Genomic DNA, 131,753 nt, shown 5'->3' on the forward strand with positions numbered 1-131,753 from the left:
GCCGTCTGGCCAAACTGAGCTATCGGGGAAGAAGAGCCTTGGTGCGAGAGGTAAAGAAGAACCAAAAGATCACTGTGGCTGAGCTCCAGAGATGCAGTTGGGAGATGGGAGAAAGTTGTAGAAAGTCAACCATCACTGCAGCCCTCCACCTGCTTTATGGCAGAGTGGCCTGACGGAAGCCTCTCCTCAGTGCAAGACACATGAAAGCCCTGAAGGACTCCAAGATGGTGAGAAATAAGATTCTCTGGTCTGATGAGATGAGACCAAGATAGAACTTTTTGGCCTTAATTCTAAGCGGTATGTGTGGAGAAAACCAGGCACTGCTCATCGCCTGTACAATACAGTCCCAACAGTGAAGCATGGTGGTGGCAGCATCATGTTGTGGGGGTGTTTTTCAGCTGCAGGGACAGGACGACTGGTTGCAATCGAGGGAAAGATGAATGCAGCCAAGTATAGGGATATCCTGGACGAAAACCTTCTCCAGAGTGCTCAGGACCTCAGACTGGGCCAAAGGTTTACCTTCCAACAAGACAATGACCCTAAGCATACAGCTAAAATAACGAAGGAGTGGCTTCACATCAACTCCATGACTGTTCTTGAATGGGCCAGCCAGAGCCCTGACTTAAACCCAATTGAGCTTCTCTGGAGAGACCTAAAAATTGCTGTCCACCAACGTTTACCATCCAACCTGACAGAACTGGAGAGGATCTGCAAGAAGGAATGGCAGAGGATCCCCAAATCCAGGTGTGAAAAACTTGTTGCATCTTTCCCAAAAAGACTCATGGCTGTATTAGATCAAAAGGGTGCTTCTTCTACTAAATACTGAACAAAGGGTCTGAATACTTAGGACCATGTGATATTTCAGTTTTTCTTTTTTAATAAATCTGCAAAAATGTCAACAATTCTGTGTTTTTCTGTCAATATGGGGTGCTGTATGTACATTAATGAGGGAAAAAATGAACTTTAAATGATTTTAGCAAATGGCTGCAATATAACAAAGAGTGAAACATTTAAGGGGGTCTGAATACTTTCCGTCCCCACTGTCTATTTTCCAGGTAATTTTTGTCCACCCCGTTCTGAGATTTACTCCGCTAGCTCTCTCACAGTACATCCCGACCTGGTAGGAAAAGGAGCTGATTTTTCTCTGCTGTCGTTCAGTTACAGTTACAAAGTCTCCTCCCCAGCCTGTGACTGAGCAGTAAAAGGAGAAGCATCACTCTGGAGAGCTTATCTCTCCTTCACTCTGCTTTCTCTTATCATAAGCATGCACTTTGCACTGTTGTACAGCTTACTGGCTCCTTGTGCTGTTTCCTCTTCCCATGTTAACGTTCTGCTGTACAGACTGCAGGAGGCTGATTCCAAGTCAAAGTGCTTGCATTTAAGATAGAATGCAGAAGGTTTAGAACACCTGTCATGTTTTTATTGTTGTCTCCATTACGGAGATTTACTCTCTCTGTTTGTCCTGGTGACCATTATCACCGTAGTGAAAGAAAATTACAAATTTTTGAGTCACCAGAACAGGAATATTGGGGAAATCTTCAAATAGGGACACTAATTCTGTTGAGTCTGTTGACAACCTGCCATTTCCTTCACTTTGGAGGGATTTTCTCTCACTTCCTGTTGTGGCTATGGGACAGGAAGTGAAGGGAAATTTCCCCAATAGAAAACAGATGGCCTAAAATACTCACAGGTTAATCTCTCCCTTACTCTATCCAAAATGGGGAAAAAATATTTCTCCAAGCGTTTTCCAGGACAGCCCATGAGACCTTGGGCTCCTCCTACCAGGACAGGAAACACGTCACCCCCACCAGATAAAAGGGCGGTCCTCCAGGCCCATGTCAGTTATTTGTGTTTCTTCCGGACGGGGGGTAACATGTTCATAGAACCTGCTCCCATAGGCCTTATAAGCAGGGGCTTTGTATGGCTATTTTCTGGGGCATATCACTTACCTCTTCCTCTGCCAGAAGCAGCACACCGCTGGGGAGGTTGGCTGTGCTGCTGTTCCCTGTCCTCAGTGCCTGGAGAGGGCCAGGACCGGTGTGAGGTCGTGCCCCTAGCACAGTGCATTGCACTATAGCTCAGCTGAGCTTCGGTTGTCCTTCCCTGCCGACAGCGTGGCTTATCTGAGCAGGGAATGGAGGAAGCCGCAGCGCTCGAGGGGGCCCACAGGAAGTGCCTGGAGAGGGTTACTTCCGGGGCATATGACCTCATCATCGGGCGCCGGAAACGAGGTTCCAGTCTTCATAAACGGCGCGAACAGAGAACGCTGGCTGCTGGTGTTTCTTGGTGTTAAGCAGCCAGGCTGCGGATGACCAAGAGGGACAGAATGGATCCTCCTGCAGTACCTGCACAGGCAGTGGATGCAGTTCCCAACACCAGCACCTCACAGGTAAGCCTGGGGTGTTCTGTCACCACCTTGCTATCCCTGTGAGTGTTCCCTCCCCCCTCTGTAGTAGTGGGTGTAAGGGGACACATTTCCTCCCTCCTGCACGTGGTGTTACGGAGTGATTGGGTGGCTTTAATTACATTGTGGGTCATTTATTTTTGTCTTGCAGACCAAGACTCAGGACAAGGCCCAAGCGCAGCCACTTAAAAGGAAATGTGCGGTTTGCGCAAACAAATTGAGCTCCTCATGGAGCAAAGCAGTTTGTCGCACCTGTATAGAAGGCCTAGTAAAGGATGACCCAGTTGCCTCTTGCCAGAAGATGCTTACTTCTGTTAGGGATGAGCTTGCGTCCACCTTCAGTTCCTTTAGAACGCTTATTGACAAGCTCCAGACTCCAGCAGAGAGTCCGTCTTCACTGAAGGCGTCAGTAAGCACTCCGCAGCAGGCAGAGAGTGAGGACTCTGAGGCTGAGGTCAGATCTACTCGTTCTTCTCTGGAAGAATCAGGGTCAGATACAGAGCCCAGAGATAGAGAATCCACTTGAGGCTCAAGATTTAAGTTATCTGTTGAGGATGTAGATGACTTATTAAAGGCTATCTATACTACCCTTGAATTAAAAGAGGAAGAGCTTCAGTTATCCAAACATGATCTTATGTATAAAGGATTGCATAAGAGAAAATCGAGAGTTTTTCCAGTTCATAGTTCTTTGGTTGATACTATTAAACTGGAATGGGATAATCCTGAGAGAAAACCATTCTTCTCTAGTAACCTAAAAAGGAGGTTTCCTTTTGATGAGGACACTGCGCAGCCATGGAATAAGAATCCCAAGTTGGACGCACCTCTTTCAAAGGTTTCAAAAAACTCGGACCTGGCGTTCGATGATATGGGTACGCTTAAGGATCCGATGGACAAGAGGGGGGATATCCTTCTCCACAGAGCCTGGGACTCAGCAGTTGGAAACCTGAAACCAGCTCTGGCTTCCACTTGTGTGGCCAGAAATCTGGAGGTTTGGTTGACTCAGATGCAGTCACATCTGTCAGCAGGTACCTCCAGAGAGCAAATTTTAAAGTCTTTTCCTCTCCTATTTCAGGCAGTGGGTTTTTTGGCAGATTCTTCCGCTGAGTCGGTAAGAATGTCAGCCAGGACTTCGGCTCTAGTGAACTCGGCCAGGAGAAGCCTTTGGCTTAAGACCTGGTCAGGGGACTCGGCCTCCAAGTTGCGCCTTTGTGGCCTTCCTTTAACTGGCGATCATTTATTTGGCCCAGGTCTACAGGAGGCACTGGAACGCACGGCTGATAAGAAAAAGGCGTTTCCAGAGAAAAAGAGAGTTCAGACAGCCAGAAAATTTTTTCGTGGCCAAAGCAGGCAACAGAGTCCTAGAGAAAAGGACAGCAGGCCGAAAAAGCATTGGACTGGGCACAAAGGCAGAGGCAAAGGGGGAGTGCTGTTTAACCCTCCTCAACAGCCCGCCAAGCCGCAGTGACTTGTGTTCCCCGGTGGGAGGGAGATTGAGGGCCTTCATCCCACAGTGGGCAGCAGTCACTCTGAGCCCCTTCGTCCTTGACCTAGTGACCAACGGGTACAGGCTGGAGTTTGTTCACCAACCTCCAGAACGTTTGTTGGTCACATTTCCTCCACAAGATCGGGAGAAAGCGAGGGCTCTGGGTCTCCAGATCGGAGACTTATTAGATCAAAAAGTACTGATTCCTGTTCCTCGATCGGAGCAGGGCAAGGGATTCTATTCCCATGTATTTGTGGTCAGAAAGCCGGCAGGAAAGTTTCGACTTATCCTGAATCTCTGGACCTTAAGTCCATCAGATACAAACATTTCCGTATGGAGACGGTTTTTACAATCAAAAACCTACTATACCCAAACTGCTTTATGGCCACGTTGGACTTAAGGGATGCTTATCTTCACATCCCTATCCATCCAGCCTTCCAAAAGTTTTTGAGATTGGCAGTGAAGACGGGTATGGGGACCCGACATTTTCAATTTCAGGCCCTCCCCTTCAGTCTTTCCTCAGCCCCACGCATCTTTACGAAGGTGTTGGGGGAAGCGCTGGCTCCACTAAGATTAAAGGCAATAACGGTTATCCCTTACTTAGACGACCTCCTGATAGTGGCAAAATCATACCAAAGGCTGTTGGAGGATCTCCAGGCTGTACAGGACTTCTTACAGTCCCTAGGCCGGCTAATAAACAAAGAAAAATCGTCCTTGATTCCGGCCCAGAAAGTAACTTATCTGGGTTACGATTTTTGCTCAGTGAACCAAAGAGTTTTTCTTCCTCAGGAGAAGATTACCAAAGTGTTCCAGACTATGTCAGCATTGCAGACCAACCAGTCGGTCTCTCTGAGACAGGTGTCGAGGGCAGTGGGTCTTATGACCTCATGTTTTCCCGCAGTACCATGGGCGAGACTCCGTCAGCGTCCGTTACAAAGGTTTCTTTTAAGAAACTGGGACGAGGACGTAAGGTCCCTGGAGTCAAGGATCTGGCTTCCCGACAGGATAAAAAGAAGCCTGTGGTGGTGGAGAGCTGGTCAGCACCTAGCAGGAGATCTCCCATGGTCCTTTCCCATTTCCCGAAGGATTACCACGGATGCGAGTTCCTGGGGATGGGGGGCCCACCTCAGCAATGCAGTAGCACAAGGAGAGTGGTCCCCAGAGGAGGCAAGGGCCTCATCCAATCAAAGAGAGCTGCTTGCAGTCCAGAGAGACCTCCAGTCTTTTCAGATGGAGATCAGGGGTCACAACCTCCAAATTCTGTCAGACAATATAGCGACAGTCGCGTATATCAACAAGCAGGGAGGCACGAGAAGCCGGAGGCTTCAGTCCATTGCCCAGGAGATCCTTTCATGGGCAGAGGGGAATCTAGCCTCTATTTCTGCTGTACACCTGAAGGGGACAAACAATTGCCTGGCAGATTATCTCAGCCGTCACAGGATAGACCGAGACAACTGGTCCCTTCATCCCAAAGTCTTTGCAGACTTCACCAAGAGATGGGGTTATCCCGTAGCGGATTTGTTCGCAAACCGAAACAACCACAAGACGGAGATATTCTTTTCCATGAACCCGGCAGACCAAGCCTTGGGGATCGATGCTCTGGCAAACCCCGTGGCCTCCAGGCCTATGTTATGCCTTTCCGCCAATCAGACTGATTCCAGAAGTCCTCCGGAAGTTTCGGCTGGAAGAGACAGATCTGATTCTAATTGCCCCGTTTTGGCCCAAGAGGCCATGGTTTTCCCTGCTACAGTCTCTGGTTTCAGAGCCTCCGTGGAGTCTTCCGAAAAGGGAAGACCTATTATTGCAGGGTCCAGTATCACACCCTCAGGTGGTTTCCTTAAACTTGACGGCCTGGTATCTGAAGAAAAAATACTGAGCGCCCAAGGGTTCTCTGACAAAGTAGTCAGGACTCGTTAATTGCAGAAAGCCGGTTACTAGAGCCATGTATTCCAAAGTTTGGAAAAGGTTTAACTCATGGTTATCTGAAAATGATAGATTAACTCATGATATTCCGTCTATTTTGGAATTTTTCCAAGAGGGTGTCGACAAAGGTCTTTCTGTTAGTACCTTAAAGGTACAGGCGGCAGCTATTAGTGTGTTCCTCCAGTTTTCTCTCCTGGAAAGTCCCACTATAGCCAGATTTTTCAAATCTTTCTCTAGGGCCAGACCAGTAGTAGTGAGAAGTTGTCCAACGTGGGATCTGTCCCTAGTACTTCAAACTCTGGTAGAATTTCCGTTTGAACCTCTGGAAAGTATGTCAGTTAAGTTACTTACATTAAAAACTGTGTTCCTTATAGCTGTTACCTCAGCTCGTAGGGTAAGTGAGTTGCAGGCCCTATCAGTAAGGGAGCCCTTCCTCACGATTTTTGAGGATCGAGTTGTGTTACGAACCGATCCAGGTTTTTTGCCCAAGGTGGCAAGTACATTCCACCGATCTCAGAACATTGTATTGCCAACCTTTTGTAGTTCGCCACAGGGCGACTTAGAAAGAAAATTTCGTTTTCTAGATGCAAGAAGGATTCTCTTGGTCTATCTTGAGGTCACGAAGACCTTTAGGAAAACTGATGCCTTGTTTGTCCTCTTTTCTGGAGTTCACAAGGGGAATAGTGCATCTAAAGCCACATTGGCTAGATGGATAAAGCAAGCCTTCTTGGAAGCTTACAAAATTAGGGAGGTCCCTACACCTTTTGTTACTGCGCACTCAACTAGAGCCTTGTCTACGTCTTGGGCTGAGAGGGCTGGTGCCTCACCGGAACAAATTTGCAGGGCTGCCACTTGGTCCAGTTACTCGACCTTCATTAAACATTATCGCCTGGATCTCCTATCAGCTCAGGAGCAGGCGTTTGGTCGTAAGGTCCTTCAGGCAGTTGTCCCTCCCTAGACTGGTAAGTTCTGGCTCATCGTCTCATGGGCTGTCCTGGAAGACGCTTGGAGAAAAGCTGAGTTAGACTTACTGGTAACTCCTTTTCTGAGAGTCTTCCAGGACAGCCGAATTCCCACCCGGTATTGTCTGAAGTTATGTGTATTATGCATATGTTTTGCAGGGTCCTACGGTTCTTGAGAATACTGACATGGGCCTGGAGGACCGCCCTTTTATCTGGTGGGGGTGACGTGTTTCCTGTCCTGGTAGGAGGAGCCCAAGGTCTCATGGGCTGTCCTGGAAGACTCTCAGAAAAGGAGTTACCGGTAAGTCTAACTCAGCTGTTTGCCTGTAGTTTTAAGTTATATAGAATTTACGCAACAGAATAGGACTTGAATGGGTGTCAGCAGCTGAAGTACACCTCTATTTTAGTAAACAATATATTGCACTTGAGGGTAGGGAAGATAGCCACGCAACCCTTTCTGTTGCCAATATTTACAGAAGCCTCTGCCAAATTTGAGCTGCTCAGCTTGTAGAAAAGTCTATGGTGCATAACCAATGAACAAAGACTCTGTTCCATCTTAAACCCCCAGATCAATTTATTTTCTCATTGAACGCTGCCATCTTACCTTTCACATAGCAAGAAGGTGAAGCCAGACTGTCAATCACAGACTGCACATCAAAGTCACCTCGACCCTTTCTGTGACAGTCATGTGGACTGTGTCTGTATTTCTACTTTTGCAGTCAAATTTGGAAAAACACTTTGTTATGTGATCTCATTCACATAACATAAAAATTGCTTCTTAGTTTCTTACATTTTACTCCTGAACTATACACTGATCAGCAGCTTCAGCCCATTGGTTACAGCCGCTGATCAAGAAAAGTTCTCGATCAACTTCTGTCAAATGGGAATGTTGGCAAACTTTTGTTGAACACCCTAGATGGATTGAAATTCAGCCTGGCCTAATTGCTATTAGATAAGATTGTCCATTCTAACAAAGGGTTAAAGACATTAAAACTGCAGGTACATCAATGCTGCAGTGAAACTGTGGTGAAGCAGTGTAAAACTAGCATAAAGGATTACTTATGATAAACAATTAACCCAAAACCAATATTTCAAATCTGAATGGATGCTGACAGGTTCAAACACCTGCCAGTCTCAGCATTTTCAGGAAATCTCTGGTCTGAATTTCCCTGCTGACTGTAGAGCTTTGTTTCTATGCTGTGCAATGTGGCCCTCCAGCCCTGGTGGATCTTACATAGGTGTTTTATTTATTATTTGTTTTTTTTATTATTATTAATAATCAGTATTTTATTTTATAAAAGAAAACACATAACAAGACATGTCCAACAGTCTTTGGGAAGGTATGAATTCCGACCTCGCAGGGTCTCTTACATATTACTGATTCAGTTAAACTGGTTGAACAGAAATACTTATCACAATAGTAAATCTATTTGGTTTCATGTAGAGTAACTGAATGACGCGTAGCGGTTGGGGGTTATTATGGAAGTACAGGAATAATAGAGTCTAAAATCATTGTGAAGACGTGGGGTATAGGTGAGGTGCTCAGCCCATCGTGCCATGTAAGGTACAGTCACGAGCAATGAGCCTGGAGGTTGGTCACCACCAAGGAGTTTGAGTATGCGGTCCTCCAGTATGCGATCGGGGCAGAGAGGGGGGACTCTGTGTTCTCCACCAAACCGCCCTCTACCCCTCACACGCCGGCAGCACCGGCATGTGGGGGGTAAATAAAAGGTGACGTGTTTATCTAATGGGACTACCAGTGTCCCATTAACATCAGGGGCCTGTCTCATGGGTATAGAGATTTTGCGGGATTATGTCTATCAACAACAAGTCACTTATTTTCCCAACCGGTAGCAAAATGGCAACAAAATGGTCACCTTTTGGAGAGTACAAAAGAGAGACAAAGGAAAAGAAATGGGGAATGGGGGGGAGGGGGGTTAGGTGACAGAGCAACCCAAGCGTACCTGTGATCCAGAAGGAAGATTCATCTATGTCCACATCGAGTGCGCCACGCCAGGTTCACCTCCCCCACATGTCTGAATTCTATTTTCGTGGCTTGTCAGGAAGTCAGGTCCCCGTCCTCTAGGGTCTCATTGTTCTACGGGTTGTGAGAGAGGGGTCTGCCAGCTCTAGTAGGGCAGTATCTAAGCTGGAGGGTACCCAGTTTGTATTGGAAACAAATTCATTCAAGGGTGCCCAGATCATGGAGTACTTTTCTCTAGACCCTCGGCTCAAAAAAAAAGCCATCTGTTCACCTGGAGGGAACCACAGGTATCCACCTAGCGGTGCCAGTGGGGACATAGGGGGGCTAATTTTAGCAAAGGATTAATTCTATCCCAAACGGACAACACCTGCGTCGTCAGTAGGGAGGTCGTCTCGGACAGCCCCCTATATCCTTGGCATGTGCAACCACGGTGCACAAGCCAAGTTCCTACCTGCCGGGGATTTCTCTAGGGTGACCTAAAGTTTTGAGTGTGTGTGGAAACGCCAGTTAAGTATCCTCTGAAGGACTATGGCTCGATAGTATCGTTTTATGTCGGGATACCCAGGCCTCCCTCCCGCTTTGAGCGTTGAAGTGTTTGTAATGCTATTGTAGCTTTGCGTGTGTTCCAAATAAAATCAGATAACATGCTGGCCAGACGGTCAAAGAAGACTCTGGGTAGGGGGATCGGTAACATTTTCAAGTAAAAAAGTATCCGGGGCAAAACATTCATTTTTATAATGTTCACGCGGCCCAGCCATGTAAAGGCAGTCCGCGTCCAAAGTGAAAGGTCTTCTTTGACCGTGTTCAACAGCTGAGGATAATTAGCCGCATATAAGGTGGCATATAAGATGTCAAAACGATCTGTGAGTCGCACGTCTAGGTATCGTAAGGATGAAGTGGCCCAGGCAAAGGGAGAGGCAGCTTTAAGGCTCGAGATCAGGTGGGGAGGCAGACAAATGTGGAGAATTTCAGATTTTGTGAAATTAATTTTGAAGTTGGAAATTGACCCAAAAAGCTTCAGTTCCTTCATTAGGCTGGGCAATGATAGCAGGGGGTCTGAGAGGTGGAACAAAACGTCATTGGCATATGCCGAGAGCTTGTGTTCCATTTTTCCCATCTGAAGTCCAATGATGTTCTGATTGGCTCTCACAGTGCGGAGTAGTGGCTCCAGCACTAGGGCGAACAACAGGGGTGACAGGGGACACCCCTGCATCGTGCCGTTTCTAATGGGGAAGCAAGAAGAAAGTGTCCCATTAACCTTAACCTGTGCGCATGGCGTAGAGTATAGTGCCAGCACGGATGTTAGCATTCGCAGGCCTAGGCCTAGCGAGTCAAGTACCGCTTTCAGATATGACCAGTCAACGCAGACGAACGCTTTTTCCGTGTCTGTTGATAGGATCAAGTAAGGCTGTGGGTCTGGACGGGAACGGGCAGTGAATAAGTTGGACCGCTCTAAGGGAATTGTCTCTGGCCTCTCTGCCTGTTATAAATCCTGTCTGGTCCGGGTGGATAATTCCTGGTAGGAGGTGTTTAAGTCTGTTAGCTAAAATTTTCGCTAAGAGTTTTATGTCTAAATTAAGGGGGAAAAGGGGCGATAGCTCTGGGGGACTGCGGGGTCCTTGCCCTCCTCCGGGATCACAGTGATGTGGGCCAACAGGGCCTCTGAGGGGATGTCTTTACCTTCTGCTATAGAATTGAAGTATTTGCACATAGGAATTGCTAATTGGGGGAGGAAAGTTTTATAGTATTCCTTAGTAAACCCATCTGGGCCGGGACTCTTTCCATTGGGCAAGGACTCCACCATTGCCCCTATCTCAGTTGTCATGATTGGGAGTTCCATAGCTAAAGCTTGGTCATCAGTAAGCAGGGAAAGGCCAGCTGAGGACAGGTAATCCTGTATCGCATGTTGTCTAGTGTCACGCGCGGTAGAAGGAAGCTCGGAATCTAAATTATATAGTGTAGCGTAATAATCTCGGAACCCCGAGGCAATTTTAGAAGATTGCACCGTCAGATTTCCAAAGGTAGATCATAATTGCTGTACATATGTCTGTGCTTGTTTCTTCCTGAGTGCCCGCGCCAACATCCGTCCACATTTGTTCTCCTGTTCGTAGAATTTGTGGGACATGTAACGGAATTGTTTCCTAGTTTGTCTATCTAAAAGGCGGAGGAAGAATTCCCGCAATTCCGTAAGCTTTTTTAACGCTTTGGGGCTCCCATTTGTTTTATGTTGGAGTTCAGCTTTTTGTAGAGCTGTGTGTACCCTTAGAAAATCAGCCTGGCGTTCCTTCTTAAGTCTGGTCCCTTGGGAGATTAGTTCTCCTCGGGCCACAGCCTTATGGTCCTCCCAGATTACCCCCTCACTTATATCGTCGGGTAAATTCTCTCTGAAGTAATGAGTCAAAGTGTCACAGACCTTCTTCACCACCACCTCATCATCTAGCAGGTTGCCGTTCAGTCTCCACGTCCAGGTCCTGTGCCCGCCCGAAGACAGGGAAAAGGCCGCAGTGACCAGGGCGTGGTCCAAAATAGAGATGTTCCCAATAGACGATATTTGGAGGAATTCCAGAGCGTGGCAATCCATATATATATGGTCAATGCGAGTATAGACATCATGTACCTTAGAGTAAAAACTATAATCACGGTCTAAAGGGTGTAATAACCGCCAGCAATCTATCAGTAGGAGAGATTGGAGGGTCTTGCGGAGGTGTTTGAGGAACGCATAAGAATGTGGGGATCTCGCGTGGGACGTATCCAGCAAGGGGTCTGGGCTTATGTTGAAGTCTCCTCCGAGAATCAAGAGGCCTTCCCTGAAGTCTGCTAGTAGTGTCAGAGTAGAGTCAATAAAAGTGAGTTGGTCAGTGTTAGGGGCGTAGAGTGTCGCAAACGTATACGTCTGCCCTGCAATACTACCTTTCAGGAAAACATATCTGCCCTGGGGATCTATTTTGTTGTCTAAGGGTTGAAAGGGACAAGTCTTGTGTATTGCGATAGCTGTCCCCTTAGATTTTGACGTCGGGGAGGTGCTGATAAATCACTGGTTGAAAAGGTGCGTGGGCAATTTAGGAAGCGACTGGGGTGTGGAGTGGGTCTCCTGAAGGAAGACCACCTGCGTTTTTAACCTTTTTAACTCTCTCCAGAGTTTACTGCATTTATGTGGGGAGCAAAGCCCTCTGACATTATATGAGCTTACCTGCAATGTAGCCATAGGAGTGAAAGAAGGCGGATAAGAAGTCCAGGTTGGTGGTACACTCGATGCGGACGACGAAGTGGTATGTCGCTCCTGTAAGTGGAGGGGAGGGCAGAGGGAAGGGAAGGGAGAGAGAAAAGGAAAGAAAATAAGACATATAAGACAAATATGGAAAACATAACAAACGAAACAGCATGGCGAAAGCCATCAAAACCTGAGGAACAACTACAGGCCATATTCGGGATCCCGTCTCCTGTAAGGGGGGTCCCGAACCTCGGCTCAAGATCCCAATGGGGATCAATACCCTAAGATAAAGAAGGGTGTCCTACGAGGGGATACGTGGACCAACATGGGAGAAGGGCGAAGGTGCCCCCAGCTCAGCCCATCACATCTAACAGTGTGCGGTGTAGGTGGGAATCAAGAATGTTACCCCTGACTGGGGAAATTTAGGGGATAAGGGGACAATTAAGTCACTTATATATGATTAGGGCACCAATGGTGCATATGGGTCAACACCCTTTCCTGCCAGTCACGTTAATATTTAAAGATTGAAATTATCATGGCAGGGTGAGTATTTAGAAATAAGCTTTGCTCTAAGGCGGTTACACAGAAAAGTCTCGGACTTGACAATCAAAAGAAAAAATCTCTCCAGCCTAGAGAATTATTCCACTAGTCTCTAGCTGAGGTAGGGCCAGCCAAGGAGTCAGATGGGTGCCTTCTGCGGTCCCGTCTGCGGTTCCTGCATTTGGCGGACTGCCATGGTTGGGGTGGTGGGAGTTTGGCAACAGAAAAGTCAGGTGTTCCTCTCCAGTCGGGGAAGTCCACCGGATCAAGGTCCAGAGAGGAAAGAAAGTTCGGTAGATCATCTTTTGTGCGGAGAGTTACAGTCCTATTTTTCTTGGTGACTTGGAGAAAGAAGGGAAAGCCCCATCTGTATTGCAGGCCTGCGTCTTGGATGGCTACCAGGAGGGGGCGAAGAGATCTGCGCTGCATAGAATGAGCCTGGAGATGTCCTGGTAAAAGGCCAAATGTGCGCCATCAAAATCGAAATAGAGCTTACCACGCATTTTCTGCATTATGCGGTCCTTGAGTGTGTATCTATGCAACTTGCAGATAATGTCTCTTGGGTTATTGACACACTGGGAGGGGGGCTTCAGGGCCCTGTGAGCGCGGTCAATTTCTATGTTAACTATGGCAGGCAGTTCCAAAAATTTCCCTAAAGATCCCTTCCAGGGTGGGAATAATGTCCTTAGCACCAGTTGCTTCAGGTAGCCCACGGATTCTGATGTTGGCCCTGCAGCTGCGATTCTCCATATCTTCTAACTGACAAAGCAGGGCCTCAATCTGGTGGTTCTGAGTTGTACACTGGTCCTGCAGCATAGAGATGACTGGGAGTGCTTCCTCAAACCTCTGCTCCAGAGATTCCATTCTGCCACCTAAATGTGATGTATCAGCTTTAAGCTGTGCTATGTCCTCTTTGAGAGCCTTCTCTACCTTGTCAGCGAAGCGCTCCAGGTCAGCTTTTGTGACCAAATATGGCGCCTGATATCTGCCTCATCCAGGGGGCCTGGAGCTTCAGGATCGCCATCAGGGGATGAAGGAGCGCCTGGGGAGGTCGGGGGGGCCGATTTACTTACAGAACATGGTGATGGTATGGGCGAACAGGCCGGCCGATTAGGACGTGCAGCGACGCTCTGTGAGGCCTTGGAAGCTCTCTGGGCCTTTGCAGCCGGCACCATCTTTGGAGCTTCGCGGTCCCGCCCGCCGGTCCCAGAGGAGAAAGATTCCAGCTGCCCTTGTCTTGTGCGGTCGGTCTGCGGTGGTTGAGAGGACGTCCGGCTCCTCTGTGACATCCTGAGCTGTGGATGGGGCAAGATTCTCTCCCTTAGCGGTGCTTAAGTGCAGCAGTGAGATGGAGCTGTGGAGACACACGTCTTCACCCCTCCATAGTCAGGACACCCCTTATTATTATTTTTATTATTAAATGTAAGGTTTTACAACACATACAGACATCGAAGTACATATCCCTGTTCCGTGGCTGCATTATAAGTTTTAGGAAAGACGGTAAGAAGCCTATCCTTATATTGTTTATAGACTTCTATTGATAGGCAGCCAGTGCCAAGGGCCTAATTATGATGAAAACTGGTCACCACTTCCTCTAGTTCATAAAAGTGTCAAGGGGGAGTCTAAAGATTCACTATACTTAATTGGTCAATTGAGAGAGAGAGTGAAGCTGTAAAGAAAATCTTGAGCTTTTTCTTAGTGTAATTAGCCCCAGATGCGTAAAAGTTTTGGTAGAAGCCTCTAAGATAGAAGAGTATTGGGGCCTGTAATTGTGAGGCCAGCAGAGTTAAGCTGAGAGGCTAATTTCGATTAGTGTGTGGCCATCTCTGCTTCTCCACATCTCTCAACAGAATTTGACCTTTTGATCAACTTCTGTTGAAGGAACGTGTTGAAAATTTTGGCCGGCTTTAGTAATAGCCCCAACTGTTATTATCTCCTCTTAAGACCGAGCTATCTGAGCCAGTAGCCTACCGATTTTTCCTCTTCCAACCAATACAATTTCTTTTTTTGGAAGAATGGTTTGTTATGGGTTTATTTTAAGGACATTGTGTCAAGAGAAACCAGGAGTGATTTCAATTTGACTGCTTATCAAAGCTGTGGTTAAATAGATAAGCTGCCTCCACAGCTAAAACCTGCTGCCTCCTTTCTCTTGTCAGTGCTAATAGGACTGTCCTCCTTTATGAGAAGCCCTCTAAGATATGCCATCAGTGTCCCAAAGAATCCTCTGCTGGGCTGTGGAATCAATAATAGAAATAAAGGTATAGAGTTCAAAGCAAATTTGTAGATAGGAAGAAAGTCAACCAAAAGAGTTGAAGTTCCAGTTCTACTTGTGGTCTCCTGCTTAATTTGCAGGATCACTCTAATAGGAAAGAGATCCAGGATGCTCCAGACTTCCATAGTCACAGAGTGCATGCATGGAATGAGCTAACCTGTGCCAATGCCAGGTCAATTCTCAACATGTGTTTTAGAGTCGCAAGAACCGGGATGTAGCCTAGGCCACAGATCCACCAAACCTAGTTTAACACAGAGTTAACCCAACGAGGTTGTTGTGCCAAAAGGAAGAGATCTTTTTTTTAATCTTTATATACATTTTTAAGGTATATGTACAGTACGGTCTGTCATAATTAGTAGATGGGTGTGAGCTACACAAGTGATGTTTAGTGGCTCTGCTGCATTACTTAAATTGCTAATGGTTAACACACTTTTGCACTTGGGGGCTTGCAGTATCGCTCTCCACAGCCCACCGAGCGCACTGTTGCTGGGCAGCTCCGCATGTTATAAACTCCTATTGTAACCTGCAAAAGAAAGGCAACACCAGGCAAAGAGCCGTTTTGCACTGTCCCCTGGGGTCCTCTTTGAATGCTAGGGCCCTATCATTCTCACAAATACTGAACAGCTTATCTCTACCTTAAGCAACCCTGTTGTTAAAAAAAAATTAATGAAGTAAAAATGTTACGGGTACTTCATACTCACCTGTCCTGCAGCCCATTTGTAGAATGTACAAATCAGAATGTACAAATCAGGATCTTCATATCTGACATATTTCCAGGTATTTCGAAAGCTGTGTCCCTTGCCGTGTTCTGTGGCTCCTCCTGACACCACTGCACAACGCAATATACACATAGGGACCAGCAGGTACCACAAAAGGTGGCAAGTGCTATAGACATCTGAAACACCCGGAAGTTTGTCGGATGTGATACTTGGGGCAGTCAGCTCTTTCTATGCCTGGGGAGTGTGAACACCTTGGAGGTATGTATGCTGGTGAGTGGATGTCATGGCCTATGGCCCTAGTGCCCAATCTGCGGTCCATGGGCCACATGTGGCCCTTTGACACTTTTCATGCAGCCCCCGGGGCCCCTGCAGACACTAATCTGTGTTTCTCTATTGCCCTGTTATAGCAGTGATTTCTGTTTTAATCTTTTTTTATTAAATTTTTGTTCCAAGTGGGAAACAGATTTAACAGACCAATCTCTTAAACAGTGCTACACATGCAATTGCACATGCAACATTATACAGATAAAGCAGATTACTAAAGCTGAACTGTTCAGTAAATCCAGACTGAGTTCAGAGGTTAGCAAAAACGTAAAAAAAACCCTAACATTAAATATTAATGAACACAAATCCATTTGCACATTAGAAAATAGTCCAAACCTTGTAGAAGAAACAACAGCCTATTGGTAACCATAGAAAAAAAGAGAAAAACACCCCATTTGGGAAATTGAACAATAGGACTGGGCCAGAGTACACCAACCCATGTATGCGATAAGCCCATGAGAGGATTAGATGATAGATCCAGCTGTAAGGAAAATATGGGCGCAAGGGCCTGTAGCATTATCAATACACATCTACAAGTTGTCAGAAACCATGAAATCAGGCCGAGACAGAAGTACAGTTAAATCACACTTGTTTAATAATAAAGTAAAAAGAACATACGTAGTAAAAACATAGCCAAAGTTCAGTAACTGGAACGGATAGTCAGCCAAGCCAGAAGTCAGGGATCAATGTAGTGGAACAGCAAGCAGGATCTGGAGCCAGAAGGGATGTCAGCAAAGTAAGTCTTGAAAAGAATCGCAGGAGAGCGTCTCAATTTCTGTGATGTTGACCAAGGGGAAGGCAGAGCTCCTTTGGACTGGACGGCTTAAGTAGGCAGGACTGACGAGCAGGATATCATCAACAGCTGAGTAACTGTGGAGAGATAGGAGCTGGCAATTAGCCGACAGCTGAGCAGCCAGCTCAGAGAAGGAAGGGCTGAGCCCAGCCCTGACAGTACCCCCTCCTCAACAACCCCTCCCCCTCAGAGGACCACCAGGCTTGAGGGGAAAACGTCTATGGAATATCACGGCAGAGGACAGGGGCATGTACGTCCAAGGATGAGACCCAAGAGCGTTCCTCCGGACCGTACCCTTTCCAATGCACCAGGTATTGTATGCGCCCACGGAAGCTACGGGAGTCAACAATGGAATGTATTTCATACTCCTCATGGTTCTCAACCTGTACAGGGTGAGGATGTGGCACAGAGGTGGTAAAGCGGTTGCAGACCAAAGGTTTTAATAAGGAGACATGAAATACATTTGAAATACGCATATTAGGACGGTCTAATGCGTAAGCCACAGGGTTAATCCTGCAAAAAATACGGAAAGGCCCAATAAGCCGAGGTGTGAACTTCAGTGAGGGAACACAAAGTTGGAGGTTGCGAGATGACAGCCAGACCCTGTCCCCAACCCGGTAGGAAGGCACAGGCAGGCGTCTGCGGTCAGCATGGAGTCTGTGCCTATCATTAGCATGTCGCAAAGCCTCCTGGACCTGTGCCCAAGTGGAACGAAGACCACGGAGATGCTCCTCTAACACAAGAATACTCTGCAGAACAAACGAGTCAGGCAACATGGAAGGTTGGAAACCATAATTCACCATAAACAGGGACAATCAGGAAGCAGAATTCAAGACACTGTTGTGAGCAAACTCTGCCCACGGTAATGGGTCTGACCAGTTGTTATGATGGTCAGAAATATAGCAACATAGGAATTGCTCCAAGGACTGATTGGCTCGTTCTGCGGCCCCATTAGACTGCGGGTGATACGCAGAGGAGAAAGCAAGCTGAATTCCCAACTGTGCACAAAAGGCTCGGCAGAACCGGGACACAAACTGATTACCCATGTCCGAGACAATCACCTTGGGTCGCACCTGTAAGCGAAAAATCTCCCGAGCAAAAATGGAAGCCAGTTCCTTAGAAGTGGGCAACTTCATAAGAGGAATACACTAACACATCTTTGAGAACCGGTCAACCACCATAGGGATAACTGTGTTGCCCTGGGAGTTGGGTAACTCCACAATGAAATAATCCATAGACCGGTGGGTCCAGGGCCTCTCTCCATTGAGTATGGGTTGTAGAAGGCCCACTGGGAGGTGTCATGGAGTCTTACTCTGAGCACACATGGAACAGGCAGCTACGAAGTCAGTTACATCAGCACGTAGACTAGGCCACCAGAATTGTTGGGAAATGGCCCCAAAGAGTTGATTCTTCCCAGGATGGCCAGCAGCCTTGGGAGAATGGTAAGTCTGGAGCACGGCAATACGGAGACTCTCTGGGACAAAGCAGCGGTCACAAGGTTTCTCAGGAGGAGCATGGACCTGAGCAGCAAGAATTTTGTCACCCAAAGGAGAAGTGAGACTGGTGCGAACCGTAGATAGAATACGATCAGGAGGAATCCCAGGAACTGGAACTGACTCCAGCTTGGAAGTGGAGGGAAATTGTCGTGACAAGGCGTCAGTCCTTACATTCTTAGTACCGGGTAAGAATGAGACAATGTAATTGAAACTTGACAAGAGAAGAGCCCATTGCGCCCTTCTGGGAGAGAGGCGTTTAACCTCAGACCAGAATGTGAGATTCTTATGGTCAGTAAGAATGAGAACCGGCACTGTGGTACCTTTGAGGAGATGTCTCCATTCTTTCAGCCCTAAAATGATCGCCAACAGCTCTCAATTTCTTGGAAAAGTAGCCACAAGGATGCATAGCGCTCTCAGAGGTAGGACGTTGAGACAGAAGGGTGCCAACACCAGTCTCAGAAGCATCAACCTCAAGGATAAACAGTAACGTTGGATCAGGATGTGCCAACACAGGAGCAGAAACAAAGGCAGCCTTGAGACTCTCAAAGGCCTTAATGGACTCCGGAGACCTGTTTCTCTGTGGGTTACCTTTCTTTCTGGTCATATCAGTCAGGGGCTTGACCAGAGATGAGAAATTACGAATAAACTTCCCATAATAGTTGGCAAAGCCCAGGAAACGCTGCAGAGGACGTAAACCCATGGGTCGGGCCACTGTAGAGCTGCCGAAAGTTTCTCTGGGTCCATTGAAAAACCAGCAGTGGAAATAACCCAGGAATTAACCTTGTTCACGATGGAACTCGCACTTCTCCAGTTTACAATAGAGATTGTTCTCTCTTAATTTCTTAAGCACACGACAGACATCTGTGTGGTGGCTCTCCAGGGACTTGGAAAATATGAGGATATCATCGAGATAAACTACCACACATAACCGCAATAAATCTCGGAGGACATCGTTAATAAATTCCTGGAAAACTGCCGGGGCGTTACAAAGGCCAAAAGGCATTACGAGGTACTCATAATGGCCTGTTCTGGTATTAAATGCAGTTTTCCACTCGTCGACCTCCCTAATCCTCACGAGATTGTATGCCCCTCTCAAATCAAGCTTTGTGAAAACAGTTGCTCCCTTGAGGCGTTTAAAAATTCCGTTATCAACTAAATCGGATAGGCATTCTTAATCTTGAAACGATTGAGACCCCTATAATCAATACAAGGTCTCAGTTCACCACTCTTCTTCACAAAGAAGAAACCAGCACCAGCAGGAGACGAGGATTTGCGGATGAAACCTCGAGAAAGTGCGTCTGCAACATACTCCTTCATGGCCTTATCCTCCAAGACCGACAAAGGGTAAACCCTGCCACGAGGGGGTATGGCACCAGGTTGAAGGTCAATTGCGCAATCATACGGCCGGTGTAGAGGTATACTACCAGCTTGACCTTTGCCAAAGACATCGATAAAATTGCGGTACTCCTCCGGCAGGGAGGAGAGTGAAAAGGTGTACAGGACCTTGGCTACCTTCTGGAAGCATGTCTCACTGCATTGTGGTGACCAGGAGAGAACCTCAGCACGGAGCCAATCAAAAGAGGGGTTGTGCCTCTGTAACCAAGGATAATCAATAACCAGCGGAAACTTAGGTGAGGAAATAACTTGGAATTGGATTATCTCATGGTGAAGAGCCCCTACGGCCTTGGACAATGGAACCGTCTCATGAGTCACATGGGCAGGCTGCAGAGGTCTCCCGTCAAGAGCCTCAATGGCAAGTGGAGTTTCATGCAGCTGCAATGGAATTGAGTGCTTCGATACAAAGGCAGCATCAATGAACAGGCCTGCAGACCCAGAGTCGATTAGAGCCTGTATCTCGACAGACAACTCAGCCCAAGAAAGGGTAACTGGGACCAAGGGCTTATCCTTCTGGATAACTGGGGATGAAACAATGCCACCTAAGGTCTGTACGTGACAGGACCTCAAGGTTCGGGTGTTCCCTGGACAGGTAGGACAAGACTTCAAAAAGTGACCTGCCTGGCCACAATAAAGGCACAATCTCTCCCTCCTCCTAAAGGTTCTCTCATCCGCAGAGAGATGCGTGAAGCCCAAGTGCACGGGTTCACTTTCACTGACTGACTCTGTACCAGGAGGCATGGGAGGTGAGGGAGGCACGGGTGGGATTGCAAAGCTCGGAGACAAACGTACAGGAGTCTTCCGTAAGTGCTCTTTAAAAGATAGTCTTTCTCTGAGTCTGGAGTCAATGAGGATGCCAAACGTGATCAACTTCTCCAGCTCAGTGGGTATATCTCGGGCTGCTATCTCAATCTCTCCCTCCTCCTAAAGGTTCTCTCATCCGCAGAGAGACACATGAAGCCCAAGTGCTTGGGTTCACCTTCACTGACCGACTCTGTACCAGGAGGCATGGGAGGTGAGGGAGGCACGGGTGGGACTGCAAAGCTCGGAGACAAACGTACAGGTGTCTTCTGCAAGTGCTCCTTAAAAGATAGTCTTTCTCTGAGTCTGGAGTCAATGAGGATGCCAAACATGATCAACTTCTCCAGCTCAGTGGATATATCTCGGGCTGCTATCTCATCCTTGATGGTATCCGAGAGAACATGAGAAAAAGCAGCCAAGAGGGCCTCATTGTTTCAAGCAGCCTCTGCTGCCAGAGTACAAAATTCAATGGCGTAGTCGGCAACAGTTCTCTTACTTGCGGGTTTTTGCGTCTCCCATAGAGGGTTTGCCCAGGCAAAGGCTCTCTCAGAAAGCAAAGATATCATGAAACCTACTTTGCTTCTGTCCCTGGGAAACACCTGGGGCAGCATCTCAAAGTATATCTCAACCTGGTTGAGAAACCCTCTGCATTGGACTGGATCGCCCCCAAATCGCTGGGGAAGTGGAGCGAAAAGAGACATACCTTTTATAGAGGTAATACTCGAGGCGGGTGCCTGCACAGAGACTGGAGCAGCAGCAGGGTCTGCCTGCAACATAGGTTGTACTGGGGCAGCCACAGTGGAAGATTCCAGGTGAGCCATGAGACTCAGGAGCGTTTGTAACGCCATGGCAACTGATCCATGCGGTGATCCAGTTCATCCAATCTGGAAAAAATATTACCAACAAGTGGATTGATTGCATCTTCTGAATTCATGGCCTTAGCCTACTGTAAGAAACCATGAAATCAGGCCGAGACAGAAGTAGAGTTAAATCACACTTGTTTAATAATAAAAGTAAAAAGAACAAACGTAGTAAAAATATAGCCAAAGTTCAGTAACCGGAATGGATAGTCAGCCAAGCCAGAAGTTAGGGATCAATGTAGTGGAACAGCAAGCAGGATCTGTAGCCAGAAGGGATGTCAGCAAAGTAAGTCTTGAACAGGATCGCAGGAGAGCGCCTCAGTTTCTGTGATGTTGACCAAGGCGAAGGCAGAGCTCCTCTGGACTGGACGGCTTAAGTAGGTAGGACTGACGGGCAGGATATCATCAACAGCTGAGTAACTGTGGAGAGATAGGAGCTGGCAATTAGCCGACAGTTGAGCAGCCAGTTCAGAGAAGGAAGGGCTGAGCCCAGCCCTGACACAAGTAACATCTCTAAAATATTAAAGCACATAACTTGCATTGTATAGTACTAAACATATTCCCAACAAATCCTTCATTCATGCTTCGGGGTATAAGAGCCTCCAGCAGAATCAAAGTAAACAAAATAAAGAGAAAAAAAATAAAAAGAGGACAAGAGGTTATGAAAGAGAAAAATAGAGAGCTAAGATAAAGGAAGGAAGTCTAGCCGGGAGTCCCTCACTCATGAATCCAAAAGTCACCTCTACGTATCCAGAACCTGTCGAGAAGTAAGCCAGGGGGTCCAAATCTTTTCAAAAAGTTTTGTTTATACCGCAAGACACTCACAATCTTTTCAATGAGCACAATCCAGGTGAGCTTTTGTTTTAACAGGGCTAAATCTATAGTCAGATTTTTCTAAGCGGTAGCAATAGCGATTTTAGCCGCTAAGAACATAAAGTGATTTAAAGTTTGCGTCTGTCTCTGGACATTCTCCACTGGTTTGTTCAGCAAAGCAGTGTAGTCATCTTTAATGATATTATCCATTGTAGGTGAGTATATGAGGGAGTGAATCCTTATGCCAAGTCCACCATGTGTGTAAAGCTGTGCCTACCTGATCACAACCCTTGAAGCAGGAGGCTGATGAGCCTGGATACATCTTTGAAAGACGTTCTGGTACCCAATACCACCTAGCATAAACGTTATACCCTGCTTCAATCAGGACTACATTCATAATGCCTTTGTGAATGCACAAGTTCCATGACCGCCAATCCTCTGCCTCTGGTGTCATGTCCAAATCCTTCTCCCACGCCCGTTGATAGGAGAGTTGGCAGATGGGGTGGTGAACAGTTTGTACAGCACGGAGATGCTCCCCTGCAATTACAAATTCATACACTTCAATGGGACTGTGTCTTGAGCAGTGTTAATTTTGTCAACTAAATTAAAACTAAAATATGACTAAAACTAAAACTATTTAGATGACTAAAATATAACTAAAACTAAAATGGCATTTTAGTCAAAAGACTATGACTAAAACTAAATTAAATTTATATCACAAAGGCTAAATTTGTGTCTGTAGTGCATGTTCAAAACTTAATACCATAAATAATAAACATGTTATTAGATATTTACTCCAGGAGTATATAATGTTTGGCAGTTCTAAAGAAACAATGTATTAAAATGTAACTAAACCAATTAGATTTTAGTCGACTCAAATCTACTGGAGAGTCAACTAAAATACGACTAAAACTAAAAGAACACAGATGACTTAAAATACGACTAAAACTAAAATGACATTTTAGTCAAAAGACTAAAACTAAATTGAAATTTGATGTAAAAATTAACACTGGTCTTGAGATGGTGGGAGAAAGCTGAAGATGCTCCTATAGATGTCTATAGAGTTCAAAGATGTCTAGGCACAGCCAGGATGTCATCCCATAGCCATTGGATTGAGGTAAGTAGTGGAGTGGAGTCGAAGGTTGTTAATTTGGGTCAGACATGGGGAAAAAGGAAGCAAGGAAGGAAAAAAGGGTGACAGGGGGAAAGGAAGGACAAGATAATAGGGGGATCGAAAGGACAAGATAACAGGGGACAGGAAGGACAGGGTAAAAGGCAGACAGGATAACATGGGGACAGGTTAACAGGAAGGACAGGGGGACAAGGTAACAGGGGGACAGGATAACATGGGGACAGAAAGGACAGGATAACAAGGAGGTCAGGGGTACAGGAAGGACAGGGAGGACAAGGTAACAGGGGGACAGGATAACATGGGGACAGAAAGGACAGGATAACAGGGAGGTCAGGGGGACAGGAAGGACAGGGAGGACAAGGTAACAGGGGGACAGGAAGGATGGGGGACAGAAAGGACAAGATAATAGAGGGATCGAAAGGACAAGACAACAGGGGGACAGGAAAGACGAGGTAACAGGGCGACAGGAAGGACAAGATAACAGGGTAACAGAAAGGACAGGGTAATAGGGGGACAGAAAGGACAGTGTAACAGGAAGGACAGGATGACAGCCCACTCCTATGACTATTGTGATTGGCTATCACAGTGGCCACATGATCTGGATTCCCCTGTCTTCTAATAATTACTGGAGACCTGTAGGTGTCTATGACAGTGACTCGGTTAAATTGATGATAGGCAACCCCTATCCTCATATTGATTAGTGGTTCCAAATTAATAACTACTGCAGTAGGGAACAGACACAAAAGATACGCTCAGCATCTTTCCAAATTACTGTTCTGCTTTATTATGACGCAATTGAAGGTTTTTATGCACATGATTACGTAGGTATCACATTAATATTACAATTGTAGGTTTATCGTAACAAGGGGCGTTACATAGGCAGGCTAATTCTAATCAGGAGTCAAAAGAATGTAAACATGTACTGAAAACATTATTAGTGCCGTGTGCACAGTGAGGGCAATGTGCAATACATACAAAATACAATACAATTATATACAGAACTTACAAATTTCCATTACAGTCTCCCCTCTTTTGATCAATATTTTGATCACTAACCATACCTGCTATCACCTTTAACCTGGAACCTCCACACGCTTAGGTGGAGGTAGTCCTGGTCAAAGAGGCAAAAACTCCACTGTGGAGAAAATAATAGCTGAGCAACTTTTTCATTACAAAATGACTTTTCATTGTGAAAAACAAATGATTGATAAGACATATTTACAGAGTACTGGCTGTACACTCCTGTGGCCAGAATGGCCTTCTAGCTGAATTGTGGACATGCTGACTTATCAGCATATGTAAACACAGACAATTCTACATATAATGGAAGACATACAAAAGACAAATATGACTTTAACATGGCTAAACTATTTTTCAAATATATATATCCCTTACAATTAAAGTAATTGAATCAAAAAGTACCCTAGACTGTGATCACAAGAGGGAAACAAATCAAACACAGAGATTTCTTTAATTTAGTCATTTTTGCAGTGTCTGGTGTGGATCCAGGTGACTTTTCCTTCAAGTTTTGCAAAAACTGTACATGAAATAGATGCTGTATTGAGTCTCCAAACATTTCCTTATATATAAATGTCTCTTAACAATCCAAAAGTCACCTGGCTTTAGTTTTAGATCCTTCCAAACTTTTAGGATCTGGAATTAGGGAGAAAACACATAAATGAGTTTGTAAAAAACCTTAAAAGATCAGCAACATTCTCTGTGAGATCCGAATGGAGGACTTCAGCTGCTGAGACAAAATATAAGCAAGTGAGTAACACACTCCCAAACAAAATCTCATAGGGAGAGAGTCCAATATCCCCCTTAGAGGCTTCATAAAATATAAGAAAACATTCAGGCAAAAGTTTTCTAGTTTCTTAGCAGTAGCATTTGCCACTGGACATCCAAAAAACATGTCCATACAGACAAAATGCATACTTGCAAGATCCTAACTTGGACATCTGGATATATCTTTTTTGTAATCTCTGGAAGGGATGTTCAGCTTTTGGTAACACCTTTGGTAACAGGTAAAACAAGAAGTGGTATGTTATAAAAACAACTGTGGTGAACCCTGGCTCTATCCCATGCTCATTTACTAAGGCAGCCATAACTGCTTGTGACTGATGACACAGTCCATGTGTCAAGCTGGAGGGAAAAGAGTGGCTGGCAGACATAAATGATCACCTTTTCCAAAGTCCTGTTTCATAAGAAGTTGCCCCCTGTGGACCACTTGTTCTTCTCGTTCTGGGGTCCTTAAAGTTGAATTATTAATCCCAGCTATACTGGGCCAGAACTAGGGTGGAATCTGTGAGTTGCACAGACCCATCAAGTGTCCGGGGCTGTAAATGCAGCATCCTTAGTCACCTGGTCTGCTTCCATGTGTGAAAGTTAATATGGCTACCTCAGCAAGAACCTGGAAGGCTGAAAACAGCCGATCAAATTAACTTGGCATGCTTGGTTGGTTTACCTGCCGAAGTAAAAACAAACTTCTGGCCCTTCAAATAGAACCAAAAGCTCTCTATATCTCGACTATCTATATAAATATACACTCTTTTTATAGCTCACAGGCTTTGCTAAAACATGGAGCTCTGCTTCTTGAGCTGGGGAAAAAGGATCCAATGACTTTGAAAATAGAGTATCCTTCTGGGTGATAAACTGCATACTCAAATCTACAAAAAATGTAATATCTGGGTCTTCAGGGAGTGTGTCCTGCACTGGACTCACAGCAGCTGATTCCTACACCATCAATTTAACACATGTGTCTTCCTTTGTCTCCGGCCTCCTCCAATAGAGGCAATAAGGTGGCTGGATTCAAATGTACGCATTTTTCATTGTTAGATTTGTACATAAACAAACTCATATTTTAAACCTTTCATTAGACAAACATTTAGATAGCTGTAAATTTGCTGCACAGAATGTCGGACCATTGACCAAAACAATATCTAACTTTGTCTAATAGCACCTTTGCATAAGAGCTACAGCTCTGATATATCGGGGTGAACCCTTCATTACTGGGTCCAGCTTGCATAAATATATTACAATGTCTTGTTTTCTATCACACTATTTGTGTAAGAACTCCAGTTTCATGTTTCAAAAGACAACTTTTTCCTGGCAATATTATAATAAATGATAACAATACCCTGCGGTCATGGAGAGATGTCCATAAATCCAAAACTATTCTTCTGCTTATACCACTGTACTTACAAGAAAAAGGGGCACATCATTTCACAATCCACACATTCTGCTTTGGATTTCAAAAATAAAATTAAATAAAAACAAAAGGAGCAATCTGTATGATGGACCAGAAAGCATCAAAAACTATAAAACAACTGGCTGCAGGTGGCATCTATCCTAACAGGGTGTGTGGACTTGATGTGATGGGTCTGTTATATTTAAATTTTATTTATTATTACTCTTACATCATGGACCGCACATCAAGTTTTCATCAAAAACCTTACAATATCATTTTTGTAGAAAAACTTCTTATGTATCCCATCCATCTTGGCTTTGTTAAATATTATGGCAGCTTTATTCAAAATAACAACCTCATCTTAATCTTTTTTTTTCTCAATAAGGGCTTATTGTATAAATGTAAAATTACAAAATTGTTATCTTAATCTAAACTAATCCCATTTTTACAAATTTCCCCAATAACCTGGATTTCATTTCCAACCAAAGGTTGTCTAAACCAGTTTCATTATATCTATATAATTGTTAAACTCATATTAGAAATTAATACTCATTATTACTTAATTTTACTTAATTTCCCTTTTTTAAATGCACTGTTTCCACTATCAAAGGATATTCAATTTGTGTAATACACGGTTAAATGTAACCTTCATTTTACCATGTTTGGAAAACAGATTCAAAATAATTGTGATCACATTGTTTACCATAAGATTCGTTAACCCGGCACATTTTGTTATAAATGTTTTGTCTAAAAAACAGAAATTGGCAATGGTGTCCTTCCAGCTTATCACTAACCTCTCATCCCAGCCACATTTCTTTCATGAGAGCACAAAGGAGGGGGTCACATCTGCGTACATGACACACACAAGCAATAGAACTAAAGGTCCCAGCATTCGCACACACACCAATATCTCTCTAAAATCGCTTACATTTTTCCCATTTGTACACAACATGTGCATATCATTCTCTCACTTTCTTTTAACTCTTTAATATTTCCCTGCCTAAATTCTGCTTTCCTTATTTTGTTTAAATAACTTTTATATCTAGCTTCTATGATTCTATGATCAGATGGGGAGCCACAGTGCTCATCCCATCTTCCCTCTCTGACAACATATAAAGTATTCTGTTTTACCTCTCATTTCTCTGTTTCTGACTTTTACTAGTTGTAGTGCCTGATCCCAAATTCATCCCACAACTTAACATGAAAATGTCCCTTTCTGTCTAGTTCTAATGTCACCCTTGATCCATCCTGCTCACATAGATAGCTGTTTCTCTAGCTGTTTACTCTGCATGATTCTTAGTCCCTGTGGACTTTGGTAACCCAGTTACCCAATGTGGATCCCTGTCCACTTTAACCATTAATCTAGGGGCTCAGTATAGGCGGAACCACACCTTCGGTTCATATATAGCGCTCCTCTTGCGCTGGGCATTTTTGAGGGTCTCTTACCCTTCATTCCCTTACTTAATTCAATGCCCATAATGACTGGCCAGTCTTCTCTCTCTTCTCTACGTGTGCCTATACCCTCTTGCCTCTAAACTACTTTATCTAGCAGATGTACTACATATACCTGTGAACAGCACTATTCTTCCCTTTCTTATCTATAACACTCCAATGGACAATAGACAGGGACAACATAACATATAACCACCAATCAATACAGTTCGATTAAGGGGAGTAAAATAGGTACCCTTTGTCCCGAAAATGCCTTACCGATCAAGGAAGTCTACATAGTAGTAGGTGAGGTTGAAAAAAGACACAAGTCCATCAAGTCCAACCTATGTGTGTGATTATGTGTCAGTATTACATTACATATCCCTGTATATTGCGGTCATTCAGGTGATTATCTAATAGTTTCTTGAAGCTATCAATGCTCCCCGCTGAGACCACCGCCTGTGGAAGGGAATTCCACATCCTTGCCGCTCTTACAGTAAAGAACCCTCTACGTAGTTTAAGGTTAAACCTCTTTTCTTCTAATTGTAATGAGTGGCCACGAGTCTTATTAAACTCTCTTCTGCGAAAAAGTTTTATCCCTATTGTGGGGTCACCAGTACAGTATTTGTAAATTGAAATCATATCCCCTCTCAAGCGTCTCTTCTCCAGAGAGAATAAGTTCAGTGCTCGCAACCTTTCCTCATAACTAAGATCCTCCAGACCCTTTATTAGCTTTGTTGCCCTTCTTTGTACTCGCTCCATTTCCAGTACATCCCTCCTGAGGACTGGTGCCCAGAACTGGACAGCATACTCCAGGTGCGGCCGGACCAGAGTCTTGTAGAGCGGGAGAATTATCGTTTTATCTCTGCAGTTGATCCCCCTTTTAATGCATGCCAATATTCTGTTTGCTTTATTAGCAGCAGCTTGGCATTGCATGCCATTGCTGAGCCTATCATCCACTAGGACCCCCAAGTCCTTTTCCATCCTAGATTCCCCCAGAGGTTCTCCCCCCAGTGTATAGATTGCATTCATATTTTTGCCACCCAAATGCATTATTTTACATTTTTCTACATTGAACCTCATTTGCCATGTAGTCGCCCACCCCATTAATTTGTTCATGTCTTTTTGCAAGATTTCCACATTCTGCGGAGAAGTTATTGCCCTGCTTAGCTTAGTATCGTCTGCAAATACAGGGATGGAACTGTTTATCCCATCCTCCAGGTCGTTTATGAACAAATTAAATAGGATTGGTCCCAGCACAGACCCCTGGGGGACCCCACTACCCACCCCTGACCATTCTGAGTACTCCCCATTTATCACCACCCTCTGAACACGCCCTTGTAGCCAGTTTTCAATCCATGTACTCACCCTATGGTCCATGCCAACGCACCTTATTTTGTACAGTAAACGTTTATGGGGAACTGTGTCAAATGCTTTTGCAAAATCCAGATACACCACGTCTACGGGCCTTCCTTTATCTAGATGGCAACTCACCTCCTCATAGAAGGTTAATAGATTGGTTTGGCAAGAACGATTCTTCATGAATCCATGCTGATTACTGCTAATGATATCATTCTTATTACGAAAATCTTGTATATAGTCCCTTATCATCCCCTCCAAGAGTTTACATACTATTGATGTTAGGCTAACTGGTCTGTAATTCCCAGGGATGTTTTTTGGGCCCTTTTTAAATATTGGTGCTACATTGGCTTTTCTCCAATCAGCTGGTACCATTCCAGTCAATAGACTGTCTGATAACTCAAATGTAAGCAAAAGGCTTACCTCAGCCGGCTGATTATCAGAAATTCCCGGATCGTCTCAAGCTCCTCGTTTCGGATACTCAGGGTCACCTGGAATCCCCTCCTAAGGCAAAGCTCGCCATGCTGACTCGGTTAAATTGATGATAGGCAACCCCTATCCTCATATTGATTAGTGGTTCCAAATTAATAACTACTGCAGTAGGGAACAGACACAAAAGATACGCTCAGCATCTTTCCAAATTACTGTTCTGCTTTATTATGACGCAATTGAAGGTTTTTATGCACATGATTACGTAGGTATCACATTAATATTACAATTATAGGTTTATCGTAACAAGGGGCGTTACATAGGCAGGCTAATTCTAATCAGGACTCAAAAGAATGTAAACATGTACTGAAAACATTATTAGTGCCGTGTGCACAGTGAGGGCAATGTGCAATACATACAAAATACAATACAATTATATACAGAACTTACAAATTTCCATTACAACAGGTAGGTCCCTCTCCAGGGATCTGCACAGAAACCTCTGCTGTCCATGGACACATATACGGTGCGTGGGGGTAAAGCCCACCCTCTTCACCACCACACATATGCATTACTAGGGTGGTAAACACCCCCGTTTGGTTCACACCAGAACATGTGAACAGACAAAAGATTTGTGCGAACACCGTTAAAGTCTATGGGACACGAACGAGAAAAATTAAAAGTGTTCATTGTAAAGGCTTATATGCAAGTTATTGCCATAAAAAGTGTATGGGGACTCGGATACTGCCCCAGGGGACATGTATTAATGCAAAAAAAAGGTTTTAAAATGGCTGTTTTTTCAGGAGCAGTGATTTTAATAATGCTTAAAGTGAAACAATAAAAATGAATTATTCCTTTAAATATCGTGCCTGGGGGCCTCCCTTAGTCTGCCTGCAAAGTAGCGCATCTTTCCCATGTTTATAACAGTACCGCAGCAAAATGAAATTTCTAAAGGAAAAAATGCCATTAAAAACTGCTCACGGCCGTAATGTATTGCCCGGATCCTGGCAATATACATACTAGGCCCTTCTGGTCTGATTTGGATATTAAGGGGAAACACATGCCAAAATTAAAAGAAAAAAAATTGTGTGGGGTTCCCCCCAAAATCCATACCAAGCCCTTCAGGTCTGGTATGGATTTTAAGAGGAACCCTGTGCCAAAACTTAAAAAAAATGGCGTGGAGGTCCCCCCAAAATCCATACCAGACCATTATCCGAGCATGCAACCTGGCAGGCTGCAGGAAAAGGGGGGGTGAGAGCGCGCCCCCCCTTGAACAATACAAGGCCACATGCTCTCAACATGGGGATGGGGACAAGGATCCCATCCCCACAACCCTTGCCCGGTGGTTGTGGGGGTCTGTGGGCTTATTGGAATCTGGAATCCCCCTTTAACAAGGGGGCCCCCAGATCCCGGCCCACCCCCTATGTGAATGGATATCGGGTACATTGTACCCCTACCCATTCACCAAAAAAGTAAAAATGACAGGAGAAAGTTTTTGACAATTCCTTTATTAAAAAAAAAAGTGTCCCGCACTGTAAATCCATCGTCAATCACAGCATCCGACAGTCCCGAAAAAAAAAAGACAGAAAAACTCCACCTCCATGGGAGGCTTCCCCGCCAACTGCTGTCTTTTCACTTTGACAGTTGTTATATAGGCTGTCTCCTGTCGATTTTACTTTTTTGGTGAATGGGTAGGGGTACAATGTACCTGATACCCATTTATATGGGGGGGCCAGGATCTGGGGGCCCCCTTGTTAAAGGGGGCTTCCAGATTCCGATAAGCCCCCCGCCCGCAGACCCACACAACCATTGGGCAAGGGTTGTGGGGATGAGGCCCTTGTCCCCATCAAACATGGGGACCATAGGCGGACACACCCTAATAACCTCTTGCGGTTCCCGATTCCACCTGTTTCCTTTCTCCCCCCTGCAGTGCTCCCACCTCCCCTTCTCTCCTCTCAAGAGCGGGGAAGGGGCTGGTAAATATTTAATTAACCGACCCCTTCCATCTCTGAATGAACACAGTGAGTGATATGTACTGATCGCTCCTGTCTTCATTCCTAACTGAAGCATAGTGAACTATATTTACTGCTGGCTGCAGAGAAATGGACTGGGGGATCTTTGTGCTCAATTTCTTTCTCTGTCTCAAAAGTGAGACATCAGGGGTCTGTTTAGAACCTAATATTTCACCAAAGCCCCATAACGGGGCTCCTAAAAGAATAATAGAAATCATTTAAAAAAACCTGTAAAAAATAATAAAAATAAAAAACTACTGACACCGTCCACTGCCCTACTGACACCAATCTTTGCTCTACTGACACCGTCCACTGTTCTGCTGATATACACGCATGTGTGTTCGTGCTCTGAGGTGCACACCCTAATGCAATAGGCTGCGCACACCAATGAAGGGGACAAGGTGCTTTGGGGGGGACCCCAAAAGTAGTGCCCTCATGTTGAGGGCATGTGGCCTGGTATGGTTCAGAAGGAGGGGCGCTTTCACCCCCCCCCCCTTTTCCCTGCGGCCTGCCAGGTTGCATGCTCGGATAAGGGTCTGGTATGGATTTGGGGGGAACCCCCACAACATTTTTTTTATTTTGGCACGGGGTTCCTCTTAACCACTTCAATACACTGATTTATATAAACTACATTGCCTGCACTGACTGAGTCAAGTATATATATATTAGACTCAGGACCGTCTTTAATATTTATTGGACCCTGCGCAAAAATTTTCTTGGGCCCCCCCCCATGCAATTTCGTTCTCCATCTGCTCTGCGACATACATTAAATAGCAGCTAGACTCAAAATCAGTTTACTGAATCAGATCAGGCAGCGATTGCGATTGGTTGCCAGAGGTTACGTGGATCATTATCGCTCACTGACTGGTTGCTAAAGGTTACAGCACACATTATGGCTCACTGATTAGTTGCTAGAGATTACTGTACATCAGTACTGCTCACTGATTGGTTGCTAGAGGTTACTGCACATCATTACTGCTTACTGACTGGTTGCTAGAGGTTACAGCACATCATCTCCTCACTGCCTGCACACCATGAACTGGGGAGGTGAGGGAACCCATTAATAGACAGAAAACTCCTAGGGATCCTAAGACTCCTGGGATCAGTGGCAGTGCTGGGGGAAGGTATGATCAATGGCAATGTGGATTTTTTTACCGAATACCAATATAAAGAGGAGTCACTGGCCACCAATGTAATAGGGGTTTACACTGACCACTAATGTAATAGGGTTTTACACTGACCACTAATGTAATAGAAGCATTCATAGTAACCACCAATGTAAGGAGGGATTTACACTGACCACCAATGTAAGGGGGACATTCACACTAGTTTGAATGAAAGGATTCTACACCAAGCACCAATGTTATGAGAAGATTTACACTGACCACCAATGTAACTGAGACATTTAGCCTGCGTTCACATTTGTGTGTGTTGGGAACGCATTCAAAATCGCTATGCTAACCTTTGCTCCCCAAACCTCCCCCATCCTCTCCCCCTCCCCTCTACATGCCTCCTCTGCTCATCTTGGCACCAACCTTCCTTACCTTCATACATCCCCTCCTTGCTCACCTGTGCACCCCAAACTGTAATTCCTTCTCTGCCTACCTCGGCATGCCCCACACTACCCCCTCCCCTCCAATTTGCTTATCTTTGCAGAACAGGCTGAAAATAGGCTTAATGACCACAGTTGTAGGCAGGATTTACAAGCATGCCCCTTTATCTCCCCAGTGGGTAGCATTCAGTATAGGTGATGGTGGATTAGACCTCAGGGGGGCATGATATAAATATGAATACTGCCTCTATTTACATACAAATGCTGCTGGTCCACCTATATCTACATATGAATACTGCTGCTATTTACATATCAATGCCAATATTTACATGTAAACACAGGGTCTGCAGGTGAATCATCTGTATACAATGTCACGGACTTTGGGCTGCAGGAGAACCATTACCTGAAGAACTTTGTTTTAATGTGTTGTTCTCCAGGCAATGGTTATCCTGCAGCCCAAAGTCCGTGAAATACTCCCCCCCGTTCCATAGTCCGGTAGACCCGGCTAGATTCAATACGGGTCAGCTTGGGGATGTCCGGGAGCTATAGTACAATCAAAGTTCAGTTTGCTGGGAAAGTCCATCTGCATTGCCGTTTTGTCGGCCCAGCCTGTACTGCACAGTAAAGGTGTAGGGGCTGCAGAGACCTCTGTGGTAGAGTACGTACTAGTGCTCAGGGAACGGCTGGAAGAACTCACGGACACTGTAAGAGTGCACAGGGGCAGCAGAAGCGGTGGTATGATCATACCGCCCGGAATGCCCTTGGCTGTAGGGCAGAAAGTTCTTGCCCTCAAGCCTACCAAGTTGGACAAATTACAGGCCTATTGGCAGGGACCCTACAAGGTAGTGCAGCAAACATGTGACACTACCTATCTGGTAGCTAAGTTCTCAGATGAAAGAGTCTAGTGGACCTTCAATGTGAACATGCTCAAAGCGTACCAAGAGAGGCCCAAGGAGATAACTGCCATATGTGCTCCAGCTGGGATAGATTCCGAGAACCTTCCCCTGCCAGAGCTACCAGTGAGAGATAGGGACAGAGCAGGTGTAGAGACAGTGAGGTTAGACGGGCAGCTAGGGCTGGAACAGCAGGACCAGGCCAGGCTGGTCCTTAGGCAGCGTCAGGACATGTTTTCCACCAAGCCTGGATACACTACTATGGCAGTGCACCAAGTGGAAATCCCATGACAGCCACCTATCAGGCAGGCGGCTTTCCGGGTACCTGAGTCAGTGAGAGAGGAAATGAGGCAGGAGATAAAGGACACACTCAATTTAGGAGTCATCAAGCCATCCAACAGCCCCTGGGCATCCCCAGTAGTGTTAGTGCCAAAGTGGGATGGTACTACCCGCATCTGTGTAGATTACCGCCGACTAAACGACTGCACAACCACTGACGCCTACCCCATGCCCCGGGTCAATGAACTGTTAGACCACATTGCCCGAGGTAATTTCCTAACTACCCTTGACGTATGCAAAGGGTACTGGCAGATTCCTCTGGACCCGGAATCTATTCCGAAGTCGGCATTCATCACCCCTTTTGGCTTTTACCAGTCTGAGGTCATGCCATTTGGAATGAAAAATGCTCCAGCGACATTCCAGAGGCTGGTAGATCAACTCCTCGATGGCCTTCAGGATTATGTCTGTGCATACCTGGATGACATTGCGATCTACAGCGATACCTGGGAGGAACATCTACTCCACCTGGGTACTGTTAGACCGCATCAGGACTGCGGGACTAACATTAAAGCCAGAGAAATGTAGCTTAGGGATGTCTGAGGTTCAATACCTCGGGAATCGGGTAGGCCGTGGGCAACAGCATTCTGAACCAGCTAAAGTAAAGGCTGTTGCCAACTGGCCCACCCCCTGGACGAAAGCCCAGGTCTTGGTGTTCCTAGGCACTGAAAGATTCTATAGGAGGTTTGTTCTAGACTATAACATGATAGCCAAACCCCTGACCGACTTGACCAGAAAGAATCTTCCCTACCAAGTCCTGTGGTCCCCAGAGTGTGAAAAGGCTTTCCAGTGCCTGAAAAATGCTTTGGTTTCTGCCCCAGGTTTGGCTGCTCCTGACCAAAAGGTTTTTGTGTACATACAGATGCTTTTACCTTCGATTTGGGAGCAGAGCTAAGCCAAGCCGACGGCAGTGAGCACCCTGTTGCCTACATCAGTTGCAAGCTACTACCTCAGGAAGTGGGGTATGCAGCTATAGAAAAAGAATGTTTGGCGCTGGTGTGGGCATTGAAAATACTTCAGCCGTATCTCTATGGACGATCCTTCACAGTGCTCATGGACCACAAACCTTTGATCTGGTTAAATCAATAAACTTAATTGCGCTAGTAATAGAAAAAAAATATTTTTTTATAAAAAGGTGTTCTAACAATAAAAAAAATTTTTGAAAGTGCTTAGGAGACACAATGTGTATGTAAATCCCAACCCAAATGACAATAAGTGCATGGAATATTTATGCAAAAGTGCAAAAAATATGTTGAAAGTCAAAAATCATAAACCAAAAACACTTATAATCAGTCCATAATCATATGAATTGCATTAGATAAAGAAGGAAACCGTCCGCTTCATATGTTTCATCACCACACACTAAGGATTGATGAGTCAAAATACTTTTGATCAGATGTGCATTGATTGCAGCGAGAGAAGTAATAGGTGTGCGCTTACCCCAAATGTTGGACCTCCACTGTGGCAAGGTCTTATGGGCTTGCAGATTTCACCCTCTGCGGGGACAAGATGTTAATCACCAGGTCTTGACAGCATATACCACCGACTTCCGTATAGATGGGATGATCCAACTGCTCCAACGTCAGAGGGGGGACTCAGGAATGGAAGAGTCCGTATACAAAATAAAAGGTATAAGGAGAAAAAACTCCAATAGTGTGATAGCGTTTAGGGTATTTATTGGAAAAAATAAACCACAAGAGAATATAAAAAAAATTCCAGTAAAAAATATCATTAAAAATATCGTTAAAAAGCCGGCATAATTAGAGGCAGAACGCCCGTGCAAATAAACTCTTTAGAACACGTGATGGCAAGCACTGCGAGGCCACGCCCTACATGTTTCGTCATACGTGACGTCTACGGGGGCACGGGCCCCCGTAGACGTCACGTATGACGAAACATGTAGGGCGTGGCCTCACAGTGCTTGCCATCACGTGTTCTGAAGAGTTTATTTGCACGGGCGTTCTGCCTCTAATTATGCCGGCTTTTTAACGATATTTTTAATGATATTTTTTACTGGAATTTTTTTTATATTCTCTTGTGGTTTATTTTTTACAATAAATACCCTAAACGCTATCACACTATTGGAGTTTTTTCTCCTTATACCTTTTATTTTGTATACGGACTCTTCCATTCCTGAGTCCCCCCTCTGACGTTGGAGCAGTTGGATCATCCCATCTATACGGAAGTCGGTGGTATATGCTGTCAAGACCTGGTGATTAACATCTTGTCCCCGCAGAGGGTGAAATCTGCAAGCCCATAAGACCTTGCCACAGTGGAGGTCCAACATTTGGGGTAAGCGCACACCTATTACTTCTCTCGCTGCAATCAATGCACATCTGATCAAAAGTATTTTGACTCATCAATCCTTAGTGTGTGGTGATGAAACATATGAAGCGGACGGTTTCCTTCTTTATCTAATGCAATTCATATGATTATGGACTGATTATAAGTGTTTTTGGTTTATGATTTTTGACTTTCAACATATTTTTTGCACTTTTGCATAAATATTCCATGCACTTATTGTCATTTGGGTTGGGATTTACATACACATTGTGTCTCCTAAGCACTTTCAAAAATTTTTTTTATTGTTAGAACACCTTTTTATAAAAAAATATTTTTTTCCTATTACTAGCGCAATTAAGTTTATTTATATGTCTACCACTTCATAGATATTTGGAGTTTTATTTGCAGCTGCACCTTTTGTATATATATACTTTTCTATCACGCATTGCTCATTAGCGCAGGTTGATTCCACCATTTTCTTGGTTAAATCAAGTATCCGGGGACAACGGACGCTCATTGAGGTGCAGCCAGCAGCCCTACAACATTACTGTGCAGTACAGGCCAGGCTGACAAAACGGCAACGCAGATGGAATTTCCCGGCAAACTGAACATTGATTGTACTATAGCTCCTGGACATCCCTAAGCTGACCCGTATTGGATCTAGCTGGGTCTGCCGGACTATGGAACGGGGAGGAGTATTGTCACGGACTTTGGGCTGCAGGAGAACCATTGCCTGGAGAACTCAGTGTTTTAATGTGTTCGTAAAGCAGAGTTCCACCCAAAAGTTGAACTTCCGCTTTAAGTGTTCCTCGCCCCCATACATGCCACATTTGGCATGTCATTTTTTTGGTGGGGGGGGGAGTGGGTGCCTTCTTTTTAGTCCTTCCTCTTCATGGCCGCCTAGGCGACTCCTCCTCTCTCCCTAGGCGGCCCCTCCCTGCCACTAATCTTCTGGGACACGTCATAGGTCCCAGAAAATTGCCTGGCTAATAGCAGAGCACAGCGTGACTCGCGCATGCGCAATGTGCACCCGCCCGTGAATCCGGAAGCTGTCACAGCCCAGTGCCCACAGTTGCTATGAAAGCGCCGCGGAGAAGAGCGAGGCTCCGGGGTGCCCGCATCTCTGGACAGGTAAGTGTGTGTTTATTAAAAGTCAGCAGCTACACATTTTGTAGCTGCTGACTTTTAATAAATAAAAAATGGGTGGAACTCCTCTTTAAGTTATCCAGAGCTGGTCACTAATTTATTTTGGCTTCTTATGCATAAGTTAGTCCTATGGGGAGCCAGACTGTCTAAAGTGGTTATTGTTATGATAATATGATTAGCTCTACTGTCCAAGGTGACCTTTGTTTGAGATAATGGGAGTAGCCCTTATCTGATGGTTTGCTGTATAAATTCAGCGTGTTTCTAAAAATAAAGCAGTTCATTTTCTGGTGTACTCTTATGCCCCGTACACACGATCGGAATTTCCGACAACAAAACCGTGGATTTTTTTCCGAAGGATGTTGGCTCAAAATTGTCTTGCATACACACGGTCACACAAATGTTGTCAGAAATTCCGAACGTGAGAACGTGGTGACGTACAAGACATACGATGAGCCGAGAAAAAAGAAATTCAATAGCCAGTGCGGCTCCTTCTGATTGATTCCGAGCATGCGTGAGCTTTTGTGCGACGGACTTGTGTAAACACGATTGGAATTTCCGACAACAAGTGAAGTTGGCAGAAAATTTGAGAACCTGTTCTCAACCATTGGTGTGCGGAACTTCCGACAGCAAATGTTTGATGGAGCATACACACGGTTGGACTTTCCGACAAGCTCACATCGAACATTTCCCGTTGGAAAGTCCGACTGTGCGTACGCGGCATAAGACTGGTGTTGTTTGGTCCTTGGGGTTACTATAGCCAGATCCATTGGTCTCGTGTTCCAGGACTTGGGAAGCAGCTTTTGGTATAGGGCAGAGCTGGGCAGCATTAATAACAGAACTACAGAACTTAACACTGAGATATCAGGACACAGCACGGGACTAAAACCTCAAGGGACTAGGGAATTTAAACTGGGATAATTGGCAAGTATGAGGCAGCTGCTTTGGGCCCCACAACAATGATAGGGCCCAAGGCAGCTGCCCCTTTTGCCCTGCCTTAAAGACGGTCCTGACTAGACTGTATATATATATATATATATATATATATATATATTAAATACACTGCCTGCGAGCCACTAACTAATCTGCCTGCCTAATCTAGCTCAATCTATCTCTGTCCACACACTATACACGGCCGCTATGTAAGCAGCCTTATATAGTGTGGGGCGTGGACTTAGCCCCCTGAGCCATGATTGGCCAAAGGCACCTTGCCTTTGGCCAATTATGGCTCTCTCAGCAGAGTGCGCTGTGATTGGCCAAAGCATGCAGGTCAGGCGCATGCTTTGGCCAATCATCATACAGCAACGCACTGCGATCTCGCAGTGCATTATAGGGCGTTCTGCGGTGCTTGAATTTCCCATGAACGCCCCATAATATTCGCTGTTCAGCGAACACCCGATGTTCAAGTCAAACTTACGCTCGACTTGAACATCAAGATCATCCCGAGGGGTAAGAGTGGAAAGTGTTACTAAAGTCAATTTTTTTATAAAAATAACAAACATGCTATACTTACCTACTCTGTGTACAGCTCCGTTCACATTAGAATGCCCCCAAAGTCACATGATTTCAAGAGCGACTTTACAGGGGGACAGGAAGGACAAGGTATTGGGGGAGCAGGAAGGACAAGGTATTGGGGGAGCAGGAAGGACAAGGTATTGGGGGGGGGGGCAGGAAGGACAAGGTATTGGGGGGGGCAGGAAGGACAAGGTATTGGGGGGGCAGGAAGGACAAGGTATTGGGGGAACAGGAAGGACAAGGTATTGGGGGGGGCAGGAAGGACAAGGTATTGGGGGGGGGGCAGGAAGGACAAGGTATTGGTGGGGGCAGGAAGGACAAGGTATTGGGGGGGGCAGGAAGGACAAGGTATTGGGGGGGCAGGAAGGACAAGGTATTGGGGGGGCAGGAAGGACAAGGTATTGGGGGGGGCAGGAAGGACAAGGTATTGGGGGGGCAGGAAGGACAAGGTATTGGGGGGCAGGAAGGACAAGGTATTGGGGGGGGCAGGAAGGACAAGGTATTGGGTGGGCAGGAAGGACAAGGTATTGGGGGGGCAGGAAGGACAAGGTATTGGGGGCGGCAGGAAGGACAAGGTACTGGGGGGGGGGGCAGGAAGGACAAGGTATTGGGGGGCAGGAAGGACAAGGTATTGGGGGGGCAGGAAAGACAAGGTATTGGGGGGGGCAGGAAGGACAAGGTATTGGGGGGGCAGGAAGGACAAGGTATTGGGGGGGCAGGAAGGACAAGGTATTGGGGGGGGGCAGGAAGGACAAGGTATTGGGGGGGCAGGAAGGACAAGGTATTGGGGGGGCAGGAAGGACAAGGTATTGGGGGCGGCAGGAAGGACAAGGTACTGGGGGGGGGGGCAGGAAGGACAAGGTATTGGGGGGGCAGGAAGGACAAGGTATTGGGGGGGCAGGAAGGACAAGGTATTGGGGGGGCAGGAAGGACAAGGTATTGGGGGGGCAGGAAGGACAAGGTAACAGGGGGACAGGAAGGAAAAGGTAACAGGGTGACAAGGTAACAGAGTGACAGGAAGGAGAGGGTGACAGGAAGGACAAGGTAACAGGGGGACAGGAAGGAGAGGGTGACAGGAAGGACAAGGTAACAGGGGGACAGGAAGGACAGGTTAACAGGAAGGACAGGGTAGCAGGGTGACATGAAGGACAAGGTAACAGAGGGACAGGGTAAAAGGGGGACAGAAAGGACAGGGTAACAGGAAGGAAAAGGTAACAAAGTGACAAGAAGAACAGTGTGGCAGAAAGGACAAGGTAACAGAAAGGAGAGGGTAACAGGGGGACAGGAAGGATGAGGTAATGGAGGGACAGGGCAGTGTTGCCAACCTACCAGATTGAAATTTACTGACACAACACCCAAAATTTACTGGCACAGCCACGTTTTTACTGACATTTCCAAATGTTACAAAATTACAGTTTTAAGTGCAAATGAGAGTATTTAGGCTACAAACAAATAGAATATGCAATTAGCAATATGATTTATAGTAGATAAGGCAAAAAAACGTATTTCTTATTTTATTTTCGATATAGTAAGTAAGTAGCTCAGGGACAGGACTCAGGAGGGCAAGAAATTAGAATGGGCGACACACACACATAAAATTCACTCTCACAGTGACACTGACATTAGTGTGCAGCAGCACAGATGATGATGAGACCTCACTGACACAACACGTCCGCTCCTGAGTCACAGTGACAGTCTCTCTCCAAGCCAAGGGCTCCCTCCAGTCTAAACAGCACTGACGGTCCTGGTCCCATCTTGCCTTGCTCCAATACTGTAGACCCGCACACGAGGCTCTGGCCACTCTGTTTGGCTCCATTGTACCATGACATCACACGACACGCTTAGTCACCGCCTCCGCCAGAGCTGCCCGATCACACTGTAGCAGGCACGGGATGGTCTCAGACAACTTCGGACTAGGGTTGCCACCTGTCCGGGATTCACCCAGACAGTTCGGGTTTTGAATTATGTGTCCAGGTTTAAGGCAGACTGAAACCCGGACACGTTAATCAGACCGGTCTGTGGCTCCCCAAGTAACCAAGATAGTCACACACAAATCTGTTGCCTTCTGGGACCTGTGGGCAGATGTCTGGGGGCAGGTTCGGCATCACTGGAGGGCAGGGCAATGATATCAGCGAGAGAATTTGGCCACACCCACTTTTTGCTATGGCACGCTATGCGCACCGCATTACTACTCCCCTTGGGGCAAAGGTGTCCCAGGCCGCTGAAGTGTTCAAGTTTGTCTTGAAGAAAAGGTGGCAACCCTACTCCGGACCAAGCCGAGCGTCACAGCCATATTTTTTACTGGCAACCTTTTACTTTTACTGGCAGGAGAACATTGCCTGTTTTTTACTGGCTGCAAGTAAAAATACTGACGGTTGGCAACACTGGGACAGGGTAACAGGAAGGACAGCCCACTCCCATGACTATTGTGATTGGCTATCACAGTGGTCACATGATCTGGATCCCCCTGTCTTCTAATGATTACTGGAGACTTGTAGGTGTCTATGACAGGTAGGTCCCTCTCCTGGGATCTGCTGTCCATGGACACATACGCAGTGTTTGGGGGTAAAGCCCACCCTCTTCACCACCACACATATTCATTACTAGGGTGGGAAGATGTCAATGTCAATTTTTTAAATAAAAATAACAAACATGTTCTACTTACCTACTAAGGCTCCATTCACATTGAATAAAATAATAATAATTACCACCGCTCCGGAAAAACCAAACTGAAATCTCCTTTCCTCCAAGACAAAAGCAGGAGAGAGCCCCATGTGCTGGCAATTGCTGGTACAGATGGGATCGTGTAGAGAGATCTGGACAGCCGCACACCAGGATAGGCAGATAAAATTCTTCTTTATTGAATGAATATAGGTACATAAGACACCGCTGGAATAATACAGCTTAGCCGCTAACGCGTTTCACACTCGTACAGAGCGCTTACTCATAGATGAGCTATAAGATGAGATGAGCTATAAGTAAGCGCTCTGTACAAGTGTGAAACGCGTCAGCGGCTAAGCTGTATTATTCCAGCGGTGTCTTATGTACCTATATTCATTCAATAAAGAAGAATTTTATCTGCCTATCCTGGTGTGCGGCTGTCCAGATCTCTCTACACGATCCATTCACATTCTCATGTCCCCAAAGTCACACGACTTAAAGAGTGACTTTCTCTGGACCAAAGTCTCACCCCATAGTACGACACCTTTTCCAAGTGGCTTTATTTTGCATTGATTTGTCATTGAAAAGAATGGGCTGTGACTTGTCAAAGTCACACAGGTGTGAAGGTAGCCTGGAATGTGCCCCCTCCTCCTCTTCTGCTCCCCGATTCCCTGTGAGAAGAGGGACACTGACAGGCTCAGGTGGGGGAGGGGATTACACCAATGCAGGGAATGCCAAGCCTTGGTTTATTTTGCTGCCATTGCAGATACAGAGCTGCCTTCGTTTCTAGCTTTTCTGTTCTCTTGCAGTCACATTGGCACTGAGCTCAGCCCGCCCTCCTCCTATCCCAGGGCAGGGCGGGGACTGGAGGCGTGACGTCAGCGGAGGACTACAAGTCCCATGATGCAGCGCGGCGCTTCCTCCCCCCACGTGGGGGCCGCCTGGTTGCTGAAACAGAAAGTGTTCGGCCAGGGTTCACCTTCACCCTTATCAGCTTGTCTCATCATCTGGGGAGGGGGGAGAGGAAGAAGACATGAGTGCCGGAGCCCGGGCCGCCGCCGCCGAGGAGGAGGAGATCCAGCTGACTAGAGGGCCGTCCGGTAAGGACAGAGAGGGGTGCGGAGGACGGGGCCTGGAGAGGAGGGAGCGGGCACACTGGGGGGATCACCCCGGGGATGGCCTGTCCTGGGTGGGATGATGGGCAGCAGGCTGGTAACCCCTTCATGACCACACTGTCACTTTATAGACTGTCCTCCCCTCCTACACATGGACAGATATTGAAAGGACTTTATTATTTTGTACAGCACTTCCACCCCTCTCCCCTAGGCGAGACGTCACCACCGCGCATGCGCTGATTCCCAGACAGCCCTTCCAGCACATCTGCACCCAATATCTGCACATGTGCAAAGACCACCAATAGGAAAGCAGAACACGTCTCCATCATCAATAATAACTGACATATCAGCATGGATGGCACCGCACTTCCTTAAAATGGAGTTCCACCCAAAAATGGAACTTCACTTTTTGGATTCCTCCCCCCACCGGTGTCACATTTGGCACCTTTCAGGGAGGAGGAGGGAGCAGATCTGTCTAAAACAGGTATTTGCTCCCACTTCCTGGCATAGATCACCGCGGCGGTCACAGTGACCTACGCCACTTCCGGCACCTACCCCGTCCTCCCCCCTCTGTATTCTGGGGGACACACAGATTCCAGAACACAGCAGGGACCTGAGAGAATGTGCAGCACGACTCGTGCATGCGCAGTAGGGAACCAGGAAGTGAAGCCGCACAGCTTCACTTCCTTATTCCCTTACCGAGGATGGCGGCGGCAGCAGCCGAGAGCCATCGGACAGATCGGATTCGGCTGCCGACACTACGGGCTCCCTGGACAGGTAAGTGTCCATATATTAAAAGTCAGCAGCTGCAGTATTTGTATCTGCTGGCTTTTAACATTTTTTTTTTTTGGCAGACCTCCGCTTTAACCACTTGCTTACAGGCCACCTAAACCCCCCTCCTGCCCAAACTAATTTTCAGCTTTTAGCGCTGTCACTCTTTAAATGACAATTACGCGGTCATACAACACTGTACCCAAATGACATTTTTATCGTTTTCTTCCCACAAATAGAGCTTTCTTTTAGTTAGTTTTTTATTTTTTGTTAATTAAAAAAAAAAGACCTAATCAAAAAAAAAAATACAAAACCGTTTTATATTTTGTTAATTTTGCAAACCGGTAATTTCGCCGATGCACTGATGGGTGGCACTGAAGGGCATTGATAGGTGGCAGTGATCGCCACTGATAGGCAGCACTGCTAGGTGGCAATGATTGGCACCACTGGTGGGCACTGATTCGTGGCACTGGCAGGCAGTACTGGTGGGCACATATTAGGCTCTTCCTCTTCAGGACCGGTGTCCCTTCAAACAGAATCCGGTGATCGGCTTTTTTTCTCCTCACACTGTCGGTGTGAGCAGAAAAAAAAAAAACAAGTACCGATCTTCTGTTTACATCACATGATCAGCTGTCATTGGCTGACAGCTGATCACGTGGTAAAGGGCTCTCATTGACTCGGGTGATCACACCGCACGCGCTCTTCAGGGGGGGCATGGCGAGCCTGCAAAGGGGAGGACGTCTGTTGTCAGCATCCCAGCAAAGCAGATCCATGCTGTAGCCATCATTCGGCTATAGCGCGGATCTGAAGCAGTTAAACTAAATCTCTCTAAACTGAGCTATTAATATTCCCCCCCCCCCCCCCCCGCCCGTGCCCCCCTCCATGACTTTTCCATCAAAATCAACAATGCAGCCATCAGTCCCTCCCCTCATGCCAGGGTACTAGTTGTAATCCTAGACTCTGACTTGTCATTTCAGCCCCAAATCCAATTGTTGTCAAAAGTTTGTAGAATTCACCTCCGTAACATCTCTAAAATTCGCCCCTTTTTAACAAATAAAACTACCAAGCTCCTCATTCACTCCCTTGTTATCTCTCGCCTTGACTATTGCAACTCCCTTCTCATTGGCCTGCCTCTCCATAGGCTATCCCCTCTTCAGTCTATCATGAATGCTGCTGCCAGACTTATCCACCTTACCAACCGCTCAGTGTCTGCCAACCCTCTACTTCAATCCCTACACTGGCTCCCAATCACCCAGCGAATTAAATTCAAAATACTAACCACAACATACAAAGCCATTCACAACTCTGCCCCAAGCTACATCACCAATCTTGTCTCCAAATATCACCCAAATCGTCCTCTCCGCTCTTCTCAAGACCTCCTACTCTCAAGCTCTCTCATCTCCTCCTCTCATGCTCGTCTCCAGGATTTCTCCAGAGCCTCTCTCATCCTCTGGAACTCGCTACCTCCACCTGTTCGGCTATCCCCTACTCTTGATACCTTCAGGAGATCCCTGAAAACATCTCTTCAGGAAAGCCTATCACGTCTCCAACTAATCTTCTACCCCTTTCATCAGCTCATTCCCCACAGTTACAACCTTTTGTCCCACCTGCCCCACCCTATTAGATTGTAAGCTCTTCTGAGCAGGACCCTCTTAATCTTCTTGTATTTTATTGTATTATAACTGTACTGTCTCCCTTTATAATGTAAAGCGCTGCGTAAACTGTTGGTGCTATATAAATCCTGTATAATAATAATAATTATTGAGCATGCGTGGTATTTCCATGGCGCATGTGCAGATGCACTGAGAGGACGCACAATTCCTCTTGGGAGCAAAAAAAATAAGACATTGGGGAGGTGGCCAGATTGCCACCCTGGGCACCTGTCAGCCATTGCTTTGCTAACTCCTGAAAACCGATCCACGCCAGATAGCTTTTCAGAGGACAGCAGACACTGCCTCCTGTGTTAAAGTGGTTGACCCATATAAAAAATAAATAAAAACCTGTAAGACAAAGGCATAATGAGCTAGTATGCATTGCATACTAGCTCATTATGAAATACCTTAGATTGAGGCTGTTGCAGCGGTCCCCGTACACTAATGTGACCGGTGACATGTCTCCCAGAGTTATTTCCAGGTATGCGGGCTCCGACGCTGTGATTAGCCAGAGCCGCGATGATGTCACTCCCGCGCATGTGCACGGGAGCCGCCAGTCACGGCACAGGCCCTTTAGAAACGGCGTGATCGAGCCGCTTCTTCAGTGCACATGCACCAATGATGTCGGCACAAGGGTATTTGGCAAATATCTCCTAAACGGTGCAGGTTTAGGAGATATTTCCAGTACCTACAGGTATGCCTTATTATAGACTTACCTGTAGGTACAAGTAGTGTGACTGGATTTACAACCACTTTATAGAACCCAAAAGCTGAAGTTTTAGCTTTTTTTTTTTTTTCCTCCACAGCTTTATTGACCTATTTTACCTGTAATGAAGAAAGTCCCACCTTGTTGGATCCTGTAGAAGTCTTCCCTGCAGGGATGTCCTGTCCTCTTCCTGGTCTGTACTTCCGGTGTTCTGTCAGAATAGCCAACCTTTCAGATTAGGTAACGGAAGTGACGTTCCGTCAGCTGCGCATGCATTCCAACACTACCAGGTTTGCTAATCTGACAGATCACCTGTAGTCAGAAGAAGGCAGGGGACATCTTACTACATCCAGCTACTGTTTGAATTTCACAGTAATTTTAGCAATAGTGAGCGTATATACGGTAAATAAATATAGTATATTGACATCTGTGATACGGTTTGGTTGTTACATTTTGAAAGCATAAAGGTTTAGCGCTGAGCAGTGCGAGGTGTACCAACATGGCCTCTGCCACCTTCCTAAGGCTGGCGTCCAGCTTCTTTCAAATATAACATCAAAATAGCATCACAGATGTCAATATACTGTAGTTATTTATATATGCTCCCTTTATTGCTAAAGTTACTGTGAAATTCAAGATGTAGCTGGGTGTAGTAAGATGTCCCCTGCCGCTTCTTCTGACTGCAGGTGATCTGTCAGATTAGCAATCCTGGTAGCAGTGGAACGCATGCGCAGATAACGGAGCATCCCTTCCGTTACCTAATCTGATGAGCTCGCTATTCTGACAGAACACCGGCGCTGTGGGGGTTGGGTTAACAGATTTGGGTCTCCGGGCTGAACTGTGCTGAAGATGATTTAATGAGGACCTGCCCTCTCCTCCAATGAGAGAAGTTCATTGATTACACTGTTTGTGAATGGAAGGAGTCTGACCAATCACAGGATTCACCCTCCAACTCACAGAACAAGTTACAGGCAGTGTAAACAATAAACTTTTCTCATTGGAGGAGAGGGCAGGAGGGGGCAGGTCCTCGTCAGACCATCTTTAGTGCAGCTCAGCCCAGAGACCCAAAACTGTTACCAGGTGTTAGTAGCCAGAAAGAGGACCGGACATCCCTGCAGGGAAATTGTTAAACCTTTTGTTTCACAAGACGCATACAATGCCTCATCTGTAATAAAGGATTCTTACCTGTCTCTTTACTTCTTAAAGTATGGCCAAAGCATTTTTGGCTATACTTCTAAGGAGTGTAGTTAGTTTGTCAGTCCTGTGATCCATTTTCAGCCGACAGCTGGCTAAGGACCCTTGTTGGCTGACGTCACTCAGCCGGTCCAGGTTGGGGAAAGGGGCCTGGATTGGTAGCTGGCTCAGCCTCTTAGATGCGGCGCTGGGAGACTGAGCCAGCTACTCCCTCCACAGCCCAGCACTTCAGTGAGGGCTGGAGGGACAGAGCAGAGAGTCCCGGCTCTCTGCTTAGAGCAGAAGAGAGAACTGAGCGATCAGTGGTGTTTGAGGTGGTGGGGGACAGATCGAGCAATAGATCAATGCTGCATTCACCTAGGTGACTGAGTTTTTTTTTTTTTTAATGATGTACATGTGACACTCAGAGAATAATTCTGATGTTTGTAGGGAGGAATGAACTCCTGTGTGCATGCGTAGGAAGTATGTCATCCCAGCACTGCCAATTAAGATGGCTGAAGATCCTGAACGCAGGGCGAAGATGTTGGGGTTGGTGGGAGCTCATGGATGTTGAGTCACAGGAGGGGATGCGAGTTCTGCTTCAGTACCACATGAAAAACTCCCCTTGCTGTGTGAACATTAATTAGTGGAACTAAAGTCTAACATTGAAAACCTACAAGCAGGCTGCGTATTGCAGAGATGGCATACAATGTCCCTTCTGCAGCAAAAATAAATGTAACTGCCTGCCACAGCCTTCTTTAAAATGTACTCGGAGCCACGCATGCGCAACTCAGGGCACATTCTTAGTGCAGTGCCTGTGTGAGCAGCCAATAAGCTGGCACCCAGGAGAAGCCAGGGAATAGATGCCAATGAGGGACCTCGCAGAGATCGCACTGCTAGAAGAGAGTCCTGTTTTAATCTTGCAGCATCTAGGAATGTGCAACTGTGCGTGCTGTTAGTTCTCACGATTAAAGGGGATCTATCAGGATAGAAATGTGGGAGGTGTCATTCCCTACTTGTTCTGTGCACAGTTCCAGAGCTGGCCTCCTCATCCTTCCATCACTACCAGGTAAATCTCTGACCCGCATCAGTGATGTGTTGGGACCCTGAGACCTTGTTCAAGATCATCGGCTGACCGTGTGCCGATGGAAGGATAAGGATGACAGGCCCAGAGCATTCATCTTCAACAAGTGAGCCATGTGTACCCGCGGATTTCAGTTCTGACATGTTCCCTTTCTTCTTGTACTGGCTGTAGGCACTATAACAAGTGTTTTAAAAAAAAAAGGAGATCCTTTTTTATCCAGTATAAACAGATACATTTAGATGCCTACTTACCTATCCATAGTGGAGTACAGTGGGGAATCCTGTGAGATTTGAGTTCACTTTTTGGGTATGGAAAGGGTAGGTGTACAGTACACCATCCCAGAATACAGCGCGATGACCGGCCATTGGTCCTGAGAACAGGCATATGTAGGAGTGCAAATATCGGGGTCATTGGCTCCCGCTGCTGGCATTCTGTCTTGTAAGGAGGGAGATCATACACAGATCTGGATCAAAATCAGGCTCAGGTAAGTATAGGGGGGCGGGGGCTGGGGGGATCATACAGCACAAAAGTTTTTTTTTTTTTTTTTACCTTAATGCATTGAATAGGTCTGCAACTAACATTTTTTTCATAATCGATTAGTTGGCTGATTATTGTTTCGATTTAATCTAATAAAAACTTAAAAACATGTATTCTTGGATATCTATGTGCAGTGGTAAATATAAATAACCAGCCATGTGTTTAGGGAACAAAATATCTAATCTACTCTGAGAATAAAAAGCCAGAAGAGATAGATATACGTATTTATCGGCGTATAACACGCGCCCCAAGTTTAGGAGGGAAGTTTAAGGAAAAAAACTTACATTTAAATGCCCATCAATGCAGCCTTGTATTGTCAGTGTAGCCTTGTCAGTGTCCATCATTGCAGCCTTGCCGTGTCATTTACTTGTCAGTACACTGAACTCGCGTTTAAAAATGGCGCCGCTGTTCTCGGCGGCTTTCGGCCGCTCACGCGGGACTGCGAGAGCTGCCGAGAGCGGCCAAGAGGCTCACAATCGGCGGGGGATCGGCGTATAACACGTACCCACAATTTCCCCCTGATTTTAAGGGGAAAAAAGTGTGTGTTATACGCCGATAAATACTGTGTGTGTGTGTGTGTGTGTGTATATATATATATATATATATATATATATATATATATATATATATTATACATACACACACATATACAGTTGTGCTCATAAGTTTACATACCCTGGCAGAATTTATGATTTCTTGGCCATTTTTCAGAGAATATGAATGATAACACAAAAACTTTTCTTTCACTCATGGTTAGTGTTTGGCTGAAGACATTTATTATCAATCAACTGTGTTTACTCTTCTTAAATCATAAGTACAACAGAAAATACCCAAATGACCCCGATCAAAAGTAGGAGTAGTTTTCATAATGCACTGGCTGTCCTATCAGGATGCAGGACCCCTGACTCTCTGTCTGGACAGTGCTGATCACATGCACTTTCCCAAGAAAAGAAAAAAACTCTAGCAATACACACCAAACTGAGCATGTGCAGCCTGACTCCACTAACTCTGTCTCCGGACATGTTTTGGGGGCAATGCAAGAAGGGGAGGATCTGTGCATACAGGATCAAACAGCCTTTTCACACAATGCAGAGGATTAACCCCTTAGGTTCCACAGTGAGTATAACAAGAATCCTTTACTGCATATACAGACTGATTTTACTGTTGTGGGTTTAGTAACACTTTAAGGCTTTAGAATCACTTTAAGCCAGTCATACATGGATTGAAATTTGTCCGGTTCTGCAGGAATCAGCTTGAATTTTGATCCATTTATAGGCAGACTTGCAGTACACAAGTTCATCTATTGATTGACTTGTGTACCAATAGTCCTATGGAAATTTTTTGCTCGATCAATGCTGCTGGCTATAGCTGGTGGTGCTGATCAGTGTATTCTGATGGCAGGGAAGTCTCCCCACTGTCAGAATACAATAGTGCAGCGTGAGGGAATACTCCATCCACGTCGTGTGTGGATGGGGGAATCAAGTCATTTTCTTTGAGTCCTTTTCTAAAACGTCTCATTTATAGCGAGCCTTAGTATAGGACTACTTTACAGTCATCTCTCCAGGAGTGACCTTTGTCTATAAGCATCAATCATTTTCTTTTTCTAGCATCTTGTTTTTTGAAACTTTATGTACAATGAATCTAAAACCATTTACTTTTAATTCCTGGTTTGTATTGAAGTAGCATAATTTGTTTTTTTAAAAGGCAGATTGGCAAGCCTTCTTTATAAAACTGTTCTAAAAATATTTTTCGTATTGGACAACCCTGATTGTCATCACTTAAGCTGGCCATACACCTATAGATTATCTGCAGATTTTCTATGGTTAGATAGAAAATGTGCAACGGATCTCTCCATGTTTGCTAAACTGTGTGGATGGAGGAATCTCCCACTTTTTCCATCTAACCTTAGAAAATCTGCAGATAATCTATAGGTGTATGGCCAGCCTTAGGCTGCCCATACACCGAAATTCTGCCGCTTGGGCAGGGAAGAAATCAATCGTTCAGCAGGAGTTGCTTTCAGAATAAACTTTCCTGGCTGGAGGGGCTTCCATCATACTTGATGTGATTGTAGCCGTATTAGACTAGTGCATTGGACTAGGCCGGAGCCACGGCCTCGCCTAAAAACTCCTGCCCGCAGCTCCTCAGAACCGGTGCGGTGAAAAAAAAAATCTAAAAAATTCGATTTGCTTAAATTTTGAATCGATTTGACCTCTCAACTCGATTCAAGATTTAAATCGATTTTTTCCCCAGCCCTAACTGTGGGAACTGCTTTTACTAGGGGAAGGCATAGATCCATGTCCCTGCTTTGCAGGAACACCCGATCCATGCCTTCCCTACTGACAGAACAGTGATCTGCCTTGTTTACATCAGCAGACCGCCGTTCTGCCTCTGTGCTGGATGATCGGAGGGTGCCGGTGGACATCCAGCCCGCGGTCTCCGCAGATCAGAGCATCCTATCATGTACTAGGTGCGTAATCCGGTGCAGCAGGGCCTCCTTGCCACCATATAAGTAAGTTATATGGGTGGCACGTGGTTTAAAAAAAAAAATTAAAAGGAAGTCGGCTGCTTTGTAAAAAGTGAAGGCACACTAATGCCCTGTACACACGGTCAGACATTGATCGGACATTCCGACAACAAAATCCATCGGATTTTTTCGGACGGATGTAGGCTCAAACTTGTCTTGCATACACACGGTCACACAAAGTTGTCGGAAAATCTGATCGTTCTGAACGCAGTGATGTAAAACACGTACGTCGGGACTATAAACGGGGCAGTAGCCAATAGCTTTCATCTCCTTAATTTATTCTGAGCATGCGTGGCACTTTGTGCGTCGGATTTGTGTACACATGATCGGAATTTTGTTGTCGGAAAATTTTAGAGCAAGCTCTCAAACTTTGTGTGTCGGAAATTCTGATGGAAAATGTGTGATGGAGCCCACACACGCTCGGAATTTCCGAACAAGGTCCTATCACACATTTTCCGTCTGAAAATCCGACCGTGTGTACAAGGCATAAGGCTTCATGTACACTAGCCTACACTGGCAGCTCCTAAACTTGAGTTTAGGCGCTCTTGGCGTTTTTTTGCCAAAGCTTCCAAATTCCATAAAAGCCTATAGGGGTCATTTACTAAAACTGGAGAGTGCAAAATCTGGTGCCGCTCTGCATAGTAACCAATCAGCGTCCATGTTTTATTGTTAAAGCTTAACTGAACAAGCTGAAGTTATAAGCTGATTGGCTACCATACATAGCTGCACCAGATTTTGAGTGCACGAGTTTTAGTAAATCTCCCCCTGTGTCCATGTACACACAGGCCCCCCAGAGAACTTGATGGGGGCTCAGGACCGAGGGCTGTCTGCCCCCCACCCCCAAAAATTGAAAGCCCTGCTCTATGCTGGGAGTGCGCTGTGCGGGTGTGCTCCCAGCACAAAGACACATACACATATATGAAGCAGAAAAAAAGCCCAGTCCAATGAGGCCGCATATGTGTACTGTCCGCGCCAAGGGGTTGACCACTTGCCGACCGCCGCATGTACACGTCGGCAGAATGGTACGGCTGCGCAAATGGGCGTACCTGTATGTCCCTTTAAATTTGCTGCCGTGTGGTCGCATGCGCGCCCTTGCTGCACGCTCTGTGAGTAGGATCGCGGATCCTGCAGACTATGTCCGTGGGGATACCCGCGATCGCATGGAGCTGAAGAACGGGGAGATGCTAATGTAAACATGCTAATGTAAACAAGCATCTCCCCATTCTGCCTAGTGACACTGTCACTGATCCTAGATCCCTGTGATCTGGAGCGATGATCAGTGACGTGTCACTCATAGCCACGCCCCCTAACAGAATCACTCCCTAGGACACACTTAACCCCTTCCTAGCCAGCTAGTGGTTAGCCCCTTCACTGCCAGTGTCATTTTTACAGTAATCAGTGCAATTTTATAGCACTGATCGCTGTAAAAATGACAGTGGTCCAAAAAATGTGTCAAAATTGTCCCATGTGTCCGCCATAATGTCGCAGTCATGATAAAAATCGCCACCATTACTAGTAAAAAAAAAAATTATTAATAAAAATGCTATAAAACTAACCCCTATTTTGTAGACGTTATAACTTTTGCTCAAACCAATCAATAAACGCTTATTGCGATTTTTTTTTTTTTTTTTACCAAAAATATGTAGAAGAATACGTATCGGCCTAAACTGAGGAAAAAAAAATTTTTTTTATATATTTTTGGGGGATATTTATTATAGCAAAAAGTAAAAAATAAGTTTTTTTCAATTGTCGCTCTATTTTTGTTTATAGCGCAAAAAAACCCCGCAGAGGTGATAAAATACCACCAAAAGAAAGCTCTATTTGTGGGAAAAAAAGGACGTCAATTTTGTTTGGGAGCAATATCGCACGGGCGCGCAATTGTCTGTTAAAGCGACACAGTGCCGAAATGCAAAAAGTGCTCTGGTCTTTGGCCAGCCAAATGGTCTGGGGCTTAAGTGGTTAAATAATCTCTATTCTGCAAAAATTATCTATGCTCATCTAACACTAAGGCCCCTTTCACACTGGGGCGGTGGGGGCGTTGGCGGTACAACAGCGCTATTTTTAGCGCTGCTGTACCGTCGTTCTTGCAGCGGTATTCGGCCACTAGCGGTTAGGTTTTAACCCCCGCTGGCAGCCGAAAAAGGGTTAAATCCGCTCGTACAGCGCGGCTATAGCCGCGGTATTACCGCGGTATAGCCGCGCTGTCCCATTGATTTCAATGGGCAGGAGCGGTGAATACATCGCTCCTTACCCGCTCCAAAGAAGCGGCTCGCAGGACTTTTTTTACCCTCCTGCGAGCGCACCGCTTCAGTGTGAAAGCCCTCGGGCTTTCACACTGAACAAACAGCGGAGGCTGTTTAGGGGCGGTTTTCAGGCGGTATTTTTAGCGCAATACTGCCTGAAAACCGCTCCAGTGTGAAAGGGGCCTTAATGGCCCTATATTTTATTTTTCATAAATAGTTTCTTACTGTGTTTTTCTGCTTCCTTGTAATGCCCTCTGTGAGCTCCCAAACCTCTCCTTCTCTCCTTAGTCTTCATGTACACGGGACATTTTTACAACCTCTCCTGAACGATTTAACTTGACAGATAGTAATCCACATTTAAAACGTCCATTTTGCTGCGTTTAGCCGCGTTTGCGTTTAGAATCGTTTGAAAATAAAAAATTTTTTTTTTTTTTTTTTTTCAAAATAGCCAAAAATGAAAAACGCCTGTATACAAAACGTGGCTAAATGCGAGTTACCGCGTTTGGCGCCTGAAACGTCACAAACATCGGCGTCTGAACTCATTTTTTTGACAACAATAACTAGATTCACCCTCTCTATTTGTCCTGGTATCATTGAAATTGAAAGTGAAAGTAAAAGAACATTTTGCGTTGTCCCCAAAAAAGTAATAGAAGGGAAAATCTTCCAATGGGAAAACTAGTTCTGGTGACCTGGGGAGGGGGGTCCCCCAAGAGATTCCCTTAATTTGTAGGTATTTCCTCACTTCCTGTTTGGCTATGTGACAGGAAGTGAAGGTAAATCTCCTCAATGGGACAAAGATGGCAAAGAAAAAACTTTACAGGGGTTATAAATCCTCCCTTACTCTATTCAAAATGAAAAAAAAAGTTTTGCCTATAGTTCTGCTTTAAAGAGATTCACCCTCTCTATTTGTCCTGTGTACCATTTATCATTAAAAGTGAAAGTAAAAGAAAATCCCAAATTTTGAGTTGTCTCCAGAAAAGTAATAGAAGGGAAATCTTGGGGGCCCCAAAGAATTCCCTTAATCTGTATGGATTTCCTCTCACTTCCTGTTTGGCTATGGGACAGGAAGTGAAGAAAAATGTCCGCAATGCGACACAGATGGCAAAAAAAAAGACAGCGGTTATAACCCTCCCTTGCTCTATCCAAAATGGAAAAAAACTAAGATTTACCTATAGTTTTACTTTAATTTGAAGAGGACTAGTGGCTGGGTCTTACACACTACCTATGTCTTGGTGCATTTTGCCTAGATTTTGGCACTTCCTATTATTGTTTTCCATTTTTTCTTGGCTGCTGTTCTTTTTTCAGCATATTGTTGGCTGATACATTTACAGTTTCACTGAACTTTTTATTAAAAAAAAAAAAAAAAAAATGCCCAGAATCATTGAGAACAAAAGGTCGGAGTGATGTTTCATATGGTATCCACCTGCTGGGCACCAGTCACCTGATCTCTGGGATAGGAGGGAGAATGCACTTAGTGAAAGTTGGAATAAAACTCTCCTCTAGGCGTCATTGATTCCATGTAGAGACGTTCTGCTGGCAGGAGGTCTAATGGTGTCTGCCGAGCTCCAGAAAGCCACATCATTGACTCCACACATACTAAATGTACTTGGTAATAAGATAATGGCTTACAGTAACTGTGGCCTTGTGTAGAATAGAGATGGAGCATTTGGGTTTAAGGTGGCACATGAGGCGCCATATACACGCGGTCTCCGGGTTACAAACAAGATGGGTTTGTAGGTTTGTTCTTAAAGCGGAGATGGCGGCAGCACCCGAGAGCCGAGGGAGAGATCGGCTTTGGGTGCTGCCGCCGCCATCTTCGGTAAGGGAATTGAAGCCTTGCACGACTAGCGCTGCGCTATCCCACTGGTCCCTCCTGTCTTCTTGGACCTGTGTGTCTCCCAGAAGACAGCGGTGGGGGAAGTGGCATAGATACCCGCGGGTGGCTCGGGTATCTATGCCCGGAAGTGGGAGCAAAATACCTGTATTAGACAGGTATCTCCTCCCCCCTTTCCGAAAGTTGAAAGTTCAATTTTTGGGTGGAAACTCCGCTTTAAGTTGAATCTGTTTGTAAGTCGGAACAGGTACATTATTTAAGTAGGGCTGAAACAACTAATCGATTAATCGACAACTAATCGATTATGAAATTAATCGATTACGATTTTCATAATCGATTAATCGGCCAGTAACATAATGGGGTTAAAAAAAACTAAAATGAGCCCTTTATAGTACAAAAAGAACAAATTGCTACTGTATATATAACTTTCACAGTTCTACAGTAAAAAAATGAGCCCCTTACAGGAGTGATTATCTGCTTTTTTTTTTTTGTACTATAAACGGCTATTTTTATTTTTTTTTAACCCAATTATGTTACTAAACGTCTTAGACCTGGTTCACACCTATGTGTTTTTTTGGTGCTTTTTGCAGAAACGCACTACAGTTCATTTACATGGTTGGGGTTGATTTGACCCCACTAACGATTAGAAAATCAAACGAACATTCTTAAAATGACTTTTTTTTTTTTTTTTTTTTAAAGAAAACATTGTTTGTTTTTTAAATAAAAAAATGTGATCTCTGAATCTGATATTTACCAGATTCACCCTTTAATAGTATATACAGTATATCTCTTCTAATAGTATGTACAGTATATCTCTTCTAATAGTATGTACAGTATATCTCTTCTAATAGTATGTACAGTATATCTCCTCTAATCGTATGTACAGTATATCTCCTCTAATCGTATATACAGTATATCTCCTCTAATCGTATATACAGTAGATCTCCTCTAATCGTATGTACAGTAGATCTCCTCTAATCGTATGTACAGTAGATCTCCTCTAATCGTATGTACAGTAGATCTCCTCTAATCGTATGTACAGTAGATCTCCTCTAATCGTATGTACAGTAGATCTCCTCTAATCGTATGTACAGTAGATCTCCTCTAATCGTATGTGCAGTAGATCTCCTCTAATCGTATGTGCAGTAGATCTCCTCTAATCGTATGTGCAGTAGATCTCCTCTAATCGTATGTGCAGTAGATCTCCTCTAATCGTATGTGCAGTAGATCTCCTCTAATCGTATGTACAGTAGATCTCCTCTAATCGTATGTACAGTAGATCTCCTCTAATCGTATGTACAGTAGATCTCCTCTAATCGTATGTACAGTAGATCTCCTCTAATCGTATGTACAGTAGATCTCCTCTAATCGTATGTACAGTAGATCTCCTCTAATCGTATGTACAGTAGATCTCCTCTAATCGTATGTACAGTAGATCTCCTCTAATCGTATGTACAGTAGATCTCCTCTAATCGTATGTACAGTAGATCTCCTCTAATCGTATGTACAGTAGATCTCCTCTAATCGTATGTACAGTAGATCTCCTCTAATCGTATGTACAGTAGATCTCCTCTAATCGTATGTACAGTAGATCTCCTCTAATCGTATGTACAGTAGATCTCCTCTAATCGTATGTACAGTAGATCTCCTCTAATCGTATGTACAGTAGATCTCCTCTAATCGTATGTACAGTAGATCTCCTCTAATCGTATGTACAGTAGATCTCCTCTAATCGTATGTACAGTAGATCTCCTCTAATCGTATGTACAGTAGATCTCCTCTAATCGTATGTACAGTAGATCTCCTCTAATCGTATGTACAGTAGATCTCCTCTAATCGTATGTACAGTAGATCTCCTCTAATCGTATGTACAGTAGATCTCCTCTAATCGTATGTACAGTAGATCTCCTCTAATAGTATATACAGTAGATCTCCTCTAATAGTATATACAGCATATCTCTTCTGTCTGTTATTCTCAGAGTGGATAAGATATTTTGCTCCCCAACCATATAGTTGGTTATTTACATTTACCACTTTATAGATATATTTAAGAATAAATTGCCTTTTTTTAAAAACTTTACATATTAACTAAATTATACACCACACTTTTATTTTAAGGTTATTAACCGATTAATCGAAACGATAATCGGCCAACTAATTGATTATGAAAATAATCGTTAGTTGCAGCCCTATATTTATGTGTAGCGCCAGCCAAAAAAAAATGATTTTTAAGCTTTTCGGATAGCATAGAGAAGGGTTAATACCCCATAACATTTTGGTTGGTTGCGGAAACAAGGATTGGTTATAAACTTTCAGTGGCGACACCATTTCCCATGAGAACCCTTACAGGAGAGAATTTCTCTTCCTAGGGGTAGATTTCCTCTCACTTCCTGTTGTCTCCCTCCGTTTGTAAGTCGGATGTTTGTAACCCAGGGACTGCCTGTAATAACACGAGTTAAACACAACTATAAACTAGAAAATAGCAAACCTAGCAATGCCTCACTTACCAGCGTATTGTTACAGCGGACCTTCACTCCCCCGAGTCGTGTAAACCCCCCCCTACAGTCTAACTGCCCCCATTCCCTTTTCCCTTTTAACAGCATTACATGTTTGGAAGTTAGTGTATTTTTTTCCAGGGTCAGCTCCTTCCAGCTCTTTTCTTGAACCCTCTCTAAAATAGAAAACAGCTGCCGACCTTCTGTAGTAGCCTGTCTGTTCTGCTGACCCACTTGCCTTTAGTACTTTGATTTACTGACCTGAAAACAATTGTTTGCATACTTGATTTGGGTCAGTGACTTAAAGTATTTAAAGCCGTATCTGCTGACAAAATTAATTTCCACCTTGTGTTTCAATGTCCAGCCTGCTCCTATTAACCATTTGTTGACCGCCCTATAGCACTTTTACTGCTATAAGGCAGCAGCTGTGTGCAGGATCACATGTATATATCTGATTGTGCACTTCCACCAGCAGGGGGCGAGCGCTGCTTCTGTTGTGATTATTTACAGCTGAATCCGATCTGCGGGTACTGGGCACTTTATGTCCACCGCCACCTGCAGATCATTGGGCAGAGACTCAGAACAGAGCTCTGCCTATCTAAACAAGGCAGAGTTTCGTTCTGACAGGGGGGAGGGACGGATTCTCTCTTCCTGCAAAGCATGGACTTAAATCCATCTTTTTCCCCTTAGTAAAAGCAGCACACATAGTAAACACAAACACCGGCTTGGCACACGTTTAATCCTTTGCTCCTGATGTTAACTCCTTTCCAGCCAGTGTCATTAGTACAGTGGCAGTGCATATTTTTAGCACTGATCACAGTATTGTGGTCACTGGTTCCCGTAAAGTGTCAGTTAGTGTCCGGTTGTTTGCCGCAATATCGCAGTCCTGCTATAAGTCGCTAATACATAAGATACATTAAAAAATACTAAGCTAGGTAGCTTGGCGCTGAGGGAGGGGGTGCACCCTGAAACACGTCAGCTATACACCCCGTGTTGTGTATATGACACATTTATGTCCATCCTCTTCAGCACTGTGTTTTTATGGCTTATGTCTATTTGCCATCTTGTGAGTATTTATTTTTATTTATCTCAATTTTTGATTAAATATTTTTGGTAATGCACTAGGTGTACGACCTTCTATTTTTGCCTGTATTTGTATCACTGTATTAATGTTAGTGTCAGATTGACCGCCGCATTATCGCAGTCTTGTTATTAAATGCTGATGACTGCCATAAGCAGTATAAAAATTCCAGTATATCGACCGCAGTTTATAGGCACTATGACTTTCACGCAAAACAAATCAATAAAAACTTATATTAATTTTTTTTTTTTTTTTTTTATCAAAAACGTAGCAGAATACATTTTGTCCAAAATTTATGAAGAAATAGATTTTTTAAAAATGTTTTTGTTATGCCTTTTTTTCTTTTATAAAGCAAAAAAAAAAAAAAACAGTATTGGTCAAATACCACCAGAAGAAAGCTATACTTGTGTGAAAAAGATACAAATTTCGTTTGGGTACAGCGTTGTATGACCGCACTATTACAGATAACGTAGTGTAGTGCCGAATAGCAAAAAAAAAAATGGCCTGGTCATTTAGGGGGGTAAAATCTTCTAGAGCTCAAGTGGTTACCCTGAGCATTCTTGAAGGTTGTAAACTCTGTGAAGAAACACACCCCCCCACCAACATTTACTTTCTTGAATTGCGACATGTATTCACTATGCCCTGTGGGTAGGCACTGCTGTGTACCATGGGACATGTAGTCCTTAGAAATTGAGGAGAAGCTGGAAATCCAGGAAGTTGTGGAAAGAGATGGCCAGCAGACAGGCAGCACTCAGAACATGAAAGGAGATTTTCTTTCAAGGAAGTTGATGCTGGATTGTCAAAAAAGAACTACTTGTATTATTGCAATGTTGATGTTCAATCTAAAATGAGAGTATGCTGTGTCCATAGATCTCCTTTAGGCAAGATGTTCAACATGACAGCATTGCCTGGTACACACTACCCAGTGGGTTGAATGTAGAAAAACGACCGCTCCAGTCAGAGCTGCTATACTAAGCATCGGAAGTTAGTACAGCGATCTCCTCCACTAAGCTGTTGTGTTCTGACAGGAGGACGGCCCCTCCCACGCCGATCGGGAGCCGGTCGGGTGCTGGTTTTCCAACGTTTTCGCCCGACATAAGCCGGCCCAACCGTCCCCTTCTATCGGTCAGACCGAAATACCCACGGGCCGAATGTCGGGCATTTTTTATTGAACTGGCCGATGTCTCCCAACATTCGACCCGTGTGTACAGGGCTTAAGGCAACAAGCATTTGCCTAAATGATTGTTCACCAATGTCAGCCTGCATATTTATCTTGGGAAATATGCAAGTCTCATCTCGTGGTCGTGCGATGTTGTACCCAAACAAAATTGACGTCCTTTTTTTTCCCACAAATAGAGCTTTCCTTTGGTGGTATTTGATCATATCTGCGTTTTTTATTTTTTGCGCTATAAACAAAAAAGAGCGGCAATTTAGAAAAAAACACAATATTTTTTAGTTTTTGCTGTAATAAATAGCCCCATTTTTTTTTTTTTTTTAAAAAAAAAGCTAATTTTCTCCTCAGTTTTGGCCGATATGTATTCTTCCACATATTTTTGGTAATAAAAATCGTGAAAAGCGTTTATTGGTTTGTGCAAAAGCTATAGCGTCTACAAAATAGGGGATAGATTTATGGCATTTTTATTATTATTTTTTTTTTTATACTAGTAATGGCGGCCATCTGCGATTATTTATTTATTTATTTTTTCGAGACTGCGAAATTATGGCGAACATATCGGACACTTTTTTTTTTTTACACATTTTGGGACCATTGGCATTTATACAGCGATCAGTGCTATAAAAATGCATTGATTACTGTGTAAATGTCACCGGCGGGGAAGGGGAGATGAGAGACCATGGTTCCCAGCTCGTAGGAACTCACGATCTCGCTCTCCTCACAGAACTGGGATGTGTGCGTTTACACACACACACACGTCCCTATTCTGCCTCTCGTGCCCGCGATCACTCATGGCCGGCGGTCATCGAGACCGCCGGTAACGAGCATCGGCACCCCCGATGTGCAGCGGGTGCATGCGCCTGCTATCCCTCTTAAAGAGACCGACGTACAGCCACAGTATAATGGCGGCTGGTCGGCAAGTGGTTAATATTATGAATTTAAATGAATATGAATTTATTGTCTGCCATTATCAGCACCTTTAGTACAAGAAAAGCTCAAGAAAAATGCATCCTTTTAATTTCTGTGTATGTCTTCACACTGGTCTGTTGTGCTTCAGTTGTGGTGTTAACAATCTTGCTGCATTTTTGGTCAGTTAAAAAAAAACGCACTGAAAACGCAACAAGAACGCATTAACGCACTTTGATGTGCGTTTTTGATGTGGTTTCTGAGTCACATGACCTTTGAAAAACACATCATAAGCACAGTAAAATCGTGTGTGTTTTCAGTGCCATTATCGACACTTTTTACTTTATCGGTAAAATGCAGAAAACACCTTTTTTGGACATCGAAGTTTCAGTACATATGCACTTTAACCACTTAAGCCCCGGACCATTTGGCTGGCCAAAGACTTTTTGCGATTCGGCACTGCGTCGTTTTAACTGACAATTGCGTGGTCGTGCGGCGTGGCTCCAAAACAAAATTGACGTCCTTTTTTCCCCACAAATAGAGCTTTCTTTTGGTGGTATTTGATCACCACTGTGGTTTTTATTTTTTGCGCTATAAACAAAAAAGTGACGATTTTGATAAAAAAAAGCATTATTTTTTACTTTTGGCTATAATAAATATCCCCAAAAAATATTATAAAAATTTTTTTTTTTTCCTCAGTTTAGGCCGATACGTATTCAACATATTTTTGGTAAAAAAAAATCACAATAAGCGTTTATCAATTGGTTTGTGCAAAAGTTATAGCGTCTACAAAATAGGGGATAGTTTTATGGCATTTTTATTAATATATATATATGTATATATATATATATATATTTTTTTTACTAGTAATGTCGGCGATCTGCAATTTTTATTGTGACTGCGACATTATGGCGGACAGATCGGACACTTTTGGCGCTATTTTGGGACCATTCACATTTATACAATGATCAGTGCGATTAAAAATGCATTGATTACTGTGTAAATGTGACTGGCAGTGAAGGGGTTAACCAGGAAGGGGTTGTTGCAGGAATTGTGTGTCCTAGGGAGTGATTCTAACTGTAAGGGGGATGGGCTACATGTGACACGACACTGATCACCGCTCCAGATCACAGGGAGCGGTGATCAGTGTCGTTAGGTAGAATGGGGAAATGCTTGTTTAAATCAGCATTTCCCCGTTCTTCCTCTCTGTGAGACCATCTGCGGGACCCGCAATCACACTCGCGGTAGGGTCGCGCGCCGGCGGCGGCGTGCACGGGACCACACGGCAGCAAATTTAAAGGGGTGTTTCTGTACACCCATTTGCCTGTCCGTGCCATTCTGCCGATGTAAATATTCGTGCGGCGGTCGGCAAGCGGTTAAACTTGTATTTCTTTTTGTTGAGTTCATGATTTCTACTGTTATCATTAATATTGACTCTGGTTGGGTTCAATGTTACCCTTGTCATAACAGTTTTAAAATATATGTAAACCCCAACAATGAACTTCTTATTTGCTCCCTTTTTGTCTACTCAGTATACCATGTTTTTGAATGTTTTTGGTTGTATCTGTTCAATAAGTACATAAAATACCTGATGATTTTGCCAGAAATCCTTTGAGCTAAAAAAATGTGTGTGCTCTCTGCCTATACACAACGAGAGGGGTTATGGAGATGAGGTCTGTGTTCTTGGTAATCCATCAGCCATCAGGTAGGCAGGACTGACACCATGTCCTTGGTTATTCTGTAGTTTTAAACGCTCGCTTCACATATGTCTGGCTGTGGTTTCAGTGTGATTTTTTTAATCGGAGTCCGGTGCGGTTTTGTTCACGGGTTCAGGTGTGTATTTTTACTTGAAAGACTGAGCCAAGCCTTCTCATCCAACATCAGTGCCTGACCTCACAAATGTGTTTCTGGAAGAATGATCAAATATTCCCATAGACACACTCCTAAACCTTGTGGACAGCCTTCCCAGAAGAGTTGAAGTTGTTATAGCTGCAAAGGCTGAGAGAACTCAATATTGAACCCTATGGACTAAGATGTCATTAAAGTTCATGTGCGTGTGTAAAGGCAGGCGTCCCAATACTTGTGGTAATATTGTGTATGTGGACAAGCTCCATAGAAAGCTGGTTCAGTTCACGTCATGCAAATCGGGTGCAGTTCAAAATTCATCCTTTTCACATATAGGTCAACTGAGCCTACAGGGGTAAAATCTGGTGAAATGTACATGTATTGCAAAAATGTTTTTCCCCCTTCTCATCTGTAATTCTTTCTTGTTGGTTCAGGCCTAGGATTCAACATTGTGGGTGGCACAGACCAGCAATACGTGTCTCATAATGACAGTGGGATATACGTTAGTAGCATCAAGGAGAATGGAGCTGCCGCTGTGGATGGTAGGCTGCAGGAGGGAGACCGGATACTGGAGGTAAGACACCATTGTATTCTGTTTGTCTGGGATTGCTGCTAGTGTGAACTGTGTGTCTGGATTTTCTTGTAGTGTGAACTGTGTGTCTGGATTTTCTTGTAGTGTGAACTGTGTGTCTGGATTTTCTTGTAGTGTGAACTAACTTCTGTACAATTGTCCTGTCTGTGATCATTTAAACTGTTTACTTAATTCCACCTACTCCCATTCAAAGAGGAGAAGTCTGCAGTTGCACGCCTCTCCCTCTGGCCTGTATTTTCATGAATGACTAGGTTTGTGTTATTGAAGACAACACCTGGGTGTGTTGCAGAGTCAAGTAACAAGGTCATTTTTAAGGATATAGAAGTGTTCATTTTTTTGTTCTTCATGTTGCATATCTGCCAATAGTTTACAGCAAAAAATATTTGCTTTCTTTTGCCTTTTTATATACTTAGTCTTACCTATTATGATAGACTTACAAGGGTAGAGGATGAGCAGGGCGCAGCACTATAGAGCACAAAGTAGAAGCTGCACATGTTCTCTGCAAATATGTATAGAAATATGGATTTTATAGCTTCATATTCTCAAAAACAACATGCAACATACCAGCCCTTAAAGTGATTGTAAGGGTTTGTTTCTTATTTAAAATAACAAACCTATCATACTTGCCTCCACTGTGCAGCTCATTTTGCACAGAGTCCCAACCTCATCTTTTGGGTTCCCCCTCAGCTCTTGCAGGCGCGCTCCTGAGTCCAGCATTTGCATCCATAGACACGAATGCCGGACTCGGGCCCAGCCACCCGTCATTGGATTTGATTGACAGCAGCGGGAGCCAATGGCTGTGCTGCTATCAACCTATCCAATCAAGAGCAGGGACCCCGTGGAGAGAGGGAGAGCGCGTCTCCGCTGACAGAATTACGGGGCTCAGGTAAGTAAAATGGGGGGCTAGGGGGCCGGTCACTGCCAGGTGTTTTTTCACCTTAATGCATAGGATGCATTAGACCCCTTTCTACCCATTGAAATGAATGGGCAGCGCGGTTATACCATTGGCATAGCGCTGCTACAGTCGTTTTAACCCTTTCTCGGGCGCTAGCGGGGGGTAAAAGTGCCCCCCCCCCCCCCCCCGCTAGCAGTCGAATAGCGCTGCAAAATTGACGGTAAAGCACCACTAAAAATAGCGGCGCTTTACCGCCGACGCACCCACTGCCCCAATGTGAAAGGGGCCTTAAGGTGAAAAACACAAGGGTTTACAACCTCTTTAAATGTATAGTTTCTTTATTTTTTAGTTGAACACTTTTTACAGAAAATAGCTTAAAATATCAATAACAACAAGTGTAACTGATCCCAGCGCTCAAAGAATTAAAGAAACACGCACTAAAGCAGCTATTATAAAAATACAAAATATCCAATGGAATATGCCTAGATAGAAATCGCATGGATAAAAATCGCAGCATTAACAGCGCTTAATGAAATATCTTAGGACATTCAGTGCAATACGATGGGATTCAGTGGGCTGAACATGCCAAACACAAATGAATGAGTGACATAAAAAGTCCATGCAAAAGTCCTTAAAGTGTGCGGTGCAGTGTGTCCCATAAGAGACTTAAAACATTCTTTATCCTGAATACCGTCACCAATCCGCCATGTGAACACCCCTTTTGGTGATGTACTCGCCACAATGAAGATTTACCTGAGTGAGAAAATGTGAAACTGCGCTAATAGACTAATATAAATGACAATTGACCATCATAAGGTGCAAGAAAAAGACCATGTAAATATATGGAGCATATAAATAATTGCTCATAAAAAATATGCAATCAGTACATGTGCAAAAGTGCATAATCATGTGCATCAGTGCAAATCTTGAGACATATTGAAAGTCCATATAATAAATGCGATGACCACCCAAGTGCTGATGAGTATTGCAAGTTTGTTGATGAAAGTATGAAGTGTCAGATCCACCGTCACCAAATATAAAAGCTGGCCGCTTACCAGAGACCCATGACCCCCCACTACAGAGGGTCTGAGTAAGCTGTTAAGGAATAATCACTCCGGACCTCCATCAAAAACCAGACAGCTCCGCTATGTTGAAAAGTTGGGGGCCTTGATATCAGATGGATCAGTAGCGGGGCGGCAAACCCTCAGCACGGAAAGCCATAAATGGAAAAAGAGCTCCAAATAGTGTAAAATCCTCTGGTTTTATTAAAAAAATGTATATTAACACTCGCATGTAAAATAACTGGCGAACAAAATGAAGAGAAGTCTGGGGCACCGGCTGGATACCCTCAGACAGCCCGTCCTGCTGGTAGCCACAGCGATAGGAGGTGACGCGAACACGTCGCTCTGTTCCGCCCTACGCGGCGTTTCGTAACAAGATTACGTCTTCCATTTACCTGAGCCTGGTATCCCCACAGGGATATAAGGTCAAGGTGGACGATCTCTCAAGGTAACCAAAACACTTTCCTGGGACGGCTCAGCGGGTGCGGAAGATATAAGTGGGAGTCATAAAGTATGTAGTCCTGGCAGTTCTACTCCAGGCTCCTCACACAATCACAACATCACACCAGAACCTTTCCCAGCTACCTGAATGGTGTGAGGAGCCTTTTTTAAAGGTCTTTTGCATTGATTTTTATGTCACTCATTCATTTGTGTTTGGCATGTTCAGCCCACTGAATCCTATCATATTGCACTGAATGTCTTAAGATATTTCATTAAGCGCTGTTAATGCTGCGATTTTTATCCATGCGATTTCTAGGCATATTCCATTGTACAGAAAATGGCTGTCGACCCTACCAGACATGCAGTGTCCTTGTCACCTCCTGTTTGATGAAATGACAAGCTTAAACAATGTTCTCTTTTTTGTAAACTACTAGTCCCATCATGGAAGGGAGATGAACAAGGCAGACATGTATGACAACCATGGCTCCCTCTGTGGAGAAGTAAAGCTGGCCATAGATTACAATTTGTCTGGTTCAGCAGGGACCGGTTGCATTTCGGTCCATCTATGGCTGCTCCTGTTTGAGAAAAGCCGATCTAATGATTTAATCCACTGGCTGATAAAAAAATAAAAAACCATGAATCATGTATGGCCAGCTTAAAGCAGAACTTCACTATCTAGCAGGCTGCATGAGAGAAATTGTATGACCAGATTTCATTTTCGAAAGCCTGCCAATGATCTGATCTCCTAAGAACGTGTTCATTGTTCACCCTGGGTTTTTTTTTGCATAAAATAATTTTTATTGAAAGTAATTGATCACACCTGCATTAGGACTGACTCATGGCACATAAAAAAGAATTCCTACTTAGATTGAGGGAAAAATAGGCACAGACAAATTGTATATTTCCCAAGGCGTCTTTCAGGACAGCACCTGAGAGATAGCGACTCCACCCACCGGAAACAGGAAACACCTTCTTCCTCCAAACTTTAAAGGGAGGCGCCTCCCTACCATACCTCAGTTTTTGTGTTTCCTCCGGCCCGGAGGGAACATCTTTTTGAAGGGGAGTCAAGGTCTCTCAGATGCCTGGGAGACAGGGCTTCTTTTTCATTTTTTCCTCCTTTTTGGAGACCCGCTGTCCTCCCGGCCTACCCAAGCCTTGGCAGCGGTAGCAATCGGGCTCCTCTTCCCCTCCTGGTGCTCGGGGAGAGCCGTAGACCCGGTGATCCGCGCGGTCATAGGAGCGGCGGTGCGCGTGCGCCGCCGCCATGTTTTTTTGGCCGGCAGGCGCGGCGGAAGTGACAAGGCGGGTCACTGGGTCAGCAGAAGCGTCATTTCCGGCGTGGATGCGAGAGGGGAGGAGGGAGGACAGGAACTGGCGCCTACTTCCGCTTCCGGTCCGGTGCAGATGCACTATGGGAGTCCGGAAGCGGCATATGAAGCCACAGGTGGAGAGCTGCACACCAGAGATGGAGGACTCAGCGTCTGCAACGGTGGGGACAGGCACAGGCGCCAGTAAAGCTCAGGTAGGAGCAGCAGTTTAAGTCTGCCTTTCTTCCTTTTCCTGGGTTTGGTCTTTTTTCTTTTTTCTTACCCCCTAGTGGCAAGGGGCCTGTCTGGGCACTGGAGGCTGACTGGTTTCTTCTTAGTGCACCTGTGGGTGATTCTTGTGTAGCTGAGACCGGGTCTCACTAAAAGGTCCCCTGGTTTTTTTCCCTTTTTTGTTTTTTCTCTCACAGGCTAAAAGCTCTGACCCAAAAAAGAGATGTCCTTCTTGCAGGGCCAAAATGGGAGAAAATTGGAAAAAAGTCTTATGCAGTACATGCATCACTTCTTTAGTTAAGGAGGAATCAGCTTCGGTTTGTGATGATCTGGTTGCCTCTGTAAAGAAGGAACTATACGCCACGATTCAGACTTTTCGTGACTCTTTAGTTAATCCAGCTGCTAGTCAGCCATCCACTTCTGAGGCTTCCCAGGGTTCTATTTCTTTCCCCATGGTAGAAGTTTTACCTGAAGGCCCCCCTATCAGGGAAGAGCAGTCCCCTACTCCTTCCGTTAAGGATTCGGAGGAGGAGGGTGAGGAAGCGGAGGTGGCTCCTTCCAAATTTAAGCTTTCCCTAGAGGAGGTAGACGGACTCCTTAAGGCTATCCATGTTACACTTGGCTTAAGTGAGGAAAAGAAGGAGTTATCTCTTCATGACCGCATGTATGCAGGGTTAAATGAGCCTAAGGGGCGAACATTTCCAGTTCATTCGGTCATTTCTGACGCCATTACTAAAGAATGGCAAGATCCAGAGAAAAAGCCCTTTTTTTCCAGAGCCCACAAAAGGCGCTTCCCTTTTGAGGAGGACCCTTCTGCGGTGTGGAATAAGGTGCCCAGGTTGGATGCGGCCTTTTCACAGGTCTCAAGGTCCACAGACCTGTCTTTTGAAGACATGGGTGTTCTAAGGGATCCAATGGACAAACGCATGGATCTTTTGCTCAAAAGATCATGGCAATCAATCATGAGCAATTTAAAACCAGCAATGGCCACAACCTGTGTAGCCAGGAATCTGGAATACTGGGTGAACCAACTTAGATCTCATATAGTGGCAGATTCCCCCAAGCAGGAGATCTTAGATTCCTTTCCTACCCTGATTTCTGCGGTTGCTTATATTGCTGATGCTTCGGCTGAAGCTATCAAGATGTCAGCTAGGTCTGCAGCTTTAGCAAATGCTGCGAGAAGAGCTTTATGGCTAAAAACCTGGCCAGGTGATACAGCTTCAAAGAGTAAACTTTGTGGTATCCCCTTTTCAGGTGACCTTCTTTTTGGCCCAGATCTAGATAATATCCTAGACAGAACTGCCGATAAGAAGAAGTCCTTTCCGGTCAAAAAGAAAAAGCAGACCCCAAAACGTCTTTTTCGACCTCAAAAAACTCAGCAGCAGCAGCAGGAAAGTAAGTTTCAGGGCAGGAGGAAAAATTGGTCTGCGCAAAAGGCGAAGGGCAAAGGTGGAATTCTCTTCCGTCCTCCTTCACAGGCCGAAAACTCACAATGACTCATCTCTGCGGGTCGGCGGAAGATTACGAGAGTTTCTTCCGCAGTGGTCAGTGATAACTACAAATCAGTTTATTCTGACCACTCTCTCGCAGGGTTATACTCTCGAGTTCGCCAGAAGCCCCCCAAGAAGGTTTCTGGTAACAAATGCTCCTCGAGATCCAATGAGGGCCCTGGCCATGAAATCCTCTCTGGAGGAACTAATGCAACAGGGTGTAGTAATCCCGGTGCCACCAGAGGAATGGCACGAGGGCTTCTATTCGCATGTCTTCCTGGTAAAAAAACCAACAGGAAGATTTCGTTTAATTCTAAATTTAAAGCCACTAAACAGAGCCATCAAATACAGAAGGTTCAGGATGGACTCAATTTTCACCGCCAGAAATATTCTGACTCCAGGTTGTTTCATGGCGTCAGTGGATTTAAAAGATGCATACCTGCATATTCCAATCTCATCCCAGTCCCAGGGGTTTCTCAGGTTGGCGGTAAGGTTGGAAGGCAGAATTCAGCATCTGCAATTCAGAGCCCTACCCTTCGGGCTATCATCCGCACCCCGAATTTTTACCAAAGTAATGGCAGAGGCCCTAGCTCCGCTGCGTCTTCAGGGAATCGCAGTAATTCCTTACTTAGACGATCTGCTATTTTTCGCCCCCTCAAGAGAGGAGCTGAGGAGCAATTTAAGCAGAGCATGCAGCCATTTGGAGTCTCTAGGTTGGATCCTAAATCTCCAAAAATCTTCCCTGGAACCATCTCAGGAGATTCGGTTTCTAGGGTATATAATAAATTCGGTAAGCCAAAAAATTTTTCTTCCTTCAGAGAAGAAAGGAAAAATCCAGGATACAGTGTCTTTTTTGCAGACCAACCAGCAGCTGACGGTAAGATTGGTCATGTCAGCCCTGGGGGTTCTGACTTCGTCAATGCCAGCTGTTCAGTGGGCAAGACTACACTTCAGACATCTGCAGGCTTTTCTTCTGAGATCTTGGGATCACAATTTAGAATCCCTGGACTCAGAGGTAAGAGTTCCAACCCAAGTGAAGAGGTCACTATGGTGGTGGAAAAGGCAGGATATCCTATCGGAGGGGTTGGTCTGGGCCTTTCCAATCGAAAAAAGGCTGACAACCGATGCCAGTTCCTGGGGTTGGGGAGCCCACCTAGAAAAAGGTTTCACTCAGGGAAACTGGTCCAGGAAAGAGGCGACCAAGTCCTCAAACTGGAGAGAGCTCAAGGCGATCGACTTGGCTCTGAGGTCATTTGCTCAGGGGCTTCAGGCCCAGCATGTTCAAATACTAACAGACAATGCCACGGCAGTGGCTTACATAAACAGGCAGGGAGGTACAAGGAGCAAATCGCTGCAAGTACTAGCCATGAGCATTCTCCGTTGGGCAGAAGGACACTTGCTGTCGTTATCAGCAGTCCATCTAAAGGGATCCCTGAACGGAGTGGCGGATTTCCTGAGCAGAAACCCCATTCGGGAAGCAGAATGGTCGCTGAACCCAGAGGTTTTCGCCATGATTGTCGAGAAGTGGGGGCTGCCAGAGGTGGACCTGTTCGCCTCAAGGGAGAATGCCTTGGTTCCGCAATTTTTTTCCCTAAGCAATCACGACGGGTCACTAGGAACAGATGCCTTGGCGTATCCATGGAGATTCCATCTCTGCTACGCTTTCCCCCCATTTCAGTTAATTCCCTTAGTATTAAGAAAAATTCAAAGGGAAACGGTACCGGTTGTCCTAATCACGCCCTTTTGGCCAAGAAGGGCTTGGTTTTCAACCGTTCTGAAAATGGCGGTCAGGCCTTATTGGCATCTGCCCCTCAGGCACGATTTACTATTTCAGGGACCGGTAAATCACCCAGAGGTAGCCACTTTGGCGCTCACTGCTTGGTATCTGAAGAGCAGCTCTTAAGGAGCAAAGGTTTTTCCAACCGGTTAATCTCTACGCTATTATCCAGTAGGAAAAGGGTGACTAGAAATATCTATTCCAGGGTCTGGAAGGTTTACAATACGTGGTGTAATTCATCTGACCAGGACCCAGGGAGTCTCGTTACCATTCTGGAATTTTTACAGGTTGGTGCTGACAAGGGACTAGCAGTTAGTACCTTGAAGGTACAGGTGGCTGCGCTAGCAGTGTTCCTAGAAAGATCTGTGGCCTCAGATCCATTGGTAACCAGATTTTTCAGATCCCTTACGAGATCCAGACCAGCACCACTTAGGTTGTTTCCCAAATGGGATCTGTCGATAGTCCTCCAGGCTCTAACAAGGAGTCCCTTTGAACCTTTGGAAGAAGCGCCACTTAGATATCTCACTTTTAAGTCTGTGTTTCTGATTGCCATGGTCTCTGCACGAAGGATCAGTGAGCTTAATGCTTTATCAGTTAAGGAACCCTATTTATCTATCTTCCCAGATAGGGTTATACTTAGAACAGATCAGAAATTCTTACCAAAGGTAGCTTCAGTACAAAATCGTGTTCAGGACATTGTACTTCCGACCTTCTGCCCCAACCCAGTAGGGGAGAAGGAGACTTGTTTTCACATGTTGGATGTTAGAAGAGTTTTGTTATGTTACCTGGAAAGGACAAAGCTCTTTAGACGTTCAGATTCTCTGTTTGTGTTATTTTCAGGCAACAGGAAAGGTTGCCAGGCTTCTAAAATCTCTTTAGCAAGGTGGCTGAAGCTAGCCATTTCAGAGGCTTATTCGCATGCAGGCGTGTCTCCTCCTGCAGGAATTTCTGCACACTCAACAAGAGCATTAGCGGCCACTTGGGCAGAGAGAGCTGGTGCCACCCCTGAACAAATCTGCAAGGCGGCAACTTGGTCAAGTTTTCACACATTCGTGAAACATTACAGGCTGGACCTCACATCTGCTAATGATCAGGCGTTTGGCAGAAAGGTCCTGCAAGCTGTTGTCCCGCCCTAAGGGGGTAAGTCTCTGTTATCCTCTCAGGTGCTGTCCTGAAAGACGCCTTGGGAAAAACCAAGTTAGACTTACCGGTAACTTGTTTTCCAGAAGTCTTTCAGGACAGCAACATCCCGCCCTATTGTATTGTATATACTATGCTGTGACTAACGTATGTGTTTATGTGTTCCAGCCGGGGCCGGAGGTCTTCTCTACTACAACTGAGGTATGGTAGGGAGGCGCCTCCCTTTAAAGTTTGGAGGAAGAAGGTGTTTCCTGTTTCCGGTGGGTGGAGTCGCTATCTCTCAGGTGCTGTCCTGAAAGACTTCTGGAAAACAAGTTACCGGTAAGTCTAACTTGGTTTTTTAGATTCTTTGTCATGTGTATGACCCTTTGAAGCAAGACACTTCTTCAAACCAAAAAGTGAAGTTGATTTTCTACAACTGCATATTTGGGTTATAGTTAGGTGGTTTAGGTGCATCTAGATTTTAGCAGTTTCTATACTGAGTATAGAAGAATTAATTCAAACATTTGCACTACAGGCACATGACCTAGCATTATTTTATTTGTTTTTAAAGATGCTTTTCTAATTGATGTATAAGATATGCAAAGCAGTACAAACTCTTACCTGTCCAGGGATCCTGCGATGTTGGTACTGGAAGCCGATCTTCGGATCGACTCACGGGTGCTGCTGCCGCCATTCCTAGTAAGGGAACCAGGCAGTGTAGACTTTCAGCTTCACTCCTGGTTCCCTACTGTGCATGCGCGAGTCGCGCTGTGCATTCTGAATGGTCCCTGCTGTCCTCTGGGACCTGTGTGTCTCCCAGAAGACAGCAGGGGGGGAGGAGGAGGGGCTGGATATGGCATAATTCGCCCGCACAATGCGTGGCGCGATTTTGCTGGAAGTGGGCACAAATACCTGGATTTGCCAAATGTGACACCGGAGGGGGGGGAATCCGATCAGCGGAAGTTCGATTTGTGGGTGGAATTCCGCTTTAATATCACAGTCCCCCCCCCCCTTTAAAGCAGCCCCACATTGTTCTTAGTTCCCCTTCATATCAGAACCCCCCTTTACATCACAGTGTAGTCCCCTTTTCATCACAGTGCCCCCATACATTAATGTAAAGGGACTGCTCTGTAACGTGGCACTGTGATATAAAGCGCCTGCACTGTAAGAATTACAGTGCAGTGCTATTTATATCACTGTGCCCCTTTACATTAGTGCCCCTAGCAATCACAATTAGCCCCCCCCCCACAGTGCCCCTTGCAGTCATGCCGCCCCCCCCCCCCCCTTTTCCTTTTACATCACAGTGCCTTGCCTGCACAGTCCTACCCTTCGGCAGTGCAGAGGTAGTTAGCACCTTGTCGATTATGTCATCCTTTCAGCGGGGCAGGGGGCAAGGAGCTGCAGATCTGGATGGATTGTTGGAGATGCCCAACTTTTAATGTTAACAAGCGGGTTGTTACCACACTCTGTACCGATCTTCAGCTCCTCCAGCCCCCTGACCTGCAGATAGGATGACATTGTTGGTGGGGTGGGAGACCCAGGAGAGAACACGCAGGCTGTGGCACAGCCACACAGCAGGAGGTGAGCGGCGACTAATGGGCACAGAAGCACTGTTGTGTATATAAAATCTGAAAATTAACAGTTGTGCTCATAAGTTTACATACCATGGCAGAATTTATGATTTCTTCGCCATTTTTCAGAGCGTATGAATGATAACACAAAAACATTTATTTCACTCATGGTTAGTGTTTGGCTGAAGCCATTTATTATCAATCAACTGTGTTTACTCTTTTTAAATCATAATGGCAACAGAAACTACCCAAATGACCCTGATCAAAAGTTTACACACCCTGGTGATTTTGGCCTGATAACATGCACACAAGTTGACACAAAGGGGTTTGAATGGCTGTTAAAGGTAATTAGTGTGTGTATATAAAAGGTCAATGAGTTTCTGGACTCCTGACAGACTATTGCATCTTTCATCCAGTGCTGCACTGACGTTTCTGGATTCTGAGTCATGGGGAAAGCAAAAGAATTGTCAAAGGATCTGCGGGAAAAGGAAGTTGAACTGTATAAAACAGGAAAGGGATATAAAAAGATATCCAAGGAATTGCGAATGCCAATCGCCAGTGTTTAAACTCTAATATGGGCTGCATGGTGGAGTCACCAGAAGAAAGTCATTACTATGCAAATGCCACAAAGTATCCCACTTACAATACGCCAAACAGCACAGAGACAAGCCTCAAACCTTCTGGTACAAAGTCATTTGGAGTGATGAGACCAAAATTGAGCTTTTTGGCCACAACCATAAATGCTACATTTGGAGAGGAGTCAACATCATCATGCCTATGATGAAATGTACGGAGGTGGATCACTGATGTTTTGGGGATGTGTGAGCTACAAAGGCAAAGACAGCCTCAAACGTGCAGTTCATGCAAGACAGCCCAAGAATTTACAGGAACTGGAGGCTTTTTGCCAAGAGGAATGGGCAGCTTTACCATCTGAGAAGATAAAGAGCCTCATCCACAAATACCACAAAGGACTTCAAGCTGTCATTGATGTTAAAGGGGGCAATACAGGGTATTAAGAATTGGGGTATGTAAACTCTTGATCAGGGTCATTTAGGTAGTTTCTGTTGTCATTATGATTTAAAAATAGTAAACACAATTGATTGATAATAAATGGCTTCAGCCAAACACTAACCATGAGTGAAAGAAAAGTTTTTGGGTTATCATTCATATTCTCTGAAAAAGGGTCAAGAAATCATAAATTCTGCCAGGGTATGTAAACTTATGAGCGCAACTGTATACCCACAAAAATGCAAGTATTTGTAAGACCCCTTTCACACGGGGCGGTTCGGCCACTAGCCGCTAGTGGCTGAAGAAAGGGTTATTAGCGCCCTTGATGCGCCGCTGCCGGAGCACTTTGTATGCACTTTGGCAACGCTGCCCATTCATTTCAATGGGCAGGGGCAGTGCAGGAGTGGTGTATACCACTCCCGCACTGCCCCAAATTACTGCTTGCAGGACTTTCTTTCCCGTCCTGCAAGCGCACCGCCCCAGTGTGAAAGCACTCCGTCTTTCATACTGGGGTGGCTTGAGAGGCACTTTCAGGCACTTTACAAGCACTATTTTTAGTGCTAAACCGCCTGAAAGGCGCCCCAGTGTGAAAGGGGTCTAAATGTAAAGATTATGGAATACAGAATGTGTACTGCAACAGTGTAGAACATTGAATTTTCTCAGAAACCGTTATCACTTGAATGTCTACACATTCTATAAATTCAAGCTGGTGTTAAGAATATGATAAGTAATCATAAGTAAGCAACTTATCATTTTTTTTTTTTTTTTACTTGTGCATTCAGGTGAATGGTATTAAGCTAGAAAAACGTTTGCACAAACATGCAGTGGAACTCTTCAGGAATGCTGGTGAGCATGTGATCTTAAAGGTTCGGCACCAGGTACGTTAAACTGGGTCTCTGTACTGTATTTGAAATAAGATATTTTGATTGTTACATCAGAACATGAGCTGTGTAACATTCCTTTTTTTTTAAATTTATAAATATATATACACTTTAAAGTGTACTTTTTGTAGGAATATGAAAGTAAACTGATGCTTTGAGATGCTGAAGAAATATTATAGCTGTATAGCTATAATGCAAGCCTATTCTTCTAGATACATTGTATAGGGCTGTCATCTTCTATTGCTACTTAAAATGTTTTCTTGGGGCTTTGAAGATAGCAGAGAGAAAAGCAAAATCATCTGAAATGTGTTGGTGACTGTGGATTGAGTGTTCTGCTGGCCTCTCTTAAAGGGTAACTCCACTTTATCGTGGAAATAAAAATATAGCATATACAATTGTGACACAAGTCATATTGTAGTGAAGTGTTACTAAAAATTACCTTTCCTTTTTAATCTGCAGCCCTGTAATTTTCTGTAAAATGCAATATGGCTACCTGGAGGTGCTCTGTACACAGAATGTCCCCTGAAAATGTCATAACCTACGTGTGTGATTGGCTCACTGATTTCCCCAGAAGTCTGCACTAAGATACAAGTCAGATATCTGGCATCCCCTGCAACAAAAATGTAATTTTTGGTGAGCTACTCCCAATAGGATATCTCGTCTAATGGGATGCAGACCCAGCAATTTTCCTCATTAGAGCCCTGCAAGGGCAGCAGCTGATTGATATACAATCTAGAGTGTTTATTCCCGCGCTACCATGTAAGAAATAAAATAACACAGGAAAAGCCGCTTGCACCGAATAGGGTCCTAACTAACCCCTATTACAACAATGGACTAGATATTAAGTATGGTGCTGCGCTAATCATTATCATTAGAACCCTGCAAGGGCAGCAGCTGATTGATAATTATGAAACCACTACCATACAGATCCATTTAGCACATGGACACAGACAAACACACAGGGATTTCTTCAGAATAACAAAAGGTAGGAATCTGCAACAAAGTTTTGTTAAAATCCCAGCAATGTACATACAGTATCTCACAAAAGTGAGTACACCCCTCACATTTTTGTAAATATTTTATTTTATCTTTTTATGTGACAAAACTGAAGAAATTTTGACACTTTGCTACAATGTAAAGTAGTGAGTGTACAGCTTGTATAACAGTGTAAATTTGATGTCCCCTCAAAATAACAACACCGCTATTAATGTCTAAATCGCTGGCAACAAGAGTGAGTACACCCCTAAGTGAAAATTTCCGAATTGGGCCCAAAATGTCAATATTTTGTTTGGCCACTATTATTTTCCAGCACTGCCTTAACCCTCTTGGGCATGGAGTTCACCAGAGCCTCACAGGTTGCCACTGGAGTCCTCTTCCACTCCTCCATGATGACATCACGGAGCTGGTGGATGTTAGAGACCTTGCGCTCCTCCACCTTCCGTTTGAGGATGTCCAACAGATGCTCAATAGGGTTTAGGTCTGGAGACATGCTTGGCCAGTCCATCACCTTTATCCTCAGCTTCTTTAGCAAGGCAGTGGTCGTCTTGGAGGTGTGTTTGGGGTTATCATCATGTTGGAATACTGCCCTGCGGCCCAGTCTCCGAAGGGAGGGGATCATGCTCTGCTTCAGTATGTCACAGTACATGTTGGCATTCATGTTTCCCTCAATGAACTGTAACTCCCCAGTGCCGGCAGCACTCATGCAGCCCCGGACCATGACACTCCCACCACCATGCTTGACTGTAGGCAAGACACACTTGTCTTTGTACTCTTCACCTGGTTGCCGCCACACACGCTTGACACCATCTGAACCAAATAAATGTATCTTGGTCTCATCAGACCACAGGACATGGTTCCAGTAATCCATCTCCTTAGTCTGCTTGTCTTCAGCAAACTGTTTGCAGGCTTTTTTTGTGCATCATCTTCAGAAGAGGCTTCTTTCTGGGATGACAGCCATGCAGACCAATTTGATGCAGTGTGCGGCGTATGGTCTGAGCACTGACAGGCTGACCCCCCACCCCTTCAACCTCTGCAGTAATGCTGGCAGCACTCATAAGTCTATTTTCCAAAGACAACCTCTGGATATGACGCTGAGCATGTGCACTCAACTTCTTTGGTCGACCATGGCGAGGCCTGAGTGGTCTTGGCCACCGTGCTGCAGCTCAGTTTCAGGGTCTTGGCAATCTTCTTATAGCCTAGGCCAGTGATGGCGAACCTTGGCACCCCAGGTGTTTTGGAACTACATTTCCCATGATGCTTCACTACACTGCAGAGTGCATGAGCATCATGGGAAGTGTAGTTCCAAAACATCTGGGGTGCCACGGTTCGCCATCACTGGCCTAGGCCATCTTTATGTAGAGCAACAATTCTTTAGATCCTCAGAGTTCTTTGCCATGAGGTGTCATGTTGAACTTCCAGTGACCAGTATGAGAGAGTGAGAGCGATAACACCACTGTACCGTTTTTTTTAGAGCTGGCGGTCGGCTTCCTGATAACTGATGCAGCTAAGCAGCTGCTCGGCCATTATCACAAGAAGTAGGAGGGGTCATCCCCTTCCCGCCGCTCCGCCCGGGTCTCACGTCCCTTCAGGAGGCCAGAGCGACCAGCCGGCACGTCCGATTCACCAAAGAAAACACATACGTAAGTCGTGCCCGCACATTTTTTTTTTTTTAAATTCAGTGAAGTGTATTTTTTCCAAAAAAATTGCATTTGAAAGACCGCTGTGCAAATACCGTGTGGCATCAAATAGTGCAACAACCACCATTTTATTCTCCAGAGACTTTTCTAGCACAAAAAAAAGATTTTAACCACTTGCCGCCCAGCTGCCGTCATTATACTGCAGCAGGTCGGCACGATCCCGCGAACCGTAGTAGCTATACGTCGGTCCCTTTAAGCGGGATAGCAGGCGCGCGCCGCCGCAGGCGCAATGACAGCCGGGCATGAGAGGCAGAACAGGGACGTATGTGTGTAAACACACACATCCCAGTTCTGTGAGGAGAGAGAGATTGCGAGTTCCTACGAGCTGGGAACCATGATCTCTCATCTCCTATAGTCAGTCCCATCCCCCACAGTTAGAACACACACGAGGGAACACAGTTAACCCCTTGATCGCCCCCTAGTGTTAACCCCTTCCCTGCCAGTGACATTTATACAGTAGGAAGGAGGAAAAAATCCTGGACAGCCGCACACCGCTTAAGGCATCTTTATTGAAAGATTAAAATCCAAAAACAGTCATGTCTGAAGCATAGAAAACAGGGAAAAACAGCTAACACGTTTCACATCACAAACAGATGCTTAGTCATAGTTACAGCATCGCAAAGCGACGCAGTGCTGTATCGCAAAAAACGGCCTGGTCATTGAGCAGCCAATTCTTCCGGGGCTGAAGTGGTTAACTTGTAAACAACTAGTGTAAGAAATAGGCTTGGTCCAGAAGTGGTTGAAGTGTTACTAAACCCAGTGGTATCAAAATAGTTAATCTGCCCACCGACAGTGCCCACAGCTTATAAAGCTTCTTTATAAAATATTGCCACTATATACCTTTTTGGATGATCTGTATACCACAGTTACACGATAAGCTGCAAAGTTTCTCCAGTGCTGAGATTTCAGGAAGGAGGAAATTTCCACTTCAGCATGTATACACGCCCACATGTGTGTCAATATCTTGTGACCTGTCTAGCTCTGAGAACAAGTAACTGTTCTCTCCAGTATAAAAGACACAACTGAGAATGTGCAGGTCGGCTTCCCTGCCTGTGTTAGCTGGCCTTCCCCAGATAGACAGTGCAGGGAGGGAAGGATCTGTGCATACAGGATCAAACAGCCTTTTTACACAATGCAGAGGATTAACCCCATAAGTTCCACAGGGAGTATAACAAGCATGCTATGCTGCATATACAGACTGATTTTACTGTTGTGGGTTTAGTAACACTTTAAGTGTTGAGGAATTCAGTGATGAGCCAAAAACTATTGAGGATACATGGAACTATTAAAGCGTTTGTTAACCCCCCCAAAAAAACCACAGATTCTCTTCCTTTAAAGCATGTTACACAGCACAGTGCTTGTGCTGTGTAATTTGGCACCCTGTAACACTTGAAATACCTGGCTGATCCTGCCTAGCTCTGCCCTCCCCTCTGCAAACAGACCACGATAATCATGCCTGCTGAGCCCCTGACATCGTGGTCTGTTTGTGTGCCTCCGTCATCCGCAGCCCTGCTCTTCTGTGTCTCCTCTGTCCTCCTTCCCGCTCCCCTCTCTGGGTGTCAGCTCCTGCCCCCTGCCTGCTCTCCCTGCTTTCATATTTCATTAAAAAGCATCCCATCTGCACTCTAATATACTTGTAAATGTCCCTCCCTGTGCCTGTGTTGGGTAAAAAAATATGCTTATCTGTATGTATAACAGCGCGGCTCCCAGCGCTCAGCTGGCTCGGCTTTCACTCTCTCCTCTCCTCCCCGTTTGACGTCAGCGGGAGCACTCAGCCCCGCCCACTTCAACTGTAAGTCAGAAAGAAGAGACCCAAAGAGGCAGCTGAGCGCTGGGAGCTGCGCTGTTATACATACAGATAAGCATATTTTTTACCTAGCACAGGCACATTTACTGGTTTATTGCAGTGCAGATGGGATGTTTTTATATAAGTGGGTTAACGACCACTTTTAAAGTAAACTTCAGTGATTAGATCACCCTAATAAAGCTGATGCCCCCAGTCCCCTTAGAGTAAAAAAAAGTGATAGACTAATTCTTTAGAGTGCAACCCTCTTGTACTGGCCTTACCAGGTGGGTGAAACTGGGAACACTGGTTCAGTACACTTGTTATCCAAAGACCAAAAAAATCCTCGCACTCAAATGTGGTGGGTTGAAGTGGTAATATACAGTTCCCAAATCTGGTTCTTATGTTGACTTGAGTTTTCCACAGGTCACCAAGTGCTCCCAAAGCCTTGCAGCCCCCTTTGGTCAGGAGAATCCCAAACTCTAAGAGAAATCAAGCAGGGTACATCAGCCTAGTGCATTACCAACTACACCATTTATTTATTGTAAGAAAAATTGTAAACCATTATATCAGAGCCATAGCCCCAGTCTGTGGCTCTGAGTATGGTTGGATGACTTCCACATAGCAGATGCTGATGTGTTTCAAGGGTAAATCCTCTTCTGAGCTCAGAGGGGTTTACCCTCAAAATGTGTCAATCTGCTATTTGGTGTCACTTAATGACATCCAGAGCCACAGGATGAGTCTATGATTGAAGTTTTCATCTGCTTTTATATGTGTTTTACACTCATCGGTACATGTGTGTGTATATATATTTATATATTCCATTTTTTTTATAATGGAAATGCACTATGCTGGTGCGCCCTTCATGCTTTCCGTTATTTAATGTTCCTGTTATCGAAAAGTGTGCTGTTAAAAATAGAAAGGGATTTAACCGCCTTTCACCTACTAAAATTTGAAGTCCATTTTGGGTGAACCAACCTTACGGTGGAACTTGTTCACTCTTGAGAAATGTAGGTAAATCTAACCAAGGGTTCCATCATGTTAGGTTTTAGAATTTTTAGATTTTCGCCAGGGAGAGTGTACTTTATTCCTGTAGATCAATGATTCGATTTTCTTTTCTATTGTGTTCACCAGTGAGCTCTTCCTCAAAATATAATGATGTAAGCATTAGTTTTTACCAGTCTTCACCAGAAAATACATTATGAATTGCAGCTCTATATTTATAATGTGGAGCAGCAGATGTGTCATACCTGTTATCGCTCATGGCTTTTAATATGTTCTGGAAACCATCAGGTTTCATTTCTTACCCCTATCACTAATGTCTTCCTGAGCTTGTACATTTGTATAATTCTCCATGAATTTGTCTGAGCAGCAGAGCAGGAAGTTAGTTCTACTCCGGCGCTTCTGTCTGCTCTATGTAACTCCAGGGGAGAATGGCTTTCAAAACATGTTTTTTTTTTCTTTTTTTTTTTTTTTTTTTTTTTTTACTGGAATTATTAAATAAAGGTGAGTAAGTTGCAGTACCAATTATACAGACAGACAATATGAAACTTAAAGGGGTTGTAAAGGTTCGCGTTTTTTCACCTTAATGCATTTTCTGCATTAAAGTGAAAAAACATCCGACAATACTGGCCCCCCAGCCCCCCGTTTTACTTACCTGAGCCCGTTCACCTGTTGCGCTCGCCCCTGATGTCCTCTTCGCCGCTCAGCCTGGCCGTTGATTGGCTAGAGTGGATGGATTGAAAGCAGCGCAGCCATTGGCTCGCGCTGCTGTCAATCACATCCAATGATGCGGTGCACAGGGGCGAGGCCGAGTGGTACAGTGAGCGGCTATAGCCGCCGGCTGTATCATGGGAGTGCGCCCGCAAGAATTAACCACCATGCGAGAGAGCTCGCATGAAGGTGGTTATTTCTTGCGGGGAGGAGCTGAGACAGCCACCGAGGGACCCCAGAAGATCAGGTTCGGGGGTCACTCTGTGCAAAATGAGTTGCACAGTGGAGGTAAGTATAACATGTTTGTTGTTGTGTTTTTTTTTTTTTTTTAATTGTCTTTACAACCCCTTTAAAGAGTAATTCCAATTATGTTGAGAGAAAAAAACAGTCCTCTCTGGGTCAGCTACGTACGTATAAGAAAGAAGGGAGGGTGCACCGACCTTGTGCATTACCAAAAATAATTTTAATAAACGTAAAAACGGTTATACTCACATGAATTTTAATTTTTTAAAAAATGGTTATACTCACCTCAAAATGTGGTATACTGGCATATCAAGGCAAAAGCAAAATAGCGAATGGTTTCTCTAAGGTCTATGGTTGGAATCAGAGATGCCGGAGGACCAGACGGTATTGCAGGGTGGCTAACGCATTTTAAGGGAGGACCCTCTTCTTCAGAGCCAAAGCGATGACTGGCCTCTTCTAACTGCCTGTGTGTATGTATAGATAGATAGAGATATATATATATATATATATATATATATATATATATATATATATATATGACACATATACACACCCACATGATGGCAGATTTTGCCACGCCCATCTACATAGGCACCGCCTCCCCTGTGGACAAAGGGGAGGCTACTGTGTGCCACTGTCAGGCATCTCAGGCCCACCGCTCCCGTTTTGACAGTTCATGTGTAAAGGTATAGCATTGTAGCCTCACAATACATGTATAGATATAGCTTTACAATATGGTGTGTATTAAACAATCCCAATTGTAAATCTAACCTGTTACTGTGGGAAAATTGGTATCCTCTGATGTGTCCCTCTAACATCGATCTGTGGTATATAGCATGCTCTGTGCCACCCAGGCTCTGGCAAGGTGGGCCCAGCGGTGTTCCTGACACACTAGTATGTGAGTTATGTACATTGCAGGGTTTTTAAGAAACTTCGTTGCAGATTCCTACCTTTTGTTATTCTGAAGAAATAACTGCATGTTTGTCTGTGTCCATTTGCTGAGTGAATCTGTATGGAAGTGGTTATATAATTATCAGTCGGCGGCTGCACCTGCAGGCCTCTGAGGAAATTGCCAGGGTCCGCATCCCTTTAGACGTGATTTCCCTTTGGGCGTATCTCACCAGAAATGACATTTTTGTTGCAGAGGATGCCCAAAATCTGACTTGTATCTAAGGCTGCTTTCACACTGAGGTGGTTTTCAGGCGTTTTACGCCTGAAAACCGCCTCTTCATTCATTTCAGTGTGACTTTTCACACTGGGCAGGTGCACTTGCTGGACGTTCTGAAAAGTCCTGCAAGCAGCATCTTTGGGGTGGTGCTAGGAGCGGTGTATACACTGCTCCCAAAACATTCTGCCCGATTAAAAAAAAAACTGTATCTGCTTTGTGGTGCTTGTGTTTTATTTTTGTGATGTGCTGATAACCTAGAGCTACACATGCGATTAGCCCCCTTAACTAATTGCAATAAATTCCTCGTTCACAGCGCTGCAGTGTTTATTTACAAAGTGTTACTAAATCCAGGAGCCTACATTCACTATATCCGGTCTCCCACAGTACACAGAGCATGGAAATCCAATAATTTTAGTAAATATAAACTGCTAAATACCTTTTCTCATCAGCAGTATATAGCAGTCTTCTGACTTCTACCAGTGTTGGCTTGTAGGAGTTTGCATTTTCCTCTGACTGTCCTATCGGGATGCAGAACCCCTGACCCTCTGTCTTCCCTGTGCTGATCACATGCACCCTTCCAAGAAAAAAAAACTCTAGCAATACTCACCAAACTGAGCATGTGCAGCCTGTCCCCTGGCTCTGTATTATCAGAAAATATATCTGGGACAGTGGAAGGAGGAGAGGATCAGAGGAGACATGATCAGACAGCCTTTTTACACAATGCGGTGGATTACCCCCTTAGGTTTTACAGTGAGTATAACCAGCATGCTTTACTGCATATACACACCGATTTTACTGTTGAGGGTTTAGTAACACTTTAAAGCCCTATTGAACATTCATTTTCAATCGGCATACAGGGCGCTAGGGAAAAAAAAGGTGTTAGCAGCCGCAGTAAAATAAGCCGGTGCCCTGCCAGCATGCTGCAGACCAGGGCCCTTTCTGTGTGGAAGCAGTGGTCTCTGTGGCTAGATAATTTGGTAGATTGGTGGCTCCAGGTTTGTTGTCACAGCAAGCAAAAAGAGGCGGCAGGTAAACCATAACCAAAATTAATAAAATGTAGGTCTTCTTGTATGCTTCTTGTAGAGTTTAAAGCTCAACTTTGAGAATCTTGGGAATTCTCCCTTTGCAATGGGGCTGTGCCCGCAATTCAAGGTTTAATATTGTGCGATTAGGTTTAGTGGACATAGTAAAGAAAATCTATGTACCCAATCATCCATGCTGCTACACTGGTCTGTGCAGCATCTTTTCCCCTACTCCCCAGCAGTCTAAGATCCTGACGAAATCAAGACTAATGCAAGGTCTGGAGCAGTGATGGTGAACCGTGTCACGCCAGATGTTTTGGATCTATATTTCCTATGATGCTCATGCACTCTGCAGTGTAGTTGAGCATCATGGGAAATGTAGTTCCAAATCATCTGGGGCGCCAAGGTTCACCATCACTGTTCTAGAGCCTTGCACTGTTAGTGTGGGGGGCGTAGTGAATCGGGTAAGTTAAGGTGCTTCACCTCTCTCCTACTATTTCTCACTGCAAGGAATATTTTTCACATTTCTGGCAGTTGTTTCAGCAAGCTGTTGTGACTGATCCTGGTAGAGGCATAACCAAAACCAGCAGAACCTTTTTGGGGGGTCTTTTAAAGTGGATATAAACCCAATGTCATCCTTTCTAAACTACTGCCATAGGGGTTATCTATAGGGATATACATGCCTCCTGCATGTATCTTTACCTGTCAAATGTCTCCCCTCTGTCTGTTATTAGACCCGAAAAACTGCATGTTCTGTGGGTGGGTCTGTTCTGTGGGTGGGTCTGTTGTCTGGAGCTCGGTGAGTGGAGTCGTGATGTCAGTATACTCCCCGCCCACCTCTACACTCCCCTTGTCAATATGCATTTCTTCTGTGTATTTCTTACACTGAACTTCTGCTATGATCTCTAACATCCAGTGAAAAGACAGGAAAGTAACCACATGACTTCAGCATGCCAAATCATGCTGAGGTGTGGAACAGCCAATCCTGGCAGAGCTGCTTAAGAAAGGAGTGGGGGAGGGAATTAAAAAACACTGCATGTCTCTTAGGCTAGTGCACGAGATGTAAATCACCTGTCACTCACAGCAAGGGGGAGGATTTGACAAAGTTTTTCTCTGTTTGTCAAGATTTATCTCACTGAACAATAAAAGAGGATTGCTCAGAGATGGATTAACTCTGTGTGGCAAGACTGGACTCAAATGATAGGAAATCTTATACTCTACATTTATGACATAAAAAAAAAAAATTCGGGTTTACATCCACTTTAAGTATTTCTGAACCAAATCTAATTATTTTCTTTGTTTTGTTCCCTTCACACTTTGCTAATCCCTGCCCTTGCCTCTGTTTTTTTTCTTAACAGAATCATCTAAATGGACCCCTTGGAGGCAGAAGCGACACAGACTCTGATGGAACGTCAATAGCCATGATATTGGTGCCTGTAATATTAGCTGCCGTGGCTGTCTACGCCTTTGTAAAATATCGGCAACGTATAACAAAATATTAGACTGCCAAACAATGCAAACGCAAAGAACACAAGAAAATACAGCTATAATTACACTAGTCCTTTGTATGCTATCATGTAAGATCCCTACATCCTATGCACTGCTTGTAAATATATACAATAGCTTGGAATGGTACTAACCACAGGAATGTTTCAGTCCAACCTTTCTGACAATATGCGGTATCTAGCCTTAGAAATTGCGTTAAACTTTTTATCTCTGCTATGTTTAATCTGAACTTAATTCCCTTGAAGTAAGTTATTCTTATCAATATTTTCTGTCCCTGAATATTTTAAATAATTTAATTTGTGGTACTGTATCTTCACATGTATGTTGTCGGAAGAAGAGGAATGTATAAATGTTTAATTGGACATTCCACGTATAGTGGAAAGTATTTTTCTTTTGGAGTGAGGTCCAGTGAAATGGGATACACCCCCATAGGCCACAACTGATCAGCTGATGGGAGCTTTCTACGGTTGATGATAATAAAACCACACAGAACCAAGTGGTTTTCAGTGGGCTTTTTTCATTAGCTGACTTTTTGGGGGATTTGAGAAAGGGACCTTTTTCCCACTTGGGGAAAGAGATCATCATCAGAGTGAATGGGAATGTTGTTAAAAACTGATACCAATCAGAAGGAATAGTAGAGGAAGAAAAATCTGCTGTACTGCTGGGCAATGTGTTGGGTGTCTGCATATTAAGCCCATCTTCCATCCTCTTCATACTCAGCTAGGCTGGAGTACAGTCACATGATGACTGATGAGTCAGGGGGCTAATGTCCTCACTCACTCTGAGCTCCTATACCTGCTGACACTGGGTATTTTAATTTTCCTGGTGGCTACAACAGAGAAAGGAACAAGGTGGCAACGTCCCTTTATTATAAACTAGATAGCAGAAAATCTATGTGAATTTGTCAAAACCAATCAGGTAAACTCTGGTTCATGTTGAGGTGTTGGCCTTGGCTTTATAACGTGCACTACGCGTTCTGTCACTTTTATAGGTCCCTTTATAGATGAACTCAAACAAGGTTAGACCTAAGGGAAGTTTCATTTTAATTCCCCTTTTGTCATTCCAGAGTTCAGTTTTTATGATTCTGTAAGAATCCTAGTTAAAGTTAGATGTAAATGTTGGTTACTTCTGGGGCATCCAATGTATATACTCCTTTCTGCAACCCTCCCGTTTTACTGGAAGCCTAGTCTTCATTTTCTACCTGCTGGTTAGTATTATGATGGTCAGTTCCTTCAAATAAAATTGCTTTTAATATGCATTACATTTGAATGGATTAACCTTATTCTTTTCAGCAGTATCAACAAACCAGGATAAGCCTGTTATACAGCTGGAGAGGGACAGTGGGTGAAAGCAGAGTACTTCTTTAACAAAGGCCCCCCCTGTACCCTCTTGTATCTACAATAGAGGCTTGGATTATATTGAGGTTCAGCAAACACTAAAAAGTTTTATAATGTACTAATATCCTAAAAGTCTCTTCTGAAACTTAGTAGGTTCATAACAATAAAGTTGGAGGAAAATTTGGCTCCATAACTGGTGGATTTGTTCACATGAAAACACTGTGGTTGATTTTAAACATGTTTGTTCCCCATGCTTACCTATGCAACATGTGCCTCATTATGTCAAATTGGTAGATGTGCCTTACATTTTTTCCAAATTTCCTTCTTAGCTTTGACTCCAGTATCTCCAGGAACATGTGTTTTTTCTATATTTAGGATGATGCCATAAACTTAACAGAGGTTGTTGGCCTTCCCCATCATACTATAAAATGTCCCTCACTTAATTGGGATAGGAAATGAGAGAGATACATCCTGATGAGGGACAAAGACATTAGTAAAAACCTGACAGAGGTACTACCCAACTCTATTAAAAAAAAAAGAAAAGGTGTTTTAGGTGTGATTAAAGTCATGCTAAATCCCAAAGAGTTCTTTAGAGTAACATCTTGCAATTTAGGAGTGAGTCATTGTGACATGAATTTTCACGTGTGTACAATGAACAAGTGTGTGTGTTAACACATCTCCATAGTTCTACAATTGTTATACTAGTTTGTTTTGTTAATTAATGCAATAATCTACTGGATATTTTAATTGGAGCTTGACTAATCAGCTTCCCATTAGTCATAATGGAGCTCTAAGTTCTAGCATAATGTGCTAGCGAGGCTGCTGCTTGTAGTTCTGCTATTGTTGGCAAGCCATGGATAGCTGACAAAATTTGAAGGAGAGTGACTATTCATAATCTGCACTCCTTTTTTTTTTTTAATTATTATTTATTTAATAATGTGTTGTTGTGAACTGCACCATTGTCTGTATATATTGCTTTGCACAAAAACATGAAAAAGCACATCCGTGTGAGTGCTAGATAAGGAAATGTATTGTATAGAGAATGGTGCTGAAAGTTTATACACAGATCCTGGTAACTACCATGCACCATGGCCTTGCCGCATAAATTTACAATATCACTAAGGGTTCATTCACATACACTGTGCCTTCTGAAGAGAAATATGTGTTGGACCACCTGCATGTGACTAGTGGTGCGGAGGCATTATGTCACCTCTTTATCTCCTAATTTACCCTGTAAATGCTGCATTACCAAGCCGCAATCGTGCTGCAGCTCCATTAACTTGCATTGGTCCTGTTTGGGGGCAGTAATACCCTCCAAATGCGTCCTGCTGCTTAATTTTGCCATTCCCCTGAAGCACAGCATCATGCCCCCTTGCAGCATTTGTACAGGCCTGAGCGGCTGCATACCTGGGTTCATTCGGGCAGTTGGGGGATGGTAAAACTGTGGCTAAACTACCTTCTTTTACTGCCTCCTACCTGCACATGTGAATGAAACCTAAAGGTATGCCAGGTAGCACTTAAGGTGAAAATAATGGCTGAGAGGCCACTTTAGCATGTCTTTCTTTTAATTTGAGGTGCCTTCAATATTAATGCAGCTTAAGGAATCAGGGGTCTGTATGTACGTGTTAGTCATGTTTTTAAAGTAAATATTACTTGAGAGAAATATGGAAATTGCCATTGGAAATGTGGATTGCTTGGCTGTCATGATGATAACTTGCAAGTACTTGGAGTCATAGAGCCGGGGCAATTATGAACATAGACTTATCGTTAAAAAAAAAAGAACATAGACTTATCGCTCCATTGTGCCTTTCTTGATAAGCTAAATTACTCAGATGGGTTCAGAAAGCACTGAAGCCAGGAGTTCAGCAGAACAGCCAAGCAGCTATTCGGGAGGTCAGCAAAGACAATCTGTATCTCAATTCTTTTAGGAAAGCTAGCGTAAAGTAGGAATCTACCCAAGGTAAACATTCACTCCTGAAGGCAGGAAAGTAGAATCTGAAATCCAAAGATATCCCCTGGTTCTAGACCCCAGGAAAGTTATCTCAGTCTCCATATTCAACTTTTTTTTTTTTTTTTTTTGATGATGCAAGTTTTGGAAGTAATAACTGCACTCCATTGTCAACTCTTAATTGGAGAGTGGGCGTCTTTTTTTTTGGTCGGGAAAAGGGGAGGGGGAGAATGTCTGTTGATAAAAAAACTAATTTTCCGTTTACATTGAACTGGTCACTCACATGTTAGAGGCAACCATTTTGTGACTGAACAAGAGTAATTCATTTATACATGATATGCCAGGTATGTCACATTCCCAGTAAACTAACATGGTTGGGTACAGATTAACATCCTTTCCACTATGTAAACTCATGGAGCACCATCATCCTTCTGCTTTTTATTTTCGCAAGGACCAGGAACTGCAATTTTGGATTTCCCCCACAGTGCCACTACAGTTGAAATATGGTATGATGCTTTGCCCATTCACATATAATAAAGCTGTGTGTCTCTATGTCAGGGTAGCCATTCATTGGGGAAAAGGGTCTTGATCCTTAAAGAAATGTTACTACCTTGCCAATTTTAGACAGTACCTTTGTAATGGGGCCCCCCTGCCCCTATTACACTCACCTTTCCAGCGATCCCTCGCTGGTCTTGCCTCCGGTACAGTTGATGTCCAAACCTGATAAATTCCGGTATGGAGAGCATCTGACCCCCCCCCCCCCCCCTCGTATGACAGGGCTTGGGTCCAGCAACCAAACGTTTGGTCTGAGCACTGTCACATGACTGGGGGAGTGACATCACCACCCCACTTAGTGAATGACACCTTGGATTTCTGTGTGGTGGCATCAGAGAGGAAAGGATGACTGGTAGGATTGTAGGGCAAATATAACTGGATTGAGTGGACCTTTGCAAAAACAGTCACGTTCTACATGGGCAAGATGACCATGTCTTTGAAAGTGGATTTTTTTTTTTTAATGCAGCCACAGAATCAACACTCCTGCATTAAAGTGGAGTTCCACCCAAAAATGGAACTTCTGCTTTAAGGGAAGGTGACTCCCTGACATGCCACATTTGGCATGTCATTTTTTTTGGGGGGGGGGGGGGGGGAGCGGAAACCCCCTTTTTAGAGGGTTCCAGCTCCCACTTCCTCCCGGGGCACCGCGGCGCCAGAAGGAAGATCACCTCTCCCCCCTCCCTCTCGGCAATCATCTGGGACACGTCACAGGTCCCAGATTGCCCGACCAGTCGCAGCACGGCTCGTGCATGCGCAGAGCGTGCCCAGCTGTGGCATCTGGCACCCACAGTGACAATGCCGGCGCCGCAGAGAGGAGGGGGAGATGGGCTGGGCTTCCTTCCCCCGCATCGCTGGACCCTGGGACAGGTAAGTATCTGATTATTAAAAGTCAGCAGCTGCAGTATTTGCAGCTGCTGACTTTTCGTTTTAGTCGGAACTCTGCTTTAAGGTCATTGATGGCAGAAGAGTTCGTAATTTTTATGTGCTAAAAACCCCTAACCAGTCAGAATTCCTCTTTTGCTCATCTAACTTCACCAAAGTCTGTGTGCTTAAAGTGATATTACATTCTTTTTTTAAAAAAAAACTTTCAGCAGCTGATTTAATTGCTTATTTAATATGTAGCTTTATTTTCTATTCCCTTTGTTCCAGTTTATCCTGGTGCCCAAGGTTTCCAGTTTCAGAGGGGTGTCTTTCTCTTGCAGCATCCTATAGAGCCACCCTAGTGTGCAGGGACTAGTTGAGCCTCTGTATACTATTTGCATCATTAGAAACACACATCCCCACAGCCTAGGTTGGCAAAGCACTCCCCTGTTCCTCCCTTCTCCAAACTAATAGACTGACTGGAGACTACACTGTCCACTGTAAACTCTTTCCTGAGAAAATCATAAGTTCAGGGAAGCAGTACTGAGAGAGCAGGAGCCAACAGCATTGAAAGTTTAAACTGCAAGTGCTTGGTTAAGGCCAGCCTTAGATGGAGCGCTCCCGTGGAGCCATTGTGTTTTCCCGGCGGAGGGCTGGGGAAGCCATCCCCACTGGGAGTACACAGTGATTATTGCTAGAGGGTATACCGGTCACTAGCAATTTTCACATGTAAAATCTGACAGGCTGTTTGTACCCAAGTTTATCTCTCGATCAACTTGAGTACATTCAGCCTGCCCATACGTGGTTTGCATCGTGGACAGTTCAAACCATCTATGGCCAGCTTAAAAGGTTTAACAAATAACTGGGGGATGTTTATTCTATTGTGTTAAGTGTGTTGAGCTAAAAAATGCAGAGGGTTTAACACTTCTTCAAAGAACATATATCATTTTAACTCAAGATACATTAATGCCTTTTCTAATAGCAATTCCAGAAAAGGGAATCTCAGCAAATTAGTATTTCCCTTGTCAAGTATTACATATTTTTTTTTTTACAGACTACAACTATACACTATGGCAAAATTTTTATCTTTGATGTAAATCTGATTTTATTTTCTTTATTTTTTCTTTTTTAATTTTGAAAGTTTAACATTAGTGTACATAACATATGAAAATAGAAAATAAAAAAAGTCATTACATCAGAATGTCTCCCTTTTTGTCTTTTTAGCAAAATTAACTGCTGCAGTTTATATTGTATTGTGATTGCAGCAGTGTACTGAAGAGATGACATGCTGTCCTGTTTATAGTCTGCCTGATCTTTTCCAAATACGCATCATTGCTTATTTGCCAGTAGCTATTTAGCTGCAAAATGTGTGTGTGTGTGTACGATATATACAGTATATGCTCAATAGCTACTAGCAAATGAACAATAGAAGACAAAAAGCAAAAAACGTGTGTGTGTATATATACAGTCATGGTCAAATATTGCCACCCCTGCCTTTCTGTCAGATAATGCACCACTTTGCCCAGAAAATTGTTGCAATTACAAATATATAGGCATTCTCATCGTTATTTTTTGTGTCTGTATTGGTATGGCAAAATAAAATGGAGAAACAAAAAGCCAAATTTGACACATTCCACGCAAAACTCAAAAAATGGACTGGACAAAATTATTGGCACCTTCAAACTCATATAACAGGTGCTGACAATAGAGAAATCTCACCGGAAACCAGTTAAAATGGTGAAAAATTTACTTAACCTTTCTGTTTGCCTCTGTGTGTCGCACGGAGAAGAGCAAAACTAAGCAAAGAATTGTTTAAGGATTTGAGAACAAAAATTGTGGAAAAGCGTAAACAATCTCAAGGGTAACTCCATCTCCAGAGATCTTAATGTTCCTGCGTCCACTGTTTGCCACATTGTCAAGAAGTTTACAGCCAAGGCATTGTAGCTGATCTCTGTGGATGAAAGAGAAAAATTGATCAAAGATTGCACCAAAGGATTGTTCAAATGGTGGATAAAAAACCTTGATCAACTTCCAGTCAAATTCAAGCTGACCTTCAGGCACAGGGTATAACTGTCAGCTTGCACTATACATCACCATCTGAATGGAAAGGGACACCATGGTAGGAGACCCATGAGGATCCCACTGCTGATATACACACGTAAAAATGCCAGATTGGAGTTTGCCAAAAGTCCTTTTGGGACAATGTGCTGTGGATAGACTAAACAAAATTGAAAGCTTTTTTGGTAAAGCCCATCATTCTACTGTTTTCAGAAAAATAAATTATGCCTTTAAAGAAAAGAATACAGTCCCTACAGTCAAACATGGTAAAGGTTCACTGTTGTTTTTTTTTTTTTTTTGCTGCGTCAGGCACTGGATGTATTCACGGTGTGCATGGCATTATGAAATCTGAAGACTACCAAGGAATTATGGGATGCAATGTAGGGCCCAGTGTCAGAAAGTTGGGTCTGTGTCAGAGGTCATGGGTCTTATAGCAGGACAATGACCAAAGCAGATGTCAGAAGGCACCCAAAATGGTTTAGGACAATGTGCTGGAGAGTACTGAACTGGCCAGTCCAGATCTAAATCCCATAGAGGAGTGGAGAGATCTCAAAACAGCAGTTAGGAAAAGGAACCTTTCCAATCTGAGAGACCTGGAGCAGTTGACAAACAAAAAGTGGTCCAAAATTCTAGTAGAGAGGTGTAAGAAACTCATTGATGGTTACAGGAAGCGATTCATTTAGTTATTTCTTCTAAGGGGTGTGCTACCAAATATTAAATTGAGCATTACCCAAAAGAAATGCTGGGGTGCCAATATTTTTGGCCATGACTGTGTGTATATACAGCGAGGGGAAAAAAAGTATGTGATCCTCTGCTGATTTTGTACGTTTGCCCACTGACAAAGAAATGATCAGTCTATAATAAATCCAGAAAAACGCATTTCAAAAAGGTTATAAATTGATTTGCATTTTAATGAGTGAAATAAGTAGTTGACCCCTTCGCAAAACATGACTTTTACTTGGTGGCAAAACCCGTGTTGGCAGAGGTCAGACATTTCTTGTAGTTGGCCACCAGGTTTGCACACCTCTCAGGAGGGATTTTGTCCCACTCCTCTTTGCAGATCCTCTCCATGTCATTAACCCCCCTGGCGGTATTCCCGAGTCTGGCTCGGGGTGGAATTCCAGTACCAAGAGCGGTAACCCCGAGCCAGACTCGGGATCGCATCGCATCCAGGAAGAGGTTACTTGCCTTGTCCCCTGGATCCTGCGATGTCTCCCCTCAGTGTGAGCGGCTCGTCCTCCGCTCGATCTATCATGGAGCCGGGCTCCGTTCCCTGCGAGCGTTGCGACGCACGGGGACGGAGAACGGCGCCAAATTCAAACAGTGAAACACACACAATACATACAGTATAATGTAATCTTACAGATTACATTACTGTATGTAATTATTTCACCTCCCTTTTGTCCCTAGTGGTTTCTCCAGTGTCCTGCATGCAGTTTTATATAAAACTGCTCTTTCTGCCTGGAAACTGGAGATTGTCCATAGCAACCAAAACTGTCCCTTTACATCAAAGTGATTTTAGAGCAGCTAGAAAACAGCGATAATAAATTAGAATCACTCGCAGAATTGAGCGATAGCGGTTTGTGGGAAGATCCGTCATCAACTACTGAAAAGTAATGACAGCGACAATTCTGCAACTGAGCAAATTTCAGTGATTTTGATTTGATTAAATTATTGAATATTGTTTATTATTATTATATTATTTGGTATAATTATTTATAGTTATTTATTATATTATAATTTATGATTTTGTGTTTCAAACTTTATCACACTCGAGATGTCTACTAGACTCTGGTTTGGACAGATATAAGTGTGTTATTGGTAAGAATTACAGGCCTACAATAAAAAACGCCAAATTTCCATGCAAAATAATTGTACCGCTTTCAGCACCTAAAATCCGACATAATCATACCGCCAGGGAGGTTAAGGTTTCGAGGCTGACCTTTGGTAACTCGAACCATTGACTCCCTCCACATATTTTCTATGGGAATAAGGTCTGGAGACTGACTAGGCCACTCCAGGATCTTAATGTGCTTCTTCTTGAACCACTCCTTTGTTGCCTTGGCTGTGTGTTTTGGGTCATTGTCATGCTGGAATACCTATTCACAGCCCTTTTTAAATGCCCTGGCTGAGGGAAGAAGGTTCTCACCCAAGGTTTTGACGGTACATGGTCCTGTCCATTGTCCCTTTTTGATGCAGTGAAGTTGTCCTGTCCCCTTAGCTGAAACACGCTTCCAAAGCATAATGTTTCCACCTCCATGTTTGATGGTGTTCTTGGGGTCATAGGCAGCATTCCTCCTCCTCCAAACATGGCGAGTTGAGTTGATGCCAAATAGCTCGATTTTGGTCTCATCTGACCACAACACTTTCACCCAGTTCTCCTCTGAATCATTCAGATGTTCATTAGAAAAATTCAGACGGACCTCTACATGTGCTTTCTTGAGCAGGGTGACCTTGCGGCACTGCAGGTTTCAGTCCTTCACGGCGTAGTGTGTTACCAATTGTTTTCCTGGTGACTATGGTCCCAGCTGCCTTGAGATCATTGACAAGATTCTCCTATGTAGTTCTGGGCTGGTTCCTCACCGTTCCCATGATCATTGAAACTTCATGAGGTGAGATCTTGCATGTAGCCCCATACCAAGGGAGATTAACAGTTATTTTGTGTTTCTTCCATTTGCAAATAATCACACTAACTGTGTCACCCTCTCACCAAGCTGCTTGACGATGGTCTTGTAGCCAATTCCAGCCTTGTGTAGGTCTACAATCTTGTTCCTGACATCCTTGGACAGCTCTTTGGCCTTGTCCATGGTGAAGAGATTGGAATCTGATTGCTTCTGTGGAGAAGTGTCTTTTATACAGGAAACAAGCTGAGATTATGAGCACTCTGTTTGCCTAGGTTCACACTGATGCGGGTTAGAAATTGCGCAAGTTCAGCTGAACTTGCACGATTTTAAACCAGCAATGCAGTCTGACTTCTGGGGCGATTTGACAGACATCTGTGCGGGTTCATGCACAGTATCTATTTGAATCACCCCCAAAGTAGCCAAACGTAGTACGGGAACTACTTTTGGGTGCCGAAAAGTTAGCGTCGCACCGATTTGGACGGTGCCATTGCTGGCAATAGCTGCCAATTTGGCATGCGATTTGACATGTCAATTTGGCATGCTAAATTGACCCAATGTGAACGTGGGCTTTGAGAGTGCTCCTAGTCTCCGCTCGTTACCTATATAGAAGACACCTGGGAGCAAGAAATATTGATGACTAATAGGGGATCAAATACTTATTTTTCTCATTAGGAAGCAAATCAATTTATGAGTTTTTCTGGATTATTTTATTTTGTTCTGCCGCTCACCTTTAAAATAAATCTACCATTAAAATTATAGACTGATCATTTCTTTGTCAGTGGGCAAACACAAAATCAGCAGTGCATCAAATACTTCTTTCCCCTCACTGTATATGTATGTATGTATGTGTGTGTGTATAATATGTATGTATGTATTTATATATACATAAACACACACACACCGGTGCATCTCAAATAAATTATAATATCAAAAAGTTAATTTATTTCAGTAATTCAATTCAAAAAGTGAAACTCTGATATTATATAGATTAATGAATTACACACAGAGTGATATATTCCAAGCATTCTTCTTTTCATTTTGATAATTATGGCTTACATCTAGTAAAAACCCAAATTCAGTATCTCAGAAAATTAGAATATTACATAAGACCAATAAAAAAAAGATTTTTAATACAGAAATGCTGGCTTACTGAAAAGTATTTCCATGTGTACAGTATAGTATGCACGCAATACTTGGTTGGGGCTCCTTTTGCATGAATTCCTGCATTCGTGTGGTGTGGCATGGAGGCGATCAGCCTGTGGCACTGCTGAGGTGTTATGGAAGTACAGGTTGCGTTGATATGGGCCTTCAGCTCGTCTGCATTGTTGGGTCTGGTGTGTCTCATCTTCCTCTTGACAATATCCCACAGATTCTCTATGGGGTTTAGGCCAGGCACGTTTGCTGGCCAATCAAGCACAGTGATACCATGATCATTAAACCAGGTATTGGTACTTTTGGCAGTGTGGGCAGGTGCCAAGTCCTGCTGGAAAATGAAATCTGTATCCCCATAAAGCTGGTCAGCAGAGGGAAGCATGAAGTGCTCTAGATTTTCCTGGTAGAGTGCTGACCTTAGACTTGATAAAACACAGAGGACCAACGCCAGCAGATTACATGGCTCCCCAAATCATCACTGACTGTGGAAAGTTCACACTGGACCTTGTGCAATTTGGATTCTGTGTCTCTTCACTCTTCCTCCAGACTCTGGGACCTTGATTTCCAAATGAAATGCAAAATTTACTTTTATTTAAAAAGAGGACTTTGGACCACTGAGTGACAGTCCAGTACTTTTCTCCTTAGCCCGGGTAAGACACTTCTGACGTTGGCTCTGGTTCAGGAGTGGCTTGACACAAGAGATGCGACAGTTGTAGCCCATGTCCTGGATATGTCTGTGTGTGCTGGCTCTTGAAGCACTGACACCGGCCGTAGTCCCCTCCTTGTGAATCTTCCCCAAATTCTTCAAGGCTGTGGTTATTGTGCAACTCTTTCTAATACACTTTTTCCTTCCACTCAACTTTCCATTAATATGCTTGGATACAGCACTCTGTGAACAGCCAGCTTCTTTAGCAATTACCTTTTGTGACTTACCCTCCTTGTGGAGGGTGTCAATGACTGTCTTCTGGACAACTGTCATCAGTCTTCCCCATGATTGTGTAACCTACTGAGCCCAACAGAGGCCATTTAAAGGCTCAGGAAACCTTTACAGGTGTTTGGCGTTAACTAGCTGATTAGTGTGTGACACTATGAGGTTTATATACTAAAGCTAGAGAGGGCAAAAGTAGTCACAATTCTGCAGAGAAACCAATCAGCTTCTAACCTCAGCTTGTTTAATTAAGCTTTAGCAATAAAACTTGGAAGCTGATTGGTTTCTCTGCAGAATTATGATTACTTTTGCCCTCTCTAGCTTTAGTAAATAAACCCCCATAAGTCAACAATATTGAACTTTTTCACAATTATCTAATTTTCTGAGATACTGAATTTTGAGTTTTCATTAGCTGTAAGTCATAATCATCAAAATTAAAAGAAAGAAATGCTTGAAATATATCGATGTGTGTAATGAATCTATATAATATGAGTTTTACTTTTTGAATTGAATTCATGAAATAAATGTACTTTTTGATGATATTTAAGTTTCTTTTAGACGCACCTGTATATAATGAAATCAGAGCACTTCATATAAGCACTCTCAGCTTTTATTTCAAAGTAAACAAATGCTAGGAAAGTATTTACATTCAAATGCCATTCAAACTTGATGGACTTTGACTTTTTCAGGTTTACAACGCTATTATTTAATAGTACCAATTGGTTTATTGAGCTTATGTTTACAAGCATCACAACACCGAGTAGGCAGAGAAATGGAAGATGATATCTGATGTAGATTATGGGCTCCTGCAATCTGTTGCTCTTTGCACTATCAATAAGGCTAATTTCACACTGGGATGCCTGACTGTTAGCGCTAAAGCGCCACTTGTTTTAGTGGCGCTTTTCGGCCGATGGCAGAATGCTTTTTTTTTTTTCCAAAAAAAAAGTAAAAAGTTCCATTTTACAGCGCTTTCAAAGCACTTTTAAGGTGCTTTGGAAGAGCTGCCCTTTCATTGCGATGGGCAGGGCGTTTGGGAGCATGTAATACAGCGCTCCCAACCCACCCCAAGGATGCTGCTTGCAGGACTTTTCGTAGCGTCCCGCAAGCGCACCGCCCCAGTGTGAAAAGACACACTGCAATGAATAGGAGGTGGTTTTCAGGCACTTTTCAGAGGCTATTTCCAGCTCTAAAGCACCTGAAAACCACCTCAGTGTGAAAGTAGCCTTAACCACTTGCCGCCCGCCCTATTACCAAAGGACGGCGGCAAAGTGGTTTGATATTCCTGACCGGGCATCATATGACGTGATCAGGAATATCGAGCCGCTGCGCGCCCCCGGGGGCACGCATCGCGCCGATCGTTGTTGCAGGGTGTCAGTCTGACACCTTGCAACACCGATCTAGGTAAAGAGTCTCTGACGGAGACTCTTTACCATGTGATCAGCCGTGTCCAATCACGGCTGATCACGATGTAAATAGAAAGAGCCGGTGATCGGCTTTTCCTCACTCGCGTCTGACAGACGCGAGTAGAGGAGAGCCGATCGGCTGCTCTCCTGACAGGGGGGATCGGTGCTGATTGTTTCCCAGGACCACCAGGGAAGCCATCCACACTGGACCACCAGGTATGCCCCTAGACCCCCAGGGAAATGCCAATCTGTGCCCAGGCAGCTGCCAATCAGTGCCCACTCCAGTGCCTGTCAGTGCCACCAGGGATGCCCATCAGTGCCTCATATCAGTGCCCAGCAGTGCTGCCTATCAGTGCCCAGCAGTGCCGCCTTTCAGTGCCACCCATAAGTGCCCATCAATGCCCATCAGTGCTGCATATCAGTGCCACCCATCAATGCCGCCTACCAGTGCCCATCGTCAGTGCCTGCTCATTGGTGCCACCTCATCGGTGCCGCCGTATCAGTGCCTGTCAGTGCCGCGTTATCAGTGCCCATCAGTGAAAGAGAAAACTTACTTATTTACACATTTTTTTAACAGAAACAAAAGCAAAACTTTTATTTTTTTCAAAATTTTCGGTCTTTTTTTATTTGTTTAGCAAAAAATAAAAACCGCAGAGGTGATCAAATACCACCAAAAGAAAGCTCTATTTGTGGGAACAAAATGATAAAAACATAGTTTGGGTATAGTGCAGCATGACTGCGCAATTGTCATTCAAACTGCGACAGCGCTGAAAGCTGAAAATTGGTCTGGGCAGGAAGGTGTCTAAGTGCCCTGTATTGAAGTGGTTAAGGTTACATGATGAAATGAATATAATGCCACATAATTACTTTTCTTTTTAAATCTGGCATTGCATGAATAATCCGGGTGTATAAGGAAAGGTGCACAAGCAAATCTGTTATCGTTTAATACTCTAATCACATCCTGCAAAAAATCAAAGCACATATCAGCACTATTCCATCATTTTCCATTTATTTTTTCTTAAGGTTAATTGGAAGAGGAAGCGTTCTGAACGATTGGATTGTTATTCCTTTATTTTTGATAAGTGGTTTCAAGCATCACAGTCATTTCATAGAGTGGAAATTGTTTCTTTAGTAAGCCACTTGCTTAGTTTATAGATATGTGCATTCGGTTAATGTCATGGGTGTTGTATTTGTTATCTGAAACTAAAGCTATTAGGGAGAAATCTGGAGGCTGCCATTGTTCTGCCTTCTAAAAATACTAGTTGCCTGGCTGTCATAGTAACATTTTTGCTGCATTAAATTTGAGCAGAGCTAGTTTACAGACCAGGAGTTTAAGGCTGGGTTCACACTACTGCGAATCGGATGTGGTTTTCCCCATGGTTGTGCAATGCTGTATCCAAATAAAATTTATGTCTTTTTTTCCCCACAAATAGAGCTTTCTTTTGGTGGTATTTTATCACTTCTGCGATTTTTATTGTTTGCGCTATAAACAAAAAAAAGACTATCAATTTTGAAATAAAAAAAAACAATATTTTCTACTTTCTGTTATAAACATACCCAATAAAAAAATGTAAAAAATCCAATTTCTTTATCAATTTAGGCCAATATGTATTCTGCTACATATTTTTGGTCAAAAAAAATCCCAATAAGCGTATATTGATTAGTTTGTGCAAAAGTTATAACGTCTACAAACTATGGGATATATTTATGGAATTTTTATTTATTACTAGTAATGGCAGCGATCAGCGACTTCTAGCGAGACTGCGATATTGTGGTGGACAAATCGGACACCTAAACTGACACTTTTGACACTTTTTGGGGACCAGTGACACTAATTCAGTGATCAGTGCTAACAAATATGCACTGTCACTGTACTAATGACGCTGGCAGGGAAGTGATTAACATCAGGGGCGATCAAAGGGATGTGTTCCTAGGGCAGTGATGGCGAACCTTGGCACCCCAGATGTTTTGGAACTTTATTCCCATGATGCTCATTTATACTCCAGAGTGCATGAGCATCATGGGAAATGTAGTTCCAAAACATCTGGGGTGCCAAGGTTCGCCATCACTGTCCTAAGGAGTGCTTGCTAACTGTGTGGGGGAGGTGCTTGTACTGTGGGAAGGCAGAGATCCGTGTTTTTGCATAGCAGAAACACAAGATCACTGCCTTCCCTTGTCACAGAACGTCAAGCTGCCTTGTTTACAAAGGCAGATCGCCACGCTGCCTGTGCCTCAAAAGATCGTCAGACATCGCGTCCGCCGGACCCGCTGATTGCATAAGAGCTCAGGGAGGAGAAGGAGCAGCAGCATACTGAGCTTCCCAGTGAATGGTTGTGCAGCCAGGAGAGTGGGGAGGGGTGTCAGGAAAAGTCTGATCATTGGAGGAGAGCACACTGAGTTCCCAGCACGCCTAGAGAACTGATCACGGTGTGCTCTCCTGCTTAGTGTGGTAAGTTTGTAATAGAAAAGTAGAGGGACTGGCAGGATTTCACATAAAGGAAGCAATACGAAGAGAACAGGACACTTTCTCATACAAGTATATGGCACTGCAGGCACATATCAGGTATATGAAGTGTTGGGGTAACAAACACTTTAAGATAACAGAACCCTTCTCCTGACAGTCTACCCCTTTGCTATAAAAAGCCCTGTAATGCTTAACTGTGCTGCAGAAAATTCTGTTTTGGTCTCTCAGGATGGCTGGTCATGTGACCATTTGCCATGGCATGTGTTCATAGCTATAAAAGGCTGGGGAGCGATCTTCCACTTCACTTTTACTTGAGAAAAGATGTCTACAGGCTCCTGCACATCATTTTACCCTTCAAAGTGACCTGAGAGCCTCTGAGCCCAGAACATTCTGTATACAATGGCATAGTTTGAAAATCTCAGTTTTACCCCCCCCCCCCCCCCCCCCATGCTCTGTTAAAAAAAGTTAAAGTATATTTGAACCCAATCTCTAAAATCTCATATAAGCTTTAACATGTTAATGTCATCTCATTTTTAGTAATTCTGCAGCTTTCAATAAAATAATACTTGGTGATCCTGCCATTGAGGTCCCTGTTTATGCACTTCCTGATATAGTGGGACAATGCTCTAACCCTGTATCCCAATTGTGCTACTGTGTTTGTCAGCCTGTCAGGGCGCTTCGAATGCAGACTGCAAGTGGCTGTTGCAACACAACACAATACAATGGCATGGTCCTGTCACCAGAAAATCCACCCTGAGAACTATGGCTAGGAAGCATGTCCCCAGGAAGTAGCTGCAGAGAGGCTGTTGGAGCTCTGAAGCACTGTGGGCAACACAGGATCAAAAGTAAGGAAAACCCTTTTTAATATTAAGAAGCTATTGTTTTATTATATACAGTGCTTTAGCAAACTAAATGCCAAACACTGTATCTACGTAACCACTTGCCACCCGCCCACAGTACATTTACTGTGGGCAGTATGGGCAGGCTGGATCACGTACACGTACATCACCAGACCTGTTCGGAGTTAGGGATGCACATGATCATGTGATTTCTATGCAATTACATGATTCCAATGACAACAAAGCTCTTATGAATGAATTTCATTACCAGCTGTGTTTCTTATAGAGTGATTGGCCCACAGCTATCACAGCACCCTGTACCATGTGATTAGTTATAGCTAATCACAGATCACTAGTAATCACAACTGTTCTGTATGTAACCCATTTATGACAGTTAAAAAAATTGCTGTTAGAGTGATCATCATTGTAATAGCAATCATAGTGGTAAAAAAAAGCCCTGATCACCCCCCAGAGCAGCACATTGTCAATAGAAAAAAAAAATAAAATAAAGAAAAATAAAATATTTTAAAAAGTTTTCAAAAATTCTTTAAAAACGTTTAAATTAATAAAAAAAAAAAAAAAAAAAATATATATATATATATATGTATATATATATTTTATTAATTTAAACGTTTTTCATTCATAAGAGCTTTGTTGTCATTGGAATCATGTAATCGCATAGCATATATATATATATATATTTACACACTGTCACCAGTCAGTCGTATGAGTGCGCTGTACTGCACTGGTGACAACATGTAAAAAAAAAAAGTGTAATTTAGTTTTTCAAAAAATTGTGACTAAAAATTGAAACTTGCTATGGCTCTTACTAAATACCTCAGAATGTCTGCTTTCCTAAAAGGGGTAATTTGGGGGGAATTTGTACTGTCCTGGCATTTTAAGGGCCTCAAGAAATGAGATAGGCTGTCAGTACATCAGGGTTGATCAAATTTCAAATATATATACGATAGACTGTAGATGCTATAACTTTCAGACAAACCAATTAATATACACTTATTGGGATTTTTTTTTTACCAAAGACATGTAGCAGAATACATTTTGGCCAAAATTTATGAAGAAATTTGATAATATTGAATGTTTTATAACAGAAAGTAGAAAATGAAAATTATTTATATAGCAAAAACTAAAAAACCCAGTGGTGATCAAATACCACCAAAAAGAAAGCTCTATTTGTGTGAAAAAAATATATATATGATATCAATTTCATTTGTGTACAGTGTTGCATGACCTAGCAATTGCCAGTTAAATTAGCACAGTGCTGAATAGCAAAAAACAGCCTGGTCATGTGAGGGTAAAAACCTTCCGGAGGTCAAGCGGTTAAATTATTTTTGGTGATAGTCCAAAAAAAATAAATGAAGAATCTAGTTCCTTTTAGAACACTGAAGGCTTTCAGGATATAATTGGTGAAGCTATTTTAATTTAACATAGTTAACAGCATGGAGTTTCCAGTACTGGTGTAACAGACAGTTGCTTTAAAAGAGAAAGCTGTAGGTAAATATAATAAGTGAACCCGTAATGTGTAGTCGTCTCTGACATTTTATTCGCTTTCATCCTTATCATTCAGCTACCATCCTTCCATACTGAAGTGGTAAACAGAAGATCAGATCCTCTCCTGTTAATAGAGCTGAGATGGGGAGCAGGTGCCTGGGCTTCACAAATGACATTGTTACTTGATGGCTTTGCAAATCCATTCCATCTCTTCATGTTGACGGATTATAAATGAGAGCTTGAGGAATTATTTTCCCTCGGGACAAATTCTTGCGCTGCCCCAAGACATCACGTTTCCTTTATCCTAAGCTAAGGATAAAAAAAAAAGTCACAGACAGCTAGGCCTAATCATGAATCTGTGTTTCACTTTTTGAACAATTTTAGTAGAATAAAGCAATATTTTGAGGTTCTTTTACTCAGTAACCCAATTTTAACTCTAAACATTTCAAGGCTAAATATGGAGTCAGTTGCAAAGACTAGGGAGTATTCATTGCATGAGAAACTGTCCAAGTCTTTAAAACCATCTGCTAGTGCCTGTGATTTGGATGAGGGCCACAGCATCAGTTAAATGATGCATTGTGGTTTGCTCAGCTTTCTTTGTAATGATCTGCAGTGGGAATTTACACAATGACCACTTTAATTTGTCATTTCTTTTTAATAATCACAGTTCAGTAACAGCCGCTGCACTTAAAGACCAACTCCTCAGAAAACTGATCATTTCTGTTTGGTGTAATTGTTTGCAAGTTGAAACCACATAATGATGGTGAGATAGATCATACGCATAGTGGGTGAATTGCTTATTTTTTCCAGCAGATCTACTCCTTACTTGCCCCGGAATAATTGAACCAGTGTTGGTTTATGGTTCAGTAATCGCGGTTGATGTACCCCTTTTAGACAGTTGACATTGAAACTGGTGTCCCTTATTGGAAGATTTAGCATTATTTCCATCACTTTCTGTCTCGTTGACTATGGTCACCGGGACAAATGGAGGGTGAACCTCTCCAGTTGGAAACACAGATGATAACACAAACATACTGTATTTGACAAGGCTACTAATGCATTACCTTTTTGCGAAACCGCAAAGATTTGGCTATACTTACATATTGAGTGTTAGCAGGGCTGGATTTCTGCCTAGCCAACACAGACCATGGCATAGGGTAACAGGACTTTCAGGACTTGCACACCACCTGGGCATTATGTTCCTAGCTGATTGCAACACATTCTCATGATAAGCCTAATAAAAGGTTCAATCTGCTGCTGGCTTATTAGTGCAATTAGACTGGTTCCCCTTTGTTGCTATCCCTGCAAAGTTTGTGCAAATTTGTTGCTGGAACAGTATACTGTGTACTTACAGTTCAGACAACAGTCCTAGTCTTCTGTTGTTTTAGCCTTTCTGTCCCCAGATTTTCTGTACTCCAGATTACAGTTAAGGCCCCTTTCATACGGGCACCCCCGTGGAACAGATTCCGCTTGCTCAGCGGGGATTACTCTGCTGACAGACGTGTTCTCTGCACCCGCCTCCACAGCGAAGCTGCGGCTAACAGCTCAGCGTGGGATCGGAGCTTCCGCCGCTGGAGATCAGATCGGATCACTTGTAGTAAGGGTATGTATACTAGTTTTTTCTTTTCAGGGTTAGAGAGGTTAGTGTTAGAATGTTGGTGTGTTATGGAACCAGCAAGTACAGTTGATTTGTGGTTTAATTATTACAGTAGGCCATGCCCTAATGTCTGGGCGCATTTCAGGGGTTAGGTATGGGTGAGAAGCCCTCAGCCCTCTACAGGGCAAATTACGCAATGCTTCATAAGAGCCTGTGTGAGCTGCCTCCAGCACCACTGAAGCATTAGTGTCATCAGAGATAAGACATGCATGTGCATGTGTAAGCACAGCTACTAAAAAGTAAGTATATAGATCCGGACAAGCGAACCCCCCTTGTGTCCAGGGTCTACATAAAATCTTTTTACTGAATCTGGCCGGATGTGACTGCCATAGAAATGAATTAACGTGGGAAATTTGCTTGAACAGTTACTTCATATAGGGGAATGTCTCAAAATATAAAGCAATAGCGGGAGGATCTTCATCTTAACTAAGCTGATTTTCCCTATCAGTGAGAGGGGTAAGTGGGACCAGGCCCTCAGCCTCTGTTTACTCCATTCTAGTGCTGGAAGTAAGTTTAGGTTAAAAAAGTCCTTAACATTGGAGGTGATATTAATACCCAGGTATCGGATGCTGGTTGCCCATTGCAAAGGCAGGGAATCATTGGCCATCTCCTTCGCCCCAGGGTCGATAGGAAGAATAAGCAAAAACACTAAGAAGCGTGCCAGGATCCGCAAGGCCTCTGAAAGAGAGGGGCCGGGGTCATGGAAAAAAAGAATTAGGTTGTCAGCGTAAAGCACCAATTTCTCCACGATTGAGCCCACTCGGATCCCAGTCACTCCCCCCCCCCGCAACAGCCTCAGAGCCCCGGCCAACGGTTTCATGTCCAAGGAGAACAGGGCAGGATACAACAGACACCCCTGCCTCGTTCCCCTTCTTATCTGGAATGAAAGAGACAGCCTGCCCTGTAACTTAATACAAACCGTGGGATTTCTGTATAGCATAGTAATCCATTTTCTGAATGTGGGAGCAAAGCCAAAGAGCTCCAGGACCTCTAACATGTAGCTCTATCGGACAGTATCAAATGCTTTTTCCATACCCAACACGACCAACACTCTAGTGGTCGTATGATCTGATGATAGTTGTATATGTGTGAAAACCCTGCGGATGTCGATGTCCGTGGATTTGGCTGTCATGAATCCTGTTTTGTCTATGTCTATAAGGGATGATATGACCTTCATAAGTCTATTTGCGAGGACTTTCGTGAGAATCTTCAAAGATCAAAATTTAAGCGTGAGAAGGGTCTATGGGAGAAACAATGTGATAAATCTTTGCCTGGTTTTGGTAGCTTCACAATATGTGCCTGGGACATAGTGTCTGGTAAACTCCCATCCTCCAAACTATGGGTGAATAATTGTTGCAGTTTGGGAGCCAGCAGGGGACTATAGGTCTTCTACCATTCCCCCGGTACACCATCCAGACCTGGGGATTTATTATTAGGGAATGATCTAATAATCATTTCTATCTCTAACAAAGCCTGGAGGTGCCAATGTCTATCAACATCCGCAGTAGAGAGGGAGGGCAGGCGTATTCCCTCTAGCTCCTCCAATAATGGGTCTATTGGGCCTGGAGAGGGCTCATGGTATAATGAGCTATAGAATACCTGAAACTCTTTAAGGATGGCTTCCGGGTCTGTGACTCGGTCCCCAGTAGCAGATCAGAGCTCTGGGATTATCATTTGAAATTGTTGTTCAGCTACTAAGTTGGCCAATAATTTTCTGTTTTTGTCTCCAGCCTCAAAGAGTTTATTTAGTTTTGTGACATTGAATTGCACTAAAGTAGTATAGAGGATTTTTAACTCCCTTCTAACCTGTGCCAGGGGAGAGTACGCCTCAGGGGTCGGGTCTGCTGCCAAGGCCTTCGCAGTCTCAACCTCATTCCCTTCCAGATCCACCGCCTGGGAAGCAGTGTTAATTTTAGTTTTAGCCCCATTTTAGTCTTCTGCAATTGTTTTAGTTTTAGTCGTATTTAGTCGACTAAATCTCCAGTACATTTTAGTCGACTAAAATGTCCTACGTTTTAGTCGACTAAAATCTCCAGTACATTTCAGTAATTGCAATTTAGTTTTAGTCATAGTCTTTTGACTAAAATAGCATTTTAGTTTTAGTCTCATTTTAGTCTTAGGACTGAAATGGCATTTTAGTTTTAGTCTCATTTTAGTCTTTTGACTAAAATGGCTTTTGGTTTTAGTCGTATTTTAGTCATCTCAAATGTTTTAGTTTTAGACGTATTTTAGTCAACTAAAATAGTATTCATTTAGTTGACTAAAATGTTTTAGTCATTTTAGTCGACTAAAAAGTTTTAGTCATTTTAGTCGACTAAATTAACACTGCTGGGAAGCATAGTCTGCCCCTACCACTTTAACCCTATCGCTGCCAGGCCCTGTGCTCCATTTTGACACTCAGGTGGCCAGGCTATTTTTGAAATTTTTCCATTGCTTTCTTATTTTTTCCCTTACAGCTTTCAGAGTGTGTTAAAGACCCCCCAAACCATACATTTTCTGAAAGCACATGACCAGTAAAATACAAAAAACGTGCTACTGATTTTTAGGGCACAATGATATTTGCGCAAATGTTTATCAAAACATTATTTTCATTAAAAATACACTAAAATCATTAGCAGATAAAAACACAGTACATTTTACAAAATTCCTACTAATTATAAAAACTTAACCTGCATTGAGTTAATAAATAACAAATATTTATAATTTTTAAATTACGTATTTTTTTCATCATATGGATTGTACTAAATTATATTTTCTCAATAAAGACCAACCTTGTTTGTTAAAAATTACGCATTTTTGCAAAATGGTGAAAATAGAACGTCCGCAAAAATGTAAATATCCCAGTTTCTCTAAAAATCTGAAAGTTTTCATTGTTCCCTTACAACTTTCAGAGTTTGTTAAAGACCCCCCAAGCCATACATTTTCTGAAAGCATAGAATAAAAAGAAGGTGCTACTGATTTTTAAGGCCACACAATATTTGCGCAAATGTTTATCAAACAATATATTCACGAACATTTTTCTAAAATCATTTTAGCAGATATAAACACAGCAAATTTTACAAAATTTCTGCTAAATTCCTACTAAATATAACAAGGATTATAACAACCTTTGTTGCAGATTCCTACCTTTCTGAAGAAATCCATGTGTGTTTGTCTGTGCCTCTGGCTAAGTGGGTCTAATGGGAGTGGTTTCATCATTATCATTCAGGTGTGGCTAGGGCCGCTGATAGAAATCACAGGGCCCCCTTCAGCCCCACCCCTGGTCCTTCCTTCAGCCCCGCCCCTATACAGAGAGGCTAGGGTATACAGAGAGGCTAGGGTATACTCATAAAGGCTAAATTGTGAGCATGGCTAATTTAAAAATATGCACCACACGGAGCCGAAAAACAGACGTGGTATAAATTACACTTAATTATTGGGCATGGCTTAAAGGGGTGTGGTTAATTAGAGTCTAAGATGACTGTGTGTAGGATGCAGATGACACTGTGCTGTGTTCAAAACAGCACCAAACTGTCCAATTTCTCACAGTCAAACAGTGCTACATGAAAAAGGAGATGCTATTTATGTCAGCTAAGCCCACTTTAAAAAAAAAAAAAACTTTTTTCTAAACTTTTAATGAGAAGTAATATTATGTCTAAGGGCCGGTTCACACCATGCCTGCATCTGAATTGTGAAGGAATGTGCTGTGGATTCCTGTACAATGCAACCTGCCTGCAAAATGCACTGCTTTTGTGATCTGCAGCAGGTGTCAGTAAAAGTTAATGACACCTCAAACGCAGGTTGCAAACGTAGTGTGTTTGCCCTGCATCTGCCAGCCCTGGATCACCATGTGATCTGTTTGCAGTGCATGTTAAAAAGTAGTGCATACACTATGTTTGGTGCATTGTAATTTTAGCCCATTCAAAATGAATGAGCTTGAAATTGCACTGCTCAGACTCGCATGTGAATTGCACAGGAATGCACAGTGCATTCCTGTGTTATTCAGCCCCAGGCATGGTGTGAACCAGTGATCTAATGTAGACAGAAGTAATAAAAAGTGGGGTTTGCTGACATTGATGGCATCTCCATGTAGCACTGCTGTGAGAAATTGGGCAGTGCAATTTAAAACCCAATTTCTCACAGTCAGGACAGCTGTGCTACATGAAAAAACAGACATTAGACTTTACATTGCAGTTAATGTGACTGGGCTAACCTGCAGTGCCCTGAGAATCCAGATCCACTGCCACCATATTGTTAACCACTTGCCTACTGGGCACTTAAACCCCCCTCCTGCCCAGACCAATTTTCAGCTTTCGGTGCTCTCACACTTTGAATGACAATTACTCAGTCACGTAATACTGAATTTTACTGTCAAATACTGTCAAATGAATTTTGTGTCCTTTTTTCATACAAATAGAGCTTTCTTTTGGTGGTATTTGATCACCTCTGGGTTTTTTATTTTTTGCGCTATAAATGAAAAAAGATCGAACATTTTGAAAAAAAAAAACGCATTTTTCTTTGTTTCTGTGATAAAATTTTGCAAATTATTAATTTTTCCTCATAAATTTTGGCCACAATTTATACTGCTACATATTTTTGGTAAAAATAACCCAAATTAGTGGATATTATTTGGACTGTGTGAAAGTTAGAGAGTCTACAAGCTGTGGTGCAAATCATAAAAAATTGATCACAACTGATGTACTGGTGGCCTCTCATTTCTTGCGACCCAAACAAGCCAGGAAAGTACAAATACCCCCCAAATGACCCCTTTTTTGAAAGTAGACATTCCAAGGTATTTAGTAAGCTGCATGGTGAGGTTTTTAATGTTGTCATTCTTTCCCACAATTCTTTGCAAAATGAAGATTTTTTCCACAAAATTGTCATTGTAATATGTTATTTCTCTCACATGGCATGTGTATACCACAAATGATGCCCCATAATACATTCTGCTACTCCTCCTAAGTATGGCGATACCACATGTGTGGGGCTTTTTCACAGCCTAGCCACATAGAGAGGCCCAACATGCAGGGAGCACCATCAGGTGTTCTAGGAGCATAAATGACACATCTAACTTGTTGACTACCTATTACACTTTTGAAGGCCCTGGAGCACCAGGACAATGGAAACACCCACAAAATGACCCTATTTTGGAAAGCTAACACCCCAACGTATAATCTATGAGGCATAATGAGTCTTTTGAACAGTTAATTTTTTTCCAGAAGTTTTTGGAAAATGTGGGAAAAAAATTAAAACACTTTTTTTTTTTTTACACAAAGTTGTTGATTTATAAGATATTTCCAACACATAGCATGTACATAGCAAAAATTACACCCCAAAATACATTCTGCTAAACAAAGGGTAAACAAAAGATTACCTGTAGTTTTAGTAGTGCAGTTGTCCACAGGAGGATAGCACTGGTCTAGGCAGCAGGCAGGGACTTGGTCAGCAAAAGCGAACGCAATTGTCCAGGCAACAGGCAGGAATACTGTCCATAGTCAGTACAGGCAGCAGGCAGGGATAATGTCCATATACAGTCCAGGGTCAGTGCAGGCAGAGATTGTCAGCAGTGCCAAAATATTGGTCCTGGTAGTATAGTAGCCAGGAACATGGTCCATGTGGTGTGGTCAGTTCATGCGACAGGCAGAAGCATGATGGCATAGGTCCTACAGGCAGCAGGCAGAAGTAGGGCCTCGTTCAGGACAGAATGGGGACAGGGGTACAGGATTCTCCCACCCAAATCTCTTTGAAGCCTCCAAGTCTCCAGACCCTTATCTAGGAATGAGAAAACAAAAAAAATTGTTTTTTTCATCCAGAAAAACAATTGTGAGTCCAGTCCCACTAGTCCAGTGGCAGGGTACAAGATCAGTCCAAGAGGCAGGCAAAAAGCATGGTCAAACAGTCCAGGGTCAGTTCCAGATCAGGCAGAGGTATGTACAGAATCTGTAGGCAGAAGCGCGGTCAAATAACAAGCCAGGGTCAGTTCCAGATTAGGCAGAGGTATGAACAGAATCGGTAGGCAGAAGCGTGGTTGAATAACTAGCCAGGGTCAGTTCCAGATCAGGCAGAGGTATTAACAGAATCGGTAGGCAGAAGCGTGGTCGAATAACAAGCCAGGGTCAGTTACAGAGCAAGTAGAGGCATAAGGGGTGTGAAGGTAAAAGGCAGGAAGTGAGGTTTATGTTTACCATACTTCACTAATAATTTAGTGAAGTATGGTAACGGCGGAAACAGTCAACTATGCAGAGGTCTGGTTGGGAAGGACATCGGGGACAATGATAAGTGGTGTCTCATCTAACTCCTCCTCTGGTGCACACCCGGCATTTTTTCTGACGTTTTTGGCCTGTTGGTCTGGGAGGGATTTTATCGGGAAAGTGGCGTTCAGAAAGTCTGCTAATCACATCGGATCGAATGTTTTCTGGTGGGCCGTTCGTGAATATAAGGGCAGTGGCAGGGGCAGACTGACAACTCATGGGGCCCCCAGGCAATAGGAGATTATGAGGCCCCCCGGGCAATAGGAGATTATGGGGCCCCCAGGCAATAGATTATGGGGCCACACAGTATACACACACACATACAGTATACACACACAGACACATAATATACACACACAGTATACACACACACAGAATACACATACACACACTGAAAAGGTACTGGAGAGGCAGGGCAGCTATAAACTTGGGATTTTTTTAAAAACACAGATTTTTACATACTATCCCTGTTTTTTTTGAGGCTGGCAACCCTGATGAGGCCCCTCAGTGGCATGGGGCCCTCGGGCAGTGCCGAGTGCCCAAATGGTCAGTCCGCCCCTGGGCAGTGCTGATTTCCTCCTGGTAGCCAAGGAAGGATTTGGGGCTTTCAGTGGAGTTGCGAAAGATAACGTAGCTGTTGTATATGGCCAAATTAAACAAATAAATTTAAACTTTCTTATACCACTGGTATGTTCATCTTCTGGCAAGGTAGGGTTTGAGCATTTGGTCGTTGAAGTCGACACCCCCCATGAACATATTGTATTCGTGGATACATGTTGGTTTTTGGATTGGGCCATTCCTCCTGGTGATCTCAACGAATGTATTGCTGTGGATCGAAGAAAGCACGTAGACATCCCTTCTGTCCCTCCACTTCACAGCCAGAATTTCCTCATTCCGTAAAATCGCCATCTCCCCTCTTCTTAGCTTCTTGTTGATGAGGCTTTGAGAAAAGCCCTTCCGGTTTGTCCTTACGGTGCCACACGCTGGAGTGTTCTTTCTGTGAAGGTTGCGGAACAGGGGCAAACTTGTATAAAAGTTATCTACGTACAAATAGTAGCCTTTTTCCAGGAGTGGGTTTATGAGTTCCCAAACGACTTTCCCGCTTGATCCCATGTAGTCTGGGCAATTAGCGGGATGCAGCTGGGTGTCCTTCCTTTCGTATACCATAAAGGCATATGTATACCCTGTGGCTCGGTCGCACAATTTATACCTGCTTCACCCCATAGTGAGCCCTTTTGGTGGGAATAAATTGTTTTATGCCCAGCCTGCCAGAAAATTTGATAAGGGACTCATCCACGCATATGTGTTGGTCTGGGGTAAAGAACTGGGGGAAGATTTCAGAAAAATAATTTAGTAGTGGCTGAAATTTATAAAGCTTGTCAAAATTTGGGTCATTTCGGGGAGGGCACTGGGTATTATCATTATAGTGTAGGAATCTCATAATCATGAGATATCGGGTTCCGGGCATTACTGAGGAAAAGATGGGGATGTGGTGGATGGGGAGGGTTGACCAATATGAACAAAATTTATTTTTTTTGGTTAGTCCCATACAGAATGCGAGGCCCAAAAAATGTTTAAACTCCTCCACTGTTAGGGCTCTCCACTCGTAGGGACAGGCATAATAGGACATTGGGTTACTTGCTATAAATTGTTGTACACACGGGTTGCACTGGGCCACAATTGATGCTAGCATGTCCTCAGCAAAAATTAAATGGAAAAAATCAATCGGGGAAACATTTTCTGTGTCCACCTGAACTCCTGGCTGGGCAGTGAAAGGGGGAATGTTAGCTTCTCCTGAATTAGGTGGAAGACACAAGGGGTTCTGGGAATAGGGAAGGCTAGCATGGGACCTAACCTTTTTGGACTGAGGTGACACCTTTGCCGAGGTACTGCGGTGCTGGTGGATGGCACTGTCTCCTCACCAGAATGCCTTCGTCTGGCGGGCGGACTCTCATCCTCCTCTGGGGGCTGTCAGTGTTCCACTGCTTAGGACAGGCTCATAGTCAACGTCAGATTCAGAATCTGAATTTGAGCCGGAATCCAAAGCGGAGAGCTCCCTGTTGCTCTTGTCGGCCGCAAGAATATTGTACGCCTCCTCGGCTGAAAATAATCTTCTAGACATTGTTGGTGATGACAGAAGGCACTGATGACATGTGACACTGTTGACAAATGGCACTGATTACGTGACACTGATGACAGATGGCACTGATGACACGTGACACTGATGTGGCAGTGGTGACAGATGGCACTGATACGTGGCACTGATGGCAGATGGCACTGATACGTGGCACTGATGACACGTGACACTGATGGCAGATGGCACTGACACGTGGCACTGATGACAGATGGCAGTGATACGTGGCACCGATGACACGTGACACTGATGGCAGATGGCACGTGACACTGACAGGTGGCACTGATGACAGATGGCACTAACAGGTGGCACTGATGACAGATGGCACTGACAGGCGGGCCCTGTATTTACTTTTTTTTGCACTGTTGAACTCACAAGCTGCAGCACAGGTCACTCTCCATCCTCACATGTGGTCTCTGTGTGAGGAGGGAGAGCTGGCAATGAGAGATGATCTCATATGTTTACACTTGAGACCATCTCTTTTTGGACACGCCGATCGAGTGCTAAATGGCCGCTGTGATTGGTCATTTAGCACGATCTGTGATTAGCTGTGTCCAAGGGACATGGCCAACACAGAATTTCCCCGATGCGTGCCCGCGCCGGTGCGCGGGGAAGGAGTAAACAGGAGGGTGTCCAGGGACACCCTCCCGGCAATTGAACGCCGTGCTGTAGCCGTCTTTCGGCTATAGCGCAGGCGCCTAGTGGTTAATGCAGCTCATGTGTGCACACCAGAAGAAGCCGGGAATGATCATCCTAGAGGCCAGCCACTCCCCCCTCCCACCCACTCAAACTACAGAATCTCACAGTCAGGCTCCGCCTCTGAGATGTTTAGCCCGAGGGAGTGCTCATTGAGAGCGTCTGAACAGCTGCTGAGAGAGGAAGGGGGAGGAGCGGAGGAGGGGGGAGTTGGAGAAAGACTTTTTTTTGCACGCTGTTCAGATTGCCCGGGCCCCCCCTGTGGGCCGGGCCCGGTACAACAGGGCCAGTTGTACTGGCTTATTAGCAGCCCTGGCTGTGGCAGCTGCATCCCTTTGTTCCTATTGGAAATATCTCACCAAAAATGTAATTTTTGTTGCAGGGAATGCCTGAAATCTGACTTGTATTTTAGGCAGATGTCTGGGAAAATTGGCTAGCCAATCACACAAGCAGGAAATGATGTTTCTGGGGAGTGGTCAGTACACATTCTGTGTATAGAACAACTCCATGTAGCCATATTGTTTTGCATTTATAGAAAATTACAGCGGCTGCAGATTGAATAGGAAAGGTAATTTTTAATAACATTTAATTACAATATGACTTGTATTGCAATTGTACACACTATATTATTATTATTATATTTTATTATTACTTTCTTTATGTGCTATTTTTATTCCCCACGGAGTTACCCTTTAACCTGTATTGAGTTAATAAATAACAAATATTTGTAATTTTTAAATTACGCCTTTTTTCAAAATGGTGAAAACTGAAAGTACGCAAAAATGTAAATAACCACATTTCTCTAAAAATTATTTTTATCAAAAGCAATATTTTCGCTAAAAGTACACTAATATCATTAATAGTGGATTCATACATGGCAAAATGTACAAATATAAAAGTTAAAACTGTATTGAGTTAATAACAAATATTTGTACATTTAAAATGCACCTTTTTGTGAAGTGGTGAAAACTGAAGGTACGCAAAACTGTAAAATAAAACTATTTACTCCAAAAGTTTGGAGGTTACCATTTTTCACTTACAGCTTTCAGAATTTGAAAAGACCCTTCAAACTAGACATTCTCTGAAAGCACATGACCTGTAGAATAAAAAAAAGTGCTACTGATTTTTTGGGCCCTGCAATAATTGTGCAAATGTTCATCATATTGCTATTTTCTCTAAAAATACACTAAAACTATTGATAGTGCACAAAAAAAACAACATAGCTTACAAAATTCCTGCTAAATTACTACTAAAGCATCGTTCACATGTGTACGCCCATGGAGGGCCATGTTTACCCGCACAGGGATGCACAGGTGTTCCGTGCATCCCCGTATAGGCAGTCCCATTTATGTTAATTGGGATGCATTGGCTGCACATGCATAGCTGCTGTTCCTAATCTGACATCCATGTGGGTGTGGGTACATGACCCCGAACGCAGACAGTGTGAGCTCAGGGACATGCATGCGGATCTACATGGATGTAAAATTGGGAGCAACGGCTCTGTTCGTGCAGTTGCTACATCCCAAATGACATCAATGGGACTGCCTGCACAGAGATGCATGCAACAACAGGTATGCTGTGTATGCCCTGTGTGAACAAGGCCTTAGGCCCCTTTCACACAAGCAGATCGATCAGGTCTGCCTGTCCGTTTTACAGGTGGGCCCAATTGTACCACCCATCTATGGAGAGGCTGATGGAAATGGACATGTGTCCGTTTACACCCGCCTGCATCCAATCCAGTCTACTAAAAACAGATGGATAGGGGTTCTCATCCATCTAGCAGATCAGATCGGATGGTACCTGATGGAAATGGACATTTCCATGCGACTGCCCCATAGAGAACAGCAGGCTGTGTCCGTGTCCGCTCTGCATCAGCGGAGTGGATGCCGACCTGTCATCCCCCTGCTCAGCAGAGATCAACAGACCGATCCCCTGCTGAGCAGAGTCCACTCCATGTGAAAGGGGTCTTACCAGGAGCGGTCCATTAGGGGCACGGCCCCCTGCAGGGCACCAGACTCATACGTTTGTATGAGGTTTTTTTTTAAGCCACACGATTACTGCCCTTTCACACTGTGGCATCGGCCACTTTACCGTCGTTTTTGCGGGGGTTTTTGGCCGCTAGCGGGGAGCTTTTAACCCCCGCTAGTGGCTGAAAAAGGGTTAAAACGACCAGTGGCGCTTTGCCGGCGGTTCGGCAGCGGTGCCCATTCATTTTAATGGGCAGAAGCAGTGTATACACCGCTCCAAAGATGTTGCTTGCAGGACTTTTTTTACCGTCCTGCAAGCGCACCGCTCCAGTGTGAAAGCCCTCGGGCTTTCACACTGCAGAGACAGGAGAGGCGTTTTACAGGCCCTATGCAGGTGCTATTTTTAGCGCAGTAGTGCCTGTAAAGTGCCTCAGTGTGAAAGGGGTCTTAGAGCCTGAGGCCATACTCTACCATGGCTCAGTGGGCCATAATTTTTGTATGGTTATGCTATTGTTCCCATGTACACAGATCTGTTTGCTAGGAGCGTTAATGCAATCGCCATGAGGTGGCCAGTCTCTTGGTGAGGCATAAACGAACATCCCTAAAAGGGGATGGGAAGCTTTCCGCATTCGACAGACTTCCACCGACGTCTTTATGTGACAAAAAGCTTGCATGAGCGTATTGCAGCAAAACTGACACTGGGGGACATCTGACAACATACATTAATAAAAATTTCCACAGCAGCAGCATTGGTAGCAGCATTGCAGGGGCTCCCCCATGGCCCTTCTTAGTACGATTCCTGAACTATAGAAATCTTGACAGGATCCTTGGAGAGACTCGCAAACATCCCACTCTCCCCTATAAAAACACAGCGTTCCACTTATACCCTGATTTTTCAGCTGACCTACAAAAGAAGCGCAAAACTTCATGGATATCAGGTTGAGGCTCCAGGAGTGAGACATCAACACTGGCAGCATTTGATGGGGCACAGTAGCGGCAATTGATGGGTACACTGGCAGTATTTGATGGGGCACAGAAGCGGCAATTGATGGGCACACTGGCAGTATTTGATGGGGCACAGTAGGGGCAATTGATGGGCACACAGGCAAAAAATTATGGGCACACTGGCAGCAATTGATGGGTACAGTAGCTGCGTTTGATGGCACAGTGGCTGCGTTTGATGGGCCAAGTGGCTGCGTTTGATGGGCACAGTGGCTGCATTTGATGGGCACAGTGGCTGCGTTTGATGGGCACAGGGGCTGCGTTTGATGGGAACAGTGGCTGCGCTTGATGGGCACAGTGGCTGCGTTTGATGGCACAGTGACGGCAATTGATGGGCACAGTGGCTGCGTTTGATGGCACAGTGGCTGCAATTCATGTTTTTTTTTTCAGTTTGCGCCCCCCCAAAAAAATTTTGAGCACCAGCCGCCACCACTGTATGTCGGGGAAACATCATCCAGCTGCAGTAGTTGTTTAAAGAATTATTCTGCAAATTCTACCAGACGATCTCCAGCTCCTTCAGGCAAGCCCAGCACCAGAACATTGTTCCTCCGGAGCCTGTTCTCAGCATTATCCAACTTCGCCACAAGAATCCGTACCGTGCGTTGCAGGTCAGCAATGGAATTGGTGTGTTGGGCAGAAAGGTCTTCAGTGGTAGGGATCATGGTTTCAGTCTTTGTGAGACAGCCCAGGATTTTATCCAGGTCTTTACGGATTAAATTGCATTCCTCCATTACAGGGGCTCCCCCATGGCCCTTCTTAGTACGATTCCTGAACTATAGAAATCTTGACAGGATCCTTGGAGAGACTCGCAAACATCCCACTCTCCCCTATAAAAACACAGCGTTCCACTTATACCCTGATTTTTCAGCTGACCTACAAAAGAAGCGCAAAACTTCATGGATATCAGGTTGAGGCTCCAGGAGTGAGACATCAACACTGGCAGCATTTGATGGGGCACAGTAGCGGCAATTGATGGGTACATTGGCAGTATTTGATGGGGCACAGAAGCGGCAATTGATGGGCACACTGGCAGCATTTGATGGGGCACAGTAGGGGCAATTGATGGGCACACAGGCAAAAAATTATGGGCACACTGGCAGCAATTGATGGGTACAGTAGCTGCGTTTGATGGCACAGTGGCTGCGTTTGATGGGCCAAGTGGCTGCGTTTGATGGGCACAGTGGCTGCATTTGATGGGCACAGTGGCTGCGTTTGATGGGCACAGGGGCTGCGTTTGATGGGCACAGTGGCTGCGCTTGATGGGCACAGTGGCTGCGTTTGATGGCACAGTGACGGCAATTGATGGGCACAGTGGCTGCGTTTGATGGCACAGTGGCTGCAATTCATGTTTTTTTTTTCAGTTTGCGCCCCCCCCAAAAAATTTTGAGCACCAGCCGCCACCACTGTATGTCGGGGAAACATCATCCAGCTGCAGTAGTTGTTTAAAGAAGGATTCTGCAAATTCTACCAGACGATCTCCAGCTCCTTCAGGCAAGCCCAGCACCAGAACATTGTTCCTCCGGAGCCTGTTCTCAGCATTATCCAACTTCGCCACAAGAATCCGTACCGTGCGTTGCAGGTCAGCAATGGAATTGGTGTGTTGGGCAGAAAGGTCTTCAGTGGTAGGGATCATGGTTTCAGTCTTTGTGAGACAGCCCAGGATTTTATCCAGGTCTTTACGGATAAAATTGCATTCCTCCATTGCGAGGTCCTGCTTTGTTCAATAGCTTTTAGGATGACCTCTGCATAAAAGGAAAGGGTACTAATTAAGTAACCAAAATGGGACTTTTAGGGCATGGAAACAATGGAGAGGCAACAGGAAAAATAATGGTCATAATATTTATTGAAAAAAGTTCATAATATATCATAATGTTCAAAAAAGTTAAAAATATGAAAAAATGATTTTGTACAGTGAGCCCTTGTGCGTCTACGCGTTTCGCTGTGAGGTTTCTTCAGGACACGATCAAGGTTCAAAGACGTAACATATACAAGAAAATCTCACTATCTGAAATGAGATATATTTCAATTAAAATCACAATCAAAAAATTACTTACATACACGTTTTGGATCGTATTAAATTAAAAAGCATATGCTAGACTGTCCACAAGAAAGCAGAAGAAACAGAAACCCCCAAAAAAGGGAAGATACCTTAAATGGACTAAGCCTACTGTACAAGTTTGTAGTAGCTGGAAGGTTTCCAAGAAACATAAGATGTTTATGGCAAACTGTAAAAAGGTGAATGCAGTTGATTCCAATGATTACTATATAAGACTGATGAATAATTTAAATAATGTAAGGGGCAAAAAAACTACCTACTAGTATGTATCCTTTAAACAATGATACGGCAGGGGCAAAAGTGCAGCTTGTGTTCAAGGGTGACAGTGACTTACGGCGAAACGCGTAGATGCACAAGGGCTCACTGTACAAAATCATTTTTTCATGTTTTTAACTTTTTTTGAACATTGTGATATATTATGACCTTTTTTCCTTGTCAAAAGAAGTTTATTGAGTATACAATGTTATAAAGATACATAAAGTAAGTTTACAAGGATCTATAAAGTAAGCTCATTGTTTTACAGTAGGGTTTATATAGGTAAATATCATGAAATTTCAAATATTAAACATTGGGTTCACGTAAACCTAAATTAAAGATATATATCATTTCCTTAGTTACTTTTGTAGGTATTTAAATGATTTATACCTACTATACATATTGTTTACAAGTAGAGTGTATATAGGTCAAATAAATTCTGATAATGAGCTTTAATCATAAGGTGGAGAAAAGGAAAGAGAAAGAAGAAAAAGGGTTGAAAGGTAGAGGTATGGTCCACAAGGTTGTCCCGCTCGTCAGTTTATTATTCTTTTTAGTTCTCTTTGAAGCCTTAGAATGGGTGTCTCTGTAAGTCATTTAATCTGTTACCATGGCAACAGGACAGAGTCATTGAAGTTTGACAGGAACTGTTGTTTTATCCAAGGATGCCAAAGTTTTTCAAATTTTGGAATTTGATTTTGATCGATGGCTACCATCTTAGCATGGGACATTGTATTATTCATTCTGTGAATTGTTTCTGCTAGTACCAATGTAGGAGATTTCCATGCCTTGGCCACTGTTTGTTTTGCAGCCGTTATTAGTTGGATCATAAATTTGAATTGAGAGAGTGTTAGCCATTCCGGTTTTAGATTAAGTAAAGTTAAATACGGATCTGGTTGTATTATTTTTTTAAATATTTTAGATGCAATCACGAAGACTTCCTTCCAGAAGGTTTGGATTACTGGGCACGTCCACCATATGTGTAAATATGTGCCTATTTCTGGGCATCCTCGAAAACAAAGAGTTGAGGTATTAGGTGAATATTTTGCCACTCTAGCGGGTACAAGGTACCAGCGAGTTAGGACTTTATAATTTGTCTCCAGTGCTAAGATGTTGGGTGAAGATGACTTAGATGTGAGCCATATGTTAGACCAGTCCGTGTCCTTCTAAAGTTCGTCCCAGGTCCTCCTCCCACCTCTGAACGTAAGAGGGTCTATTAAGATTTGCTACTCCATTTAATTGATTATAAAGTGATGAAATTGTACCTTTAGCAAATGGATCTTTTGTACAGATTGATTCAAAAATGGATAATTGGGATAATGGTGTATCCCCCTTTAGGAATGGTGTATAGAAATTTTTGATTTGGAGATATCTAAATATCTCAGAGTTTGGTAGATCATATTTTTCTCTAAGCGATGGGAATGAAAGGAATGATTTAGATGCTATGAAGTCATTTAGTGTCTGAATGCCTGATGTTGTCCAAGCTTTAAAAGAATTTGGGTAGATCCATGCCGGATAAAAGGCCGGATTTCTGATAAAAGAAAGGAGAGGATTGTGTGGAGATTGTAACTGATATTTGGTTTTTAGTTTATCCCAGAGAGATAAGAAGTGTTTAGTTATGGGATTATGAATTTTAAAGCGGTCTTTAGGATCAAGCCATAATAAATTTGATATTAATAGAGGGTCATTTTCTGAAGCCTCTATAACTACCCATAATGGGATTTCCTGTTTTGCATGGTATTTGGAAAGACTGGCCAAATGTGCTGCTCTGTAGTAGTTAGTAAAATTAGGGTATCCCAGGCCTCCTTTATTTTTGGGAAGATGTAGTGTGTGTATAGGTATACGTGGTTTAGAAGAGCCCCATATAAACAAAGTTGCTCTTTTTTGTACTATTCTCAAAAAATAGGAAGGAATTGGAATAGGGAGGACCCTGAATAGATAAAGCAATTTGGGTAGAATAGTCATTTTGATTGCATTAATCTTCCCTATCCAGGATAAAGGAAGTTGCGACCATTGTTTTATTAGATTTGTGATCTGTCTTAATACAGGAGGATAATTGGTTGAGAATAAGTCAGAATGAGATGCTGTTAAATGAATTTCAAGATATGGGATTGATTTTCCTGCCCATGTGAATGGGAGGGCAGCCCTAGCCGGGATCAATTCCATGTTTGTGAGTGAAATATTAAGCACTAGGCATTTCTTAGGATTAATCATAAGGCCGGATAGGGCTGCAAATCCATCAAGAGCTGGTATTAAATTAGGACCAGAGACCTGTGGTGATGATAGAAAAAGTAATATATCGTCTGCAAATATACATAATTTGTGTGTAATACCTCCTACTTCAATGCCAGTTATAGTTTGGTTTGTTCTGATGTATTGGGCCATGGGTTCGAGTATAAGGGCAAATAATAAGGGAGATAATGGGCAACCCTGTCGGGTACCTCTTTCGATATTAAAGGCTTCAGATTTGTATCCAGCATATTTTATATAGGCTTTGGGTTTATTATATAATGCTTTGATCCATGTTAAAAAGTGGGGTCCAAAACCCCATTTTTGTAATGAATATTGCATATATTGCCAGGATACTGTGTCAAATGCCCTCTTAATATCGAGAGATAGAAAACATAAAGGGATTTTCCGTTTTTTAGCAATATGTGCCAATAACACTGCCCTGCGTATATTATCGCCTGCCTGTCTATTTGGCATGAAGCCTACTTGATCTCTATGTATTAATTTTCCTATAATGCTATTGAGGCGTTTTGCTATTATTTTTGCTAATAATTTAATATCAAGGTTTAACAGAGAGATAGGCCGATAATTCACACAGGAAGTATCATCAGAAAGGGGTTTTGGGATCATACAAACAATTGCCATTAGTGTTTCTTGCCGAAAAGAATGTCCATCTAGAAGTTTGTTAAAAGTTTCAGTGAGAATGGGAGAGAGTATTTCTGAGAATGTTTTATAGTATAAAGCCGAGTAGCCATCCGGGCCTGGTCTTTTGTTAAGTTTTAGGTCTTTTATGGCGTTAGCAACTTCATCTATAGTTATAGGCTCATCCAAACTGCTTTTTTGATTCTGAGATAACTCAGGTAAGGTTATTTTTGAGAAGAAGGATTCAGCTTCTGTAGGATTAAATTCATTGTTTGTCTTGTATAAAGTTGCGAGATGTGAGTGAAATTTATGGACTATTTTAACTGGATTACAAGTGTAAACATTTTTTGATAATTTCAAACGTATTGGTTTGAAAGATTTGTTAGTTGAATTTAATGCCCGAGCCAAATATGTACCTGGTTTGTTTGTATTCATGTAGAAATTGTGTTTGGAGCGTTTGAGGAATTTATCAACTGACTCAGTGAGAAATAGATCGTATTCCAATCTAGATTTTTCCAGATGAGATTTTGTACTCTGAGATGGATTATCTTGAAATGATATGTAGGCTGCATTAAAATTGAGTTCTAGTTTTTTTGCTAGATTTTTGCGTTCCCGTTTAAATAGTGCCATTTGTCTTTGTATTGTACCACGCAAGACAGGCTTATGAGCTTCCCACAGTGTTATTGGGGAGATGTCTGTTGTATTATTAATTGATATGTATTCCTTTAAAGCTTGTTCAATGGCCATCTGATGTAGTGGGTGTTTGAGCATTATGTCCGGTAAGTACCACGTTGGGTCATGCGCTTTTGGTATGGCTGAGGCTATAGTAGTGTATACTGCATTATGGTCAGACCACGGAATCGGAATTATATCTGATGCAATAATTTCTGGTATCATTCCTATTGTTAGAAAAATATGATCTATTCTGGTGAAGGTTTGATGAGGGTGCGAGAAATAAGTGAATTTCTTTTTCATTGGGTTACTTTCTCTCCATGAATCTACCAGATTGTATTTGGAAAGAAGTTGAGAAAAAGGTAATCTAGAGGTTATTTTGCATGGTGTAAAAGGTGATTTATCCAGAAATGGGAGGAGGACCTGGTTCGAATCCCCACACATTATCACTATTCCTATTTTATGTGTATTAATCACTTGTAATATATGTGAGAGGAATGGTGTAGGTTGTTTGTTAGGAGCGTAGTAGGAAATCACCGTGATTGCTGTATCCATTATATAACCCATGAGTATCAGGTATCTACCTTCTGGGTCTTTAATTTCTGATGATAAGGTGAATGGTGTGGATCGGTGAAATGCAATTAGAGTTCCCCTTTGCTTGGTACAGGCAGAAGCCGTGTAAATTTGTTGATAAAAAGGAGAAATATATTTTGGAGTAGAATCTTTGGTGAAGTGTGTTTCTTGGAGGCATACTATGTGAGCCTTCTTGTTATGGAAAGTTTGGAAGGCTTTGGTCCTTTTTTGAGGGACATTTATTCCCTGAACATTCAGGGAAAGTATATTCAGTGGTGCCATGGCAACAGATCAAATAGTTTTGACTTACTTTTTGTTATGCAGAGCTGACTGCGCAGATCAACCTGTGTGGACTGAAGAGATGAATAGATAGAAAAGAAACCAGTGAATTCTGGAGTAAAGAGTAAACAAAAAACATATGAGATTAGATGATACATTGTATAAATTATTTTTTGCAAGTAATCACACTTTACCCGTGAAAGAGAATAAATATCTCTCTCAGGGGAATAAGTGCCTTCGTCACACTCCCACATAATATGGATGGGAGAATGAGGAGGGCTAATGGGGGTACACGGATCTTCCGCTTACAGGAGAGAAGTGCTATGTCAAAAGACATCAAAATGATGTTTCATTAATTGGAGTGCAGAATATAGTTTTTGTTGAAATTATTTATTCCAGGGTGGTTGTATATGGTTAGTCTTGCCCTAGGCTAAATAATTCAGTTAGAAAGGTACTGTTAATAACTTTGGTATTGATGAAGATAGTTTGAATTATTTTGGGATTTTAACCCTTTTAGAGTAAACAATTACATATTCTATTCATATGTAACTGTTTAGATATGTTAACTCATAAAATTGAGGTTGTATTGCTTCAGATTAGAATAAACAAAAACATAATTCTAGGAACTAGTTAGGTAATAATATATTTGTTTTAAGAAAAGAAAGAAAAAGCTTCCATTACTTCTGGATTATTGAACATATTTGTCCTAAAAAGTAATAAATCTATTGTTATTACCTGATAATATATAACTGAACAAGAATTTCCTTATTTCACTTATATATTCTAAGGCTATATGAATCAGAAGTAATAAGAAATATAACTGGAATGTAACATGATCCCACACAGTGTGTGACTATCAGAATGCAGTTACATTCAGTTATAAATATAGGTTTTTTATAGAGAACCATCTCTTAGTATAATAAATGAAGAGATATCAGGAATTAGGATGTCAGTCCATTGAATCTTCTTGGTCCATGGATGATGTGGCATAACGGCCTCTTTTGTGAGAATGATGATTCCCATTTTGTTCTGAAATTTTCTGGGTGCTGCCTGAAGGTGAAGATGACGCCATTCTTCTGCGTGTGGGAGTGTTGCTGCTTGTGGGTTCTGTCAGATTTAATTTTAAAAGGGTTTGTTGTAGTTCATCTGCTGATCTGCTTCTGTAAATTGTACCTTGGTAGTTAAATCTGACTGAAAAGGGGAAGCCCCATTGATACATAATGTTGTGGCGTTGCAGTTCCATTAGTTGGGGTTTCATGGATCGTCTTTTAGTAATAGTAAGTTGGGATAGGTCAGCAAAAATTTGATAATTGTGTCCTTGAAAATTAAGTTCCTTTTTTTCTCTTGCAGCAATTAGTATTTGTTCTTTCGTTCTGTAATAATGAAATTTTGTGATTATATCACGTGGGGGTCCATCTTTCTTTTTGGCTGTGAGGGCTCTGTGTACTCTGTCCAGTTCTAAACGTTCAATAGGGATATCTGGCTTTAGTTCTTGTAATAGAGCAGTAATAGTAGATTGCAGGTCTGTCACAGTTTCAGGTATTCCCCTTATGCGCAAGTTTGAACGTCTGGCTCTATTTTCGTAATCTTCGAGCTTAGTTTGAAGTATTAAATTCTCTTTTTTTAATTGTTCCAATTCTGTTATATTTTCTTGGGTTGTAATTTCAATTTCATCCATTTTTATTTCTAAGGCTGCGGTGCGGTTTCCCAGATCTCTTATTTCTTTGGTTAGGCTTTTTGTTATTTGGTCTGAGGTTTGTTTTAAAGCCTTATGAAGCATCCTTTCAAATTGTAATAATATTACTGGGGATACTGAGGAGGCTTGTGGAGAAGTTTGTGAGAGGATTTGTTCTGTATCTGACTCAAATGGAGAGTCTTGCTGTGACATTTTCTGTCTGTGAGAGCGCCCTGATGCTGTATCTTGTGAGGTGACTGGAGCTGCTTCAGCTGCAGTGAGTGCCTGTGAGCTCTTTGTGAGGTGATTTTTATTTCTGCCACGGTTTCCTCCCAGTACCATATTTCCTGCCCAAACTTTCACAGTTTGTTCCCTGGGTCAAAAAGGTTCAAATGGATACCTTTTGAGCCTGCAGGCCCGCTTTGTCCTTCTCTTCTCTCCTCAGCGGTGTGGAGCTCTAACAATGCATGTCTGCTCCGCTAGGCTCCGCCTCCTGCCCCCCGACCTTTTTTCAATAAATATTATGACCATTATTTTTCCTGTTGCCTCACCATTGATTCCATGCCTTAAAAGTCCCATTTTGGTTAGTTAATTAGAGCCGTTTCCTATTTTCCTGAATTTGCGGATGTGGCATCAGGAGTGCTTCCCCTTCTCGATGACCTCTGCATCTCCCACAGGGGTAGGAGTAGGCTGAGGAGCCTCGGGAGCCGCTGCTACCTCCATCTCTGCTAATAGAGCAGCCGATCCAAAATGGCATCCGGACACGAAGTCGGCGAAGGAGATAGATGCTTCCCGGCTATCGCCCCTGAGGATTTACCTTTTGTAGGCATTACAAACAAGACCCGGATAGAAGATACTATCATCTGTGGTGTACCAGTAGAGTAGCAGTTTTTGATACGGGCAGAAAAATAGCCAGAATAAGTCAGGATACTCGGGGCTCTCTATGCAGACATCTGCTCCGCTCTACATCCGGCCACTCCCCCCAGACTTTAGATATTCTTACGTTTAGATGCTAAAGTTGATATGGGGCAAAGATAGGGTGACTATACCTGGATTGAAATTCGGGCGGTTCAGCATGGAGACATGGATAGATGGGTGAATTTGCTTTGTATATTAAAAATGAATTAAATAGCGCTTTTGGTTCCTGATGCTCAGATGCAGTGTCATTCTGCTTTAAACTTGCTACCAAAAGCACATACACTATGAGGAGCATAAGGACTTTCCATGGTCACAACTCGGTCATCCTTGGGTACTAGGCCATTCTTTCAGAAGGTGTGAACGCTATTCATATTTACCTACCTCTTCCCAGACACTGTCCGGTACACCTTTATAAATCCACCCCTAACAAAGTGGAAGATTGGCTTCAGGTTATTTTGTACATTGAACAGACTATGCAAGATGCTGTGAAAGGTTTGCAAAAGAACAATCAGTACCTGGACCTTCAGGGGTCTGAGCTTCAACCTCCAGAAGCATCAACAGCATTTACACTGGAGACCATAGAAACATTATCAGAGGGTGTGGAAGAGGATGCAGATGAGGAAGTTGATTGTAAATCATGCATTGACTTTGTATTAGTGGAACAATTTATTATGGCTAGCAAAAAGGTTCAGTGTTAGAAAACAGTGGAAAAAATCTAAGACATTTTGGAGGAATGGAAGAAAGCAGACCTTGCTTTACTAAACTGCCTAGCTAAGCTCTATCCTCTCTCTAGTTTTATTTATTTTTTTTTATTTTAAGTTGCTATTCTTTACATGATTCTGATGCACAGCTGCTTGATGCCACCCTTCCGTAGATGCTGCAGTAGTGAGATTTGCAAGGAATATGAACCTATGGAGGCGTTAGATTGAAAGAATGACGTAGACCTTAAAGAGGACCTCCAGTCCCCCCCCCCCCAAAAAAATAAAAGTCAGCAGCTACAATTGCTGTAGCTTCTGACTTTTAATATAAGAACACATACATGCCCCTGGATCCAGCGATGTCCTCACCCGAGCTGATTTTGTCAATCAGCTTTGGATGCAGGCACTGGCATCTCCACCATGGCAAACCGGCAGTGAAGCCTTGCGGCTTCACAGTTGGCTTCCAACTTTGCATGCGTGAGTCTCGCTGCGCTTTCTGATTGGTCCTGCACTCTTCTGAGACCTGTGATGAAGGATGCAGGGAAAGGGGGGGTGAACTTACGCTCAGATCGCCGCGGTGATCAAACGTGAAGTGGGGGATTTTGACAGGTACCCCCCCCCCCAAAAAAAATGTGCCAAATCTAAATGAGGAGGGGGTAGAAGGAGGAAGAAAAGAACTCCCCCTTTTAAAGTGTTTGTTAACCCAACAAAAAAATAGAGATCCTGGTCCCTTAAAGCAGATTACAGATTAAAGCGGATTACACAGTACAGCACACCTAGAATCTGCCCTTCTTTAGAAAGTAAAGAACCTGGCTGAGCCTGCAACTTCCTGTATCCCCCTCTCTGCGCTGACCATGATAATCAGTGCTGCTAAGCCCTGACCCCCGTGGTCAGTGTACGTCCCTCCGTCATCCGCAGCCGTGCTCTTCTCTTCCTCTCCCCCTCACCCTCTCCTCCCTGTCAGCTCAGTGTTCTTCTCTGTCCCCTCCCGCTGCTATTATTAAAAATAAAAAATTAGAAATGGTCACTGCCAGCCTATTACAGATAGGCATAGCACACTGTTTAACAAAAATGAGGCATATAAATAGCTTTTTAGAGTGATCTTCAGGCCGGTCATGTGACTCTCGGACGATTTTCCAGGGCTACTGCAGGAGGGGCTGAGCGGCCTTGTGATCTCCCTGGCTGATGTTAGAGGGAGATCTCGGACCCTCCTGCAGAAGCAATGTATCAGAGCTGTTCAGCAGTCACAAGTCACATGACCAGCCTGAAGATCATTCTAAAAAGGTATTTACATGCCTCACTTTTATAAAAGACATATACAGTGTGGTATGCATAGCTCTAATAGAGGGGCTGGCAGTGCTTTCTATGTTTGAGTTAACAAACACTTTAAGTGAAGTTCCACTTTAAAGTGAACCGTTGCCATTAAAGTATTTAACATTCTGAACAAGCAATAAAAATGCTTTGAAAATCAATTTCTTCACAATACCTATAGTTACAGAGATAAATGATGGCTTGTTGTAAAGTTCAAGATAGAGGCATTGAAATCTTAGCTATTTGCCTTTTAATTTCAGTTGTGCCAAAACTCTTGACAGGTTTGATCCCTCTAATGTAGACAACCAGCATTTATTTTTCACCTTCTAGAAACCAACTGAAACCCAACCTCAGAGTCTTTGTTGTGATCTTGTCCAGTTCAAATCTGTCCCTGTCAAATCTGTTTCTAACTATTGTGTTTAGACAGGCCCTCTCCCCGTCTGACAATGCCGCAAGAACTAAAAAGGAGCCTGTAGGACATTTCTGCTCATCTAAAGTTTTTTCCAATCAAGACTTTTCAGCCAACAAAGGTCCCGTGGACTGTGATCCGAAGAGAAGGCAAAAGTTCTGTCTCTATACATCCCCTCGCTTATCAACCAATGAGATGTCACGTCGGCTCCAGATTTGGAGCAATTTTCCAGGTTTTACTCATGTTCTATGTTCTTAAGACTGGGGATAGAGACCAGTCATATTTTTAAAGTGATTCAATGAGCACAAAATGCTTGAAAAGTTTCAAATGGAATCTCTATAATACAGCTTCAGGGTAAAATGATCTCAGTAGATCTTCAAGCTGCATATACCGATTTTACCATGATTTCAAAAATGTATGTACTTTACTGTGGTACCACATCACTATAGTTTCACCACGCATCAGCACATCACCATGGACATTCACAACTATAATCCCTTTCCAGGGGTGGACTGATAACTCATGGGGCCCCCGGGCAATAGAAGATTATGGGGCCCCCAGGCAATCAGAGATTATGGGGCCACACAGTATACACACACACAGTATACAATCACACAGTATACACATACATGTACACACAGTATACACAGACAGATGTAAAAAAAACACAGATTTATACATACTGTCCCTCGTTTTATTGAGGCTGGCAACCCTGATGGGGCCCCCTAGTGGCCCAGGGCCCTCGGGCAGTGCCCGAGTGGCTCAATGGTCAGTCCGCCCCTGTCCCTTTCAGAGAGTGAGGAATGCAAATTTACCAATACCTCAATTACATATTAGCCCAGTTGAAGAACATGCTGCAGGATCATTTTTACACATTTTTATGAATAATCTACAAGAGTTTGGATGGGTCAAGAATTGGGAAAGGAGCCAGATAATGTCTACCCAGCATATGATCTACCTAGAAGGCCCCTTCAATACTGCAGAGAAGACAGTTACTCTCCCCCAGGAGAATGTTATTGCAGACAGAGTACAGTATGCACTATCCAAAAGCTATATAGCAGTGGCTCAGTGTTTAAACTTCTGAGATCCTTTTCAGCCAGCTGTTTGGTCATCCCACGGGCATTTGCGGCCATTTCAACAGGGGTTCCTCGACCAGTGAACAAGACAGTTAATGTCTCAGTGGATGAAAGTAATAACAACAATGCAAACAATTCTGTGGTAGTGGACCACGTAGTCTGCTCAGTTGTTCACCTGGGTAGTCCTCATGAAATGCAATTACATCATATCTTAGGAAGCGTGAATGGAATGTGCCCTGCGATAAAGCACAAGTGCAGGGCAGGTCAAGGTTTTGTGCCAGGTGAGTAGTTTTGAACTTATTAAAGCTCTGTGCAATATTGATGGTAAAGAGAAGTTTAGCCACATAGAGTCCTAAATCAGTCAGACAACAAGGTCACTGTGGCTTACGGTCAACATCAAGGGGGACCCACAGCCTTAAGCTGTTCATAGAAGTGAGTCCTATTATGTAATGGGTGGAGAAAACCTTGCAATCTTAGAGCCTTTTACATCTCAATTCATTTGACCACATTGGCAGATTTGTTGCCTTGCTGGTTCCTTAGTAATAGCAAGTGAATTGTACAGCATAGGATGTACCTTCAGACAGTAGAGCCCTGGGGAGGACCCCAGATTGATCTACAACTCAAATGAATGCAAAAGAGACAAGGTTAATTTACAGATTTCCAACCAAGGGCACAGAAATAAGATGTCCTGGTACAGTCATGGAATATCCACTGTTTATATGTGGGGTTTTTTAAAGGGTCTATACATTTTTATTAGGGCTGTTACTGATTAAAATTTTCGTGTTCGATTAATGGATTTTTTAAAATCAATTAATCGTCTAATTTCAATTAATTATAAAGCACATACAGATCCAACTACTTTTAGCTGATCTCCTTGCATTGCAACTCTGCATTAGTCAGTGGTAAATGTGGTATACACTATATACAATCAACCAACACTAGTTAGTTTCCACAATCCATGACTTAACACTTTAAAAAAAAAATTTAAGGAGTCTTTTAATGTTAAATTTGTTTTTAGGGTGGACCTCCACTTTAACAAGACATTTTCAAACTTGCAGCTCAATTGCTTGCTATCTGGGTAATGCCTCCAATGGGTATACCAGTGCCATTGACAACCGTCTAAAATGGGAATGCCGTTTCACTTCCCGTTGTGTCTCTGGGACAGGAAGTGAAATTAAAGCTCCACACTGAGATGCACAAGGCAAAGCCTAAACCGAGAGGTGTTTTCTCTTTGCATGACCTAATCTAAAACTAAAATACAGATTCAAGCTGTATATATACTTTAAATCACCACGATTCCTCCTCCACAATTGACCTGTCCAGTACAGACAACACACTCACCTTCATAATGCCTTCCAATGCTTGTTTATTCCCAGCAAGGGTCACGTATCATCAGCATGGGGCGTGTCCAGCCAATCACAAAACCGGCTCGCAGCCACACCTCTGCAATTCGCGGACACGCCCACTCGGTTGAAGCCTTTCAGGCCATGATTGGATCGGTCAAGCGCCTGCTGTATTCCATTACTTTACCATTGTCCAGCGTGGGCACCGTCAATGACTGGGGAAGGGGGGAGGAGTCCGGTGACGTTGATGTCACTGGATCTCTGAAGGAACTCCCTGAAGACCCGGAAGCTGGCAGAGAGGTGAGTACCGATCAAAAGAATTTTGATCGATCAAAAAAATTAACTATTAATCGAGGAATTAATCGTTTATTTCTGCAGCCCTAATTTTTATATATGTTTTATGTCATATTTCTGGATTCCCTATTTGTATTAACAATTTCGTAGGTAGGTTAAGGGACTTTTTTTCTTTGAAAAGCATTTCGCTAATCACACGTAACAATCTGCTTTCACTGCCTCTTTTTGATTTATCAAAGACATCACACTCACACATAATTTAGGATACTGACACAGTTAAAAAGAATCTGTAATTTTGCCCATACAAGGCCAAATGACAGGTTTTCTTGAAAGCCTCCTTCCTCCATTCCTCTGTTAGAACCATAGGACTAAACCTGTGTATGCTTCATGTTGGTGAGTGTC

General features: G+C 43.7%; 1 protein-coding gene across 1 annotated transcript; it reads left to right on the plus strand.

The window, feature by feature from the left end:
* Positions 1-42,791: 42,791 nt before the first annotated feature.
* On the plus strand, positions 42,792-91,459 carry SYNJ2BP (synaptojanin 2 binding protein). The gene is made up of 4 exons (XM_073609474.1): positions 42,792-43,013; positions 63,485-63,624; positions 75,328-75,423; positions 85,410-91,459. The coding sequence occupies exons 1-4, from the start codon at positions 42,947-42,949 to the stop codon at positions 85,551-85,553; spliced, it is 447 nt and encodes a 148-aa protein (XP_073465575.1). The 5' UTR covers positions 42,792-42,946; the 3' UTR covers positions 85,554-91,459.
* Positions 91,460-131,753: the final 40,294 nt, after the last annotated feature.

This window comes from Aquarana catesbeiana, linkage group LG13 (assembly GCF_042186555.1).
Source record: "Aquarana catesbeiana isolate 2022-GZ linkage group LG13, ASM4218655v1, whole genome shotgun sequence".
Lineage (NCBI taxonomy): Eukaryota > Metazoa > Chordata > Amphibia > Anura > Ranidae > Aquarana > Aquarana catesbeiana.

What these genes read in the sequence shown, in the direction of transcription:
- SYNJ2BP (XM_073609474.1), top strand. Translation starts at nt 42,947, where the DNA reads ATGAGTGCCGGAGCCCGGGCCGCCGCCGCCGAGGAGGAGGAGATCCAG. An exon ending in GCTGACTAGAGGGCCGTCCG is followed by an intron (nt 43,014 to 63,484) that starts GTAAGGACAGAG and finishes TTGTTGGTTCAG; the next exon opens with GCCTAGGATTCAACATTGTG. An exon ending in TCTTAAAGGTTCGGCACCAG is followed by an intron (nt 75,424 to 85,409) that starts GTACGTTAAACT and finishes TTTTCTTAACAG; the next exon opens with AATCATCTAAATGGACCCCT.